Source organism: Oncorhynchus tshawytscha, linkage group LG19, assembly GCF_018296145.1.
Source record: "Oncorhynchus tshawytscha isolate Ot180627B linkage group LG19, Otsh_v2.0, whole genome shotgun sequence".
In the NCBI taxonomy this organism is placed as follows: Eukaryota; Metazoa; Chordata; class Actinopteri; order Salmoniformes; family Salmonidae; genus Oncorhynchus; species Oncorhynchus tshawytscha.
In genome coordinates, this window is record NC_056447.1 from 25,550,683 (window position 1) to 25,680,252 (window position 129,570).

The window sequence follows — 129,570 nt, forward strand, 5'->3', positions numbered from 1 at the left end:
GAGAAAAGGACAGGATAATAGGAGAGGAGGCCACTATATACTATTGAGATGCAGCCGGTATTATTTTCTGCTGTTGTTGATTCCTGGTTTATATTAGGAGAGGAGCGTGAACTACCCGATCGCTGTGTTTAGCTGCGTTTCATCAAAACCATTAAACCCCTGCAGCACTAACACCGTCAAAGCGTGATTCATAGAAACTGAAGAAACATTGTGGTTAATAGAGTTAAATCATTATAGAGCAGGTTTTAACCTTAAGCTGTCGTTTATGTTTGTGCATGTGGCTGGAAGTGTGTGTGTGTGTGTGTGTGTGCACGCGCACCTTGGGGTCTTTGTCTACTTGTCCGTGTGTGCATGCATGTGTGGATTGGTTGGTACTTCTATCCTTGTGGGGACCTAAAATCACGAGGATAAAAGGCTATTTTAAGTTGAGGGTTAGGGAAAATAGGACTTTGAATGGAAATTAATTTTAGGTCCCTATGAGTATAGAACATAATGTGTGTGCATGCGTGTCTGTGTGGGTGTATTCACAGCAGCTCAGATGGCCACACTGTTCTCGATGCGGTCGGGGGACATGTAGTCGTAGGGCAGCTCCAACTTCTTGTTCCTGTCTGTGATCTCATCAGAAATGGCCCTGAGCTCGGCCTGCACCTTCTCCACCAGCCTGCGGGGAGCGCCACTGCTGAAAACAGGCTCACGATACTGACACAGAGGCACCTAGGAGAGGAAAGAAGAGATGGATATAAAAGACAAGATTTTAGCGGATAAGACACACAAGATTATGCAATCGCAATAAATAATCTGCTCTCAAATGAGTTGTCAGTACTTCAAATGCAGAAGTCCACAGACCCACTTCAAAATACTTTGAGCCATCTACGACTCAGTTTATTTTGTCCAATGTGTCCGGGCCTACGCATTGCCACAGTCATACACTGTATCTAGTTTTGTCCCATGGAATATATATTGTGGATCTAAAATGTTTTTCCTCATTATCCTGCACTATCGGACCACCATTTTATTACTTTTGCAATCGCAACAAATAATCTGCTCAGACCCCAACCAAGTATTATCAAAAGCCATGCTATAAATTCTTTGACAACCCAAAGATTCCTAGATGCCCTTCCAGACTCCCTCCACCTACCCAAGGACATTGGAGTGCATAAATCAGTAAACCATTTAACTGAGGATCAAAATTTTACCTTGTGTAATACCCTAGATGTAATCACACTTATAAAAACAAAAAACATTTGTCAAAGAAATGAGCTCCTTGGCAAATACCAGAGCCTGGAAGCAAGCTTCCAGAATATTGGAACTGAAATGGTGCTCCACCAAACTGGAAGTCTTCCAACTAGCTTGGAAAGACATTACCGTGCAGTATCTAAGAGCCCTCACTGCTGCTCGATCAGCCTAGTTTTCCAACCGAATTGAGGAGAATAAAAATTCAAAATGTGTTTCGATTCTGTCGCAAAGCTAACTAAAAAGGAGCATTCCCCAAGGGAGAATGGCCTTCATTTCAGCAATGTTGAATTCATGAACTTTGACGAAAAGATCACGATCATTAGAAAGCAAATTAGGGACTCCTTGAATCTGCATAATTGAGTTGGCCTGAGTCTTCACAGAACTGCCAGAACCTAGGATCAATGGAGACACTCAAGTTTTTTGACACATTCACACAAGTAGTCATGGCCTCTAAACCGTCCAGCTGCCTACTGAACCCTAATTCCAATGAAACTACTGAAAGAGCTACTTCCTGTGCTTGGCCCTCCTATGTTTGTCACACCCTGACTTAGAGATCCTTTAAATGTTCTATTTGGTAGGTCAGGGTGTGACTAGGGTGGGAAATCTATGTTTATATTTCTTTGTTTGTCGAGTATGGTTCCCAATCAGAGGTAGCTGTCTATCGTTGTCTCTGATTGGGGATCATACTTAGGCAGCCCTTTTCCCCACCTTCTGTTGTGGGATCTTGTCTTTGGTTGTTGCATGTGTTCCACTCCTAGCTTTACGTTTGTTGAGTTGTTTATTGTTTTTGGTGGAACATTTTATAATTAAATAAAATGTACGCCTACCACGCTGCACCTTGGTCTTCATTTAACGACGGACGTTACAGAAGATCCCACCACCAACGGACCAAGCAGCGTGGTCAGGAGGACTGGACCTGGGAGGAAATCCTGGAGGGAGCAGGACCCTGGACAAGGGCCGGGGAGTATCGCAGTCCGAAGGAGGAGATAGAGGCAGCGAAAGCGGAACGGCGACGATACGAGGAGTTAGCTCAACGAAGCAAGCACGAGAGGAAGCCCCTCAAACATTTTTTGGGGGGACACACGGGGAGATTGGCGGAGTCGGGTTCAGACCTGAGCCAACTCCCTGTGCTTACCGTGGGGAGCGAGTGACCGGTCAAGCACCATGTTATCCGGTTCTGGAACCATGCCTTCAGTGCACATCCACAGTCCGGTGCGCTCTGTGCAAGCTCCCCGCAGTTGCCGTGCTAGAGTGGGCATTCAGCCAGGACGGATTGTGCCGGCTCAGCGCTCCTGGCCTCCGGTGCGTCTCTTTGGCCCAGGATTTCCTGTGCCAGCTCTACGCACTGTATCTCCAGTTCGCCAGCATAACCCAGTGCGACCTGTGCCTTCTCCCCGCACTTGCCGTGCTACAGGGGGGATTCAACCAGGACGCATTGTGCCAGCTCTACGCTCCAGACCTCCAGTGCGCCTCCACGGCCCAGCATATCCTGCGCCGGCTCTACTCACTATGCCTCCAGTGCACCTTCATAGCCCAGTGCGTCCCATGCCAGCTCTCCACACTCACCGAGCTAAAGTGGGTATCCAGCCAGGAAGCGTTGTGGCAGCTCCCCGCACCAGGCTTCCAGTATGTCTCTTCAGTCCGGTGAGACCTGTGCCGGCTCCACATACGAATCCTCCAGTGATGATCCATGGCACGTATCCTCCAGTGATGATCCATGGCACGGAGCCTCCAGTGACGATCCATGGCACGGAGCCTCCAGTGACAATCCATGGCACGGAGCCTCCAGTGACGATCCATGGCACGGAGCCTCCAGTGACGATCCATGGCACGGAGCCTCCAGTGACGATCCCCGGCACGTAGCCTCCAGCGACGATCCCCGGCACGGAGCCTCCAGCGACGATCCCGGCACGGAGCCTCCAGCGACGATCCCGGCACGGAGCCTCCAGCGACGATCCCGGCACGGAGCCTCCAGCGACGATCCCTGGCACGGAGCCTCCAGCGACGATCCCCGGTCCGGTTCCTCTGGCGACGATTCACGGTCCGGCGATGATCCACGGTCCGGTTCCACAGAAGTGGAGGGATCAGCGTAGGGAGTGGGGGCTACATCCCAAACCGGAGCCGCCACCGAGGGGGTAGATGCTCACCCGGACCCTCCCCTATAGGTTCAGGTTTGCGGCCGGGAGTCCGCATCTCCGGGGGTGGGGGGTACTGTCACGCCCTGACCTTAGAGATCCTTTAAATTCTTTATTTGGTAGGTCAGGGTGTGACTAGGGTGGGAAATCTGTTTTATATTTCTTTGCTGGCCGAGTATGGTTCCCAATCCGAGGCAGCTGTTTATCGTTGTCTCTAATTGGGGATCATACTTAGGCAGCCCTTTTTCCCACCTTCTGTTGTGGGATCTTGTCTTTGGTTGTTGCATGTGTTTGCACTCCTAGCTTTACGTTCGTTGAGTTGTTTATTGTTTTTGGTGGAACATTTGTAATTAAAGAAAATGTACGCCTACCACACTGCACCTTGGTCTTCATTTAACGACGGACGTTACAATGTTGAACATATTAAAAAGCTCCCTATCCTCCGGATGTGTACCAAATTCTTTAAAAGTGGCAGTAATAAAGCCTCTCCGGAAAAAGCCAAACCTTGACCTGGAAAATGTAAACTCTTTTCCTACACAGTGGCAAGAAAAAATATGTGAACCCTTTGGAAATATCTGGATTTCTGCATAAATTGGTCATAAAATTTTATCTGATCTTCATGTAGGTCACAACAATAGACAAACACAGTCTGCTTAAACTAAAACACACAATTATACGTTTTATTTTGGAACATTCCTCTTTATAAAACTGTTTCAGTTCAGCAATATTCTTGGGATGTCTGGTGTGAACTGCTCTCGAGGTCATGCCACAGCATCTCAATCAGGTTGAGGTCAGGACTCTGACTGGGCCATTTTCTTCTGTTGAAGCCATTCTGTTGTTGATTTACTTCTGTGTTTTGGGTCGTTGTCCTGTTGCATCACCCAACTTCTGAGCTTCAATTGTCGGACAGATAGCCTAACATTCCCCTGCAAAATGTCTTGATAAACTTGGGAATTCATTTTTCTATTGATGATAGCAACCTGAGGTAGCAAAGCAACCCTGAACCACGATGCTAACTCCACCATACTTTACAGTTGGGGTGGGCTTTTTTTCCTCCACACATATTGTTATGTGTTCCTTTCAAAACAACCCAACTGTAGTTTCATCTGTCCACAGAATATTTTGCCCATAGCGCTGTGGAACATCCAGGTGCACTTTTGCAAATTTCAGACGTGCAGCAATGTTTTTTTTGGACAGCAGTGGCTTCTTCCGTGGTGTCCTCCCATGAACATCATTCTTGTTTAGTGTTTTACGTATCGTAGACTCGTCAACAGAGATATTAGCATGTTCCAGAGATTTCTGTAAGTCTTCAGCTTACACTCTAGGATTCTTCTTATCCTCATTGAGCATTCTGTGTTGTGCTCTTGCAGTCATTTTTGCAGGACGGCCACTCCCTAGGGAGTGTAGCAACAGTGCTGAACTTTCTCCATTTATAGACAAGAAGACAAATGTATTACCGTGGACTGATGAACATCAAGGCTTTTAGAGATATTTTTGTAACCCTTTCCAGCTTTATGCAAGTCAACAATTCTTAATCTTAGGTCTTCTGAGATCTCTTTTGTTCGAGGCATGGGTCACATCAGGCAATGCTTCTTGTGAATAGCAAACTCAAATTTTGTGAGTTTTTTTATAGGGCAAGGCAGCTATAACCAACATCTCCAATATTTTCTCATTGATTGGACCCCAGGTTAGCTGACTCCTGACTCCAATTAGCTTTTGGAGAAGTCATTAGCCTAGGGGTTCACATATGTTTTTCCAACCTACACTGTGAATGTTTTAAATTCTGTATTCAATATAGACAAGAAAAATACAATAATTTGTGTGTTATTAGTTTAAGCAGACTGTTTGTCTACTGTTGTGACTTAGATGAAGATCAGATAAAAATTTGATGACCAATTTATGCAGAAATCCAGGTAATTCCAAAGGGTTCACATACTTTTTCTTGCAACTGTATCCCATTCCCCTCAAAATGTTTTCAAAAAGCTGTTGTGCAGCACCATATGCTTTCCTGAAGACAAATAATGTATACGAAACACTCCAGTCTGGTTTTAGACCCCATCATAGTACTGAGACTGCACTCGTGAAGGTGGTAAATTACCTTTTAATGGCGTCAGACCAAGGCTCTGCATCTGTCCTCGTGCTCCGAGACCTTATTCCCGCTTTTGCCACCAACGATCACCACATTCTTTTGAAGATATTGGAAACCCTAATTAGTCTACACGGACAAGTTCTTGCCTGGTTTAGATCTTATCTGTCAGAAAGATATCAGTTCGTCTCTGTGGATGGTTTGTCCTCTGACAAATCAATTGTATGTTTTGGTGTTCCCCAAGGTTCCGTTTTAGGACAACTATTGTTTTCATTATATATTCTACCTCTTTGTGATGTCATTCAGAAATACAATGTCAACTTTCACTGCTATGCGGATGACACACAAATGTATATTTCGATGAAACATGGTGAAGCCCCAAAATTGCCTACCCTGGAAGCCTGTGTTTCAGACATAAGGAAGTGGATGGCAGCAAATGTTTTAGATTTAAACTCGGACAAAACGGAGATGCTAGTTCTAGGTCCCAAGAAACAAAGAGATCTGCTGCTTTGATCTGTAAAGGACCTCAGTGTTACTATGGACCCTGATCTCTCTTGACGAACATATCAAGACTTTCAAGGGCAGCTTTTTTCCATCTTCGTAACATTGTAAAAACTTTTTTCTAAGCAAACAGCTGGAGGCAGGGCTTTCTCCTACAGAGCTCCATTTTTATGGAATGGTGTGCCTATCCATGTGAGAGATGCAGACTCTCTCAACCTTTTTAAGTCTTTACTGAAGACTCATCTCTTCAGTAGGTCCTAGGATTGAGTGTAGTCTGGCCATGGGGTTCGAAGGTGAACGGAATGACACTGGAATGACGAACCGCCCTTGTTGTCTCTGCCTGGCCGGGTCCCCTCACCACTGGGATTCTCTGCTTCTGACTCGATTACGGAGGCAGAGTCACTGGCTTACTAGTACTCTTCCATGCTGTCCCTTTGAGGGGTGTGTCATGTCGTGCCAGGCTTTTTCCCACTATACTCGACTTGGGTGGGTTGAGTCACCGATGCAATCTTCCTGTCCCGTCTTGCCTACCCTCAGGCACGTGTGGTGGAGAAGATCGTCATGGGCTATACTCAGCCTTGTCTCATGGTAGTAAGTTTGTGGTCTGTTTATCTCTAGGAGTGTGTGGGGGCAGGGGTTATATCCCACCCAAAGTGCACCCTCTACCCTCTGAGATTATTATTTCACCCTGCTGGCAATCTATGAACATTTGAACATCTTGAATAACCATCTGGCCTTAATGGCCACCCCTCAGAGCCTGGTTCCTCTCTAGGTTTTTTTCTAGGTTCCTGCCTTTCTAGGGAATTTTACTTAGCCACCGTGCTTCTACATATGCATTACTAGCAGCTTGGGGTTTTAGGCTGGGTTTCTGTATAAGCACTTTGTGACATCTGCTGATGTAAAAAGGGCGTTATAAATAAATGAAATTGATGAAGATGTGTGTGTATTGTACATACAGCGCCTTCGGAAACTATTCAGACCCTTTGACTTTTCCCACATTTTATTACGTTACAGCCTTATTCTAAAATGTACGAAATAATTATTTTTCTTCATCAATCTACACACAATAGCCCATCATGACAAAGCAAAAACAGATTTCTAGAAACTTTTGCTAATTTATTTAATATAAAAAACAAATACCTTATTTAAGTATAAGTATTCAGTATAAGTATTCAGACTCTTTGCTATGAGACTCGAAATTGAGCTCAGGACAATCCTGTTTCCATTGATCATCCTTGAAATGTTTATTCTACTTGATTGGAGTCCACTGCTGGTAAATTCAATTGATTGGACATGATTTGGAAAGGCACACACCTGTCTATATAAGGTCCCACAGTTGACAATGCACGTCAGAGTAAAAACCAAGCCATGAAGTCAATGGAATTGTCTGTAGAGCTCCGAGACAGGTTTGTGTCAAGGCACAGATATGTACCAAAAGATTTTTGCAGCATTGAAGGTCCCCAAGAACACAGTGGCCTCCATTATTCTTAAATGAAAGAAGTTTGGAACCACCAAGAATCTTCATAGAGCTGGCTGCCCGGCCAAACGGAGCAATATGGGGAGAAAGGCCTTGGTCAGGGAGGTGAACAAGAACCCGATGATCACTCAGAGAGCTCCAGAGTTCCTCTGTGGAGAAGGGAGAACCTTCCAGAAGGACAACCATTTCTGCAGCACTCCACCAATCAGGCCTTAATGGTAGAATGGCCAGATGGAAGCCACTATTCAGTAAAAGGCACATGACAGCCTGTTTGGAGTTTGCCAAAAGGCACCTAAAAACTTCCAGACCATGGGAAACGAGATTCCCTGGTCTGATGAAACCAAGATTGAACTCTTTGGCCAGCATTCCAAGCGTCACATCTGGAGGAAACCTGGCACCATCCCTACGGTGAAGCATGGTGGCGGCAGCATCTTTCTGTGGGGATGTTTTTCAGAGGCAGGGACTGGGAGACTAGTCAGGATCGGGGGAAAGATGGACGGAGCAATGTACAGAGAGATCCTTGATGAAAACCTGCTCCAGAACGTTCAGGACCTCAGACTTCCAACAGGACAACGACCCTAAGCACACAGCCAAGACAACGCAGGAGTGGCTTCAGGAGAAGTCAATGAATGTCCTTGAGTGGCCCAGCCAGAACCCGGACTTGGACTCGATCGAACATTGCCGGAGAGACCTGAAAATATCTGTGCAGCAACGCTCCCCATCCAACCTGACAGAACTTGAGAGGATCTGCAGAGAAAAATGGGAAAAACTCCCCAAATACAGGATTGCCAAGCTTGTCGCATCATACTTGAGGCTTTAATCGCTGCCAAAGGTGCTTCAACAAAGTACTGAGTAATGGGTCTGAATACTTATGTAAATGTGATGTTTTTCTAATTTTTATACATTTGCAAAAATTTCTAAAAAACAGTTTTTGTTTTGTCATTATGTGGGATTGTGTGTCTTACGTAGTCGGCAGCGGGCTGGGACAGTAGGAACAGAGTGATGAGGAGGTTGCAGGTGGAGTTGACGTCCGGGAGGATGGAGAGAATCTCGTCTTCTGTCAACATGCCTTTGGTCTGGGGAGGGGGGTGCGTCATGGAGGCTGGGCAGTTGGGCATCCACAAGTCAAAATCCACCTGGAGGGAACAAGAACGGGAATCGGCAACACTTTGTGTCACAAATGATACCATATTTCCTTTAGAGCACACTACTTTTGACCAGAGCCCATATGTGTCTTAAGTGAAGATTTGGACCTATGTACTGTATTGATTGATGGGTACAGTTTATTGGTTAATCATGTTGATGGGTTAATTACCTGAGAGAAGTTGACAGCAGCGTGCAGCGCAGAGCAGCAGTATATAACCATGGTAACAAACTGAGAGAGTTCTGGTTTGGTTTGGAATGACTGTGGGCAACCTGAGGGAACCAGGAGGGGGAACAATGTAGTCAGTTAGTTATATAGTGAGATCATTTCAGTTGACAATCAAAAAATGCACAGCCATAGACTTTGAGAAACCACTTCTCATGTACGCAGTCGGCGTTTCAATTCATCCCAAAGGTGTTTGATGGGGTTGAGGTCAGGGCTCTGTGCCAGTCAAGTTATTCCACATCGATCTCGACAAACCATTTCTGTATGGACCTCGTTTTGTGCACAGGGGAATTGTCATGCTGAAACAGGAAAAGGTCTTCCCCAAACTGTTGCCACAAAGTTGGTAGCACAGCATCGTCTTGAATGTCATTGTGTGCTGTAGCGTTAAGATTTCCCTTCACTGGAACTAAAGGGCCTAGGCCGAACCATGAAAAACAGCCCCAGACCATTTTTCCTCCTCCACCAAACTTTACAGTTGGCACTATGGTAGCGTTCTCCTGGCATCCTCCAAACCCAGACTCGTCAATCAAATTTTGCATTGTGATCTTTGGCTTGACGAACAGTTATTGTGCTGATGTTGCTTACAGAGGGAGTTTGGAACTCGGTAGTGAGTGTTGCAACCAAGGACAGACTTTTACGCGCTATACACTTCAGCACTCGGCTGTCCTGTTCTGTGAGCTTATGTGGCTTACCACTTTGTGGCTGAGCTGTTGTTGCTCCTGGATGTTTCCACTTCACAACAACAGCACTTACAGTTGACTGGGGCAGCTCTAACAGGGCAGAAATGTGACTAACTGGCTTGTTGGAAGGTTGCATCCTATGACGGTGCAATGTTGAAAGTCACTGAGCTTTTCAGTAAGGCCAGTCTACTGCCAATGTTTGCATATGGAGATTGCATGGTTGTGTGCTCAATTTTATACACTTATCAGCAAGGGGTGTAGCTGAAATAGCCGAATCCCCTAATTTTAAGGGGTGTCCACATACTTGTGTGTGTATATATATATATATATATATATATATATATGTGTGTAAATTATTGAACAGTAAGTTTCACATAGGGTGTTATTGGTAGAACACACACACCGACCTGAGTGAGGGAGCTGTAGGAAGCCATGTGTGTAGATCTCAGTGATCCAGCTCTGCAGCTCAGAGTCCTGCTCCACATCCTGGTTTCCAAGGTAATACACATCCACCCAGCCACTCACAAATCTGCCACATGGTCACACAAAACACAACAGTAATGATGGTGCTTGTAAAAAGGAAGTGTGTTGTATGTGTGTGTACCTGTGCAGTGTGTGCCAGATTCTGAGAATTGATATCACAGCTGTAAATTAATTGTGTGCATGACTGTATTTCTGTGTGGGTCTGCGTGTGAGTGCCGGTGTGTGTACCTGTGCAGTGCGTTCAACACTCGCAGTGCATCGTGTGCATAATAGCTGTGTGTGCATACGTACGTACATGCGTGCGTGCCTGCTTGAATATGTGTACCTGTGCAGTGCGGTCCACACTCGCAGTGCGTCATGTGCATAGTAGCAGTGTTTGAGTGTGTGTATCCCTCTGTCTGCCAGGTCGTCAGGGACACACAGGGAGCGGTAACGCAGACGCTCTGTGGCTCGAGACAACAGTACAGGCAATGCCTCCAGACCACAGCCTATGGCCTGACACAACAGGAACATGCAATTTTGTGGTTATAAACTAGCAAACCTTTATAGGCATATGCACAAAGAAAATATGTGTACTAAAACATTGCAACTCACACAAACATTTCAAGACACACGATCATACCTTGTCAAACACTCCGTTGGCAGCCAGTAGAGAGGCCCTGGCTTGGATGTTGATCTGTAGTGTGGTTTTTATGTGAGGCATCAACAACTGCAACAATAATATTAATAATAACAAGTCAGATTCTGGCTCATGGCAGCTCTATAAAATTCAATTCCAACTGCAAGGTACTAGAGAAACAGATGTGAGCTCACGAGACTTCCGGATGGTTCAGGAGGTTAACTAAACTTTCACCTATGCAGCCTGGTCTATACGTAACAAGTAAACGTAAATCCGGGACACTCAAATTAGTATGATATGTTACGTTTGGTTTATGTAGGATTGAAGGTTATTTAAGGCAAAACAAAAGGAGGTTGTTTGTTCGGGGTGGGCGTATAACACAAAAGTTGCATGTTTAAGTCTCATCATCATTTTTAGTTGTTTTGTAACTACTTAGCATGTCAGCTAACCCTTCCCCTAACCTTAACCCAGGTAATGTTAGCCACCTAGCTAATGTTAGCGTTAGACATCCTGCTACCTAGCTAACTTTAGCCACAACAAATTGGAATTCATAATTAGTAGAGGCTGGTGGGAGGAGCTATAGGAGGACGGACTCATTGTAATGGCTGAAATGGAACGGAGTCAAACGTGGTTTCCATATGTTTGGTGTGTTTTTCGTTCCATTAATTCCATTCCAGCCATTACAATGAGCCTGTCCTCCTATAACTCCACCCACCAGTCTCCACTGTTTGTAACATATCATACCTATTGCAAATTTGTAACATATTGTCGGAATTGCGATTCCTAACATATCATACTACATGGAGGGAGACATATTTACGTTTACTATGTTACATCTAAACATCCAGGTTGCAGAACGATTCACAGATCTAATGAGTGGTGGTGTATTTATTAGAACTTTACCTACTATATTTACTATTGACCTGTTTATTACATACTATTTACCTGGTGTAGAGGGTGTACTTCTGGCAGCTGCCTGAGGGTGGCAGTGCAACACACCTCTCCCAACAGGTGGGTTCTGAGGAAGTGAGAGGAAAGCTGGTGGCACTGGAAGTCTGAGCAGCGCACCCAGGTCTTAGCCAACAGCCAATCAGGGCCAGGGTCAGAGGGCAGGAACACTGGGTTCTGAGGACCAGGGGCCTGCTGCAGCTGTGGGTATAATTAGTGGTACAATAGTTTCAGAATTATACATTTTTGTAGTAGCAATAACAGTAGTAGTAGCAGTACTAGTAGAATCAAACTAGTAATAGCATTCCCCTCTGGGTTAATAAAGTGGCTGTCTGCCTGTCAGTATGTACATTACCAGTCAAAAGTTTAGACACAACTACTCATTCCAGAGTTCTTCTTTATTTTTACTATTTTCTACGTTGCATAATAATAGTGAAGACATCAAAAAACTATGAAATAACACATGGAATCATGTAGTAACCAAAAAAGTGTTAAACAAATCAAAATATATTTTAGATTCTTCAAAGTAGCCACCCTTTTCCTTGATGACACCTTTGCACACTCTTGTCATTCTCTCAACCATTTTCATGAAGCAGTCACCTGGAATGCGATATCTTAACCGCCATAGATAACAATACTGTACAGCCGTATTCATTGACCTGGCCAAGGCTTTCGACTCTGTCAATCACCACATCCTCATCGGCAGTCTCGATAGCCTTGGTTTCTCAAATGATTGCCTCTCCTGGTTCACCAACGACTTCTCTGATAGAGTTCAGTGTGTCAAATTGGAGGGCCTGTTGTCCGGGCCTCTGGCAGTCTCTATGGGGGGGCCACAGGGTTCAATTCTTGGACCGACTCTCTTCTCTGTATACATAAATGATGTCACTCTTGCTGCTGGTGTGTCTCTGATCCACCTCTACGCAGACGACACCATTCTGTATACTTCTGGCCCTTCGTTGGACACTGTTAACAACCCTCCAGACGAGCTTCAATGCCATACAACTCTCCTTCAGTGGCCTCCAATTGCTCTTAAATACAAGTAAAACTAAATGCATGCTCTTCAACCGATCGCAGCCTGCACCTGCCCGCCCGTCCAACATCACTACTCGGTTCTGACTTGGAATGTGTGGACAACTACAAATACCTAGGTGTCTGGTTAGACTGTAAACTCTCCTTCCAGACTCACATGAAACATCTCCCATCCAAAGTTAAATCCAGGATTGGCTTCCTAGTTCGCAACAAAGCATCCTTCACTCATGCTGCCGAACATACCCTTGTAAAACTGACCATCCTACCGATCCTCGACTTCGGCGATGTCATTTACAAAATAGCCTCCAATACTCTACTCAATAAATTGGATGCAGTCTATCACAGTGCCATCCGTTTTGTCACCAAAGCCCCATATACTACCCACCACTGCGACCTCATTGGCTGGTCCTCGCTTCATACTTGTCGCCATACCCACGGGCTCCAGGTCATCTACAAGACCCTGCTAGGTAAAGTCCCCCCTTATCTCACCTCGCTGGTCACCATAGCAGCACCCACCTGTAGCACGCGCTCCAGCAGGTATATCTCACTGGTCACCCCCAAAACCAATTCTTCCTTTGGCCGCCTCTCCTTAAAGTTCTCTGCTGCCAATGACTGGAACGAACTACAAAAAAACTATGAAACTGGAAACACATCTCCCTCACTAGCTTTAAGGACCATCTGTCAGAGCAGCTCACAGATTACTGCACCTGTACATAGCCCATCTATAATTTAGCCCAAACAACTACCTCTCCCCCTACTGTATTTATTTATTTAGCTCATTTGCACCCCATTATTTCTCTCTACTTTGCACATTCTTCCACTGCAAATCTACCATTCCAGTGTTTTACTTGCTATATTGTATTTACTTCGATACCATGGCCTTTTTTGCCTTTACCTCCCTTATCTCACCTCATTTGCTCACATTGTATATAGACTTATTTTTCTACTGTATGTTTTACTCCATGTGTCACTCTGCTGTTGTATGTGTCGAACTGCTTTGCTTTATCTTGGCAAGGTCGCAATTGTAAATGAGAACTTGTTCTCAACTTGCCTACCTGGTTAAATAAAGGTGAAATAAATTAATTTCAGTTGACAGGTGTGCCTTGTTAGACGTTAATTTGTGGAATTTCTTTCCTTTTTTAATGCGTTTGATGCATTTGAGCATCAGTTGTGTTGTGACAAGGTAGGGGTGGTATACAGAAGACAGCCCTATTTGGTAAAAGACCAAGTCCATATTATGGCAAGAACAGTTCAAATAAGCAAAGAGAAACAACAGTCCATCCTTACATTAAGACATGAAGGTCAGTCAATCCAGAAAATTTCAAGAACTTTGAAAGTTTCTTCAAGTGCTGTCGCAAAAGCCATTAAGTGCTATGATGAACGGATGATCTCCGCATGTTCCCACCATGAAGCGTGGGGGTACTTTGCTGGTGACACTCAGTGATTTATTTAGAATTCAAGGCACACTTAACCAGCATGGCTACCACAGCATTCTGCAGCGATAAGCCATCCCATCTGATTTGCGCTTCGTGAGACCTTCATTTGTTTTTCAACAGGACAATGACCCAACACCTCCAGGCTGTGTATGGGCTATTTGACCAAGAAGGAGAGAGTGATGGAGTGCTGCATCAGATGACCTGGTGTCCACAATCACCCTACCTCAACCCAATTGAGATGGTTTGGGTAGAGTTGGACCACAGAGTGAAGGAAAAGCATCCAACAAGTGCTCAGCATATGTGGAAACTCCTTCAAGGCTGTTGGAAAAGCATTCCAGGTGATGCTGGTTGAGAGAATGCCAAGATTGTTCAAAGGTGTCATCAGGCAAAGGGTAGCTACTTTGAAGAATCTAAAATACAAAAAATATTTTGATTTGTTTAACACTTTTTTGATTACTACATGATTCCATATGTGTTATATCATAGTTTTGATGTCTTCACTATTATTCTACAATGTAGAAAATAGTAAAAATAAAGAAAAACTCTGGAATTAGTAGGTCTGTCCAAACCTTTGACTGGTACTGTATGCAAGCCAGCCAGCCAGCCAAAGATGACCAGACTCACTTGGATGGCGATGGGTTTGAGCTCCTCCTCCTGGTTGAGGTGCAGAAGGACTAGCGGGGCGGCGAGAAACTGCTGCTTCCCATTGATCACGTTGGCCGGGACACCTTCCAACATCTCGTAGTCCAGCAGGAAAATAGACCCTCTCTGCCGTGAACGCACAAAGGTGAAGTTTGAAGTTTCACACAGTGCAAATCCAACACACACTTGTGTGGTCCAGTGGTTGCTGCCGCTGACCCCGATACACGTATGCCAGAGTCAGCATGTGTTCAAATACAGCCCACTGCCCTTTGACTGTCGAGTTCCATTTTTCCAGAGCTTTGCAATCTCTTCAATAAAAGCTAAAAAAAAAACACTCACCGGCAGACAGACACACACACACACACCTCTAGCTCCTGTTCCAGTGAGGATCCGTCAGGCAGGAAGGGGCAGAGAATGTCAGAGTTGATTGACAGGTTGGGAGGGAGGAGGCGTGTCTGTCGCACCATGAGAGGGTTACAGCCGTTCAAACACTGGTAGCCAAAGAACCAGTCCTCAGCCCAATGGGCCTGCACATACTCTTCAAGGGAGGGAGAGAAAAGAGAAGGATATCAAGGGTTGGGGGGTTAAAGAGAGAGAAAGGACAGGCAGTGAGAATTGGTGTGTGTGTGTGTGTATGACATACTAGCGACAGTATTCTGGCTCCCATTGTGGCTGAACATGGTCTCCAGCTCAGTAAAGCTACTCCAGGATTCAGCTCTCTCATCAAAACCCCTTAGATACTGCAGATTGATGCCTGGGCTGAGAGGACAAATACAATGTGAAGGGGAAGACCAAATGTTTAGGTGAGGACAAACAGAATGTGGAGGGAAAACAATGTGGAGGGCAAACAGAATGTGGAGGGCAAATAGAATGTGGAGGGCAAATAGAATGTGGAGGGCAGACAGAATTTGGAGGGCAAATAGAATGTGGAGGGCAGACAGAATGTGGAGGGCAAACAAAACATTGAGAGCAAAGGGCTGACCTTTGGCGTGTGTAGCTGAGGTTGGGTCCCAGTTCCTTCAGACTGGTCATGTCCACACAGTGAGGGACACCCTCAGCAAACGTACGCCACCTACAGGGCAGACCACCACATGACATCAAACTATTGGTACTAAAGGCAAACTCACTTGATTCGTGTAAGAGCAGCTTTGTGTGAATGAGCCTTAATGTTCTACCTTCACACCTCCTCCTCATCCATAATGCTAACACCGATTTTAGAACTTTATTAACACTAAACCAAGTAAGCACCGACTGACGCAGGACTTCCATGGGTTTTGAGAAGTGGGGCGGCAGGTAGCCTAGTGGTTAGAGTGTTGGGCCAGTAACCGAAAGAATCCCTGAGCTGATAAGGTAAAAATATGTTGTCCTGCCCCTGAACAAGGCAGTTGGCCTATTGGGGAACAGTAGGTTATCAGGCCATCATTGTAAATAAGAATTTACAGTGCCTTGCGAAAGTATTCGGCCCCCTTGAACTTTGCGACCTTTTGGCTTCAGGCTTCAAACATAAAGATATAAAACTGTATTTTTTTGTGAAGAATCAACAACAAGTGGGACACAATCATGAAGTGGAACGACATTTATTGGATATTTCAAACTTTTTTAACAAATCAAAAACTGAAAAATTGGGTGTGCAAAATTATTCAGCCCCGTCACTTTCAGTGCAGCAAACTATCTCCAGAAGTTCAGTGAGGATCTCTGAATGATCCAATGTTGATCTAAATGACTAATGATGATAAATACAATCCACCTGTGTGTAATCAAGTCTCCGTATAAATGCACCTGCACTGTGATAGTCTCAGAGGTCCGTTAAAAGCGCAGAGAGCATCATGAAGAACAAGGAACACACCAGGCAGGTCCGAGATACTGTTGTGAAGAAGTTTAAAGCCGGATTTGGATACAAAAAGATTTCCCAAGCTTTAAACATCCCAAGGAGCACTGTGCAAGCGATAATATTGAAATGGAAGGAGTATCAGACCACTGCAAATCTACCAAGACCTGGCCGTCCCTCTAAACTTTCAGCTCATACAAGGAGAAGACTGATCAGAGATGCAGCCAAGAGGCCCATGATCACTCTGGATGAACTGCAGAGATCTACAGCTGAGGTGGGAGACTCTGTCCATAGGACAACAATCAGTCGTATATTGCACAAATCTGGCCTTTATGGAAGAGTGGCAAGAAGAAAGCCATTTCTTAAAGATATCCATAAAAAGTGTCGTTTAAAGTTTGCCACAAGCCACCTGGGAGACACACCAAACATGTGGAAGAAGGTGCTCTGGTCAGATGAAACCAAAATGGAACTTTTTGGCAACAATGCAAAACGTTATGTTTGGCGTAAAAGCAACACAGCTCATCACCCTGAACACACCATCCCCACTGTCAAACATGGTGGTGGCAGCATCATGGTTTGGGCCTGCTTTTCTTCAGCAGGGACAGGGAAGATGGTTCAAATTGATGGGAAGATGGATGGAGCCAAATACAGGACCATTCTGGAAGAAAACCTGATGGAGTCTGCAAAAGACCTGAGACTGGGACGGAGATTTGTCTTCCAACAAGACAATGATCCAAAACATAAAGCAAAATCTACAATGGAATGGTTCAAAAATAAACATATCCAGGTGTTAGAATGGCCAAGTCAAAGTCCAGACCTGAATCCAATCGAGAATCTGTGGAAAGAACTGAAAACTGCTGTTCACAAATGCTCTCCATCCAACCTCACTGAGCTCGAGCTGTTTTGCAAGGAGGAATGGGAAAAAATTTCAGTCTCTCGATGTGCAAAACTGATAGAGACATACCCCAAGCGACTTACAGCTGTGATCGCAGCAAAAGGTGGCGCTACAAAGTATTAACTTAAGGGGGCTGAATAATTTTGCACGCCCAATTTTTCAGTTTTTGATTTGTTAAAAAAGTTTGAAATATCCAATAAATGTCGTTCCACTTCATGATTGTGTCCCACTTGTTGTTGATTCTTCACAAAAAAAATACAGTTTTATATCTTTATGTTTGAAGCCTGAAATGTGGCAAAAGGTCGCAAAGTTCAAGGGGGCCGAATACTTTAGCATGGCACTGTACTTAATTGACTTGCCTAGTTAAATAAAAATGTTTAAAATGTGGTTGATTTCAATGTTCACAGACGCTGATTTCTTGTCCAGTCCCCCCCAGCTTTGATTTGCCCCAAAAATAAACGTCTATGATTGGTTCAGATGTGGTCTGGTCCAGACCAGCCTTGATTTGGCCCAAGCATAGACTTATCCCACCGAGCACATCACACGTAATTTCAACATGGAAATGTGGGTAATATTTGATTCACCCACTCAAAAAGGACTACCAGAAGTTTTATCACTATGCTTTCAACCATCTAAAGCACAACCAAATTCCAATGGAAAACTATGTCTGATCTTTAGTCGAGTTGTCATCTGAATGTGTTATCATTGCGCTATCAACCATTTAAAAGCACAACATACAATGTCAGATATTTTGTATTTATACAACAACTTAATTTGTTATCACTTGCAGTTGAAATGATATTTAACGTGCATGGTACAAGTGATCAATGCTGTTCCAGATTCTGTGTAGATTATTATAGCCCTTGTGAATATTTCCACAGATCTGCGACCTTTGCACGCTATGGTGAACATGCACACTTTCTATGATTACATAAGACATTTATAGTTAAAGTAACCTCAATGTACAGTGCATTCAGAATGTATTCAGACCTCCTAACTTTTTACATTACAGCCTTATTCTAAAATTGATTAAATCATTCCCCCCTGATCATTATTTATTTAAATAAAAAATAAAATTGTAAAACAGAAATACCTTATTTACATAAGTATTCAGACCCTTTGCTATGACACTTGAAATTGAGCTCAGGTGCATCCTGTTTCCATTGATCATACTTGATGTTTCTACAATTTGATTGGAGTCCACCTTAGCTAAATTCAATTGATTGGACATCATTTGAAAAGGCACACACCTGTTTAGATAAGGTCCCACAGTTGACAGTGCAAAAACCAAGCCATAAGGTCGAAGGAATTGTCCGTAGAGTGCGAGACAGGATTGTGTCAGGGAGGTGACCAAGAACCAGATGGTCAATCTGACAGAGCTCCAGAGGTCCTCTGTGGAGATGGGAGAACCTTCCAGAAGGACAACCATCTCTGCAGCACTCCACCAATCATGCCTTTATAAGTGGCAAGACGGAAGCCACTCCTCAGTAAAAGGCATATGACAGCCCGCTTGTAGTTTGCCAAAAGGCACTCTCAGACCATGAGAAACAAGATTCACTGGTCTGATGAAACCAAGATTGAACTCTTTGGCCTGCCAAGCTTGTAGCGTCATACGCAAGAAGACTCGAGGCTGTAATATCTGTCAAAGGTGTTTCAACAAAGTACTGAGTAAAGGGTCGGAATACTTTTCATTTTTAACAAATTTGGCAAAGATCAGCATGAACATTAAAATCTGATGCAATCTGAGCCTGAAGAGCCATAAATTGAATACATTTTAGGAGCCCTACATTAATGACATTTAAAGAGCCCAAGCCCAAAAAGGCCCAAATGAATGTGCCGTTATCCAATACATATACTGTATGATATAGGCTACTGTACATTACACGAGACAGAAAAAAATAAAAAAGTCCATAGATGTAGCTAGCTATATGCTCTACTAGGTAAATACATGAAACTAGCTCCAGTAGGCAAATCTAGCTCAGTGCTTTCTGTGGTGGGGCAGCCAGTGGAAAATATGTGTGTGTAGGGGTTGGTAATGTTCTCTAGTCGCGTCGTGATTGGCTCAGTGTTTTGTCACTCACGAGTCACTACGTCACCGCAAAATCTATGGGGAGAGCTCGAAAATTCAAGCCGCTTGGGTGCTGCCGTAGATTTACATTAGAAATGCACATCCAAGAACGCTCAAGGTCATTGGCCACAGATAAAATGATGGCATATCACATTATATCTACCATAGCTTTGATTGGACTGTTCATGCCAACATCATACTTTTAAAATCTTAGCTAGCAAGCCTGCAGTCATCATCATGAATCAAGTCGATAAAGAGAAGTCGATGAAGAGAAATTATAGATAAAAGGTATTTGTGCTCATCGACCATTTGACAGAAACATTACTGCTATTCAATTGAGTGGGTGTGTGGTCCAAGTCTGGGTTTAAGGGTCTCTTTTCCAAGATTAAAAGGATGAACATTCAAAATTGCCCATGCTGTCAATCCAACATGACTTCTGCCGCTCTCAAAACAACTGGACGCTCGGAACTGGGAAATCTCAGACTTCAGTGAGTTCAAGACAACTGAGAACTCAGAAAAAAACTAGCCCTGACTGGGAAAATACGTTTTGAACAGGCATCCAACTAGGAATTGCAAGTCGGGAACTCTGGCCTCTTTATAGAGCTCCGACCTGAAGATCACTGAAGTCATGATTCAACCTTGTTTTTTTCAGAGGTCCCAGTTGTCTTGAAATCATCCTAAATGCAGATAATGCCAGACTGTGATGACAAAGTTTGATGACAAAATTTGCCTACAAGAAGGACTGCCGCACCACCTTCCTGTTACAGTGAGCACAGCACAACAAGGTGAGTCCAAACATTTATTGTATGCTGCTGCATAAATTATGTAATATGCCAGAGAGATATGCATATTGTCTGTAGCTAGGAAAGTAATACAAAGTGTATGTCGTGTAGCAAGCTGTTAGTAGCCTATGTGCCTCACCCTAATAATTTGGTCCCTTTCCCCCTCATAACTTCTGACTTGGTGGTGCACATCAAGCCTATAGCCTGTTTTAGAGAAATGTCAACATTGAATATTGTAAGAGCTTTCATTGTCTGCTTATATGCCCCCTTTATTTATCCTACGGTTCTGACTTAATGTACTGGAAGAATACTGTAAGAACGTTCCATGTTCTGAATTCTGTCACTATACATTTCAAAAGTGCTGAACAAATAGTTATATTGACTACGTCCGTCCTTGCTCGGTCATTAATGTCTTCATTGAAATTACGGATCGCCTCTTATCCGCTCGTCGTCTCCTTATGCTATAGTTTGTACATCTCAATTGTCGGTAGAAGCCACATTTGTTTAAGCAATTCAGCCATTATGAACTGTTTCGCTGCCAGACAAGGCTCTGCTGATAGCCAGGTGTAGCGGTGGTAAGGATTCACTTCATGATGCTGGAAAGAAAGCTCTGATGTTGAGGCAGCTTTATGTAGGCTCTAAACATTTGTGGGCACCGTTTGTCACCGCTATAGTGCAATTAATGCATTGTTTAGTGGTGTGTTGGGTAGTGGCTTTGCTGGCATGCATCTAAAACAAATGTGGGGACTTTGCCCCACCAAGATTTACATGCTAAAATTGCCATTGATTACGGACATCGTTCAAACCACGAACCATGAAAACGCAGAAGAGAACATGTGATTCTGGTGAAGCGCATGTGGTTAGAAAATATGATTAGAACATTGAAATATAATAGGGCCTATTGTATAATTAGTAAGCTGACAGTGCATTCGGAAAGTATTCAGACCCCTTGACTCTTTCCACATTTTGCTATGTTACAGCCTTGTTCTAAAATGTATTAAATTGTTTTTCCCTCATCAATCTACACACAATACCTCATAATGACAAAGCAAAAACTGTTTTTTAGGAATTTTTGCAAAAACAGAAATATCACATTTACATAAGTATTCAGAGCCTTTACTCAGTATTTTGTTGAAGCACCTTTGGCAGTGATTACAGCTTCGAGTCTTCTTGGGTATGACACTAAAAGCTTGGCACACCTGTATTTGGGAAGTTTCTCTAATTCTTCTCTGGAGATCCTCTCAAGCTCTGTCAGGTTGGATGGGGAATGTCGCTGCACAGCTATTTTCAGGTCTCTCCAGAGAAAAAGTTACCATAATGAGATGATAGGTCTACATGCAATGGGAACTGTGCTCCATACTGAGATGGACTGTCTGTCCCCATCTTGAGTCCCGATTCATCATGCAGAAACCATAGAGAAGCCAGATCTGGACATAGCATATAATTTAACAGTTCCATTTCACGCCATGCTGTTAATAGAAATAATTTATTATAATTTACCATTTTAACCAAGAATGTTTTAAAAATTGAATGCACAAATATTGTACAATCCAGGTGTGCTGTAACGGATCTCGTCCTCCAAAACGCAGTGTGGTAAGTGTCCATAATGTTTAATAAAAACAACAGAACACTGGAACAAAACAAAATAACGTGCATCAACGAAACAGTCCCGTGGCGACAAACACTGACACGGAACACCCACAACCCAACAGTGAAACCCAGGCTACCTAAGTATGATTCTCAATCAAGGACAACAATTGACAGCTGCCTCTGATTGTGACCCATACTTGGCCGAACTCAAAAACCAACATAGAAAAACAAACAGACTGCCCTCCCAACTCACTCCCTGACCATTCTAAAACAAATAATAAAATAACAGAACTATGGTCAGAACGTGACATGTGCAAAGCTCTTAGAGACTTACCCTGAAAGACTGTAGTCGCTGCCCATGATTCTAACGTGTTGACTCAGGGGTGTGAACACTTATGTAAATGAGACGTTTCTGTATTTAATTTTCAATAAATTTGCCAACATTTCTAAAAACATGTTTTCACTTTGTCCTTATGCATTGTGTGTAGATGGATAAGAACAAATATCTATTTAATACATTTTGAATTCAGGCTGTAACACAACAAAATGTTGAATAAGTCAAGGGGTATGAATACTTTCTAAAGGCACTGTAAGTGACAGATGGGATCGATCTCCATTTTACTGTTTTAATTGGAAATATAACTTTTGAATGTGTCAATGTTTTCTTTATTGACGTAGGTGTAAGATAAATGATGTACGGTTTAAATTTGTCCATAGAAACAACTACCCAAAGAATAATTTTCAATGTGGTGACTTCAACGTCTGTAAAATACGTATTTTCAACATCCGTAAAATAAGTTTTATCAACGTCCATATGATAAGTATTTTCAACATCTTTTCAAATCCTTTTGCTCCCTGGGAAGTGCCTGGTGGTAGAGTTAGGAGATGTGTTGACAGTGAGCGAAGGAGATGTGTGGGAGAGAAAAGATGATACGAGGAGTGTTGTGTATAGTAAGAGGACATTTGTTGTGGTTTAGTTGCGATACCTGATGTGCTGCTGTTTAGTGTGCAGATCTTTGAGTCTGTGGTCCTTCAGTGTTTGCACAGTCTCTGAGTTCAACAGACACACTGAGAGAGAGAGAGAATATATGATATGATTAAAATATGAAGTCTACACCACTTCCTCTTTCCATGGTAACGTTATGGTATGTAGTTCTCACAAATTGCCTGGTTCATCAGTGTGACGGAAAGAACTCTTACTCACACTTCCTGTAATATGGGGTATGACCATGTGATATATTTTTTTAAATGTTAAAAATGTTAATTAATAAAACACTCTCACTGTCTCCATTCCGTAGCTCCACGTCACCATCTACAGACCGGAGCCACCTGCTACAAGGGAAGTGCTCTACCCCTTGGTGCTGTAGCCCCGTCCCTTCCTCCTGTCTGTCACACAGCCTCCGGACCTCCACCCCTCTGCAGTGCCAGTCCAGGTCCGGGAAACCCGTCCGAGCCTCCAACCGTAGCCGGACCAGAACTACTCGACCCAGTGCCACCTCTGACCACACTCTGACCACACAGGCCTGGAACAGGGATAATGGGGGGAAAAAACTTTAGGTAAAGTGCTTTGAAATTGGGTGAAAAGCTATCTAAAATGAAATAATGTTTTATTAGACAACACAAACTGCAGGTTAATATACTGACAGAGAGAGGGGGGGAGAGAAAGAGGAGGAAGAGCGAAAGGGCAAGGGGGAGTAAGAGAAAGATGGGGGAGCGAGAGAAAGATGGGGGAGCGAGAGAAAGATAGAGAGGGGAGCAAGGGAGACAGAGAGAACTCACTGATCCAGGTAGGAGGTGGTGCTGGTTGGCCCCAGCGTTCACTGAGATGGGTGGGGTTTCGCCACCCTCTGAGCCAATCAGAGTGAGCCGTAGGATGCTGTATGTTCCAGAGGTGGGGGCTGGTAAGGTATGGACGATCACCTGAAATTCCTCCATGGCACTGACCATGACACACACACAAAACCACGTATTTGCATGCACTGAGGAGAGTGGCATTCTTCTGTGTTCGATATTTGAATTGGAAATCATCAGGTCATTGCTGCATCTTGTTCATGACTTGTCAACCATGCTGACTTGACATATCACTACCGTACAATACACAATGTGCAGTACAAAAAAATGGCTAAATGCACATTCAATTCAATGATAGGCTTTGATCACGTTGATACCATAATAACAGTCCCCTGTTATGAATAGGCCTATTTTACAGTTTTACAATTCATCATGTGTGGTTATGGTAAATAAATATGTAAAGGTGCACTATGCAGAAATTTCCCAATTTCAGTTTGTGACAAAATAAGAAATGTATAGTGTAGAAAGTCATTGTACCATCTAAATAGCTGTAACATCTTTTCAATGACCTCAAATATTGTATTTTCATTTTTTGAAGCTGAAAGTAAAAGATGCAAAAATGAAACTTAAGAACGGGAACCGATTTAAGGCTTCTTAGACTTGCTTTCAATGAGAATGACATTTATAACTCAGATTTCTATGTGAATTTGTTCTGGTCACCCAAAAAGTTACATATTGCATCTTTAATTTAACCTATGTATACTTATCATGACTCAATCAACAGTGCAAAGTTGTCTAATAACCCAGTGTTAAGTTTTATTCTCTAAGGGAAACTGAATAATAAGAGAGACACTTACCTTCTGTTTTCCTATGAAGAACACAAACACAGCATACTGCAACTGCCAGTGTGTTCCTTTTCGAAAGACACTTGTTGGTCTCAGACTAGACGTAACATAGTAAACGAAAATCCGTGACATTCAAATTAGTATGATACTGAATGTTACATTTGGTGTTGGTATGGTTACATAAGACAGACGGTTAGTGGAGGCAAAAAGAAAAGGACGGTAGTTGGTCGGGGTGGATGGGTGGTCATATAACGCGAATGTCTAGCGACACAAAGGTTGCGTGTTCGAATCTCATCGCGGACAATGTTTAGCTAATTAGCTACTTTTAAACTACTTACTACTTCATAGCTACTTTGCAACTACTTAGCATATTAGCTAACCATTCACTTAACCCTTTTAGCTAACCCTTCCCCTAACCTTCAACCTAACTCCTAATCTTAACCCTAACCCCTAGCCTAGCTAATGTTATCCAAATTGGAATTTGTAACACATCATACATTTTGCAAATTCATAACATATTGTACGTTTTGCAAATTCGTAACATATTGTAATTTTTCCAAATTTGTAACATGTTATACGTTTGAAACATTTTTAATAAATCATATCAATTGTAATTCTTAACATATCATACGAATTGGATAATGGACATCCACAAATTAATACATACCATAAAATGCTAAATGGAGGGTCTCTGGGTTAAGTACAAAATAATACAAAATGCTCTGAGACCAGATTGGTTGCATTCATCCAACCCAATGTGTGGGTGGATCTTGTGCTTGCTTACTTCCTGGTCTGTCACTATTAGCCAAGGCTACTACTCATAATCAGTCCTCAGATATAGGCCTGCTATCTGTTTACACAATCTTATACATTCATTTGCATACCTCCTTTTGCGTAGGGCATGAATTAATGTTTCTTGATAAACAGACTGGTCTGGTAGCCTATTTGTTTATTATGAGCTCAGGGTAGGAAGGTAGGCCTAGCATTCAATGTAAGACTTTGTCAATTAATAGCTGACCAATTTCTCATTTACTGTAGTCTTATAAAAGAAGCCATAACATGTCATAGGTCTTCATATTTCCGTTATCTGCCTACATATTTTTGTTGTGACTAATACATTCCCGCACTAGAATATGTACAGAGCATTCGGAATGTATTCAGACCCCTAGACTTTTTCCACATTTTGTTAAGTTACAGCCTTACTCTAAAATCTATTAAATTGTTTTTTTCCCCCTTCAATCTACACAATTCCCCATAATGGACAAAGCAAAAACAGTTTTTTAGAAATGTTTGCAAATTTCTCTAAAAAAAAAAATATAAAAAAAATATCACATTTACATAAGTATTCAGACCCTTTACTTTGGCAGCGATTACAGCCTCGGGTCTTCTTGGGTATGCCGTTACAAGCTTGGCACACCTGTATTTGGGGAGTTTCTCCCATTCTTCTCTGCAGATCCTCTCAAGCGCTGTCAGGTTGGATGGGGAGTGTCGCTGCATAGCTATTTTCAGGTTTCTCCAGAGAGGTTAGATCGGGTTCAAATCTGGGGTCTGACTGGGCCACTCAAGGACATTCAGAGACTTGTCCTGAAGCCAATGGAAGAAAAAGTATTCAATTGTCCTCGTAAAAGTAAAGATACCTTAATAGAAAAGGACTAAAGTAAAAGTGAAAGTCACCAAGTAAAATACTACTTGCGAAAAAGTATTTGGTTTTAAATGTGCTTAAGTGTCAAAAGTAAAAGAATAAACCATTTCAAATTCCTTATATTAATCAAACCAGACTGCACAATTTTATTGGTGGATAGCCAGGGGCACACTCCAACATAATTTACAAATCAAGCATTTGTTTAATGAATCCACCAGATCAGAGGCAGTAGGGATGAACAGGGATGTATGTTCTGGTAAGTGTGTGAATTGGATCATTTTCCTGTGAAAATGTAACGAGTACCTTTGGGTGTCAGTGAAAATGTATGGAGTAAAAAAAACATTTTCTTTAGGAACGTAGTGAAGTAAAAGTTGGCAAAAATATACATAGTAAAGTGCAGATACCCCAAAAAACTACATTAGTGGTGTTATGGAAATTCTTATATAGGACACTCAGTCAATATTAAATGAGTCACTCTATTGTCAGCAAGCTGGAGAGGTCACAGTCAAACTTAGATGCATAAGTACCGGTCTGAAGTGAGCTCCTTACATAGCAGTATATTAGGGTCTATCTAAACATGCTTCATTGGATGGGTTCACACGTGACTGGCTCCGTCTATCTTAAAGAACGTTCTGGGCCTTCTTATATCACTTATATTATATCATGGAGCGGGAGCAGACGTGACACAATCAAAAAGTTATAACCAGTGGTGAATGAGTATATTAAAAAATAATACCACACACACAAACACACACACACAGGATCTGTAGATTCAGGTGAATAACTCTCAATGTTATCCATTGTTTCCATACTTCTTTCCACCATCGTGTTGAATTGACCCATGTTGTTCCACCTAGTCAAAATACAAAACCCTGTTGTATAACAATTTTGCAAAGACCTTCAAAAGGTTGGTGCTTGCTCATCAGCTCAGTGTTCCACATAATGTAAACCAGATCGAGGGTTTAGATGACCTCACCCTCAACTTGAAAACAACCTGTTGTCTTAAGTCTCTCTTTATGTAGTGTTGTCGCATTTGTCGTGATGTGTGTTTTGTCCTAGATTTTTATTTCTTTTTAATCCCAATCCCTGCAGGAGGCCTTTTGGTAGGCCGTCATTGTAAATAAGAATTTGTTCTTAACGGACTTGCCTAGTTAAAGGTTAAATAAAAAAACATTACTCATCGTCTGCATCTACAGGGGGAAGTGGGAGCTCATCCAGAGTTGGCAGCTCATTAGTTTCACAATTCTCTGTAGGAGAAGAAAACATAATAACGTCTGAAATCTTAACAGCCAGAGAGGCACATATTGCCTTACAGCATGTTAATAACACAATTAAGGTGCCCATCATCAGAGATAATAATGGCAGGGGATTTTAACTTGGTACTGGACCCTTCCAGTGATAGATCTTCCTCTAATAGTATCAGCCTCACACAGGCCGCTAAAATGTTAAAAGCAGAAATGAAACACTTTGGACTTGTAGACTTATGGAGATTTCACAACCAAAAGGTTAAAGAATACTCATTTTACACCTCTGTCCATGACAGTTACTCTAGAATTGACATATTTCTTATTCCTGCAGCCAAGGGAAGCTTAACTACTGGGTGTAAGTACTTACCAAGATGTATAACTTTCACGGTCGTCATATGGAGGAGACCAAGGCGCAGCGTGGTAAACGTACATACTTATTTAATGAAAGAATGAACACTGAACAAACTATACAAAATGAACCGTGAAGCTAATATGGCTAGTGCAGAAACAGGCAACTAAACATAGAATAACAACCCACAAAATACCCAAGGAATATGGCTGCCTAAATATGGTCCCCAATCAGAGACAACAATATAGTGAAAATAGTGAAAACAATAGTGGTTCTAAAACGGAACACTGAAATTTCAAGTTGATTTGTCAGAGGACAAACCATTCACAGAGACAAAACTGATATCTTTCCAACAGATAAGATGTAAACCAGGCCAGAACTTGTCCGTGTAGACCAATTTGGACCAATTTGGGTTTCCAATCTCCAAAAGAATCTGGTGATCGATGGTATCAAAAGCAGCACTAAGGTCAAGGAGCACAAGGACAGATGCAGAGCCTCGGTCTGATGCCATTAAAAGGTAATTTACTACCTTCACAAGTGCAGTCTCAGTGCTATGATGGGGTCTAAAATCAGACTGAAGCATTTTGTATACATTGCTTCTCTTCAGGAAGGCAGTGAGTTGCTGTGCAACAGCCTTTTCTAAACAAGATTCAATATAGGCCGATAGTTTATATTTTCTAGGACAAGGTTTGCATTTTTCAAGAGAGGCTTTATTACTGCCACTTTTAGTGAGTTTGGTACACATCCGGTGGATAGAGAGCCGTTTATTATGTTCAACATAGGAGGGCCAAGCACAGGAGGCAGCTCTTTCAGTAGTTTAGTTGGAATAGGGTCCATTATCCAGCTTGAATGTTTAGAGGCCATGATTATTTTCATAATTGCGTCAAGAGATATAGTACTAAAACACTTGAGTGTCTCTTGATCCTAGGTCCTGGCAGAGTTGTGCAGAGTCCTTAATTTGCTTTCAAATAATCATGATCTTTTCCTCAAAGAAGTTCATGAATTTATTACTGCTGAAGTGAAATCCATCCTCACTTGGGGAATGCTGCTTTTTAGTTAGCTTTGCGACAGTATCAAAAATAAATTTCGGATTGTTCTTATTTTCCTCAATTAAGTTGGAAAAATAGGATGATCGAGCAGCAGTTAGGGCTCTTCGATACTGCACGGTACTGTCTTTCCAAGCTTGCCGGAAGACTTCCAGTTTGGTGTGGCGCCATTTCCGTTCCAATTTTCTGGAAGCTTGCTTCAGAGCTCGGGTATTTTCTGTATACCAGGGAGCTAATTTCTTATGAGAAATGTTTTTAGTTTTTAGGGGTGCAGCTGCATCTAGGGTATTGAGCAAGGTTAAATTGAGTTCCTCAGTTAGGTGGTTAACTGATTTTTGTCCTCTGACGTCCTTGGGTAGGCAGAGGGAGTCTGGAAGGGCATCAAGGAATCCCCGTGCCGTCTGTGAATTTATAGCATGACTTTTGATGCTCCTTGGTTGGGGTCTGAACAGATTATATGTTGCAATTGCAAACGTAAGAAAATGGTGGTCCGATAGTCCAGGATTATGAGGAAAAACATTAAGATCCACAACATTTATTCCATGGGACAAAACTAGGTCCAGAGTATGACTGTGACAGTGAGTAGGTCCAGAGACATGTTGGACAAAACCCACTGAGTCGATGATGGCTCCGAAAGCCTTTTGGAGTGGGTCTGTGGACTTTTCCATGTGAATATTAAAGTCACCAAAAATTAGAATATTATCTGCTATGACTACAAAGTCCGATAGGAATTCAGGGAACTCAATGAGGAACGCTGTATATGGCCCAGGAGGCCTGTAAACAGTAGCTGTAAAAAGTGATTGAGTAGGCTGCATAGATTTCATGACTAGAAGCTCAAAAGACGAAAATGTCTTTTTTTTTTTTGTAAATTGAAATTTGCTATCGTAAATGTTAGCAACACCTCCGCCTTTGCGGGATGCACGGGGGATATGGTCACTAGTGTAACCAGGAGGTGAGGCCTCATTTAACACAGTAAATTCATCAGGCTTAAGCCATGTTTCAGTCAGGCCAATCACATCAAGATTATTATTAGTGATTAGTATAACAATTATATAATTGCCTTTGAAGTAAGGGATCTAACATGAAGTAGCCCTATTTTGAGATGTGAGGTATCATGATCTCTTTCAATAATGACAGGAATGGAGGAGGTTTTTATCCTAGTGAGATTGCTACCGCCATGTTTAGTTTTGCCCAACCCAGGTCGAAGCACAAACACGGTCTCAATGGGGATAGCTGAGCTGACTACACTGACTGTGCTAGTGGCAGACTCCACTAAGCTGGCAGGCTGGCTAACAGCCTGCTGCCTGGCCTGCATCCTATTTCATTGTGGAGCTAGAGGAGTTAGAGCCCTGTCTGTTGATAGATAAGATGAGAGCACCCCTCCAGCTAGGATGGAGTCCGTCACTCCTCAGCAGGCCAGGCTTCGTCCTGTTTGTGGTTGAGTCTCAGAAAGAGGGCCAATTATCTACAAATTCTATCTTTTGGGAGGGGCAGAAAACAGTTTTCAACCAGCGATTGTGTTGTGAGACTCTGCTGCAGAGCTCATCACTCCCCCTAACTGGGAGGGGGCCAGAGACAATTACTCGATGCCGACACATCTTTCTAGCTGATTTACACGCTGAAGCTATGTTGCACTTGGTCACTATATATTTTACCTCGTGGGGATGTCATTCGAAAACACAATGTTAACTTTCACTGCTATGCGGATAACACAGCTGTACATTTCAATGAAACATGGTGAAGCCCCAAAATTGCCCTCGCTAGAAGCCTGTGTTTCAGACATAAGGAAGTGGATGGCTGCAAAATTTCTAGTTTTAAACTCGGACAAAACAGAGATGCTGGTTCTAGGTCCCAAGAAACAAAGAGATATTCTGTTGAATCTGACAATTAATCTTAATGGTTGTACAGTCGTCTCAAATAAAACTGAAGGACCTCTGCATTACTCTGGACCCTGATCTCTCTTTTGACAAACTTATCAAGACTGTTTCAATGACAGCTTTTTTCCATCTACGTAACATTGCAAAAATCTGAAACGTTCTGTCCAAAAATGATGCATAAAAATTAATCCATGCTTTTGTTACTTCTAGGTTAGACTACTGCAATGCTCTACTTTCCGGCAACCCGGATAAAGCGCTAAATAAACTTATTTTAGTGTTAAGAATCCTAACTAGAACCAAAAAATGTGATCATATTACTCCAGTGCTAGCCTCCCTACACTGGTTTCCTGTCAAGGCCAAGGCTGATTTCAAGGTTTTACTGCTAACCTACAAAGCATTACATGGGCTTGCTCCTACCTATCTCTCTGATTTGGTCCTGCCGTACATACCTACACGTATGCTACGGTCACACGTACGCTAATTGTCCCTAGAATTTCTAAGCAAACAGCTGGAGGCAGGGCTTTCTCCTATAGAGCTCCATTTATATGGAATGGTCTGCCTACCCATGTGAGAGATGCAAACTCTGTCTCAACCTTTAAGTCTTTACTGAAGACTCATCTCTTCAGTGGGTCATATGATTGAGTGTAGTCTGGCCCAGGAGTGTGAAGGTAAATGGAAAGGCTCTGGAGCAACGAACCACCCTTGCGGTCTCTGCCTGGCGGGGTTCCCTCTTTCCACTGGGATTCTCTACCTCTAATCCTATTACAGGGGCTGAGTCACTGGCTTACTGGTGCTCTTTCATGCCGTCCCTAGGAGGGGTGTGTCACTTGAGTGGGTTGAGTTACTGATGTGATCTTCCTGTCTGGGTTGGCCCCCCTGGGTTGTGCCGTGGCGGCGATCTTTGTGGGCTATACTCGGCCTTGTCTCAGGATGGTAAGTTGGTGTTTGAAGATATCCCTCTAGAGGTGTGGGGGCTGTGCTTTGGCAAAGTGTGTGGGGTTATATCCTTCCTGATTGGCCCTGTCCGGTGGTATCATCGGATGGGGCCACAGTGTCTCCTGACCCCTCCTGTCTCAGCCCCCAGTATTTATGCTGCAGTAGTTTATGTGTCGGGGGGCTAGGGTCAGTTTGTTATATCTGGAGTACTTCTCCTGTCTTATCCGGTGTCCTGTGTGAATTTAAGTATGCTCTCTCTAATTCTCTCTCTCGGAGGACCTGAGCCCTAGGACCATGCCTCAGGACTACCTGGCATGATGACTCATTGCTGTCCCCAGTCCACCTGGTCGTGCTGCTTCTCCAGTTTCAACTGTTCTGCCTGCGGCTATGGAATCCTGACCTGTTCACCGGACGTGCTACCTGTCCCAGACCTATTATTTGACCATGCTGGTCATTTATGAACATTTGAACATCTTGGCCATGTTCTGTTATAATCTCCACCCGGCACAGCCAGAAGAGGACTGGCCACCTGTCATAGCCTGGTTTCCTAGCCAACGTGCTTCAACACCTGCATTGCTTAGGCTGGGTTTCTGTACAGCACTTTGAGATATCAGCTGATGTACGAAGGGATATATAAATAAATGTGATTTGAATGATAAACAGCTGCCTCTGATTGAGAACCAATCTAGGCAACCAATGACATATAAACACCTAGACTAGAAAAACCCCTAGACAATACAAAAACTAAACAAACCACCCTTGTCACACCCTGACCTAACCAAAATAATAAAGAAAACAAAGATAACTAAGGTCAGGGCGTGACAATATCAGATAATTCAGCCATGCTGGCTTCAGTACCAGTCAGTAGAGCACAGCCACCCTCAAGAAGATAGAGGTTTGGCACATACTTACTAAATAATCCCATATTTGTAACATTTCTTAACACTCATATGGACATATTTCTTAGCGCCAAAAACAACTCTGCCTCCCCACTAATTTTATGGGAAGCTCTCCTTGCATATCTGAGGGGGCAAATCATATCCTTTAGTTCAGGTGCTCGTAAGATGTATAAGGCTAGAGTAAATTCGTTGGAGAATGAAATCAGAGATCTGGAAAATTAACATAATGTAACATTTGACGACTCAACTCTACAAAAATTGGACTCAAAGCGATTGGAATATAACACCCTAACGACTCATAAAGCGGAAAATGCTCTTAGGAGAACAAAACAGAACTACTACGAACATGGAGATAAAGCAGGAAAGTTGCTTGCTTGGCAGATAAAACGAGAGGATTCTAGTAGAGTTATTAGCTCTATTAAGCTACCCAATAACACAGTTGTTCACAGTCCTGAGGAAATTAGTCTAGTCTTCAGGGAGTTTTATGAAACATTGGTCAAGTCTGAAGGGGATGACCCTGCCACAATGAATGAGTTTTTGAACAAACTCAATGTACAAACTTTAACTGACGAAGATAGAGAGCACTTGGAGAAAGAGACTACATCAGAGGAAATTAGGGAATACATTTTCAACACTGCTGGGGGAAAATCACCAGGGTTAGACGGATTCCCTATTGAATTCTATCGATCCTTTTTACCCAAACTAATTGAGCCTCTTTGCAGTATGTTTAATTATGCCATAAAGACAGAAAAGCTCCCAGACACACTTGAACAGGCGCTGATCACAGTTTTGTTCAAACCTGGGAAAGATCCTCTGCTTTGTGGGTCGAATAGACCAATATCTCTATTGAACACTTCATATATGATTCTTGCGAAACTCATCGCTCTTAGACTGGATAATGTTCTTCTGGACTTGGTCGATATAGACCCAAATAGGCTTTGTAAGAAACCGCTCATCTCCTGATAATATCAGAAGATTATTTAATATTATGCATTATGTAGAAAATGACCAAGTATCTGTAGTGACGGCTTCATTAGATGCGGAAAAAGCTTTTGACCACATAGAATGGAACTACCTGTTTGAGGTTTTACAGAGGATGAATATTGAACCGAAGTATGTTGGTCTGACTAGATTACTGAACAAATGACTGGTAGCTCAGATCCTGACTAATGGAAATATTTCCTCACAGTTCTCTTTATCACGTGGCACAAGACAGGGTTGTCCTGCTAGTCCTCTCCTTTTTTCTTTGGCTATAGAGCCACCATCCAAACCCCCCAGAGTGAAACTAACAACTTTATGCAAACCATACTCAGAAGGAGGACTTACTCTAACTGATTTACAGTTGTATTACTGGGCATCTCAGTTCAAGGCTGTGTGGATATGGCAAGATACAACAACAAGTTCACCCTCTTGGAGACAGATAGAGGAGGAGTGTCTGACCCCTGCTACATTGGCATCTATATCTTATATTAGCCAAACTTAAAACTTTGCTAGGTCTCATAAACAACCCTTTCATTAAACACACTTTAAATATATGGATTGAAGTCTGTAAACAAACAGAAGGGCTTAGATCTATATATGAACAAACACCTTTTTATAATAACCCCATCTTACCCAAAGCCCTGAGAGATGGTATTACATTTTCTTGGTTCAATAAAGGAATTAAAACATTTGGTAATCTCTATAGAGAAGGTGAACTACTATCCTTTCAACAACTGGCATCTCATTTTCAGTTACCTCAAACTCATTTCTTCAAGTACCTACAGGTTAGGCCTTACATTGCCACTCAGAGGGAGGTAGGATTCAGCCCATGAGGAAACCTAAAACTGATAAACTGTGGCTGGAAAGGAAAGGGGTAAAAGGTTGCATTTCCTACATGTTCTCTGGTCTTCAAGCTCTGTTGAGGAATGATGAACCTCTGAAAGCTTGCATGAAGTGGCATGATGACCTTGGTCTCATTTTTGAGGATGAGAAATGGGGAAAGCTCTTTTTAGATGCTCAGCGTCTTTCATTTAACACAAGGCACAAGTTGATGCAATTCAATATTTTACGTTGGGTCTACTTTACACTCGAGAGACTGTATAAGATCAATTCTAAATATTCAACATTTTGCCCAAGGTGTAAAACGGAAGTGGGCACACTTATGTTTTTGTCCTGCCCTGAACTAAGCAATTATTGGAAAGACATTATTCAGATCTTATCACAGGTCACTAATATGACGGTACCACTAGATTCTTCCCTTATACTTCTTGGAGATGATTCTGTTCTACCAGTTAATATTTGTAGCAAAACCAGATTCATTAAAATTGGCAGTCAATGCAGCCAATAAATGCACAGCTATTATAGGGAAGTGTGACACTCAGCCAAGCAAGCAGATGTGGCTAAAAGAACTATCTGAAAAAATAACGTACAATTTATGTAATAAACCCTTTGAATTTACTGATGTCTGGGGGGACTTTCAGCAGTTTCTAGAGACGTCACCGTAGCTGCCTCATTACTACTTTCTTCAATAATATATTATTATTAGTTTTTGTGTTGAATCATGTATTTTTTAGCATGGAATGTAAAGGTCATTCTGTTTCTTTTTTTGTTGATAATAAGTGAAGCTAATACCGGTAGAGGGGAGGGAGGGGGGTGTTCCTGTGTTGGGGAGGGAAGGGTTTTGCACGATGTGCCCCCATGTAGCATGGTGTTTTGTGTAGGTGAAAGGTATAACGGGGAATTATCGGTGTCATATTTTGATGATTGTTAAATTGTAAAAAAAAGAAAAAAGAAATGCCAATAAATACATTGCACAAAAAAAAAAAAAAACACAATTAGGCATTTACATTTTTTTTTAAATATACATATATATATACAGTGGGGCAAAAACGTAATTAGTCAGCCACCAATTGTGAAAGTTCTCCCACTTAAAAAGATGAGAGAGGCCTGTAATTTTCATCATAGGTACACTTCAACTATGACAGACAAAATTAGAAAAAAAAGAATAATCCGGAAAAATCACATTGTAGGATTTTTTATGAATTTATTTGCAAATTATGGTGGAAAATAAGTATTTGGTCACCTACAAACAAGCAAGATTTCTGGCTCTCACAGACCTGTAACTTCTTTAAGAGGCTCCTCTGTCTTCCACTCGTTACCTGTATTAATGGCATCTGTTTGAACTTGTTATCAGTATAAAAGACACCTGTCCACAACCTCAAACAGTCACACTCCAAACTCCACTATGGCCAAGACCAAAGAGCTGTCAAAGGACACCAGAAACAAAATTGTAGACCTGCACCAGGCTGGGAAGACTGAATCTGCAATAGGTAAGCAGCTTGGTTTGAAGAAATCAACTGTGGGAGCAATTATTAGGAAATGGAAGACATACAAGACCACTGATAATCTCCCTCGATCTGGGGCTCCACGCAAGATCTCACCCCGCGGGGTCAAAATGATCACAAGAACGGTGAGCAAAAATCCCAGAACCACAAGGGGGACCTAGTGAATGACCTGCAGAGAGCTGGGACCAAAGTAACAAAGCCTACCATCAGTAACACACTATGCCACCAGGGACTCAAATCCTGCAATGCCAGACGTGTCCCCCTGCTTAAGCCAGTACATGTCCAGGCCCGTCTGAAGTTTGCTAGAGAGTATTTGGATGATCCAGAAGAAGATTGGGAGAATGTCATATGGTCAGATGAAACCAAAATAGAACTTTTTGGTAAAAACTCAACTCGTCGTGTTTGGAGGACAAAGAAGGCTGAGTTGCATCCAGAGAACACCATAGCTACTGTGAAGCATGGGGGTGGAAACATCATGCTTTGGGGCTGTTTTTCTGCAAAGGGACCAGGACGACTGATCCGTGTAAAGGAAAGAATGAATGGGGCCATGTATCGTGAGATTGAGTGAAAACCTCCTTCCATCAGCAAGGGCATTGAAGATGAAATGTGGCTTCTTCAGTACATGCAACAGAAATTAATTTGACACATCAAATCGCTTCCTCATAAATTTACTGGGCAGGCCCATGAATATAGGAATCTGTGTTTCCATTTTCCCTCTCCCCACATCACTTCTAGGGGAAATGGTCAAACTTTCTTCAGAGGGAATTCCATACGCTCCAACCGTGCGCATTGTTTTCTTTGATGAGAGAACATGTAGGGCAGTTTTCAATACTGAGACCGCGGCCCCAATGTCGACCGTCGCTTATGACCGAAAATAGGACTGCGATTACTCACCACGGACTAGCAGAATCCTTCCCCCCCCCCTTTCGTCTCTGACGAACCCGACGCGAAGGATATACTGCTCTCTCGGGAACAGACCCAGATCCCCGCGATTTGCGTGAAGAGCAGGCAGAGAAGGGGCCAAAGGGTGGGCTGCCTTCTGAGAATTCGTAGGCGATCGAATAAACCCCCACTTCCCTCCATTCTGCTAGCAAAAGTGCAATCTAGAGAATAAAAGCGACGAGCTACATGTAAGATTGAACTACCAATGGAACATTAAAAACTACCAATGGAACATTAAAAACTAACATCTTATGCTTCACCGAGTTGTGCTGAACTGACGACACTATCAACATACAGCTGGCTGGTTACCCGCTATACCGGCGCGATAGAACAGTGGCGTCTGGTTAGACAAGGGGCAGATGACTATGTGTTTTTGTAAATAACAGCTGGTGCACTATGTCTAATGAAGTCTTGAGCTATCGCTCACTTGGAGGTACAGCATCTAATGATAAGCTGTAGACCACACTATCTACCTCGTGTTTCATCTGTATACTTTGTAGCTGTTTACATACCATCAAACAGGCAAAGCGAAAATACAGGACTATGATCGAATCATACTACACTGGCTCTGATGCTCATCGGATGTGGCAGGGCTTGCAAACCATTACAGACTACAAAGGGAAGCACAGCCTTGAGCTGCCCAGTGACACGAGCCTACCAGATGAGCTAAACTACTTCTATGCTCGCTGCGAGGCAAATAACACTGAAACATGCATGAGAGCACCAGCTGTTCCAGAAGTGAGTAAGACCTTTAAAAAGGTCAATATTCACAAGGCTGCAGGGCCAACCGGATTACAGGATGTAGGATGTGAAAGGCTGGTCATACCTCATATCAACACCATTATCCCAGAAACACTAGAACCGCTCCAATTTGCATACCGCCCCAACAGATGATGCAATCTGATTATTGCACACTGCCCTTTCCCACCTGGACAAAAGGAACACCTATGTGAGAATACTATTCGTTGACTACAGCTCAGCATTCAACACCATAGTGCCCTCAAAGCTCATCAATAAGCTAAGGACTCTGGGACTAAGCACCTCCCTCTGCAACTGGATCCTCCAATTTTAGCATTTGACAAGTTTCTTCTGGTTCTTCATCGTTAGTTTCTTCATTAGTTCCTTCTGTTTCCACCACATCTTATGTTTGGTAGCCCTCTCGACCTCTTCCAAATGGGTTGTCCACCTGTACGCCAACACGTGGGGAAGGCCAATCGTTTTGTTGTCCTCCTTCAGTACAATCTTCCCACAGTTGTAGTAGCTCTAGTCTCTCTCCATCAGCTCCTGCAGGGGCCCCTCTGCCTCTACTTCTTTCTCTGCCCCAAGGTTTCCACAGTTACCACCATTTTGTTGACGTTCTCTCCCTCTTTCAGAGTAGTACATCAGCTGTGCCTTCAGTGTCTTTCCGTCCTTAGTTGAATGAAAATGAAACCGTCTTTCCGCATGGGTGATGTATGGCTTTTACCGCAGTGTATTTTATTTCCCATGCTATACAAGTTGTTGTTATAACGGTCTTTAAACCTTGTCTCAGTCCTGTCACCACAGCATGGCACAATAGGCTGCTGTATGAGTCTTGGTCAGGCGTCTGGCCTGAGTGTTGGAGGAAGACGGTCTCTTTCCATGTAGTCACTACATTTTTAATCAGTTCACTGTTTGGTAGAAATCATTTTCTGCCAGTGTGTGTTTAGGGAAAGCAGCCTTTATAGCTGTAAACACTGCATCCTGTTGGTCACCACAATCAGCCACTAATACATTTCAATCCCACATATGTTTATAGTCCTTCCATTTAGATTTTAAACAGCGGCGGAGTACATTTCCCTGGTGGTGGGGTTGTACATGGAGATTATTGCTTTGACCGCTTCTTCAAACTTTACGGCATCTTTTCCTGTCAGTAACATCACCCACTATCGCTTTAATTTCATCAACATCCCATGGTCTCTCCATTTCCAACATGCCACCACCATTTTGGTTGGGGTAGCGTATTATTGGATACATTCCCAGGGGAGACTTTTTCTGCTTTCTCGTATCTTCAGTTCTTTTCCTCATTGTTACTGGTTTCATCTCCTTCGTCTTGGCTACTTCCTTTACTGACATCATTCCTGCTGCTTAAATTCTCTCTTCTCTTTTTGTCTCTTACATTCCTCCAGTTGTCTTTGGAGGTCCTCCAGTGCTTCTTCTTTACTCTCTCTCCCGTTCCGCTCGATTGCTCGGGTTCTTGTCTTTGCTGGTACTTGTCCATCTTCCGTTCCAGCACCCTCTGCAGCTCTTCTGACAGCTCCTAAATCTCCCGCTCCTCCATCTGGCCACCCCAAATGGGTTGTGAAGGGGTGGGAGGCCGCCAACTCCGTCCGCTGATGGAGGAGTTGGCAGTAGTGGATATCAGGCGGGGCCGTGAAAAGGTTCCCCTCGGAGAAGGGCCAGCCAGGCTTCTCCCCCCCCCCTTCTGTTCATCCTTTCTTCTCTGATAGTTCCACTTGCTTCCCTCTCCCATTTTCTTAAGTCGTCCCACTTTACCCTATTGTTGTCTCTTTTTTCTGAAGTTGGCTTCTCACAGACTCCAGTTTAGCAATGCTCAGTGTCCGTCAGCTGGGAAATCTCCATCTGTCCAAGCCTCTGTCTGGTTCAGTACCCCCCTACCAAATTTCTTAGCCATTATTTTACATGGCCCCCCCCTTGGTTCCCAGTTCCCCTCCTGCTTTACTATTTTTATTACCCATATTTAAAGCGTTTGGGAGGGGGGGGGGAATAACACTTCTGAAAGCTTCTAAGAAATAAAAAATACATTCTCAAATTAACACTTTCTCTCACAGCCGCACAGCTTTCATGTTGGAGCTAATCTCCTGTTCAGTAAATTAGTCAAGCATACAAAACTCTCATACCTTGCTTTAACTGTCACAAGCCACAGCTTTCATGTTGGAGCTAATCTCCTGTTCAGTAAATTAGTCAAGCATACAAAACTCTCATACCTTGCTTTAACTGTCACAAGCCACAGCTTTCATATTGGAGCTAATCTCCTGTTTAGTAAGTTAGTCAAGCAGACTTTGCTTCAACAAATTTCTCTCATACGCTAGTGTTCTATTTAGATATCTACACTAGACATGCTAGTGTTCCATTTAAGTGGTATTTAGATATCTACACTAGACATGCTGGCCTTCTGATTACTGAGACATGCTATCCTGTACTGTAGAACCAATGGCGGTGTTGGAAAGACCCTAGATAACATTACAGATCGAAAAACTCAGCTCACAGAACTGGTTGGGGCAACCATTCACCTCTTTCACACGTGAGCTGGTCACCTGACAGCTCTCTCATACAACATAGCTCAATCCCACAATTCACAGCCACTTAGTACAATTCCCAAATACACTTGGCAATCTCCTCATTACCACATGCATGTTAACGATTCTCTCTGTCATTACTTGCTATGCACATAAATAACACCACGTACTCAAAAATACCATGTGTTATTTTTTAGTGGCTGCAGACCACAGAGACATTTCTTCTAAATGCGTACAGACAGCTGCCAGCATGGTACCGATACATCCTCGCTTTCTCATAAAACTAGTGAACAGTCTTCTCTCTATAAGACTATGGGTACCTTTTTATGCGTTACTTGCTTGAATTTTTTTTTTTTATCATGCATTTAAAAAAAAAACATTAAATAGAGATTCATTTAAAATTGACTTGCTGATATTCAGAAGACTTATCCGCAGAGGTTCACGGATCAGGTATCTTCCCCCGGGCAGCTCTCAGTAAAGGTCTGGTCTGGGCGGATCCATGTCGTCTTTGGACAGACGAGAATTTCAGAGAGCGGCTCCGGTGTCTCCCTCACTGGGATGCTCCACAGGTGGAATCACTGATCCTGTTGGTTGACGCCAAATTGTTATGGAAATTCTTAATATTGACTTTGAGTGTTCAATATAAGAATTTCCATGACAGTGGTACTTTAAAGTATTTTTACTTAAGTACTTTACACCACTGCCCGAAGCCACTCCTGCATGGTCTTGGTTGTTTGCTTAGGGTCGTTGACCTGTTGGAAGGTGAACCTTCTCCCCAGTCTGAGGTCCTGAGCGCTATGGAGCAGGTTTTCATCATGGATCTCTCTGTACTTTTCTCCATTTATCTTTCTCTCGATCCTGACTAGTCTCCCAGTCCCTGCCCACAGCATGATGCTGCCACCACGCTTCACTGTAGGGATTGTGCCAGGTTTCCACCAGACGTGACATATGGCATTCAGGTTTGGCATTCAGATTGGTGGAGTGCTGCAGAGATGGCTGTCCTTGTGGAAGGTTCTCCCATCTCCACAGAGGAACTCTGGAGCTCTTTCAGAGTGACCATCGAGTTCTTGGTTACCTCCTTGATCAAGGCCCTTCTCCCTCGATTGCTGAGTTTGGCCAGGCGGCCAGCTCTAGGAAGAGTCTTGGTGGTTCCAAACTTCTTCCATTTAAGAATGGAGGCCACTGTGTTCTTGGGGTCCTTCAATACTGCAGATTTTTTTTTGGTACCCTCATGGCTTGGTTTTTGCTCTGACATGCACTGTCAACTGTGGGACCTTATATGGAAAGGTGTGTGCTTATCCAAACGATGTCCAATCAATTGAATTACCACAGGTGGACTCCAATCAAGTTGTAGAAACATCTTAAGGATGGCCAATGGAAACAGGATGTACCTGAGCTCAATTTCGAGTCTCATAGCAAAGGGTCTGAATACTTATGTAAATAAGGAATTATTATTTTTAACACATTTAATCAATCTTTTCACTTTGTCATTATGGGGTATTGTGTGTAGATTGATGAGGAACTTTTATTTGAATCAATTTAGAATCAGACTGTTACGTAACAAAATGTGGAAATAGTCAAAGGGTGTGAATACTTTCCGACTGCACTGTATACTAAATAATATATGTGTGAAATGTGTTTTCATTTAGAATGGACTATTATGATTCACCGGTCTCGAAATAGGGGCAGGAGGGAAAAATACATGTAATCTATGCACTTAAATAGCAAATGGAGGACACTTTTCCCTTGGTTCATTTTCATGCCAGCCAGGTAGCTATAAAACGAAGCAATGTTGTAAAGCGAAGCAATGTGCTTAAAATTAGGAGAGTTGAGAAATAATTATTGTAGGATCCCGAGTGGCGCAGTGGTCTAAGGCACTGCATCTCAGTGCTTGAGGCGTCCCTACAGACATCCTGGTTTGATTCCAGGCTGTATCACAACCGGCTGTGATTGGGAGTCCCATAGGGTGGTGCGCAATTGGCCCAGCATCGTCTGGGGTTGGCCGGTGTAGGCTGTCATTGTAAATAAGAATTTGTTCTTAACTGATTTGCCTAGTTAAATAAAGATTAAATAAATAAAAAATGCAAGTGGAGGCTGCTGAGGGGTGGATGGCTCATAATAATGGCTGGAACTGAGCAAATGGAATGGCATCAAACACATTGAAACTATGTGTTTGATACCATTCCACGAGCCTGTCCTCCCCAATTAAGGTGACACCAACCTCCTGTGGTAGGCCTAGCCTATATAAAGCTGATGGCCTCTATTAAAAAGAGGATCCCATCACTCTGTTTTCTTAAGCTATTGCATAGCCTATAGAAATGTTGTGTGACATGAGCAAATTGGCTCTCATGAAGTGTTTGATTACATTTGTGTTGATGTTAGAGTGATTAGAGGGACAATAGAGTGCTGAGTACCAGACAGTTAGCAAGTTTGGGAGGCTACTAATGACCATCAGCAGCATCAGAGCTTGGAGAAGCCTAATTACCGTGACTAAATGGTCACGTGGATTTTGACTGCCTTTATGACTCGTGACCTCCAGTGTGGTGGTAATACGGTCAGTCACCACCAGTGTGGCAGTAATATGGTCATGTATCAGCCCTAGGCACATGCTGTATTATATATTTATTCAACAGACCTATAATAATAAACATAGGGAAATTATACATTATCACATCCTCTCACGAAAGGAAACCATTTTTGAACACAATTTTATTAACTTGTTTACATTTGGTGCCAGTCAATATACTTTAATAGAAAAAATCTAAAGAATATCACTTATTTTGCTGCACAATTTGAGTCATAAGGAAAATATACTTTGCTGCATTGTTTGTATTAGCACTGCATCTCTTCATTAAAGTATTTCATCTCATGTCTCATAACTTGAGGCACTTATACACCGAAGAATCTTTTTAAGTTGTCCATTGTTAATAACTCCAATACAATATAACCAGAGGAGGCTGGTGGGAGGAGCTATAGGGGGACGGGTTCATTGCGATGGCTGTAATAACTGGAACGGTATCACACATATGGAAACCACGTTTGACTCGGTTCCATTTATGCCATTCCAATGAGCCTGTCCTCCGACAACTCCTTACACCAGCCTCCTCTGAATAACTGATGACTCTACAAAGTAAATAATATAGAATGAATGCAGGTTCTCATCCTACCCTGATTCCACCCTATACATTCCACACAGTACAAGCAGTTTGGTTGTCTGTTTCAGTGAGAAGTTTTCTGCTCCAAAAAGGCAAAGTCCACCACAGTTTTAAGTTTTCAATAATAAATGATAATAAAAGTACTTAAACCACCCATACAGCTGAAATTATCTTCAGTTATATCACCAGTCGCACAAGTCTCAGGAAGTGCACAATGAATTTACCTACAGTAGATTGTTTCAACAATAGCAAGTGAATTACAACACAATTATATAACATGTACACTTCCAGTGGAATATATATTCCCATGAAACATAGAATGATAGTATGGAATGATGGCACTGTAATAAACGTTTTTCCAGACGACTTCTTCCTGGCCGGCATGGCAACAAGCTCCTCATCAGACTGTGGTCCTAGAGTGTGGAACTGCACCACCATCATCATCTCCTGAGGAACAACCAAATCCCTTCCACCCCCATGATTTACTTCATTACTCCTTCCACACGCTGACATTCTCCATACAGACCAACAACCAGCTTCATTACAAATATAGAAGATCAAAAGTGGATTTCCCCTGAAAAGTCAACATGTTACTTTCCCACTTTGTCCTATCCATGCAATGATCTGACACAATGATTGTTGTGTCCTATCCATTCATCATCCTAGCTGTGCTTACATGGTTCAGAAGGCAACGCCACCAGGCCAAAATGTACTGTAAAGGCAGTAAAATACTTTCCACCCCTCTTCATGGCGTCTACAAATCCACAGTTCATGAGTAGTTGTCAATTATTTACACACAGGTTGGTAATATTTGAGTTTAGTTCACGGACTTTATGTCAAGCTGTAGATGTCATCCCATTGTTAGTGAGCGCATGTGACAGTCCGCAACCTTTTTGCATCGGTGTATTGCACCCTCTTTTACAGTGTATATTTTGATGTGTGTGTGTGTGGCTTGATAACGGCTCTGTAATAGTGTGTTGACATTAGCATGAAGGTATCAGTATTCCGTTGTGGTGGCGTTAGAAGGAGGTGCTGGTCATGCTGCCAGGGGAGAAGAGACGTGGCACTCCTTCCTGCAGAGATGTCTCAACGTGTCTGTGGGCCAACTTCCCGTCCTCACCTGGATGGAACACACACACACACACACACACACACACACACACACACACACATTATTCCCTCATACACTCTTTCCCACCCACAGAAACCCCACTCTCTGTGCCCCTGTATCCCTTGATCTCACTCAGTCCCCTATCAAACGTATACTTCTTATCCTTCTACTAACCAAGCACCAACAAAGCTTGTTTGGCAGCATCCCTCACGTCCTCCTTGTCCGAACGGCAGAGATAGACCAGCTGGTCGATGCTCTCTTTGGCCTGCAGAACATAAAAAAAAACAGACTGACTCCAGACACTAGGGTACGCACAGTAAAAAGAAAAACAGATTGCAGATGGAGATTGTTGAAGAGGTGTGACTAAGTGGTAAGACTGACCTTCAGACATGCAAGTGCTTTACAGCCACACACTCTTGTCTCCATGCTTTCATTCTCCAGAAGCTCCAGACAGCTTACCAGGGCCTGGGGTAAAATACACTATAATTTTCCCAAACACACACACTATATATACACAAAAGTATGTGGAGAACCCTTCAAATTAGTGGATTCTGCGATTTCAGCCACACCCGTTACTGGCAGGTTTATAAAATCAAGCACACAGCCATGCAATCTCCATAGACAAACATTGGCAGTAGAATGGCCTTACTGAAAAGCTCAATGTCTTTCAACGTGGCACCGTCATAGGACTCCATCTGTCCAACAAGCTAGACCTGCCCCGGTCAACTGCAAGTGCTGTTATCGTGAAGTGGAAACGTCTAGGATCAACAACGGCTCACCCACAAATTGGGAGGCCACACAAGTTCACAGAACGAGACTGCCGAGTGCTGAAGTGTGTAGAGTGTAAAAATAATCTGTCCTCGGTTGCAACACTCACTACAGAGTTCCAAACTGCCTCTGGAAGCAACGTCAGCACAAGAACGGTTAGTCAGGAGCTTCATGAAATGGGCTCCCATGGCCGAGCAGCCGCACACAGGCCTAATATCACCATGCGCAATGCCAAGCGTTGGCTGGAGTGGTGTAAAGCTCACTACAATTGGTCTGGAGCAGTGGAAATACATTCTCTGGAGTGATGAATCACGCTTCACCATCTGGCAGTCCGACGGACAAATCTGGGTTTGGCGGACGTCAGGAGAACACCGCCTGCCCCAATGCATAGTTCCAACTGTAAAGTTTGGTGGAGGAGGAATAATGGTCTGGGGCTGTTTTTCATGGTTCAGGCCCCTTAGTTCCAGTGAAGGGAAATCTTAACGCTACAGCATACAAATAACATTCTAGACAATTCTTTGCTTCCAACTTTGGGGCAACAGTTTGGGGAAGGCCTTTTCCTGTTTCAGCATGACAATGCCCCCCTTGCACAAAGCGAGGTCCATACAGAAATAGTTTGTTGGGATTGGTGTGGAATAGATTTTCTGGCCTGCACAGAGCCCTGACCGCAACCCATTCGAACACCATTGGGATGAATTGGAACTCCGACTGCGAGCCAGGCCTAATCGCCCAACATCAGCGCCCAACCTCACTAATGGTCGTGACTGAATGGAAGCAAGTCCCCGCAGAAATGTTCCAACATCTAGTGGATAGTCATTTCAGAAGAGTGGACGCTGTTATAGCAGCACAGGGGGGAACAACTCCATATTAATGCCTATGATTGTGGAATGAGATGTTCGACAAGCAAGTGTCCACATACATTTGATCATGTAGTGTGAATCCACATGGGTGATCCTGTTATCTTCATAGAGTACACTTAAGAGGTGTATTTCAAAAGTTCTACAGTGAGTATGGCCTTAAATCAGGGTTTTTAAAATATTCTTGCCCAGGGATCCCCTCCCAGGCAGACTGTCGATTCAGGGACCCCAATCATACGTTAGCAATTCTTGTCTTATTAGCTGAATGATAATGGCAAGGAGAAGTAATCAACATTTTAAAATTAATAGATTGTTTTTCATTATTTTGACCTCCCTACATAACAATTGGAAGAGGAAGTGTTCACTCTAACATAGCTAGAAATGTAACTCCAAACACATTTTCACTAAGAGCAGCTGATTAAAACAAAAAGGTTAGCCAAGTATTGGCAAAACTTAAAGTCCAAGTCAAGAAAGCTTAACAGCAGACAGCGGCTCTTTGTAGCCTATTCGCGGGCGCTTTTTCAAAGCCCATGTCAGATACTCCAGTGAGTGTAATTTGCTTAATTATTGACAACACAATATTAGGAGATGAGAAATAAAGTTGACATCATTAGAATATAAATATATATAGAATATATAGCAGATATACTCTTCTCTATTTCAGGTATGTCATTTGAAATTTGTGAAGTCTGTTAGTGCCAGCGATATTCATAAAAACAATTTCCATTCGTTTAAACTGCGGACCCCCTGCAGTGCCCCCGGTTGAATACCCCCTGCCTTAATTGAATGTGTCTCTTGGTCTCACCCTCTCTCGATGGCGTGGTTGGTTGGCGAGGCTCCGGAGCAGGGAGCTGGCAGAGGCAGACACCTTCCCCCGGGGGTCCCTGAGCAGCAGGCTGACAGCATGCATCCCCTCCCTCTTCAGGCTGCTCTCTGGAGGCCTCTTCAGGGCCTTCACCAGCACCTCCTGGTCTCCTGACTGCAGGCTCTGAACCAGCCAGACTGAGGGGGTATACAGAGAAGCAGAGAAAGAGACAGGACAGGGTGTGTGTTGGGGGAGGAAAAGGAAACCGAGAGAGAGAATAAGGATGGGGTTTGGAAAAGAAAATAGGAAAAGACAATAGGATGAGATTATGTTAGTGAGTGTGGTGAAAGAACAACAATGAGAGGAATCATCCATTTAAATGCTGTACATTCATCATGACTGACCATAGAGCCAAGTGGCTGTCTGTAACCTGGTAAGACACATCAACAAATTCATGAACACCAACTCCAAGCAATTACGGAGGTCCAGTCACTACCATAGTCTCCCAGACACTCACCCTCCTCTGCCAGTTCAGTGATGTGTGTGTCCAGCTCACTCACTCCCTCTGCCTCCAGGTAGCTCCAGAACTGGAAGAGAGTCAGCATCTCTCTGGCTGCCTGGCCCCCACGCTTGGGCAGCCTCCTCTCCAGAATCCTCTCCACCAGACGCAAGAACACTAGACACAGCACAGAGAGACATGGGTCCGACGTGACAGAATATCACTTGAACAGCTCTTCTCTAATGTGTGGGTCTGTGATAGCATATAACGCCACTGGAATCAAAGCCAAGAGCATTGCATTGCAGATCACAAACTCCTCCCGAGGGAGAGTATTTTAAACTATGGATTACTATGTTAAAATACAGTTTATTAGGTACACCAATCTCGTACTGGGTCGGACCCAGCTTTGCCTCTAGAACAGCCTGAATTCTTCAGGGCATGGAAACGTTGCCCAATTGGTATCAAGGGACCTAACATGTGCCAGAAAAACATTCCCCACACCATTACACCACCAGCCTGTACCATTGATACCAGGCAGGATGGGACCATGAACTGATGTTGCTTACGCCAAAATCCTGACTATGCAATGATGACCATACCACGCTCAAAGTCGCTTAGCCACTCGTTTTGCCCATCATAATGTTAATTTGCCTGTCTGCTGCTTTATATAGCAAGTTACAGCCATGTGACTCACTACCTGTAGGAGAGAACCATTTTAGTGAACGGGGTGGTGTACCTAATGAACAGGCCACTAAGTAAATAAATAAATAAATGAATGAAGGAATAAATAAATAAATATATATACACACAGTTGAAGACAGAAGTTTACATACACTTAGGTTGGAGTCATTAAAACTTGTTTTCAACCACTCCACAAATGTCTTGTTTACAAACTATAGTTTTGGCAAGTCAGTTAAGACATCTACTTTGTAATTTTTCCAACAATTGTTTACAGACAGATTATTTCATTGTATCTCAATTCCAGTGGGTCAGAAGTTTACATACACTAAGTTGACTGTGCCTTTAAACAGCTTGGAAAATTCCAGAAAATTATGTCATGGCTTTAGAAGCTTCTGTAGGCTAATTGACATCATTTGAGTCAATTGGAGGTGTACCTGGGGATGTATTTCAAGGCCTACCTTCAAACTCAGTGCCTCTTTGCTTGACATCATGGGAAAATAAAAATAAATCAGCCAAGACCTCAGAAAAAAAAAATGGTAGACCACAAGTCTGGTTCATCCTTCGGAGAAATTTCCAAACACCTGAAGGTACCACGTTCATCTGTACAAAGTATAAACACCATGGGACCATGCAGCCGTCATACCGCTCAGGAAGGAGACACGTTCTGTCTCCTAGAGATGAACGTTCTTTGGTGCGAAAAGTGCAAATCAATCCCAGAACAACAGCAAAGGACCTTGTGAAGATGCTGGAGGAAACAGGTACAAAAGTATCTATATCCACAGTAAAAAGGAGTCCTATATTGACATAACCTGAAAGACCACCCAGCAAGGAAGAAGCCACTGCTCCCAAAACTGCCATAAAAAAGCCAGACTACGGTTTGCAACTGCACATCGGGACAAAGATTGTACTTTGGAGAAATGTCTTCTGGTCTGTTGAAACAAAAATATAACTATTTGGCCATAATGACCATCATTATGTTTGGAGGAAAAAGGGGGAGGCTTGCAAGCCGAAGAACACCCTCCCAACCGTGAAGCACAGGGGTGGCAGCATCATGTTGTGGGGTGCTTTGCTGCAGGAGGGCCTGGTGCACTTCACAAAATAGATGGCATCATGAGGAAAGAAAATTATGTGGATATATTGAAGCAACATCTCAAGACATCAGGAAGTTAAAGCTTGGTCGCAAATGGGTCTTCCAAATGGACAATGACCCCAAGCATACTTCCAAAGTAGTGGCAAAATGGCTTCACGACAACAAAGTCAAGGTATTGTAGTGTCCATCACAAAGCCCTGACCTCAATACCATAGAAAACTTGTTGGCAGAACTTAAGTGTGTGAGAGCAAGGAGGCCTACAAACCTGACCCAGTCACACCAGCTCTGTCAGGAGGAATGGGCCAAAATTCAAACTTATTGAGAGAAGCTTGTGGAAGGCTACCCAAAACATTTGATCCAAGTTAAACAATCTAAAGTCAATGCTACCAAATACTAATTGAGTGTATGTTAACTTCTGACGCACTTGGAATGTGAAGAAATAAATAAAAGCTCAAATAAATCACTCTACTATTATTCTGACATTTCACATTCTTAAAATAAAGTGGTGATCCTAACTGACCTAAGACAGATCAGATAATTTTTACTCAGATTAAACGTCAGGAATTGTGAAAAACAGAGTTTAAATGTACTTGGCTAAGGTGTATGTAAACTTCCAACTTCAACTGTATATTTTTTAAAATATGTTTTATTGTCATATACACCAGATAGGTGCAGAGAAATGTGTTATTATACACGATATTATCCATGATCGAGACAACAACAGTATCACACCTGTGTCTGCCAGGCTGGCTCCTCTCTCGGGCAGTCTGTTGGTGTAAGCAGCGGCCAGTGTTGTGAGGAAAGCCTCTGTGGAGGTGCTGTACACACTGCCATTGTCTGTACACTGTTGCCATAGCAATGTTGCCCCTTGGCACTGTTCTAACTGGGGAACAACTACTCCAAGAGAGAGACAGAAGGAAAAGAAAACAAGTTAGAGATGATAGTAATTGAATCTACAATTAGAGTAGTTAACCTTATTCATTATATCCTTAGTTGTGTCAGTGAGTAAACTAGTATGCTGTTTTATTGTCCTCTCAGTAGTAATGAACTCACCCTCATCTGCCTGAGTGGCTCCTCCAGGGGTCTCCTTGGCAACGTGTCTGATAAGCTCGAGGACGCGGGCCTCCCTGAGTAGGCGGTCCAGAGCATACATCTCCCCACAGCGCAGAGGCCCAAAGGTCCCCAGCCTCTGCACAGCACAAACCATTGGGCGTCACATTGCCAAAATTGATACAACAAATCAGAACATTTGGTAAGACCACAGATGACACTTAAAAAAAAAAAATATCATTATTACATTAGAACTGGGAGCTGTTGCTCTGCTTATCAATCTGGACTCTGATCTCTCTTTTGACGAACATATCAAGACTGTTTCAAGGACAGCTTTTTTCCATCTACTTATCATTGCAAAAATCAGAAACTTTGTCCAAAAATGATGCAGAAAAATTCATCCATGCTTTTGTTACTTCTAGGTTAGACTACTGCAATGCTCTACTTTCCGGCAACCCGGATAAAGTACTAAATAAACTTCAGTTAGTGCTAAATACGGCTGCTAGAATCCTGACTAGAACCAAAAAAATGTGATCATATTACTCCAGTGCTAGCCTCCCTACACTGGTTTCCTGTCAAGGCCAGGGCTGATTTCAAGGTTTTACTGCTAACCTACAAAGCATTACATGGGCTTGCTCCTACCTATCTTTCTGATTTGGTCCTGCCGTACATACCTACACGTACGCTACAGTCACAAGACGCAGGCCTCCTAATTGTCCCTAGAATTTCTAAGCAAACAGCTGGAGGCAGGGCTTTCTCCTATAGAGCTCCATTTTTATGGAACGGTCTGCCTACCCATGTGAGAGACGCAGACTCGGTCTCAACCTTTAAGTCTTTACTGAAGACTCATCTCTTCAGTGGGTCATATGATTGAGTGTAGTCTGGCCCAGGAGTGTGAAGGTGAACGGAAAAGCTCTGGAGCAACGAACCGCCCTTGCTGTCTCTGCCTGGCCGGTTCCCCTCTTTCCACTGGGATTCTCTGCCTCTAACCCTATTACAGCGGCTGAGTCACTGGCTTACGGGTGCTCTTTCATGCCGTCCCTAGGAGGGGTGTGTCACTTGAGTGGGTTGAGTCACTGGCGTGATCTTCCTGTCTGGGTTGGCGCCCCCCCCTGGGTTGTGCCGTGGCGGAGATCTTTGTGGGCTATACTCAGCCTTGTCTCAGGATGGCAAGTTGGTGGTTGGAGATATCCCTCTAGTGGTGTGGGGGCTGTGCTTTGGCAAAGTGGGTTTATATCCTTCCTGTTTGGCTCTGTCCGGGGGTATCATTGGATGGGGCCACAGTGTCTCCTGACCCCTCCTGTCTCAGCCTCCAGTATTTATGCTGCAGTAGTTTATGTGTCGGGGGGCTAGGGTCAGTTCGTTATATCTGGAGTACTTCTCCTGTCTTATCCGGTGTCCTGTGTGAATTTAAGTATGCTCTCTCGAATTCTCTCTCTCGGACGACCTGAGCCCTAGGACCATGCCTCAGGACTACCTGGCCTGATGACTCCTTGCTGTCCCCAGTCCACCTGGCCGTGCTACTGCTCCAGGTTCAACTGTTCTGCCTGCGGCTATGGAATCCTGACCTGTTCACCGGACGTGCTACCTGTCCCAGACCTGTTGTTTTCAACTCTCTAGAGACAGCAGTAGCGGTAGAGATACTCTTAATGATGGGCTATGAAAAGCCAACTGACATTTACTCCTGAGGTGCTGACTTGCTACACCCTCGACAACTACTGTGATTATTATTATTTGACCATGCTGGTCATTTATGAACATTTGAACATCTTGGCCATGTACTGTTATAATCTCCACCCGGCACAGCCAGAAGAGGACTGGCCACCCCTCATAGCCTGGTTCCTCTCTAGGTTTCTTCCTAGGTTTGGGCCTTTCTAGGGAGTTTTTCCTCGCCACCGTGCTTCTACACCTGCATTGCTTGCTGTTTGGGGTTTTAGGCCGGGTTTCTGTACAGCACTTTGAGATATCAGCTGATGTACAAAAGGGCTATATAAATACATTTGATCAATAATTTTGGCAGCACAACACAAACGCAAGATCAGATCACCTATGTATGAGATTTTAATTCTTCAACTAATTTGGTTTAGAGCCTCATACATAAGAGGACCCCACTGGGTGCAAACTGGTTAAATCAACGTTGTTTCAGTGTAACTTGTCAACGTATTGCGATGTGGAATCTATGTGAAAAATACATTGGATTTGAAAAAAGTCTACATTCATTGTTTGGAGGTTGACATTTCAACCACAGGATTATGTCATTATGGTAACGGTTGTACCTTTAAAAACAGATTTTCAACGTTATATCCTTTATCAGAAAAATATATATATAGGCTGGGCAGCACCTCCTAGTGGAGAATTGATCTGAGCCATTTTCAAGTCTTGCCATAGAGATTTTCAAGACGATTTAAGTCCAAACTTTAACTAGGCCATTCAATGTCATCCTGGTAAGCAACTCCAGTGTATATTTGGCCTTATGTTTTAGGTTATTGTCCTGTCTCCCAGAGTCTGTTGGAAAGCAAACAACCAGATTTTCCTCTAGGAATTTGCCTGTGCTTAGCTCTATTCAGTTTTTTTTTTATCCTAAAAAAACGTCCTAGTCCTTGTCGATGACAAGCTTAGCCATAGCATGATTTAGCCACTACCATGCTTAAAAATATGAAGAGTGGTACTCCGGGATGTGTTGTGTTTGTCCCAAAGTTCATTTCTTTGCCTCATTTTTGCATATTTACTTTAGTGCCTTTTTGCAAACAGGATGCATGTTTTATAATATTTGTATTCTGTATAGGCTTCCTTCTTTTCACTCTGTCATTTAGGTTAGTATTGTGGAGTAACTACAATGTTGTTGATCCAGCCTCAGTTCTCTCCTATCATAGCCATTCAACTCTGTACCAAATGTACACTGTTTTAAAAAGTGTTGAAATCACTGAGCAGTTCCTTCCTCGCCGCAACTGAGTATACCATTCAATGTGAATTTAATAACTTCACCATGCTCAAAGGGATATTCAATGTCTGCTTTTATTATTTTTACCCATGTACCAATAGGTGCGCTTCTTTGCGAGGCATTGGAAAACCTCCCTGTTTTTTGTGGTTGAATCTGTGTTTGAAATTCACTGCTTGACTGAGGGACCTTACAGATAATTGTAATAATCAATAGAGCATCTCGAACGGCATTTATCATCACTTGCACATGTACTTTTAATTTAATTAAACTGCAATCCAGGGCCCGGTTTCCCAAAAGCATCTTAAGGCTAAGTTTATTGTTGGAACCTTTGTAGGAGCATCGTTAAATCTCTGAGCTGTTTCCCAAAACTATCGTTGAAGTTGCACTTGAAAACGCTTGTTATTTACGGGTTGCCTCAGACCACAGCTAAGTGTGTCTTTATACACAGAAGATCTCCAGTAAACAGACTCTCTGTGACCGCTAATAACTTCAAAACGAAGTTGATTACAAATAGACTAAAGTTGCCAATGTTTTTGCAATTGTTACAGAGGATAATGCTTCAAATGAAAACAGAGATGACTACATTAAAAGCTCAATATGGTAGGCCTATAGACTACATGTCTATATATTTCAAATCATATTGACTACGGTCTATAATTTGACTCAATTTAAATGATGTGTAACATGTTCGCAATTATGTGCGCATCAATATTTGCAGCCATAGTTATAATATCACTCTAGAAGCTGATCCGTTGTCAGTATTGTAGAATAATTCTAATGTTAAGGTAAGATTTGAATGGAGAAAGCTGATCCAAGAGCAGCGCTGCTTTTCTTTTTGATCCTCCTAGTATCAATACATGCATGCGTCACATAGTGAGCGTTCTCTCTGCATGGTGTTTTTGGAATTGTAGGAACAATGAATTGTTAAAACCCTCGTAAGCCTTTCAATTCCAGGGTTATCGGGAAACTGGGCCCGGGTCATTTGGTCGTGCTATTAGATGAAGCAGTGATATCACATTAATCTGCTGTATAAATAAACTTAATATCTGACATTGTATTCCAATTTGAACTTTGCTGTGTTTTTGATTGAAAGCGCAATGAGACAATAAACCAAAAATCTGAAATAAAAATCCCTAGAAATGTTGTGCTTTCAGTTGGTTGAAAGCATAGTGACAATACATTAGTAATTCAACTAACTTTGGCTGTCTTTTTGAGTGGGTGAATATACTGTAGGTTGTAATGTTATTGCGCAACCAAATATTACCCAATTATCCACTATGAAATGCCATGGTGTGTTTGCAGTGGTGGAAAAGTACCCAATTGTCATATGTGAGTAAAAGTAAAGATAACTTAATAGAAAATGACTCAAGTAAAAGTCACCCAGTAAAATACTACTTGAGTAAATGTCTAAAATAATGACAGAGTCACCTATGATTCACTAAACACTATTTTGAAAGAGGAAGCAAAGTACCTTAATCATATGTTTCTGTTTCAGTCTCCATCTCCACTAACCAAAGTTAATTGTATGGATATTTTTTCTATTAATAATGAGCAAGTATCAAAAGTTAAAGTATAAATAATTTAAAATTCTTATATTAAGCAAACCAGACAGCAGAATTATATATATATATTTTTTGGAATTCACGGATAACCAGGTGCACAATTTACAAACAAAGCATTCGTGATTAGTGAGTCCACCAGATCAGAGGCAGTAGGGATGACATCTTAATAAGTGCGTGAATTGGACCATTTTCCTGACTTGCTAAGCGTTCAAAACAGTACTTTTGGGTGTCAGAGAAAATGTATGGAGTAAAAAGTACATTCTTTTCTTGAGGAATGTTGTGAAATAAGACTACAAGTTGTCAAAAATATTAAAGTACAGATACTCCAAAAAACTACTTAAGTACTTTACACCACTGGTGTTTGTTACTCATATATAGAGTGCCCTCACCAGAAGTTGGGCGCTGCAATTCTTCAGATGAACCAGTAGGGCGTGGTCTAGAGCCTGGCAGCCAGTGCTCACAGGTCCAAAGGAGGGGGACTCCCAGCATCTCTTCTCACAGTCTTCATCTCCCCCTGCACTCTCCTCTGATGGCTTGCCGGGGGCACTGTGGTGCTCACTAAACACAACATCCACACAGGAGCACAGATTGAGTATGAGCATTTTTTTTTTTTTTTAACTAGGCAAGTCAGTTAAGAACAAATTCTTATTTACAATGACGGCCTACCCCGGCCAAACCCGGACGACGCTGGGCCAATTGTGCGCCGCCCTATGGTACTCACAATCACGGCCGGCAGTGACGCCTCTTGCACTGAGATGCAGTGCCTTAGACTACTGCGCCACTCGTGAGCCCAAAGAGGGTGGATAAATGAAGATAGTTCAAATCCGGCAGTTTACCAGTTCAAATCCAGCAGTTTACCATTAAAAAAAGGTTGTTTTTTTTAAGACACTAATGCAATAGCCACTGGATCTAGTCTACTTTGTCCATTGACTTCAAATAAAATCACATTTTATTTGTCAAATGTCCCAAATACAACACATGTAGTAGACCTTACTGTGAAATGCTAACTTACTTAACCAACAATGTAGTTTAAAAAAAGTGTGTGCTAAATAAACAAAGAAAATAGTAACATGAAATAACAAGGCTATATACTGTACAAGGGTGCTGGTACCGAGTCAATGTGCAGGGGTATGGGTTAGTCTAGGTAATATGTACTTGTAGGTAGGGGAAAGTGACTATGCATAGATCAGGTCACCAACCGAGGCATTCCTAGTCAATCAATGTAAAAAAAAACAATATAAAGCCTTGCGTTGCTGGCGGTAGGTGCACTCGATTCAGCTGCCCTACGCACCGGGTAAGCAAAGTATTCCCATTTTTAACCATTTCATGTGCTTGAAGGTAGAAACTCTGCCTTTGTGTCAAGCACAAAGTAGATGCCCTAACCGACTTGCCAAAACTATAGTTTGTTAACAAGAAATGTGTGGAGTGGTTGAAAAACAAGATTTAAATGACTCCAAACTTAGTATACGTAAACTTCCGACTTCAACTGTATGTATGTATGTATGTATGTATGTATGTATGTATGTATGTATGTATGTATGTATGTATGTATGTATGTATGTATGTATGTATGTATGTATGTATGTATGTATGTATGTATGTATGTATGTATGTATATGTGGGATACAATCCTCCCAGCTCTGCAGATTTTTCTGCAAAGAGACAAATCAGATCATTTGTTCTGGTAGCAAAAATATCTCAACGTCAACAGTGAAGAAGCGACTCCGGGATGCTGGCCTTCGAGTCAGAGCTGTCCAGGTGTCTGTGTTCATTTCCCCATCTTAATCTTTTCATTGGCCAGTCTGAGAAGGTGTTTTCTTTGCAACTCTGCCGAGAAGGCCAGCATCCCGGAGTCGCCTCTTCACTGTTGACGTTGAGACTGGTGTTTTGCGGGTACTATTCAATGAAGCTGCCAGTTAAGGACTTGTGAGGCGTCTGTTTCTCAAACTAGACATACATGTACTTGTCCTCTTGTGCACAGGGGCCTCCCACTCCTCTTTCTATTCTGGTTGGAAACAGTTTGCGCTGTTCTGTGAACGAAGTAGTATTATTGCATGGAATAGCCTTCATTTCTCAGAACAAGAATAGACTGACGAGTTTTAGAATAAAGTACTTTGTTTCTGGCCATTTTGACCCTGTAATCAAAACCACAAATGCTGATGCTCCAGATACTCAACTAGTCTAAAGGAGGCCAGTTTTATTACTTCTTTAAATCAGAACAGTTTTCAGCTGTGCTAACATAATTGCAAAAGGGTTTTCTAATGATCAATTAGCCTTTTAAAATGATGAACTTGGATTAGCTAACACAACGTGCCATTGGAACACAGAAGTGATTGCTGATAATGGGCCTCTGTAGATATTCCTTTAAAAAAACTGCTGTTTCCAGCTACAATAAGCATTTACAATGTCTACACTGTACTTCTGATCAATGTATTGTTATTTTAAATGAAAATAAATGAAATTTCAAAGTGACCCCAAACTTTTGAACGATAGTGTATATTTATTTATTGTTGAAAATAATTTTGGGGATGGTAAAACATTTCAGTGTTAATTTAAATGTCTAAAACCAGATAAAGTATGTAGAGAAGACAATAGAGCTATAGATGTATAAATAAGATAATCTTTGAGAACTAACACCAAAATAAAAACTAGACAGTCAGGGAGAATCTAAAATTCCCAAAATGTCATGGCATGGGGCCCCATTTATTTTGTTATGTTTGAGTCACTCAGCATAAGAACATGGCATAATCCATGGCAAAATGTGTAGAATTGCAGGAATCTGTATTTAAAACTGCAACAACAAAAATCTACCCCATAGCTTTAACCTCAGAATTTTTACTTTTGGATAAATAGCGTGCCCAATTTCAACTTCCTGCTACTCATGCCAAGAATATAAGATATGCATATTATTCATAGATTTGGATAGAAAACACTCTGAAGTTTCTAAAACTGTTTGAATCATGTCTGAGTATAACAGAACTTATGTAGCAGGCAAAACCCAGAGGACTAACTGTTCAGATTTTTTCCCCCCTCTCTGTTCCCTGAGTTTGTCTTTGCCAAGGGATATTTCATAGGAACCTGTTTTCAGTTCCTACCGCTTCCACTGAATGTCACCAGTCTTTGGAATTTGGTTGAGGTTATTCCTTTGTGCAATGAAGAAGTAGGCCAACTAGGAACTGGGACACTTTTGTGAGTTGCGCAAGACGTGAAAAGCAGTGCTGGTTTGTTTTCTTTCCTGTATTGAACAAAGATTGCCCCGTCTACAATTTGATCGATTATTAGCGTTTAAAAATACCTAAAGTTGTATGACAAAAGTAGTTTGAAATATTTTGGCAAAGTTTATAGGCAACTTTTGAAATATTTTGTAGTGACGTTGCGTTTTTTGTAAGCTGTTTTTTTCTGGATCAAATGCGCTTTATAAATGGACATTTTGGATATATATGGACGGAATTAATCGAACAAAAGGACCAATTGTGATGTTTATGAGACATATTGGAGTGCCAACAAAATAAGTTCGTCAAAGGTAATGCATGTTTTATATTTTATTTCAGCGTTTTGTGAAGCGCCCGCAGGGTTGAAATATGCTAACTCCTTTGTTTACTGCTGGTGCAGATGGTGCAGGCTATCAGATAATAGCTTCTTATGCTTTTGCCGAAAAGCATTTTTTAAATCTGACATGTTGGCTGGATTCACAACGAGTGTAGCTTTAATTGAGTATCTTAGATGTGTGATTTAATGAAAGTTTGAATTTTATAGTATTTTAGTATTTTATTGCCATTTTCCCTGGCAATTGGCCAGTTGAGACATTTGCGTCCCGCCTATCCCTAATTAAGCAGAAAAATGGTCTGAGGGCAAGAGGGCCTTTAAAATGGTTGGTTGTGACATTGCCTTTAGCCACAAGAGTAGCCCCCCCCCACACTAACTTTGCCACTGCTGCTGAATAAAATCCTAGGGGAAACACTGAGTACATCAGGAGAGTTGTTGCCAAAGAGTGGCAACAACAAGAGCCATGGCCCGTCTCTACATGTCATGTCACATTTAGACCATGTAAAGGCATTATCATTCAGAATACCAATGAACTTCTCACATCCAGCATATTTAAAGCTGTGTTGTGGGATCACTAGATGGCAGTAAGTGAACACAGGGAAATATAACTCCTTTACGAGCAAAACTTGTAATCTGTATAACTGTGACGGAATTTAGGGAGGGAAGCCATGTTATGGAACCTGACCTGTCCATCACACTCCTCTTCTCCCAGTTCTCCTCATCTTCATCCTCCAGGTCTGAGGTGTTGAGAAAGTCAAAGCTGCCCAGGGCTGTCTCCACCGTCAGACTCTGGACACTGGACGAACGACTGCAGGTGCGGCCCTTCAGAACAGACTTGTTATGGAGAGACATGCACACATGTACTCGTACATACAGAACACACACCAAAAATATTTATTTTTCACCAATCCACTTTAATACCAAATAGAGTGCCTTAAGAAAGTATTTATACCCCTTGACAGATTCCACATTTTGCTGAGTTAGACTGAATTCAAAATGTATTAAAAACACACCTTCCCCCCCCCTCACTCACTCATCTACACAAAATACCCCATAATGACAAAGTGAAAACATGTTTTTAGACATTTTTGCACATTTATTGAAAATGTAAGTATTCACAGCGCTGAGTCAATACTTTGTAGAATAACCTTTGGCAGCAATTACAGCTTTGAGTCCATCTTGTTGTCATCTTGGGTATGTCCTTCAGCTTTGCACATCTGGATTTGGAGATTTTCTCCAGTTCTTCCTTGCAGATTTTCTCAAGCTCTTAAATTAGCTGGAGGAGCAGTGGTAAACAGCAATCTTCAAGTCTTTCCATAAATATTCAATGGGATTCAAATCTGGGCTTTGGCTGGCCTACTCAAGGACTTTCACATTTTTCTGAAGCCATTCCAGCATTGCTTTGGCTGTATGTTTGGGGTCGTCGTCTTGTTGGAACGCAAATCTTTGGGATATTATCTATATTATCTATCTCGGAGATCTACAGACAGACAGTTCCTTGGACTTCATGGAATAGTTTCTGCTCGGACATGCACTGTCAACTGTGGGACCTTATATAGACAGCTGTGCGTCTATCTAAATCACATCCAAACAATTGAATTGGCCACAGGTGGACAACAATCAAGTTTTAGTGATATTCGAGGATGATCAAAAGGAAATTGGATGCACCCAAGCTCAATTTGGAGTGTCATTGAAAATGGTTTTGAATACTTATGTAAATGAGATTTCTGTAGTTCTTTTTCAATTAAGTTGCACAAATGATCTAAAAACATGTTTTCACAGTCATTTTGGGCTATTATTCATAGATGGGTGAGAAAATATTAATACATTTTGAATTCAGGCTGAAACACATCAAAATGTGGAATAGGTCAAGGGGTATGAATACTTTCTGAAAGCACTGTAAGTCCTGATTGTGAGAATACACCCCCTATTTGGAAATGGATCATCTGAGGAAAGTGTCTGAACAAAACATTGTGTTCCTAAAATTATGACATGAAGATTGAAAGAAAAGCATTCTTTTTCTGTTTCCTATCACCTTGTCAGCAGATTTGGCTCAGAGTGAGCTCTGATGTGTATCTATCTGTGTCGGTTGTGTGTATGTGTAACAGGCAGATGGCCTCCCAGTGACAGTACACACATCTCCTGCTGCAGCATGGGATGGAAATATTCAGACTGAGCTGAGGGGCAGGAAGTTCCACACCCTGATCGCAGTCCCACAGGGAAGGAACTGTGCTATTCTGGGATGCTGAAATCTACTCAGCTCCCACCAATGCCCCCCTCACTCTTATGAAGTGGCCATTTCCATTGTGAGGTGCAACACAAAACAGAGCCATGTACACACACACACACACACACACAGCTGTAACTCACTGTTAATGTCTCCTCCAGTAGTTGTAACTCCTGCTCCAGGACCTGTAACTCAGGAAACTGTCCCCTGTAGTCATCCAGAGAGGAGATGACTGCACTCAGGGCTTCCTCAATTCCACTGTCCACAGCCTGCTGCTTCTCACTGTCTGTGGGCTTGGCTACTACAGCCTCAGTCTTCTTGGCCTCCACCACCACTGCCCTGTAGGCACTGAATGATATGCCCTCAGTGCTCTGGGTCTGTGCTTGTGAGTCTGGTCTGGGATTCAGAGAGGCACCTTGCTGATACATTGCATCAGTCCTAGTGGGTGCAGCGCTCTGGAGTTCTGGCTCTACTTCTGAAACAGCCCCTGCAACAACCTCTAACCCGGTGTCGGACTCTATAGACACTGCAGAATACCTGCTCTCCGGCCTGCTCTCCGGCCTGCTCTCCTCCATGGTCACAGTAGCTGGGGCGGGTTGCTCAGGGGGGTCTCTGACCACCACAGTCTCTCCTGGGATAAGGGCCCACTCTGCCCTGGCAGGCATCACCATCTCAATATCGTTTATACAGATCCCACACTGCAGGGAGGTGACCTCAGAGGGCTCCACAAATTCGCTGGTTGACCGGTCTATCAGTACGCCATCGACACTGTTCTCACTGATATGGCTGAGTGAGCGTGAGTAGCGGGCGTGGCCGTTAGGCACTGCCTGTTTCCCAGAAGCCTCATCTTTCCCCGCTGCCCCAATGTCTGACTCCTCCTTCTGCGTCTCCTCCTGCACATCCTCCTGTTTGGCTAAGCGAGTAGGGGTGGAGGTGGCAGTGTCTCGGAGGGCAAAGGAGATTTCAATGGAGGGTGTGGAGGCATTGACCTCTGGCTGGACCAGGTTCTTGTTGGTGTGACGCAGCCCCAGGGAGAGTTGAGGGCTGGATGAGTCATCTGATGACTCAGAGGAGTTAGACCATGCTGTGCCATTCTCCATATCTTCCTGCCTCCTCAGCATGTTCTGGAGAGAGAGAAACAGCGAGAGAGAGAAACAGCGAGAGAGAGAGAGAGAGAGAGAGAGAGAGAGAGAGAGAGAGAGAGAGAGAGAGACACCGAGAGAGAGAGAGAGAGAGAGAGAAAGAAAGAAAGGAGGGGAGGAAGAACACAAGGATGATAAAGTCAAATGGAGACAGTACCATCACATTCTGAAGCTAACATACAGTATGATAATTGAGTGTCAGACAGAGAAAGAGAGCCAAGGGGCCCTGTGAGCCCATGCCAGCCAAGCCTCTATTATAAACCAGAGCAGAGCAGCCTGGCCTCTGGCCAAAAGAGCAAACAGACTCCCTGCTCCCTTTAATTAACTTCTCATTTATCAGGCCTCTGCTTTTCTGAGCATCCAGGCTTACCTCTCTGGAACAATAACAAATACAGGCTTCATATGGAGAGTAGAAGGCTGCGTCGGTCATTGCAAAGACTACTAAAGACTATTTTAAGACCCAAAGAGGAGGGACACAACAGCTGACTATAAACACAGATTCTACAATAGCCAACATGAGAGGATCTACATGATAGCACAACACAATCTATAAAGATTTCTACTAGAGTACTTCTACTGAGGTTCTACTACCACGCTCTACCATATATTTAACTAGAGATTAGAGGGGATATAGTGGGTTCTCTCTGTAGTGGCTAGCAGCACTTACGTCAGTCTGCATGTTAGTAGATGCCAGGTGGACTGAGGAGACGTCACTGCAGGAGCAGCTCTGAGACAGTCTCTCAACCAGCGTGTCACGAAACACATCCAGAAGGGACCAGCGCTGTTTGGGGGGCATCATGCTGCTTGACAGGCTCCTCGGAGCAGTCTTCACACCACCAGGTAAATTAGGAGAGGACCGTGAGAAAAGGTCCACCTCTACTACAAATCACAGCTAGACTAAACACTCTACTGCAATGTTGCAGCTCTTTCTTCTAACTCAATAAAGTCACTGAATTAAGAGAAATAGGTGCTAGATGTATTTAGCTTGCATTTTTCTGGATCAGACCGGTCTTCAGCAAATCACATTTTGGGTATACAATGACGGATTTAATCGGGAAAAAGACCCAATTGTGATGTTTATGTGACATATAGGAGTGCCAAGAAAGAAGCTCGTCAAAGGTAATGAATGTTTTATATTTTATTTCTGCGTTTTGGGTAGCGCCGGCTACCGCAAAATCTGTTGTTTTGTTGACGGACTGGTATTCTGGGTGGTGTATGCTATCAGATATTAGCTTCTCATGCTTTCGCCGAAAAGCATTTTACGAATCTGACTTGGTGGCTAGATTCACAACGAGTGTAGCTTTAATTCAGTACCTTGTATGTGTGTTTTAATGAAAGTTTGAGTTTTATCGAAAACTTTCGGTGGCGCTCTAAAATATCCGCTGATTTGATCCCGCCACAGGAACATCCTCCCTAAACAAGCTGTTAGCATCCTGTTAGCATCCTGTTAGCATCCTGTTAGCATCCTGTTAGCATCCTGTTAGCATCCTGTTAGCATCCTGTTAGCATCCTGTTAGCATCCTGTTAGCATCCTGTTAGCATCCTGTTAGCATCCTGTTAGCATCCTGTTAGCATCCTGTTAGCATCCTGTTAGCATCCTGTTAGCATCCTGTTAGCATCCTGTTAGCATCCTGTTAGCATCCTGTTAGCATCCTGTTAGCATCCTGTTAGCATCCTGTTAGCATCCTGTTAGCATCCTGTTAGCATCCTGTTAGCATCCTGTTAGCATCCTGTTAGCATCCTGTTAGCAGACTGTTAGCGTTGTAACCCAGCAGACGTGTATTTATTTTAAAAACTACAACAACAACAAATCCTCGGTTCGACTGCTAACAGAAAACATGCTGCGTGACAGAACAGAACATGTCCTGGATAGGGATAATTGTGATTCATTCTAGAACCATTTTTCTATTATAGCCAGGGCTCTAAATGAAAAACGTTCTGGTGCTCCTAAATGTTCTAAGTTAGTAGCACCACAAAATGTAGAAGCACCAGAAAAAGAAATGTTTTAATTGATTGAGATATGCTTAAAAAATAAGTAGGTTTCATATATCTCCTGAAGAACATATCACTTTTCCTCTATTTCTGTGACACAAAATGTCCCTAGACCTTTTCCACATTTTGTTGTGTTACAGCCTGAATTTAAAATTGATGAAATATCGATGTTTGGTCACTGGCCTACACACACAATATCCCATAATGTCCAAGTGGAATTATAATAAAGCATTACATGCATATCATTGTATTTGCGTAGTGGCACAGAGCAGTAGAGTAGAGGCACTGAAGTTGAAGTTGCACACATAGGGAACATTTTTAGTAGCTTGGGGTCCGGGAAAATGTTGGCCTTCATAAACACATTTCAAACAATTCTACGTACTTTTACATGACTGGAGACTTAAGTAGAATATTTTTTAATACCACACAAATTATCGAAATGGCAGGCTACTTCGACACAACAAAAACAATATTGTCTTGAATCCATCAATAGACTAGGCCTAGGTGTGTAAAGAAATATTGTAGGCTATATGAGGAGGAAACTATAGTCCTAAAAATGATTTCCAGTTTCACCCAATGATGCGCAGCCGATATGCTCTGTAAAACAATATTTGGGCAGCCTACAGCATAGTCTCTTCTCTTTTCAGCAGGCGCCATTTGCTTTCCAACCTGTGTTTTCCCTCGATTGTATTTGTTTTGCCTGGGTGCTGTTTTTTTCACTGACAGATTTACCGCTCATTCCTGACTAAGCTAATTCCTTGTTCTTCAGCTACAATCCACAGCTATTGATCCTCTGTGGCTAAATGATAGGCCTTCTCATGGTGTAGTAGGCTATTCTGAATGATTTCATTTATTTCTGAACAGACAACAGTAATTCTATAACTTTGGCAAATGTAGAAATTCATCCGGGTTGCTACAGTTTGTTCAGAATCTTTTGCGTGGCTATAATTCTTTAAGGAAATAAATGATGAAGTGCTACGCTGGAGTGATGAGAAGCTCATGTCCATCAGAGTTAAGACATGAGAGATAGGGAGAGAGATCATAGAATGTGAGACATGTGAGACATGATGACACAGTTCTCACACAGCCAGCACCAAGCATTGGTCTCAAACATTGTATCTAACCTATGTTGCGAAACCATAAACCTGGGCCAACCCAAATCAACTCTTAGAATACTAGCCCTGAGCTTCAAATCAACTCTTAGAATACTAGCCCTGAGCTTCAAATCAACTTTTTCACATACCTGTTTTTTTTGTGGGGGCAGGAGAATTAACTAAGAGGCTAATTGAATAAACTTTGACCGCTTTTATTTGAATTTTTACATTAAAAAGTGACAATTATTTTGCATGCCAGGAGAGGTACCGGATCTGGCCAAATAAGTTCCGTAAAAAAGCAGAAATTAAGCACGGGTGTATTTGGGGTTGCAAATCTTGCAAAATATTCAGAGGTGGAAACTTTCAGTGGGAAACGAATATTAATACCATTTAAATGTGTATGTTTTTTGCATTGGATATATTTACCATACAGTATCATACGGAGACAGAAACCTTTTACCTTATAAGTAGACATGATTACATCCTTCCAATAGAAATAAAAAAATGATTTTGTTACAAATTGAACCTTAATTGATCTGCCTCTTCACATGGGATGATTTCACTGAATAACAAAAGACAGGGAATATTGAATGATCCCCAATGATCCATCGCATCTCCCACAAACGGTTTCAACACAGATCTGTAAAATGATAGTCTATAAACTAAAGCTTTGGTTGTCTTCCTCTCAGGCTTCCATGTCTTCTCCCTGGACCTCCTCATTGTCCACCTCTTGAACATCAGACTCTGAGGCCTCATCTTCACTGTCACTTTCCAACCTTGAGGATGGCTTGTTGTCAGGCTTAAAAAAACTAAAATCTTCCCGGATGGCCACCAATTCTTCAACATTTGTATTGGTCAGCCTGTTGCATGCTTTGGTGTGTGTCCCCCCAAACAAGGACCATTAGCGCTCTGAGGCAGCTGATGTTGGTGGGATTTGGAGGATGATGGAGGCAACAGGGGAAAGAGCCTCAGATCCACAAAATCCCTTCCACCAGGTGGCTGATGAGATATGTTGGCACGACTACCACATTGCATCTCCATCGCAAAGCACTTGCTCGGAAGTGTACTTTGCCAGACTGCTAAGAACCTTGCCTCATGCTTTGCAAGCATTCCCGGAAGTCTCAGAATGTTGCGCATCCGGCTTTAGAAACAGCATGGAGTTACTGTATTATCCCTGCTATAGTGACAGGGGGCAGGGCTTGGTGTGTGTGTGTGTGTGTGTGTGTGGCCCGGGAACTGGAAGCAAGCAGCCGCGGGAGGCAGCCTGTCTGGTTGGAGCAGTGGAGACATTTTTGGGGATTTTCTTTTAGTCACACTGGTGCTCACAAAATAAAACTCCAGGTCACACAACAAAATACTTGAGCCCAGAGTACAGTTCATTATTCTGTGGATTATGGGACATATTATGAAAAAGAACACTGGTTATAGGACAGTTAGAGGTTTAGGGTACTCACATAGAAGGCCTGTTCCCGTAGGGAGGGGGTATCAGGAGGACTCTGGTTGTAGGTGGAGAAGCGTTTGTTCACCGTGGGGGGTTTGTTGACCGTGCTGGCGGTCGAGGCTTGGTCATCCTTGTCGAAGGGGCTGTCCATGAAAAAAAGGGCACAGAAACGTATTACTAGACCCACACACACAAATGTATGCACACACGCAGTCCCTCTTTCTATACAACCTTAATATCCTTATCACTTCAAAGCAGAAGCCACATTGGGCCACTCACTTCCAGGTGACCTCCAAGCTCAGTTTGATGGTCCCCAGGTCATTGATGTCCACTGCCACCGTCTGAGGTAGAGCAGCAAACAGGTCCTTGGTCTCACATGACACGTTTCCCACCACCACGTGATTGGCCATGCTCTTCAGCTCTGTCACCTAGGGAACCAGAGTAAGACCAATCAAAAATCAGTGATTCAGTTATGATCTAAATCTCTCCAAACACCACACCAATAGCTGATTTTGATAAGCATTAACCAGGTTTCCGTTCCAACTTTTTTATGCGAGTAAAGCACAAGTTGGATAGAAAATGTCACGACAGCCCTGATTGAACAACAAATTTGTCAGTAAACTTCCCAAATGTTAACAAAACACGCTGGACAAGGTTTTATTTTTTTTGTGTCTGTAAAATTAATTATGTGAGAAATATTGGTGAAAATATTGTTATGCGCAAAAATTGATATAACCATTAAAGTAAACTTGGGAGTCACGGGATAATGTTGTGTGGTCTTCCCAATAGGACTCGGGAAAGCAGGCAGTTTATTAGGCTACAGAAGAAATAAGTTATGAACTTCAGAGTTTGGTGAAAGTGCACAGTGATGAGCTTGATGCTGCTTTCCAATAAATATCAACGGTCTTATTCTGGTGACATGATGATCAATGCTTGGCTGCCGTTTGACAAATAAAAACAATCTCACTCTTTTGTCCATAATAGTTCTCTCATCATGTAGCCTACCCAGACTGTATATGTGCGCTGTTGGCTAGAGCACACATGCAAAGACCAGAGTGGGCACATTCGCTATATAGACAAAAAAAAAAAAAGATCAGTAGAGTTGAAAATGCGATGGAAACCCATTTACTTGAATTGTTTTATTCAGTAGATGGGAATTTGACCGCAAAAGTTTGTTCTATGTGCACTAGGTCCTCACGCACAGCTTTTTATCTGCAACAAGTCAAATTGATAGAAAGACATCTCTGTTGGGAAAATCCAGATTTTAGAATATTCATATGCAAATCTGTAACCAATTGGATGGAAACCTAGCTATTGGCTATCAAAATTATACTGTTATACAAATTCATTGATATTTCACATTATTATCCATTGTAAATTATTTCTCTCTCGGGGTTATTATATTAGTATGGGATGAAACCTATTGTTATTGTCTGAATTCTTATTATTAAAATGTTCCTTGACTTGGTCAAATAACTCAAGCATAGATTGTCAAATTAGAAAAAAAAAGTTACCACAGAAACTAGAGGCCATGGGTAACTTGGTCAAAAAGACTGGTGCCGATTGGCATATAGGTGGCACTGTTTTAATCAGTCTCACTTAAACCCTCATTTCCACTTCTCCATTTCACCCAGGGATTTGAAACTTTGTATGTAGGTCTCTTTCATTATGCTGAACAAATTTGCCTCAAGGACCCATAAGGTCCATCAGGACAGATTTTCCTCCATCTTGGAAACTTGGGAAAACATTGCATGAACCCAATAATGAAGTCCAAATAACACCAAATGAGTTATTAATTAGGAGGCCCATGGCACATCTCTTAACTTAGTTTGCGAAAAGCCAAGAGATGGCTGAGGATTTTACGTGTCCATTTAAATCCTTCGTAAATCCACTTCACAATGGCCTAATAACTTGAAACTTTTTGGGTCATCAAAGACATAACCATGATGAACCATGTTAAGTTTGGCATTGACATCTTAAACAATAAGGAAAATATTAACAATTCACTTTGACTATATAACGCTAATGCGTAAAATAATAATACATTATTCTTCTCAGAAGTCTGATTCACTCCAAATTTGGTCTGTCACATGCGCCGAATACAAGAGCTGAAGACCTTACCGTGAAATGCTTTTTTACAAGCCCTTAACCAACAATGCAGTTCAAGAAATGATTTAATAAATAAACTACAGTAAAAAATATAATAAAAAAGTAACAATAACAAGGCTATAAACAGGGGGTACCGGGTCAATGTGCAGGGGTACAGGTTAGTCAAGGTTATTTGCACATGTAAGTAGGGGTAAAGTGACTATGCATAGACAATAAACAGTGAGTAGCAGCAGAGTAAAAAAAATATTTTAAAAAATCCCCAAAAGAGTTTCAGAAAATAGCACTGCTGCATTCAAAGATGGCCACACTATACCAGTAGATGCATATCAGCACATATGCTAATATGCATTTAAAAAATATATATATTCTAATGAACCATAGGACCAAATGAGACCACATTTGGAATGTAGGCCCATGGTACATGTCTCAACTTAGCTTGAGAAAAGGGATTGGTTTAAAGATGGCTGAGTTATTGACGAATCTAAAATCAGATTTTCAATCTTAATTTAAATCACTGTAAATCCACTCCACAGTGGCCTATCAACTTGAAACTTGTCATCGCTATCATGGACATCCCTAAAATGAACCAAAAGGAATTTGAAAAAAAAAACAAGAAAACTATTAATTCATTATTTGCATACAGTGGGGAGAACAAGTGGGGAGAACAAGTATTTGATACACTGCCGATTTTGCAGGTTTTCCCACTTACAAAGCATGTAGAGGTCTGTAATTTTTATCATGGGTACACTTCAACTGTGAGAGACGGAATCTAAAACAAAAATCCAGAAAATCACATTGTATGATTTTTAAGTAATTAATTAGCATTTTATTGCATGACATAAGTATTTGATACATCAGAAAAGCAGAACTTAATATTTAAACCAATCCTTTGCTGTTGTTCTGGGATTGATTTGCACTTTTCGCACCAAAGTACGTTCATCTCTAGGAGACAGAACGCGTCTCCTTCCTGAGCGGTATGACGGCTGCGTGGTCCCATGGTGTTCATACTTGCGTACTATTGTTCGTACAGATGAACGTGGTACCTTCAGGCATTTGGAAATTGCTCCCAAGGATGAACCAAACTTGTGGAGGTCTTGGCCGATTTCTTTTTATTTTCCCATGATGTCATGCAAAGAGGCACGGAGTTTGAAGGTAGGCCTTGAAATACATCCACAGGTACACCTCCAATTGACGTCAATTAGCCTATCAGAAGCTTCAAAAGCCATGACATATTCTGGAATTTTCCAATCTGTTTAAAGGCACAGTCAACTTAGCGGAAAAATGACTTGTGTTATGCACAAAGTAGATGTCCTAACCGACTTGCCAAAACTATAGTTTGTTAACAAGACATTTGTAGAGTGGTTGAAAGACTAGTTTTAATGACTCCAACCTAAGTGTATGTTAACTTCGGACAACTGTAAATGCCAGCTGAAAAGTACCAGTGGCCTGGCTTTGGCCCCAAGTGAGAGCAGGTCCTTTGGAGCCATAGCCCAGTGAGACATGGGTGCCAGCCCGCATAGATGGAAACAGAAATAATTACCCCACTGTTTTGGGTAAAACACTGGGGTAAATCCTGTATGGAAATTCAGACAGATCCATGTCTCCTGACCCCCTCAGTTTAACTTTCCTATCCTGTGACATTGGGCAAAGTAATGGAATCATTCAGGGAGAAAAACAAGTCAATATCCAGTTGCTCTCCTTTCACTAAGCTGTTATGTCCATTACCTCAGTGTCTTTGCTTCACACGCAGATGTGACTCTTTGAACGTGATTGACAGTCTGTGGGTGTGTGTGTCTTCATGTGCATGTTTTAGGCAAGAATGTTCTGCTTTGTACCTTTATTGATAGGAACTCTGTGATGAGAGGCAGGAAGACCATGTCCTCGCTGTCCCACACCTGCTTGCAGTTGATCTCAATCCTTCCCCTCAGCTTCCAGCGCTGCCGCCCATACTTCATTAAGATCTAAAAAGGTCAGAGGTCAGGTTTAGGTTCTAGGAGGCATAGCAGAAATATACAAAAATGAGCCAGACACTCACATTTTGCTCATCACACATTTCCCTTTTCTCAAGTCATTGCTGAGTCATTTGTGTTTTTGCTGAAGTTGAGCCAAACTCTGGAGGTTCTGTTTATAGTTGCCTTCACCCCAGGGAGGAAACGCAGCGCTCCACTGACTCATTCCATCGATTATGCTGTCCATCATCACTAAATCTATGCATGTTAGACAGAGGCAGTGCTGACACATTAAAGCTATTCCTTTTCCAATTACCCTGTTCCTCCTGCTAATCCCCCCCAGACAGCCCAGCTAAGAGGCCATGCTACTGTAGCATACAGCGGCAGCCCGCCCATTAGGGTGTTAGGGGTGGTACCCCGCTTGTGATTGGTCAACAACAAAGTTAGTATTTTTATTTAAAAAAATATATTATATAATTCATGGATTATGTTTTAAATGCTCAAAAGTGTGGAAATGTCTACATTTTCCTGTTTCAAAAATATATTGTTCAATACAAGCTGTTCAGTTACTTACTGCCCCACATGAATTATAAGAGGTCAAAGTAAATGAACCGTCCTGGGGCGCTCAAATTTGCATCCGTTGAGTCAGAACCCCTGGGTCTGCTCTAGTCTACCTACCAATGAGTCTCTCGTGCCAGACGGCTTACTTCCGCACATGAGACTAAATCTGCTCTATCAGGTGGCGCTAAAGCAAATTTAAATGAACTTAAATAAATCAATCAATCCCATCAGTCATGGGAGCCTGGGACCTGATTAACCGGTCAACTACATCCAACAAGAAGAGAAGGACAGAGGGCTACACTAGCTAAAACCTTGTCATCACGGATCTGCTAGGTCAAAAAAGCCTGGCAAATTTTAAACCCCCCCCATTTTGTGTGGACTAAAACATCATAAAACCGGGTGTATCACAAAGCATGTTCAAATTAATTAGCCAGATACAGAAATTGAGAAATAGTTTGATAGATTTTTAGGTCAAAATTGACCATTTCATCTCTACCTTTGTTACCTAGTTTCAATGGCAATAAAAATTAATGTGAACCCTTTGGAAATACCTGGATTTCTGCATAAATTGGTCATAAAATTTGATCTGATCTTCATCTAGGTCACAACAAGACAAACACAGTCTGCTTAAACTAATAACACACAAACAATTATACGTTTTCATGTCCTTATTAAACACCGTGTAAACATTCAAAGTGCAGGGTGGGAAAAGTATGTGAACACTTGGATTTAATAACTGATTGACCCTCCTTTGGCTGCAATAACCTCAACCAAACCTTTCCTGTAGTTGTGGATCAGACCTGCACAACGGTCAGGAGGAATCTTGGAACATTCCTCTTTACAAAACTGTTTCAGTTCAGCAATATTCTTGGGATGTCTGGTGTGAACTGCTCTCGAGGTCATGCCACAGCATCTCAATCAGGTTGAGGTCAGGACTCTGACTGGGCCACTCCAGAAGGTAGCCTAACATTCTCCTGCAAAATGTCTTGATAAACTTGGGAATTGATTTTCCATCAATGATAGCAAGCTGTCCAGGCCCTGAGGCAGCAAAGCAGCCGCAAACCAGGATACTCCCTCCACCATATTTTACAGTTGGGATGTTTTTTTCCCCCCACACATAGTGTTGTGTGTTCCTTCCAAACAACCCAATTGTAGTTTCATCTGTCCATAGAAAATTTTGCCCGTAGCGCTATGGAACATCCAGGTGAGCTTTTGCAAACTGCAGACGTGCAGCAATGTTTTTTTGGACAGCAGTGGCTTCTTCCGTGGTGTCCTCCCATGAACATCATTCTTGTTCTCGTGCTTCTCATTTCGTAGACTAATCAACAGAGATATTAGCATGTTCCAGATATTTCTGTAAGTCCTTAGCTGACACTCTAGGATTCTTCTTAACTTCATTGAGCATTCTGTGCTGTGCTCTTGCAGTCATCTTTGCAGGACAAGCACTCATTAGGGAGTGTAGCAACAGTGCTGAACTTTCTCCATTTATAGACAAATTGTCTTACCGTGGACTGGTGAATATCAAGGTTTTTAGAGATACTTTTGTAACCCTTGTACTTTTGTAACAAATCTCAGAAGACCTACAGTGAAGAACTATTTTGTTTGAGGCATGGTTCACATCAGGCAATGCTTCTTGTGAATAGCAAACTCAAATTATGTGAGTGTTTTTTTATAGGGCAAGGCAGCTCTAACCAACATCTCCAATCTCGTCTCATTGATTTGACTCCAGGTTAGCTGACTCCTGACTCCAATTATCTTTTGGAGAAGTCATTAGCCTAGGGGTTCACCTACTTTTTCAACCTACACTGTGAATGTTTAAACTCTGTATTCAATATAGACAAGAAAAATACAATAATTTGTGTGTTATTAGTTTAGGCACACTATGTTTGTCTATTGTTGTGACAGATGAAGACCAGATCAAATCTGATACCAATTTATGCAGAAATCCAGGAAATTCCAAAGGGTTCACATACTTGTTCTTGCCACTGTAGCTCCCATGCCAATTTCAAATGTTTCTTAACTAATATCTGTGTAACTCGGAAATATGAGGTTATTTCAGAATGAAAGTCAACTGGCTAGCGCATCATACTTTGTGACATTATGTTAGCTAGCTACCCCAGTTAGATAATGTGTTTACACTTAATGTGTCGGCATGCTTTTTTAAATTATTATTATTATTTACCTTTATTTAACTAGGCAAGTCAGTTAAGAACAAATTCTTATTATCAATGACGGCCTAGGAACAGTGGGTTAACTGGGCTCCTGAGTGGCACAGTGGTCTAAGGCACTGCATCTCAGTGCTAGAGGCGTCACTACAGACCCTTGTTCAATTCCAGGCTGTATCACAACCGACCATGACTAGGAGTCCCATAGGGCGGCGCACAATTTGCCCAGCATTGTCCGGGTAAGGGTTTGGCCAGGGTCGGCAGTCATTGTAAATAAGAATTTGTTCTTAACTGACTTGCCTAGTTAAATAAAGGTTCCATTTAAAAAAGCTTGTTGCGTTCTCCCTGGTGTACTAGTTCTAAATAATATAATCTGTTCCAAACAGTGGCAGCTTTTATGCAGCGGAGGTTGTTCGGTCTTTGACATGCAAATGTGAAATACGTGCATTTACAAGGTTGTTCAAATGCACAGATGTCTCTTAGACAATATATAAAGCTAACACCAAGCTCCTCACTCCCCTGGTATTCAGCCAATCAGCAGTCGCCACTGGTCGCATATCCATTCCCTCCAACAGCAATTTATTGTCTAAGGCTTAGCCTTAGAGGAATGATGATACTGGGGCAGCCATGCTAGAGTGGAGAGAGAGAAACTCACCTCATATGTGTCTCCAGCACACAGCCGTGCGAACCCTGCTAGACCTGCAAAACAAACAAAAAGGTTCAAGGCCTCATACAAACACGAACAACGCAACAGTGTGATTGAAATAGACCAACACAGTCTGGAGTCAGACAGACAGGGAAGAGGAAGGAGTTGGCTAAAATTAACTTACCCTTCATTTTCACATGGAACTCTCCCAGCTGGTTTTCCAGCTCGCTCTCCAACATGCACATGTTCTGCAAAGAGTGAACGTTAAGCAAAGACATCAGGCAGTCAAAACTACAAACATAGTACAAATATCAGAACAGAACACCTATTCTTAGTCAGGTTACCCAGCAGTCTTTGACATCCATTTTAGGACACTGACTATCCACAGCTCCCTGCCCATCTTACCCTGTTCCCCATCCCTTCCTTCCATCCCTTCCTTCCTTCCACCACAGTCCCCTCTCACACCCCTCACCTCTGTGTACTCTTTGTAGCCCTTGTTGGCCTCAGACAGGCTCTCTCTGGCCTCGCGGCTGCCCTGGGAGTCTGTGTAGGCCTTCACCATTTTATTGGCACCATCCCTCAGCCGGCGCTGCATACAGTAGGCCTCATACAGCTCGTCAACCTGAGGAGGACAAAACACAGTTATGCATGGTTCATTTAATTTGTCCCTTACAGTGGTTATACAATTACTGTATATCCACTGTATATTATAGTTTCGTTGTTTATTTTATTCACCAACCATTAAATACACCCTAAAGCTCTCTTCATAAATCATTTTCAATAATAGTAATCCATTTAGTTCTACGGTCCATTTCCATCATCATGGAACCCTTATGAATGTAATTGCACCATAATCCTTCCCTTGGTTCTTGACAATTTCACAACCTCTGAAAAAAAGTGTGTCTGTAAAATGAAGACGCAACTGCAATGCAGTGGAAGTCCAGATAGGGACATTCCACTGGCCTCACAAACACAAATATAAACATAAGTTAGAAACTATGCGTCCTGTTGGCCACCTTATTGCTCTACGACTTCCTCACACATCTCATATGTACTGTATATATATCAACATTTTATTGATCCGCCAGCAGATTTGGGGCGGCAGCTGTTGAACTGTAAGCTGCTACGGGAGACAGGAAACAGTTAAAGCACTTAGACAATACAACAATACACACATTCATACTCACTCCCGGTGACAAATGCTGACAATCTCAGAAAGATACAGTACAACCACCGACACACAAAAACAAACACTGTCTGCATGTCCCATCAAATAACATTGTAGCAGACTCTCATAGATTAAACTTGCATTCACCTTGTCAAAAACATCACACATTATTTTCAGGTCACAGGAGAAGTGTGGTATTGTGTGTTTTGACTTTGTCCTGGTTTTCTGAATCAGTGCACATCGCTTTCAGCTCGGTGCCTCATTCACTAAAAGATGCCCACTGTCTCCCCACTTTCAGACACCCTGATTCACCAAAGTGAGTGACCCAGCATGTCGGGCCCACTGACTGTGTGGATCCACTGAGCTGCTGCCAACCCGCCAGCCTGAATGAATTAGTAAACAAATACCATGAGAGCTCCATTCACTAGAGTAGAGTAGACTCCTTGGGAAATGTTTTATGAGTGAGTGAGAGGGTGCATCGCCATCTTTTATATTCTTCGGTCACATTCCCTCCATTTGGTGATGATCACAGAGGCCGGTAGTGCACCTGACGTGGTCCACTTAACAACACAACAGTACTCTATACCTGCCTTCCTGATGACCCTCTCTGAACACGGTCTCAACATGTTGGTTTGAAGACTATCCTCTCATTAACATGATGGAGTAGCAGTCAGACGTATTTGTCCTTCGTCTTGTCGTGTCCCATGTATATATATTTTTCTTTGCATATATTTTTCTAAACCCTTACTTCAAAATACTCTCCTGCAACCCGCCTCACCCAATGTGGTGTGGACCTGCTTTTTCACCAACATATTTTTCTTTGAAGTAATCAGTGTTCCTCTCCCTGGAAGTCTTTAGTAAAAGGCAAAAGGCTTGTGCGTAATGAAGAGAAACCAGAGTCATTATGGGGTATTGTGTGTAGATTGATTAGGATTTTTTTTTTTTTTAAACACATTTTAGAATAAGGCTGTAACGTTACAAAATGTGGAAAAAGTCAAAGGGTCTGAATACTTTATGAATGCACTGTAGGTGAAACGACTATCGGAAAATTCCCATATTTAACAAGATATGACTGCAGACACCCAGCAGGGTTGGTTTTCCCATTCCCGAAATTCTTCTCCATTGATGTGATGATGAAAGCAGAAGTGCTCCCCTGCATAGCTGACTGGGTGCAGTGGGGGAAGAAACCAAATCCTGGCGCACCAAAGTAGTGTCAAGGGAAGCCAGTTGAGTCACTCCTATCAAATCGCATTGACAGCATACGTCAATGACAGAATCAACTTGAATTGTTGCATCTCGTTGTGTTGTTGTCCTCCGGTGTCTAACTAGCTAAAATTGCCCCTTTCCTAAATTAGCCATGGATGGAGAAAGGGAATTGGACTTGTGGTTTTACTTAATTCTCTGTACTGGCCAATGATTATAACGGCGACAGACAGCTCAAGGAACCTTCAGAATAAAAACTAATCAATGGCGTTTCCTTCTGGAGGGGCAATCAGCCTAACGCAGTCGCCAGGAAGAGGAAGGGCAGGTCAACAACTGGTTAAGTTTACGTTCAAATAAATACATTTAAAAAACCTCTGCTCTCCTTATCCAGGTGATGGGCTGTGACATTTGACTGCTAGGAGGTCAGAGGCTCCCAAAGGCAAACCCCACTTGTAAAACACAAACTAGTCAAAACGTCAAACATCAAACAGGTAGGAGGAGGAAAATAAGGAGGAGGAAGAAGACGGAGGTGTTCCTGTGCTGCGGCAGCTGTGTCGGGTTAGCAGCCTTGCCAGTGTCCTGCTCTCTCAGGAGGGTTATAACGCTCACAAAACAATCCAGGAATGTGAGATTAGCCTGAGGCCACCCCCTGCCAGTTAACCACGCCCAGCCATACTGTGTGTGCATGTGTGATGAAGCTCAGTTGCACCAACGCAAACACAGGGCTGGTTTTGAAAACTAGAAAGCAGCACTCACTCATAAGTACAGTGACTAAGCCAAAAGCTGCTGGACCTTACCCCTGGACTGCGACCTGTCAGGTACTCACCCACATAATCACTGTTAGAGGCCCTGTCTGTCTGCTAGGCCTGCTGTAGTGTGTGGGTGGCTACAGACATACTCTGAGTGGTCAGTTGTAATCAAATGAAAACCTAACATTACTCGTTTCATTTCATATACAGTATGTAGCTTACATAACTTTAACACACCTTTTCACATCTATTCCTATCTGACACACCCAAGAAAAATAACTTCTACAAGCACACAGTTTATTTACCAGTCACACGATTGTTGCCCCATTGTCTTTCTCTCACACACACGACTCACCTTGCTTAGATGGAACTCAAGCCGTCGCATGAACCTCTCATTCACTTTTACTTGCTGTTGGAAGAAACACAAGAAGGACTCAAAATTATGCTAACCTTCATTCTCAAAGTAAAATAAATGGATAGAATGTAATTTGGGACCAATGGATAGCTGTCTGGTTGTTTTGGTGAAAGCTCATATGATTACTGTGTGCTACTGTGCAATGGAGTGGGTGAAAAATAAGAGACAGGGTCAAACTCACCTTATCCAGCTCATAGAGAAACCCCTGAAGAGGAACAAGATCACATTATTATACTGTCCAGTAAAATCCATTGCCAGATCAAGTGAGCATACACCATTTTAAGGCAGATTCAAGCCCTGGTGGTACCTACCAGGCGAGAGTTCCTCTTGGACTCCCTCATCTGTTGGCTCAGGCTGTCCAGCTCCATCTGGTGCACCTGCAGGTAAGACCTGAGACGTACCATGGCATGTCAATTTCCTGTATGTCTGAGCAGGCATGCATGACAGTAACGTATTGTAAAAAAGTGCTTTCTGTCTCTCTGTGTGTGTGTGTGTGTGTGTGTGCGCTCACTGCAGGCCTCTCTTCAGAGCCTCATAGACTTCGTCTAGCCTCTCAGGCTGGGGCACCTTGGGCGGTGGTGATTTAGCAGAGAGGGTGAACATCCTGCTGACTCTGGAGGGCTTCCTGGTGACCCCCAGGGTGCTGAACGCTGATAGATTTCTAAAACATAAACACAATACTTTTTACTAATGGCAAGACTGAAAATGCAGCACTGCAATCACTGACTGTTGGTGAATTAATGGAATCAATGTTATTTAAACATGACATGGAGATAAGTCTCATTCATACAGAACAGGCCAAAGGCATGTTGAGGTCTCCTCACTAGCAAGGACACTGATGGAGTATCCCATCTCCAACACACCCTTCCAAAGCATATTTTATTGCAACTTGTGTTAAGCAAAGATTTGCACAGTCAGGGGTAATGATAACATTCTGAGTTAAAATAATAAGTTACACTTTATAAAATCCAACAGGTAATCAATGTGAGTCAAGACTCCTCTTTCACAGATGATGGCCAGTCAATGGGCTACGGAAGAGAAATGCATTAGTCTGTCTAGCCTGCTCATAATCTCTTCAACTTTGAAAAAACTCACACAAGATATTATCTTATAAGACTCAACACATCTTTCACTCCCTCATCCAGACATTGAAGTGAATCATAACTACTGCTTCATGTTAATGCATTCCTTACAACTGTAGACAGCGTAATTAATATCTCTATTTTTTCAGCTAAATTCTAACTTCTAGAGACGGCTAAATTTCCTCTTCCACCATCTCCTGAGGCTCTCGGTCTCTAACACAAACTTATGTGCATGTTACTCAAGCATACCCACTCCATTCTCCTCTGTTCCCCCTTTCATATTCTGACCTGGTTTCTAGTAGATGGACCTTCATTAATAAATAACTAGTGCCCTTGATTTTCCTCCATTCTACCTGACAGGGAATAAATAAAATCCCTTTGGATAGACCAAAGCTTTGCTTGTTCGATACTACTGCACTGTTGGAGCTATGATTTTGCTACACCCACAATAACATCTGCTAAATATGTGCATGTGACGAATAAAATGTGATTTGTCATGGGATGAGCAAATGCTCTCAATGTTTTGTATACTCCGTATGTAATATATACACACACACAGGGGCAAAAAAGTATTTAGTCAGCCACCAATTGTGCAAGTTCTCCCACTTAAAAAGATGAGGCCTATAATTTCCATCATAGGTACACTTCAACTATGACAGACAAAATGAAAAAAAAAAGATATCCAGAAAATCACATTGTAGGATTTTTAATGAATTTATTTGCAAATTATGGTGGAAAATAAGTATTTGGTCAATAACGAAAGTTTCTCAATACTTTGTTATATACCCTTTGTTGGCAATGACAGAGGTCAAACGTTTTCTGTAAGTCTTCACAAGGTTTTCACACACTGTTGCTGGCATTTTGGCCCATTCCTCCATGCAGATCTCGTGATTTTTGCTTGTGATCATTTTGACCCCACGGGGTGAGATATTGCGTGGAGCCCCAGATCGAGGGAGATTATCAGTGGTCTTGTATGTCTTCCATTTCCTAATAATTGCTCCCACAGTTGATTTCTTCAAACCAAGCTGCTTACCTATTGCAGATTCACTCTTCCCAGCCTGGTATAGGTCTACAATTCTGTTTCTGGTGTCCTTTGACAGCTCTTTGGTCTTGCCCATAGTGGAGTTTGGAGTGTGACTGTTTGAGGTTGTGGACAGGTGTCTTTTATACTGATAACAAGTTCAAACAGGTGCCATTCATACAGGTAACGAGTGGAGGACAAAGGAGCCTCTTAAAGAAGTTACAGGTCTGTGAGAACCAGAAATCTTGCTTGTTTGTAGGTGACCAAATACTTATTTTCCACCATAATTTGCAAATAAATTCATTAAAAATCCTACAATGTGATTTTCTGGATTTTTTTTCTCATTTTGTCTGTCATAGTTGAAGTGTACCTATGATGAAAATTACAGGCCTCTCATCTTTTTAAGTGGGAGAACTTGCACAATTGGTGGCTGACTAAATACTTTTTTGCCCCACTGTATACACACACACACACAATTCAGAAAGTATTCAGACCCCTTCTATTTGACATTTTGTTACGTTAGACTTATTCTAAAATGGATTTAATACATTTTTTTTCCTCAATCTACACACGATACCCCATAATGACAGGGGGAAAAGATGATTTTTTTGTGTGTGCAAATTTATTACAAATAAAAAACAGAAATCCCTTATTTACATAAATATTCAGAACCTTTGCTATGAGACTCGAAATTGAGCTCAGGTGCATCATGTTTCCATTGATCATCCTTGAGATGTTTCTACAACTTGGAGTCCACCTGTTGTAAATTGAATTGATTGGACATGATTTGGAAAGACACACCAGTCTATATAAAAAAAAAGGTCCCACAGTTGACAGTGCATGTCAGAACAAAAACCAAGACACAGATCTGAGGAAGGGTACAAAAAATGCCTGCAGCATTTAAGGCCCACATGAACACGGTGGCCTCCATCATTCTTAAATGGAAGAAGTTTGGAACCACCAAGACTCTTCCTAAAGCTGGCCGCCCGGCCAAACTGAGCAATAGGGGGAGAAGGGCCTTGGTCAGGGAGGTGACCAATAACCCGATGCTCACTCTGACAGAGCTCCAGAGTTCCTCTGTGGAGCTGGGCAAACCATCCAGAAGGACAACCATCTCTGAAGCACACCCCCAATCAGGGCTTTATGGTAGAGTGCCAGACAGAAGCCCCTCAGTAAAAGGCACACGACAGCCCGCTTGGAGTTTGCCAAAAGGCACCTTAAGGACTCTCAGACCATGAGAAACAAGATTCTCTGGACTGATGAAACCAAGATTGAACTATTTGGCCTGAATGCCAAGTGGCACGTCTGCAGGAAATCTGGCACCATCCCTACGATGAAGCATGGTGGTGGCAGCATCATGTTGTGGGGATGTTTTTCAGCGGCAGGGACTGGGAGACTAGTCATGATCGAGGGAAAGATGAACGGAGAATGTATAGAGACATCCTTGATGAAAACCTGCTCCAGAGCACTCTGGACCTCAGACTGGGGCGAAGGTTCACCATCCACCGACCCTAAGCACACAGCCAAGAAAACGCAGGAGTGGCTTCGGGACAGGGGGGTCTAAATGTTCTTGAGTGGCCCAGCCAGAGCCCGGACAACATCGTTGGAGAGACCTGAAAATAGCTGTGCAGCGACACTCCCCATCCAAACTGACAGAGCTTGAGAGGCTCTGTAGAGAAGAATGGGAGAAACTCCCCAAATACAGGTGTGCCCAGCTTGTAGTGTCATACCCAAGAAGACTCAAGGCTGTAATCGCTGCCAAAGGTACTTCAAAGTAAAGGGTCTGAAAACGTATGTAAATATAATATTTATGTTTTTTTGCTTCGTCATTATGGGGTAGTGTGTGTAGATTGATGAGGAAAAAGAATTACTGTTACATTACTGTTAATAAGGCTGTAACTTAACAAAATGTGGAAAAATTCAAGGGGTCTGAATACTTTCCGAATGCTTTTTAACAGTAATGTACATTAGACCTCAGAGGGAGTGTCCTCACCTGTAGGGCTTATCGTAGGAGTTGACTCCAGCAAAGGACTGGCTCCTAGTGATGGATCTGGAAAGGACTCGGCGCGACGGGCGCATGGAAAGGGACATGGAGGACACAGCTCTGGAGGGACTCCCTGCAGAGACAAGAGAGGGAAGGCTTTAGAAGTTACACAGTGACAGACAAAATGGGGCCAGTTTGGAATTTGTCCTCAGGCACTGCAGGAAAACATCAAAATGAGCAGAGCAGAATTTTTTTTGCAATTGAATCCGGCTTCCATTGTTCTTTCACAGGAACTCAATTATGCCATGAGTTTATTCTCAAATACACATTTCTTGAAATCTTGATAGGTCTATGCACTTTATCCTTATGAATCAAGATGGACATTTTTCAAACTGTGTTCCCTAATAAGCTGCAGGGGCTCCACACTTGTAACGCCCGGGGTGTAGTGGAGGAAGAAGTCAGGCGCAGGAAGCAGAGAGTTCAGGGTAGCGCTTTTAATGCACCACAACGGTGAAACAACGCCAACCCAAACAAATGCCCCAAACACGGGGAACTTAAACAGTCCAGCAAAATACGAACACACAGACAACCGTGACCTACAGCCGTGTACACGCACGCGTACACTGAAATAATCCCGCACAACCAGCAGGCGGGCCGGCTGGTAAATAAAGCCCAACCAATTAGCCTAAACTAAACACAGGTGCAACTAATAAACAGAAAGAGGGGAAAAGGGATCAGTGACAGCTAGTAGGTCGGTGACGACGACCGCCACCCGAACAGGAAGGGGAGCCACCTTTGGTAGGAGTCGTGACAACACTCCTGGGACAAATACCAGTTCTTCACATAAAAGCATCTTATTATACTGTAAATGCAGCCCTGAGAGCTCTTGGAGAGATTATGTAAGAAAACATTTAATCTCGTTCCTTGGAGAGATGTTTATCTGTATCTCTTTTGCATGAACAGTGATATGCAGATAGTTTGTTGTTTTTGGTTTAAAAGCACCAGCAAGTTGTCTAATTATCTGACAGATCAGTTAGTTTTAGGGTGTGGCAAATCTACAGGTTCAAATGTTCTGACATGTCAACATTCATTTGGTTATCCAACTTTCAACAAGCCATAATTTGTTATAATGCATCTGCCATAAAGCATTCAGCAACTCAAAATGTTACATGTCAAAAGGCAGTTGGACTATCTGTATTTTAGGCCTGTCTCCGGCCCCCCATCTACTCCTGCATCCTCTGTATGCCTCCATATTCCCTCGCTCTTCCTGTGGTACAAGGTCAAGCAGCGAGGGTACTGTGTGTCACCATTTCCACACTGGAAACAAAAGACCAGTGAAGATCAAGGGATAACAGAGACACAGTGCAGACTGCAAACACATTACTGCTGCCTGCCCACTATCTCTGTGCTCTACCACCCACGCTCTTCCTCTAGAGCTGCCTGCCCACTATCTCTGTGCTCTACCACCCACGCTCTTCCTCTAGAGGTGCCTGCCCACTATCTCTGTGCTCAACCACCCAAGCTCTTCCTCTAGAGCTGCCTGCCCACTATCTCTGTGCTCTACCACCCACGCTCTTCCTCTAGAGCTGCCTGCCCACTATCTCTGTGCTCTACCACCCACGCTCTTCCTCTAGAGGTGCCTGCCCACTATCTCTGTGCTCTACCACCCACGCTCTTCCTCTAGAGGTGCCTGGCCACAGCACAACGTTACAACCATGTTGCACTTGTATCAAGGAAGATAGTAGTGCAGGGATGAGAGAGAGAAAGAGGAATAGAGAGATTTCCCCGTCTAGATAAACTGTGCGTCTCGGAGTTCATTGTGAGTAAATGAGCATTGGCGTACCAGGCCCTGACACTGGGGATTTTGTCACAGCATTAGTAACATCATCACACAGGCCCCAAACAAGGATATTTTAGATAGGAGAAGAAGAGGGAGTGATTGAGACGAGATTAAACACACACCAAATCGCTGGGGACTCCCGCCAGGACAACAGCCCCACACAGAGAGAGACAGGCCCTATGACGTTAGGAAGCCTCAGGTGAGGCAACCTCAAAGCACAAAGATTTTAGCTTCAATACACAGACTCAGTCCTAGTACACACAAATCAAATATACATTTTAACTGTTCTCCCCAGGAGGAAGTGTAATTATTATTGTCAATGGTAACCACAGTTCTACTGAGCATTGTGGTTTTGTCAAGCCCTGTTAGTTTGATCGGTGTTGTCTTGTTTGGTCAGCAGCAGTAATATGAGTTCCTTAGATACAGAGATGCATTCAGGCCCTTAGGAAGGAAGTCAAGGTTTATTTTGAACTTGTGGTAGACAGGAAACAACAGCCACAGCTACAAATGCCTCACGTCATAAAACACAGAACTGAGCTACATCCAATTAAGTCCCCATAGCCCAACACTCATTCCCTACAGTAGCATTTCATCTACCTCCATCTCACTCAGCAAAACCCAGCCAAGGAGAAGGGGCTGTGAGTGTGAAACCTATAGAGAGAGACGAGGGAGAGGTCCTACAACTCGAAACAGAACTACAGTAAATATCATATGTAAAATTAATATTTCACTCAATTCAGTGATTTTCACATGGAAGATGTAGGTAAAGTTAAAAGCTAAAGTCTGCCTGGTGAAAAATGTATATTTAATCACATACTGATCCCTGGTAAGATGATTTCCCTGATAAGTCAATTAGAGGCCTTTTACAATCAATCAGTCAACTGTACTACTGCAAACAGCTCAGACTCACAAACAAACCCAGAGACACCCAGCTGCCAAACCCAAAGCAGAGGAAATGGTGACATTCTACAGGAAGTCTGAAGTCGGAAACTAAAAAGGAGGATGGTTGAGGAAAACAAAACTCTAGAACAGGCCAGAGACTGAGATAAAGCTCTCTGCCTGGAATATTGACTGAACCCATTTTCTTTTCCTTCAATACGGACAGAGACCGAAAGAGGCAAAACAAGCTAAATAAAATGCAAAAAGGGGATCATGGAGCGTGAGGGATGGACAGACTAATACATAGTTGCACCTCTTCACCATAAACTGGTAATTATATTTGGCATATGATAGTTTCTGTGCCATATACAGTACATTTGAGGAACCACTAGTATTTCTTTACACACAAATCATATACTGTGCCAAAACATATTTAAGTATACGCCTTTGCAGCTGGTAGTACACGGCACTTACTGCACACGCACATCTTCAAGAGGATCCTTCTCATCATGGGCATCACGTAGTAAACAGGACACAGGTAAGCGACACATTATCCTTTTTTCACTCAGCCTTGGATGAATACCTTGCTGCACCGCCACCCACACGCAGTGCACCGAGTCAACCATCCCAACAATACACCCAGCCCGTCCTGCCTGGTTCCTACCTGTCCCAGAAGAGGATAGGTCAGCCTGGGAATAAACAGCGAGATCACACGATGGGGAAATCTATTGAGCGTAACAAACATAAAACCAGGAGAGTCGTACGCCACATAACTACAGGCTTCCATCGGGTTCCATGATGAGTGTGGTGTTGCTGGACAGGGTGTGAAGCCCATAGACATGGTTACACCCATTGTTCTGCTGCTTGGCTGGACCCGTTCCTGAACAGTTCTAGAAGGGGGGGAAAAAAGCACACAGGGGCCACCCACTCCATCATACCCACTCTGATCCACCCTCAGCATCATGATGCACATCAAAGTATCACCCTTCTCATCTTAATGTGTATATCACACCTGCAGGTCAAAGGAGTCTCTTGGGTGTTTATAAGCAAGGGAGTTGTTTATGTGGTCTCTGTATTGTGTTGAGTCTGTGAATGAGTGTGTTAGAAAACACACCGTCTGTTTTGTGATCAGCCACAGAGAGAGGTGCAGCTGGAGTAACAAAAGCACTATTGACATGGCCAAGGGACAGCCAATGGGGACGGACATGGCCTCAGATACAGGCTTCACCCCTTATCAACCAGCCGGTCTCCCTCTAACATTCCAAACACAGCAGAGATACGCAGGGTCTACTGTTCCCTGGGGCACACAGGCCCTGAAAAACACATGCACAGTAGACCACTCAGAACAGAGGGTCACAGGACTGGGCCAGGGTCCCAGGAATGATCAGCAGTGGGGGTAGGGTGAAGGGGTGGTAGGGCATACCAGTTCCCTAATACAACACTGGGCTGAGGGACAGGGGAAGGGCTAGCCGGCTCCAAAAACAACACTGGGGACAGACAAAATGGTTCGACAAGCTTGAAAAAAAAAACACAAGTACAAGAGTAGAGAGGCACTTAGCACCACAAAATACAGCAAGTAGACATTTCTGGGTCACCCAGTAACCCCACGTGCAGTATAAACATCCTTTACTGACCTTATATAACCATTAAAGCTCTGGATTATGGGAAATAAACTGGAACCCTATAACACACTGACTGGATGGTCCGAGCCCTGAATGCTGATTGGCTGAAAGCTGTGGTATATCAGACCGTATACCATGGGTATGACAAAACATTTATTTTTACTGCTCTAATTACATTGGTAACCAGTTTATAATAGCAAAAAAGCACCTCGGGGGTTTGTGATACATGACCAATATACCACAGCTAAGACCTGTATCCTAGCACTCCACATTGCGCCGTGCATTAGAACAGCCCTTAGCCGCAGTATATTGGCCATATACCACACCCCCACGGGTCTTATTGCTTAAATAAAGAATGATCAAATTTCCAAGCAGTAGGGCTAAGCATCATCTCTCTAACCATCAACCTTTTGGTGAGCTTATATAAGAAAAAAAGGAAATCAAACAAGCTAATGAGGAAACTAAATGAGTCAATGTTTATATTGAAATTATTGGGTTTATGAGAGGCTGCTTGGTGCTCCCTCCCTCGACAGATCCAGGAAATGATCAGCAGGTTGGTTCCTGATCCTAATGGCCCCCGGCTAGGAGTCATGTGTCCGCTCTCTATGAGAAAGCCCCTAAACACGTGTGTCCCTTTCCTTCCCTTCTCTCAACCAGAGCCTAAAAAAAGCCCCTCTCCATCCACCCCCTTCTCGATTCTTCTCACCAGTCCTCCACTCCCGTTCTACAGTTATCTAACACCTCCACTGAATTAAGAGATCAGATATGATTCAACTTCAATACTGTTTACCAGACTCATCGCAGTGCTCTGATTTCAGTCAAGCCCCCTAGTCACTGTCCATTGTCTCAAAGTCCATGGGTATGTTTACAACACTGGCAATGAGGGACAGGTTTGAAATGCTGTTCCTCAAATCTCCACAACAACAGGACCTGACCAGTGTGACTAAATCATAAGCATAACCCACATATTAAAGGACCGACCCTAGGGTATGTTAGTAAGTCACAGACAGCCACAGCACTGCATGAACACAGGTGTTGACACACTGCCCCCCGAAAAAGCTGGTCTACCTCAACACCCCCTAACACAGATCTGTGGGGCCGACGACCTTCAAAGACCCATTTGTTTCCTCCCTACAGACCAAATTAAACCACATGAATCTAAACATTCAGTGGGAGACCACCTGGGAGTTACCACAAAACTACAGTCACCTCCCTCGACCAACAAACCTACAGAACAACACTGGGGACCGTCTAAAACTGAGATAGTATAGCCAGAGTTGTTAGCAGGAAGAACAAGAATGGAAGATGGGTTTATTCCCTGCTTTCAGGGCAGTGCCAGGCAGATCAATCTTTAGGTCTGACAAACAGGACTATGCAAAGCTGGAGAAGAGGAATACAGCCTCAAACCGAGAGAGATGGTGAGGGAACAGAGAGACAGCAAGAAAAACTAAACATCCACAATCAATGGGAAAACAAACAGAAAAAAATATCTATACACAAATTGGTATGGGTTAAGCGCGAGGTAACATTTTACAACATGCCTTCAGTGCCTGATACTGTGAGAAATACTTCAAAACAAGCAACTACACCAAAATCACCTCGCACTTACAGTCTACCAACACCACCATTCCAAGACAAGAGTAACACTACAGACAAAACTAACATCCCACCACTTCAAAACTCCATCGTACCCTACCAACACCAACATTCCAACACAAGAGTAACAACACTACAGACAAAACTAACATCCCACCACTTCAAAACTCCATTGTACCCTAGAACACAATAGAACTATATCAAGTCTACAAGCTCTGCTGGTTAAAAGGGGGAAAGGGTACCTCCATATCCACTGTACATCTTTGCTAGTGTTGTGGCTTCCTCTCAGTGTTGACCACCCAGACCAGGAGAAGTTTCCTTGGGTCTAATCAAGTCAAGAGATCCACATACAGCAATCCAACAACATAGATCCAGCAACATCTCTGGCCCAGAAGAAAGGGAGCGCAGAGCAGAGGCGCTGCCAGGAAATGGGAAGGCGTTCACCCTCCCAGCAGCCCTCTCCTCCTCCGGCTTCCTCTATTCTTCCCTGGCTGACATCACACTCTTCCTGCCTCTCCCAGCAAGACCAGCACATTGTTTCCAAATCATAAATTTCATGTAATTATACATTTGTGTTCTCTACTGCAATTATATACCACAAATAGTACCCCAAATAGCTTTGTGTAAAAGATTGACAACTAAAAGGGACCCCAAGAAAAGTGTTCATCTTGAAACTTAACTCAGCCCTTAGTATTTTTCCTTGATTCATAAGCGCAACTCAAGACTGTGATAACAGAACACAATGAGGTGATCCTTATCAGCCTAGAGTCATTTAGCCTTGACAAATCCCTACTTGTCTTGGTCTGCCAGACTGTCTATCGATGTTGTAAAGGGTTTACAATAAATACCCAGACACCCCAGAGCATGATGCACCAAATAGGAAATTAAAGCTCACATCTCCTTCAGAAACACAGCTGGTCTTCCCCCCCCCCCATCTTACAAGATTGCATACTTGAACTCTGCAAGACAAAAACATCAAGTGGAACTGCATGTTGTCCAACAAAAATTCCAGAGATGACAGACTCCTTAAATCTTGTGCGATCAGTAACTTGTGTGATGACCAAGTCTAATTCTCAACAGCACACCTTGAATAGTGTTTAGTGAAAGACAGGACAGGCAAAAGAGACGTGAGAACCTGACTGCAAGCTTATGATCACACTGAAGGTGACACAGCTCTAGTTCTTAACCGGATTAGGTATATGGCTGCACTTTACGCTGAGGAATGAAAGTAATGGTAACAATAACCTAAAAGGCACATCAGTCACTGTCAGCAGTATGCCATCAGAATAACAGTTATTAGTCAACTGTTGCAACATGCCAAAAACTACAATGACTATAAAATCAGCAGAGTACAGTCTTTGATGAAAGTGGAGTGAGAATAGATGGGTATCTGCAAATACAAAACAGACTGGTTTATGAAATGGCGTTTCTCATTGGACTTTTCCCCCCATAACTCAGGCCACTGCCCTTCTCCTGGAGGCAAAGACCTGGTTTTAATGTCTTCAACATGAGACACACAGTGCTCTGTATTATCTACACATTTCCAGAGAGAGGGAATCTTTAAACGACATAGTTGGCTATTATTTCAGCCCAAGCTTCTCTTGCTGCACATTCAGCATTCACTCAGATAAAAACTTTAAATGACAGCCATTAGGGTTATACGATATAGGCAAAACGATGTATTGCGATTTTTTTTATTATCCAAATACATTTGCAATTTAACTCACGATATATATCAAAACACTTGAACTGTTGGAAGCATAGAAAAATATATATATAAAAAATGAGGTGGAAGGCAGAGTTATTCTTGTTTGGAACAATCTGTTGACTGCATTTGACCTAACAGAACAGCATGCAAACTTCGTGTGTGAAGCAGCCGCAATAAGAGAAAAACTCAGTACCTTTTTTTTTTTTTGAATTACATACGCTGCCGAGTGGCTGTTCAAAGTATTCCATGTGATATGAAACTCTTGTGATATGGATATTGCACATGTCAATATTGCGATTTCGATCAGAATTCTATTAATTGTGCATCCCTATCCCCCAGATCCAAATGCATCACTCCATCACCCACACGGTGAGAAGGTGTTTACATCAAAATAGAAAAATGTGCACAATCAGTGAATATTATGCACACAAACCCAGTTTTCATTAAACACACCCACAACCACACAAAGAACCAAGTAAACAAGGCAATATATATGGTGTTTACCCACCATGCCACAACAGTCACTGAGGGATTCTAACAGGTCCAGACATTACCAACCATCAGCAGAATTACATTTAGAAACACTCGGACATACAGGATAACTAGCTGACATTGAACTAGGACAGTGATTGGCTGGGCAGTTTCTTTGGAAATCAGTAGTCTGTCAGAACCAGTCAAATGGAAACTCAGCAAAAAAAAGAAAAGTCCTCTCACGACCGCATTTATTTTCAGCAAACTTAACATGTGTAAATACTTGTATGAACATAAGATTCAACAACAGACAAACTGAACAAGTTCCACAGACATGTGACAAACATAAATGGAATAATGTGTCGCTGAATAAAGGGGGTGGGTCAAAATCCAAAGTAACAGTCAGTATCTGGTGGCCACCAGCTGCATGAAGTACTGCAGTGCATCTCCTCCCCATGGACTCCATCATATTTGCCAGTTATTGCTGTGGGATGTTACCACACTCTTCGACCAAGGCACCTGGAAGTTCTCGGGAATTTCTGGGGGGGAATGGCCCTAGCCCTCGCCCTCCAATCAAACAGGTCCCAGGCGTGCTCAATGGGCTTGAGATCCGGGCTCTTCTCTGGCCATGACAGAACACTGACATTCCTGTCTTGCAAGAAATCATGCACAGAACGAGCAGTATGGCTGGTGGCATTGTCATGCTGAAGGGTCATGTCAGGATGAGCTTGCAGGAAGGGTACCATATGAGGGAGGAGGATGTCTTCCCTGTAACGCACAGCATTGAGATTGCCTGCCATGACAACAAGCTCAGTCCGATGATGCTGTGACACACCGCCCCAACCATGACGGACCCCCCACCACGATCCTGCTCCAGAGTACAGGCCTCGGTGTGACGCTCATTCCTTCGACGATAAACGCAAATCCGACCATCCCCCTGGTGAGCCAAAACCGCAACTAGTCAGTGAAGAGCACTTTTTGCCAGTCCTGTCTGGTCCAGCGACGGTTGGTTTGTGCCCATAGGCGATGTTGTTGAAGGTGATGTAAGGCAGGTCCTCACCAGACAACAGGCCTACAAGCCCTCAGTCCAGCCTCTCTCAGCCTATTGCGGACAGTCTGAGCACTGATGGGGGATTGTGCGTTCCTGGTGTAACTCGGGCAGTTGTTGTTGCCATCCGGTACCTGCCCCGCAGGTGTGATGTCGGGTGTACCGATCCTGTGCAGGTGTTACACGTGGTCTGCCACTGCGAGGACGATCAGCTGTCTGTCCTGTCTCCCTGTCTTCGGCATCTCACAGTACGGACATTGCAATTTATTGCCCTGTCCACATCTGCAGTCCTCGTGCCTCCTTGCAGCATGCCTAATGCACGTTCACGCAGATGAGCAGGGACCCTGGGCATCTTCCGTATGGTGTTTTTCAGAGTCAGTAGTAAGGCCTCTTTAATGTCCTAAGTTTTCATAACTGTGACCTTAATTGTCTACCGTCTTTAAGCTGTTAGTGTCTTAACGACCGTTCCACAGGTGCATGTTCATTAATTGTTTATGGTTCATTGAACAAGCATGGGAAACAGTGTTTAAACACTTTACAATGAAGATCTGAAGTTATTTGGATTTTTACAAATTATTTTTGAAAGACAGGGTCCTGAAAAAGGAAGGTTTCTTTTTTTTTGCTGAGTTTAGTAAGAAAGGAAGTCAAGGTGACTTAAATCAATGTGGTCTGTTAACCACGTCTTTTTCAGAGCCGATGTGAAAAATATCAGAATTGGGCTGCCAGTCTAAACGCAGACTGTCGCAGCCTCCAATCTTTTTTTCACTGATTCTTCTTTTGACCAGCACTGAAAAAGAGCCAATGTGAAAAGATCTTTATACATCAGATCTTATCTGATTGGTCAAAAGACCAAATAGTGGAAAAAAGATCAAGAAGAAATCGGCCCGTGGCAAAATCTAGTTGATGATGCCTGCTGTTCATTGTACCTGCAGCATTCCATGGGAGACTAGAATAGAGTAGCCTACTTGGTGTGAAAGGGAGGTATGAAAAGGGGCTCAGTACCCCTTGACCTCAGAGTGCTGATAGTGTGATGGAGGATAAGCAGGGGGATCGGGAAAGGAGCGGCCGCCCAGAGTGAGAAGTGGGCTGGGGATTTAGTTGTTCTCAGTTGAGCTCTTATCTCCTGGGAGGCAGCTGTCCCCACCAGACTGGGAAAACTACTCTTCAGAGCTACACAGTCACTGCACCTGTGCCTCGCACAGAGAGGAGAGAGAACACATACAGTAGTCGTGCACATGCACAGTAAAGTGCGCATTCCTTCTTATCACAGTTTCTCTCTTGTACCACCTTCTCAAGTTTCACCACTAGGTACGCAATGTCAATTTCCTTCACTGCTCTCATCTCATACAAAGCCTTCTTTGCGCAGGCCTAGATCAGCTTGGGGTTCTGTCTTGACCAGAGAAAGGCCTGAAACGCTCTCTGAAACTTCAAACATTAGGTTTAGGTTTATCATTAAAGATGCATACACTTTTGTGACAGCCATAATGGCAGATGATTGGAGTGACACCGCCTGCTACTGTATCATTGCCTATCACAAAGCAGGAAGAGATAGCGATCCCTCACAGGACATTAATATCCCAGGACAATGGAAATAATCTGTGTCACACTCAGAGATAAGGTGCCTGGCTACACAAGGTAATCATACACAGCCCTGACACCTGGATCTGGAAGCATGTCTGAGGGGATTTACCTAACCGTCTGGATTTATTTGGTCTACAATGAATCATTACGGCAAAAATCAGTACTTCCCTGCTGTTGCACCTTGGTGCCGCTCAACCCAAGGTAGACCCACCACCACTTCCCCATAGCCTCACTCAACACCAAGCACTCTATTCCCCAAAACCACCCCACAGTGCAGAGAACACATTCTTTCCATTATTAACGTGCCACTAGCCCTTTATTTGTCTCAAATACAGCAGGCTTGTTTGTTTTCCACTCACCCTCTGATTCGTAAAGTCCAAAATGAGGTTTACCTATTAAAAAATGTGCTTTTTGAGCAGGTGGCAAGGAATTTGATAGCAAAATCTACATGTATAAGATTTCATATGTGGAGTTGCCCTGCACAGCCCAGAGGACATTCTACTGTGTCTGTCATTCTGTGTCCTGATCCATTCCACATATTCTACTCCTAAATGCACGAAACTGTAATTATGTTGACACCAAATAGAAACGATGCGCACCACTGCACTGTAGAGAGATGAGGAGCAAGCAGTGGCTGTGTACTCGTGGCTCTCATTTGTATCACTTGTCACTCTGATCTTAAAGGGACAGCGCGAGATTTTGGCAATGAAGTGCTTTTTCTACTTACCCAGAGTCAACTGAAGTAAACACTGAAAGTGCAATGGTCATCCAAGATGACCATACCCTAACCAGGCCCAACCCAGCTTTTCTTCAGCAGTAAACTAGCAAGTATTTAGGGCTCAGTGGAGAATGACTTCCCCCTCTCATTGAAGCCATGAAGTTCAAGGCCGACCGGGGTACTGCAGGCTGCTGTTTTCACAAAGAAGGGTCGCCATTATAGTCAATGGGAAAACGGCAATCTTCATGTACAATCTGTGTGTAAATATTTGTTTTTTCTAAGACAATCATGGTACCAACACTTGCTTATATTACACCAGATGTATGCTCTTGAACCAATTTATATATAGATTTTTTTTTTTTTTCGCACACAGATATTTTATATTTCAGTGCATTCGGAAAATGAATTCAGACCCCTTCAATTTTTCCACATTTTGTTACGTTACAGCCATATTCAAAAATAGATTAAATAAAACAAGTCCTCATCTACACACACTACCCTATAATGACAAAGGAAAAACAGGTTAATAAATGTTTGCAAACGTATTAAAAATAAAAAACAGAAATACCTTGTTTATAGTATTCAGAGCCTTTGCTATGAGACTCGTAATTGAGCTCCAGTTCATCCTGTTTCCATTAATCATTAAGGTCCCACAGTTGACAGCGGCCGCTGGCCGCCTGTGTAATCGGGGGAGAAGGGCCTTGGTCAGGGAGGTGACCAAGAATATGATGGTCCATCTGAAAGAGCTCCAGAGTTCCTCTGAAGAGATGGGAGAACCTTCCAGAAAGAGAACCATCTCTGCAGCACTCCACCAATCAGACCTTTATGGTAGAGTGGCCAGACGGAAGCCCCTCCTCAGTAAAAGGCACATGACAGCCCGCTTGGAGTTTGACAAAAGGCAAATCAAGATTCTATGGTCTGATGAAACAAAGATTGAACTTTGGCCTAAATGCCAAGCTTCACATCTGCAGGAAACCTGGCACCATCCCTACGGTGAAGCATGGTGGTGGCAGCATCATGCTGTGTGAATGTTTTGCAGAGCTTATGGAGCGATTGCAGTGCTAACAGAAATTGTATTTGAATTCCATAACTTTGAATTTGTATTAGGATATTGAATTATATTTAATCTGGATGGTCTGGTGCCATTTGGGCAATTTAAAGTAATGGTTGGGGACTTATTTGTGGAGGGATGTAACTTTTTCTGGGTGATGTGACGTTTTATTTGTGCTTCCCATGACTGTGTTTTTGTATTTTAATGTGTATATGTATAGGGGTAGTATGAGAGGTAGAGTGGAAAGAGATGTTCTTCGGTAAACCAACGCTTCTGGAGATTTCTGAAGACAACGTGGCATAATGAATTTCCTTTCTTCCCATGAATTTGGCTGTAGCATTTGCACCGATTCGGCGACCCCACTAGCGGTCTTGACCTTGACTGCGTTAAAGGAAAAATCCACTTAGGGTTGAAAACTTTATGAGAAATTTCCGGAAATTTTCCATGGGAAGTTCATTTTGGTAAATTTGTTTAAATTCTTTTTTTTTTAAGTTAGCTTATAAAACAGTGAACCTTTTTTGTGGGAAACACATAAGGCAATTCTAGGTCTTGTGGCATATTTTGCTTAAACTATTCTCAATTCAATGGAATTGCAACCCTCTGCATGCACAGTGCATTCTTCCATCACATGTGATGGAAGAGTGCACTGCACATGTGCAGTACAGTTGATTCTCAAGATCTTGCACACTAATGAGCTGCTATTGAGCCCACACTACTAAACTGTCTGAGCCAAGGACTAACATGCTTTCTGGTCAAATTTGATTACAATACCGGGTGGGGTGAATATATTTTATAACAAAAAAATGTTTGTTAACTAGTAAATCGTAGCCTACAGCAAAGTGTGTTTAAATCATTTCTAACTTGTTAACTATTTCTGCTAGTTAGGTTTTGCTATCAGATGGGTTTTAGCTTGCTTGAGCCTGCTAACTGGAGTGTTAATTCACCTATTTCCATACATGTTTAAACATCTATCTTACAAAGGAATTGTTTAATCTAACTGCTTAACTATTTATCTGTACATGGATTTGTATATTTATTTTTACTAAATTTCTCATCTTTACAGTAAAATGCCACGGGCACTATCTGATGTCTGAAGACATTACACTGCAGCTCAAGTAGAAGGAAAAGCTGTGTACATTTGCAAATACTGTGCCAACAAGCAACAAAAGTCCCTCTACTTCTATTCAAGGTGAAAATGATGACTCCAACATCTTATTGATAGCAACAGCTCATCGTCCTCCTGGAATCAGAAGTTGTTTTTTTTACTCAGTGGAGGAACGTAGTCCGAGAAATGCTGATGAATGTCTTGCTCGAGCTGTGTATGCAACTGGTTCACCTCTGATGCTCACAGGCAATGTGTATTGGAAGAGATTTCTGAATGTTCTTCACCCAGCATACAACCCTTCAACCAGACATGCTTTATCTACTCATTTGCTGGATGCAGAGTTCAACAGAGTTCAAGTGAAGGTCAAGCAAATCAGAGAAAGCAGAACATTGCAATCCGCTCTGATGGTGGTCGAATGTTCGTGGGCAAGGAATAATTAACGACATCTCCACCCCTCAACCAGTATTCTACAATAGCACAGACACAAGGGACAACAGACACACCAGTCTCTACATTGCAGATGAGCTGAAGGCAGTCATTTATGACCTTGGACCCCAGAAGGTATTTGCACCGGTAACAGACAATGCTGCGAACATGAAGGCTGCTTGGTCTAAAGTGGAGGAGTCCTACCCTCACATTACACCCATTGGCTGTGCTGCTCATGCACTGAATCTGCTCCTCAAGGACATCCTGGCACTGAAAACAATGGATACACTCTACAAGAGAGCCAAGGAAATGGTTAGGTATGTGAAGGGTCATCAAGTTACAGCAGCAATCTACCTCACCAAGCAAAGTGAGAAGAATAAGAGCACCACATTGAAGCTGCCCAGCAACACCTGTTGGGGTGGTGTTGTCATCATGTTTGACAGTCTCCTTGAGGGGAAGGAGTCTCTCCAAGAAATGGCCATATAACAGTCTGACGATATGGACAGCCCCATCAAGAGGATCCTCCTGGATGATGTGTTTTGGAAGAGAGTAGTAAGTAGCCTGAAACCTATAGCAATAGCCATTGCATGGATTGAGGGAGACATTCCCACTGGGAATGTGATGAAAGAAAATAAATCATTCTCTCTACTATTATTCTGACATTTCACATTCTTAAAATAAAGTGGTGATCCTAACTGACCTAAAACAGAGAATTTTTATGGAATTAAATATCAGGAATTGTGAAACACTGAGTTCAAATGTATTTGGCTAAGGTGTATGTAAACTTCTGAGGTGTATACATACAGTTGAAGTCTGAAGTTTACATACACCTTAGCCAAAGAGATTTAAACTCAGCTTCACAGGACTCGTTTGTGACTGTGTCACTTCCCACATCATCATGATGAAGCAAAATGTGGCAAGTGACATTTTGCATTTTGAAAATCATATCTTGATAACTTGATTGATGACATGCAAAACATTTTGGAATGGTTTCAACAGTGGACTAATATAAAAAAGTAACAAAAATATAGTTTGAGTGGAGTTTTCCTTTAAGCAAGTAGCATGTTGTCCTTTACATGAACTTATCCTATAATCAAATCACAATTGTAGGCCTTAGCTAAGTGGGCTAACACAGTATTGTGACTTGCAGGAGACCTGGATCGAACCCAGTCAGTCACAAGAGCAAGATTAAATAGGAAGTGGAAAGGCTATCCTTAGAAGGGCTATGACGGGGTTATTCAACTATATTCTTATGGGGTCCAATTTGCAATTTGTGACACTCTGCTAACGTGTCATGCGTGGCCTATAATCAGAGGGGAACTCTCTTAGCTTTCAGGAATGGGGTCATAGTAGCTTATAGGCAAAACCGGTTCAAACGCTAGAGCCAAATACATAGGAAGAAACAATTCAACATGCCACATTAGGTTCAGAAACCACTAGAGGCTTCCATTTACCACAGAGAGCGTTTGATTCTGTTCGCTTCTACCTTTCCTGGCTGGCAAAGTACCAGGATGTCATCTCTGGTTTTGAATCTGAATTTAGAGAACTGAATTTGAAAACAAAATCTGAATGCATCTGAGAAGTTGAATATGAAACTTTGATAGACTAGACAATGAATGCAATATCCGCCATATTGAAACTGAATATATAAATATTGAATTTCAATTTTCACTTTAATTGGAATTACATTTTCAAACTGAATGCAATTCAATTCTGTTTCAAATCATGAATACAAGTACAATTTATGAATTCAATTATTCAATTTTTGCATTAGAAAATCCTAAGTCAATCCAAATTCAAAATGGAATTCAAATATAAATTAATGTTGGCACTGAAATCACTCCATATTAGGGCATCTTCCCCACTGTTACTGCTGAGCTAAGTTGGGATCACTGTGTAAGCATTTCATGGCCCAACAACAAAATCCACCCAAATCCAAAGACATAAGTGTCTTATTTGTATAAGCTCACTCAACTAAATTCCAGGTCCTGTTAGTTGCTTTAACATCTGACGGCACTCGCCACAGGTCTTCATCACTTCTAAATTAGGCTGATAGCTGAAATTACTGGCCTCACATCGACAGAAATGTCCATGAAAGGGGGATTGAACTGTACGGGACCAGTGGGACTGTAGAATGTAAAGTTTAACCCTGTGGTTAGTTCCATCATCTAGTGACCGTGGTAGAGCAGCACAGCTGACCGTTGCACAGCAAGGGACCTGGACCCCCCTGAACCCAAGACTTCCTGTTTAATCCCCAGCTGGCCACTAAGAGGCTTATGTGTCACTAGATGCTGTAGCACTACAGTCCTGCTACTCTACGTGCAGCCTGGAGACACAGAACCAAGAGAAACTCATTGGCCAATTACTAAGTACATCAACACAGCATTCTCTAATTTCATACCCATTTACGTTCTCTTCTTCAACTCTTTACTATTTTAAATGTTGACATGTTGGAAATTTCAAAATGGAAAAAAAATAAAAAATAAAAATAAATCACTGCCTATCTGCAAATCCCAGGACAGAGACATGTATACTGTTACTAACTAAACACTTTGTTACAATGTTTGATCATACAGGGTTGTCATGCCTTAGGCTTTGATCCATGCAAATAAGCCTGTACATCACTACGCATTACTTTAGTAAAGGTTTAGGCCAGAAGGTTCTGGTGGAAGATGATGGCATTTCTCCACCAGTAAATTCACACTTTCAGCAGCAACATGTTGAATCTAAAATTATATAGCTAAAACATGGCAGCAGAGTTGGAGGAAATTTGCCTTATGACTGTGATAACAGTGAAGTTCCAACAACAATGCAGAATGCTGTAGCCTAATGCTGAGTTCATAACCAAGTGGGAAGATGGTATTTACCACATATGAATGACTGAGAAAAATTCACTTGAACACCCCTCCAACTAGTAATTTCCCCTGGGAAACTTTATCATCCCTGAGCTCCGACTTCTTTCACACACCGCCCTCTAGCATCACCTACTAAGGAAATTACCTTGATAACAGCATTTTCGGGAAGTTAAATGGAACAAAACATTTATAAAAAGCAATTATGGTTTTTGTACACTATAATTTGTTTACAAACATGATAGCTGTACTTTTTAGTTTATTGTGGACGCAGCTTCTTGGCCATTCGCCAGTCAGTGAGTTCAAAGCACGTGAATGCATCCAACTGGTATTTACGACTTCACAACTAGTAATTACCACCTTCCCACTGGGTTACGAACGCAGCATAATACCCCTTAATTTTTTGACCCCGACATGTGACCTGAAATACTGACCTTATTACTCCAAAGCAGTGAGTGTAGCGCAAGAATTGGGATAGAGGTTAAGGAAAACACAATACATCAGAGCATAATTGGGAGTCCCATAGGGCGGTGCTCAATTGGCCCAGTGTTGTCCGGGTTTGGCCGCGGTAGGCCGTCATTGTAAATAAGAATTGGTTCTTAACTGACTTGCCTAATTAAATAAAAAGGTTTAAAAAAAGAAATGGGGGAGAAAAAAAAGAAAAAAAAAACTGTAAAAAATAATTATATAGCTGTTCATGTTTTAGGGAATTAATTAACTAAATCAATGATCTGGTCAAACCCTGGATAGTCTTATGGGTGGTCATATTACAGACTACTATATGCCTTCATACTTTAAACATTTAGTGAACATGTTGAAGTGAGGCTCAAATTACCAGGACATAAGATCTCTACAAGCAAATGTGAGCGAAAGCAAGAAATTAACTAGTCTAATTTCCGAACTTCCTTAACTACCTCATAAATAGGTTGATTTAATTTGGGTCTTACAGCCATGATGGGAGCTCTGAAAAGATAACGTCTAACAAATGTTGACTTCCTGTTTTGAACCAGGACATCAACAGCCATTGAGCAAAATCTGATAAACATCTGACGGAGAGTCTCGTCTCCTGCAGAGGGCCTTGTCCACAGTCCTGTCTGTACTGCCAGAGAACAACAGGGTTACTACAGCTGATAACCAAGCACTGGGATAGTCCTCCATTGTATACATTCAGTACAGATAGTAACCCTATCCATGTGTGTTGTGGTTTTGTAACTCTGTGGTCTAGGCACATTGTAGCGATGATGTCTGTCTTTCTTCTGGCTTCCAAGCACATGCTCAATGTTTCCCAGTGTCTTTACCTCATGACAGCAGTGATTTCTTGTCGAGTCATTCAGAGGGAGTACAGTGCATCACATTGGGCTCTCGAATGGCGCAGCGGTCTAAGGCATCGCATCTCAGTGTAAGAGGAGTCACTACAGTCCCTGGTTCAAATCCAGGCTGTGTCACATCCAGCCGTGAGAGGGTAGTGCATACGGCCCCGTACATCACTGGGGCCAAGCTTCCTGCCATCCAGGGCCTATATACTAGGTGGTGTCAGAGGAAAGCCCATAAAATTGTCAAGTGACTCCAGTCACCCAAGTGACTGTTCTCTCTGCTAATGCACGGCAAGCGGTACCGGAACACCAAGTCTAGTACCAAAAGGCTCCTTAACACTTTCTACCCCCAAACCATAAGACTGCTGAACAATTAATCAAATGGCCACTGGACATTGACCCCCCTCCATTTGTACACTGCTGCTACTCGCTGTTAATCATCTATGCGGTCACTTCACCCATCGGAATGGCCGATTAATTAGGCCCATTCCATTTTTGGACACCGATTTGGCCGATATTTATTTTTTTATGCCTTTATTTAACTTATTTTCAATTACGGCCTAGGAACGGTGGGTTAACTGCCTTGTTCAGGGGCAGAACTACACCTTTTCACCTTGTCAGCTCGGGGGACCCAATCTTGCAACCTTACAGTTAACTAGTCCAATGCTATAACCATCTGCCTCTCGTTGCACTCCACGAGGAGACTGCATGTTATGCGAATGCAGTAAGCCAAGGTAAGTTGCTAGCTAGCATTACATTTATTTTATAAAAAACAATCAATCATAATCACTAGTTAAATTAGTAATATCATCAACCATGTGTAGTTATCTAGCGTGTCCTGCATTGCATATAATCTGACTGAGCATACAAGCATACAAGTATCTGACTGTGCGGTGGTAGGCAGCAGCAGGCTCGTAAGCATTCATTCAAACAGCACTTTAGTGCATTTTGCCAGCAGCTATTCATTGTGCGTCAAGCATTGCGCTGTTTATGACTTCAAGCCTATCAACTCCCGAGATGAGGCTGGTGTAACTGATGTGAAATGGCTAGGAGTGGTTGTTCCCCTTGCTCTGAATGAGTAACGCTGCTTCGAGGGTGGCTGTTGTCATTGTGTTCCTGGTTCGAGCGAGGAGAGGGACGGAAGTTATACTCTTACACTGGCAATACTAAAGTGCCTATAAAGAACATCCAATAGTCAAAGGTTAATGAAATACAAATGGTATAGAGGGAAATAGTCCTATAATAACTACAACCTAAAATTTCTTACCTGGGAATATTGAAGACTCGTTAAAAGGAACCTCCAGCTTTCATATGTTCTCATGCTCTGAGCAAAGAACTTAAACGTTAGCTTTCTTACATGGCACAATATTGCACTTTTACTTTCTTCTCCAACACTTAGTTTTTGCATTATTTAAACCAAATTTAACATGTTTCATTATTTATTTGAGGCTAAATTGATTTTATTGATGTATTATATTAAGTTAAAATAAGTGTTCATTCAGTATTGTTGTAATTGTTGTCATTATTACAAATAAATACACACACACAAAAAAAAAAACAACGTCCGATTAATCGGTATCGGCTTTTTTGGTCCACCAATAAATCGGTATCGGCGTTGAAAAATCATAATTGGTCGACCTCTAGGCCAAATTACCTGTACCCCTGCAGACTGGCTCGGTACCTCCTGCTATTGTTATTGTGTTACTTTTTAAATTAGTTTATTTAGTAAATGTTTTCTGAACTACACTGCTCAAAAAAATAAAGGGAACACTTAAACAACACAATGTAACTCCAAGTCAATCACACTTCTGTGAAATCAAACTGTCCACTTAGGAAGTAACACTGATTGATAATAAATTTCACATGCTGTTGTGCAATGGAATAGACAACAGGTGGAAATTATAGGCAATTAGCAAGACACCCCCAATAAAGGAGTGGTTCTGCAGGTGGTGACCACAGACCACTTCTCAGTTCCTATGCTTCCTGGCTGATGTTTTGGTCACTTTTGAATGCTGGCGGTGCTTTCACTCTAGTGGTAGCATGAGATGGAGTCTACAACCCACACAAGTGGCTCAGGTAGTGCAGTTCATCCAGGATGGCACATCAATGTGAGCTGTGACAAGAAGGTTTGCTGTGTCTGTCAGCGTAGTGTCCAGAGCATGGAGGTGCTACCAGGAGACAGGCCATTACATCCGGAGATGTGGAGGAGGCCGTAGGAGGGCAACAACCCAGCAGCAGGACCGCTACCTCCGCCTTTGTGCAAGGAGGAGCACTGCCAGAGCCCTGCAAAATGACCTCCAGCAGGCCACAAATGTGCATGTGTCTGCTCAAACGGTCAGAAACAGACTCCATGAGGGTGGTATGAGGGCCCGACATCCACAGGTGGGGGTTGTGCTTACAGCCCAACACCGTGCAGGGCATTTGGCATTTGCCAGAGAACACCAAGATTGGCAAATTCGCCACTGGCGCCCTGTGCTCTTCACAGATGAAAGCAGGTTCACACTGAGCACATGTGACAGACGTGACAGAGTCTGGAGACGCCGTGGAGAACGTTCTGCTGCCTGCAACATCCTCCAGCATGACCGGTTTGGCGGTGGCTCAGTCATGGTGTGGGGTGGCATTTCTTTGGGGGGCCGCACAGCCCTCCATGTGCTCGCCAGAGGTAGCCTAACTGCCATTAGGTACCGAGATGAGATCCTCAGACCCCTTGTGAGACTATATGCTGGTGCGGTTGGCCCTGGGTTCCTCCTAATGCAAGACAATGCTAGACCTCATGTGGCTGGAGTGTGTCAGCAGTTCCTGCAAGAGGAAGGCATTGATGCTATGGACTGGCCCGCCCGTTCCCCAGACCTGAATCCAATTGAGCACATCTGGGACATAATGTCTCGCTCCATCCACCAACGCCACGTTGCACCACAGACTGTCCAGGAGTTGGCGGATGCTTTAGTCCAGGTCTGGGAGGAGATCCCTCAGGAGACCATCCACCACCTCATCAGGAGCATGCCCCGGCATTATAGGGAGGTCATACAGGCACGTGGAGGCCACACATACTACTGAGCCTCATTTTGACTTGTTTTAAGGACATTACATCAAAGTTGGATCAGCCTGTAGTGTGGTTTTCCACTTTAATTTTGAGTGTGACTCCAAATCAAGACCTCCATGGGTTGATAAATTTGATTTCCATTGATAATTTTTGTATGATTTTGTTGTCAGCACATTCAACTATGTAAAGAAAAAAGTATTTAATAAGAATATTTCATTCTTTCAGATCTAGGATGTGTTATTTTAGTGTTCCCTTTATTTTTTTGAGCAGTGTATATTTCTTGAACTGAATTGTTGGTTAAGGGCTTGTAAGTAAACATTTCATGGTAAAGTCTACACTTGTATTCAGCGCATGTGACGAATACAGTTTGATTTGATTGTGAGTCCCATAGGGCTGCGCACAATTGCGCCCAGCGTCGTCTGGGTTTGGCTGGGGCAGGCAGTCATTGTAAATAATAGTTTGTTCTTAACTGACTTGCCTAGTTAAATAAAAGGTTAAATAAAAAATAAAAAGAATAAACAAAACATGAGGTTGTGTCAGTGTGAGCCCACCCACGCACAAGATTTTGAACAAGAGTCACAAGCCTTAGATCTAAACAACACTCAAGTGCAGTTCACAGGACCTGTAAAGGACAGCGACCTTGCAGACCACCAAAACAGGTTTCACTACAAATGGTGAACTTATTGCGGTGAAACTGTTTGTATTTTTACATATGAATTTTCAGTTAGGTCTTCCTCCCTGGAAAAAAAAAAAAATCACTTGAGCCATGTCATAAGCAAGTTATACATCAAGTAGTTTTGCCCAGAAGTGCGACAGACCATTATCAACCTAATTGCTATGAGAGAGGAAGAGAGAGGAAGAAACAGAAAAGAAACAGAAAAGGTACAAAAAGCCCTCAGGAAGAAACACACGCCATTTGCAATGGATCACTGACACAAGGTTCACAATATTTCAACAGGATCACAAGACACTGTTGTCCCTGTGGTGGAAACACAGCAGAGAAACATTACGGCAGCAAGTGGGCATTTCATTCAGTGAGGCGCTGCCTGCCTTACAATTTCAGAGTCAGACACAAGGATGACTTTACGAACATCTCTCTCCATTCAACAGCCAGGCCATTCGCTGCACAGAGACTAAACTGATTACACAACCGTGCCTGCTGCGACACAGAGAACCTGCCAAAACATGCAGGCAGGTTTCTGTTTTGCCCTAACAGCCCAGTCAAAGCCAAGAGCATCCACACAGGTACAGGGAAGACAGAGGGAGTCCGTTAGAGGAATAGAGGGAAAGGGAAATTGGATACGTAGTCAGATACACAACTGAATGCATTCAACAGAATTGTGTTTTAGGCATTTAACCCAACCCCTCTGAATCAGAAATAGGTAAAGAGAGAGTGACAAAAAAGGAGGTGGTAACAACAGGCATGTCTGTGATTGGCAAAGACTGCATTGCCAGAGGTACATGTGACCGGAAGGTTGCAAGTTCAAACCCCCGAGCTGACAAGGTACAAATCTGTCGTTCTGCCCCTGAACAGGCAGTTAACCCACTGTTCCTAGGCCATCATTGAAAATAAGAATTTGTTCTTAACTGACTTGCCTGGTTAAATAAAGGTAAAATAAATAAAAATGTGTGGGTAACATTTCATCTTTGGGAATCTCTGGCATGTCCTTTTCATTTTTGAATTCTAAACCCTCTATATTTGATTATACCTGAAACCCCAAATGTGCTTATCACTAACACATAGGCATCAAAGAACATAGTTAACTAGGTCCAGACAGCTGCAAGTGTACTGAGTTTATAAGCTTACCTTGTTCTGTTGTACTTGTTTTTGCATTAGCATTTTTACAGGAACACGTGTAGCCTTTATATGGGCAGCAAAACCATGGGTGTACAAAGCATTTCATGCATCTGTCAGTATGTATGTATGTATGTATGTATGTATGTATGTATGTATGTATGTATGTATGTATATATTATTTTCCTTTGATATTTTGCTTGTGGTTTATGCCTGCATAATAGCTATGCCCGATCAGAGAGTGAGTCAACAACTCAGTACTGCTGCTCTATAATAGCATGTCGTAACCACACAGTAATTAAAAACACTGGAGAAAGACGCTGCGGAAATAGCGACTGCTGAATCACACACAAATCACTACACACCTCATGATACTCATCAACGAGATACCTTGTGGTTAAGCCATATTACGTAGCCTGTCATTGGCCCTCAATATGATCATGCAGTCATTATCAGCGACCCCACGGTGCGTGCTTAAAGGAGCTGTGATTCTGAGTCAGTTCCAACTACTCAAAATAACTCATTTACTGTGTTTTACTTCCTAAATGGACTCGGTATACAGAACTTCACTGAAATCATAATTCATTCTGGATCCATTCATTTTTTGTGGTCCCAAATATCTTAAGAGCTCAACGTTTACCTGAAAAATAAAATGGAAACGTTTTGCATTTCTACCACTTGCGTCCAGCTGAATCGCATCATATGTGCAGTGTGTTGTTTCAGATATTGCTCTAATAGACACGGATTAAAAATATGAACGCAACATGTAAAGTGTTGGTCCCATGTGTCATGAGCTGAAATAAAAGATCCCAGAAATTCTCCATACGCACAAAAAGCTTACTTCTCAAATTGAGGAGAAATTTGTTTACATCCCTGTGGGTGAGCATTTCTCCTTTGCCAAGATAATCCAGGTGTGGCATATCAAGAAGCTGATTAAACAGCACAATCATTACACAGGTGCTCCTTGTGCTAGGGAAAATAAAAAGCCACTAAAATGTGCAAGTTTGTCACACAACACAATGCCACAGATGTCTCAAGTTGTGGGAGCGTGCAATTGGCATGCTGACTGCAAGAATGCCCACCAGAGCTGTTGCCAGAAAATGTAATGTTCAGCACTCTACCACAAGCCACCTCCCAACATCATTTTAGAGAATTTGGCAGCACGTCCAACCCAGCCTCACAACTGCAGACCATGTGTATGGCTTTGTGTGGGTGAGTGGTTTGCTGATATCAACGTTGTGAACAGAGTGCCCCATGGTGGTGGTGGGGTTATGGTATGTGCAGGCATAAGCTACAGACAACGAACACAATTGCATTTTATCGATCTCGTGACGAGATCCTGAGGCCCTTTACTTTTAAAAGGTACAGTGGGGCAAAAAAGTATTTAGTCAGCCACCAATTGTGCAAGTTCTCCCACTTAAAAAGATGAGGCCTGTAATTTTCATCATAGGTACACTTCAACTATGACAGACAAAATGAGAAGAAAAAAAATCCAGAAAATCACATTGTAGGATTTTTTATGAATTTATTAGCAAATTCTTGACCAATAAAATGCAAATTAATTACTTAAAAATCATACAAAGTGATTTTCTGGATTTTTAGATTCCATCTCTCACAGTTGAAGTGTACCTGTGATACAAATTACAGACCTCTACATGCTTTGTAAGTAGGAAAACCTGCAAAATCGGCAGTGTATCAAATACTGGTTCTCCCCACTGTATATGGTGATTGGCATCTAAACTTTCAGTATTACCACGACGACCAAAAGTTCACCACGACGACCACAGTTCATCTTTCAATCACCCACGTGGGTATAACCAATGAGGAGATGGCATGTGGGTATCTGCTGAGGAGATGGGAGAGGCAGGACTTGCAGTGCAATCTGCGTCACAAATAGAAATTACTTCTATTTTAGCCCTTGGCAACGTTGACGCGCACGAGCAGTGTGGGTACAATAATTGAATAATATAGATTTCTAAATTTACTTTGCAACACTCACGCACACAACGCGAGCAGTGTAGTGAGGGTGTTAGGTAAAGCTGTACAGTGCAATATGAATTTCAATACACACAATAGGCTAACTGGGGATGTTATTTTCCATACAACACTATTTCCATGGCCTCCAACTGCTCTTAAATGCTAGTAAAACTAAATGCATGCTCTTCAACCGATCGATGCCCGCACCCGCCCGCCTGACTAGCATCCACTACTCTGGACGGTTCTGACTTAGGTATTTATAGTTGTCCACTCTAGGTGTCTGGCCAGACTGTAAACTCTCCTTCCAGACTCATTAAGCATCTCCGATCCAAAATTAAATATTTCGCAACAAAGCCTCCTTCACTCATGCTGCCAAAACATACCCTCGTAAAACTGACTATCCTACCGATCAATGACTTCGGCGAGCTCATTTACAAAATAGCCTCCAACACTCTGAGCAAATTGGATGCAGTCTATCACAGTGCCATCCGTTTTGTCACCAAAGCCCCATATACTACCCACCACTGCAACCTGTATGCTCTCGTTGGCTGGTCCTCGCTTCATATTTATCCCCAAACCCACTGGCTCCAGGTCATCTAAGTCTCTGCCAGGTAAAGCTCCGCCTTATCTCAGCTCACTGGTCACCATAGAAACACCCACCTGTAGCACGCACTCCAGCAGGTATATTTCACTGGTCATCCCCAAAACCAACACCTACTTTGGCCGCCTGTCCTTCCAGTTCTCTGCTGCCAATGACTGGAACGAACTACAAAAATCACTGACGTTGGAGACTTATATCTCACTAACTTTAAGCATCAGCTATCAGAGCTGCTTACTGATCACTGCAACTGTACAGTACACAGCCCATCCAACCAACTACCTCATCCCCATATTTGTTTTTCTGCTCGTTTGCACACCAGTATTTCTACTTGCACATCATCATCTGCACATCTATCACTCCAGTGTTAATTGCTAAACTGTAATTACTTCGCCACTATGGACTATTTAATGCTTTACCTCCTTACTTCATTTGCACACACTGTAAACAGATTTTTCTATTGTGTTATTGACAGTACGTTTGTTTATCCTATGTGTAACTGATGTTTTTGTCGCACTGATTTGCTTCATCTTGGCCAGGTTGCAGTTGTAAATTATAACTTTTTCTCAACTGGCCTACCTGGTTAAATAAAGGTGAAATAAAAAATAAATACGAATTCACACAGTCACAGTCCCACAATAAGAGCTACAACGCTAATATTTGCCTAAACACTTCACATTTGTGTTCTGTGGGTGTCACAGAGTAGACTGATGCCCCATTTCATTGCTTCACATTCCAACCTTTACGAACACTATCTAGTCTAAATATGGCATGATTCCACCAATTGTAACCTTCTGCATCACTTTCAAAGAGGTACTTTTATTTTGAAGGCAAACCGCAAATTCCACTATTGTGCCTAATCCTTATTGTGGCTAGCTTCACAACACATAACCCGGTCTGGTCAAGCCTCACTAGCCAGATGACACTAGCTGGCTGCTTATAAGGTTAGCTTTGGGCAACAGGGTTAAGTAGCTGGCTAGCTATTTATTTTCATGAACTTAAGTTCAATTTCAATAGGTCGAACAAGTGGCTACTTTGCTAACACTTACAAGGATTCCTAAATCAATGCTAAGAATAGTGAAAATGACTGCAGATTCTACTGGTCATTGTTTTCAGGAAGGTTGTATTGGTGCCGTCTAGGTACCATGCTAAAACTAGCTAGCTACCCCAGAAGTTGCGGTCAAACAAATAATGCTTTATTACCAACGGGGTATAGTAAACACATCGTTTGTGGCCGGTGTTTGCAGACTTTTGTAGAGCTTTGACAGTGCTACTGATAGTAGTGGCGCTTGGCTTGCAAGTGCAAATTCAGAACCCACAACATTCTGTAATAGAACGGTGTTATTTGACGTGTCAAATTAAAAGCTTATTTAATGCGTCAGTGTTATTTGACGTTCTTTTTTGACACGCAAAGAGCCAAACGGCGTTCCATAGTATATGTCGTGAAGCTAATAGCAGTGATGCTATTACTGTAACTCCGGTAGGGCAACATCTGAACAATAGCACACTTGGTAACATTAGTGTATACCGGTGCTAGACCAGTCACAAAAGCCAACATCACCCACAACAGAGATCGGTTGATTGTCAAGGGCAATGAATTCCATTATCTTGGTGTTATTTTTGTACTCTTTCAAATGGCAGTGTTGCACATGTAGCATAACATTTAACGTGGCGTCATTATGTCCTGTACCTACGTTATATAGGTATGAACGTCAGCTTTGACATTAGTTTTTCACGTTGGCGTTAAACTTAACATTGGACCGATACCGATGTTGGTATTTTTAGCTAATATCGGCTGATTCCGATATGTTCACTGATATATCGTGCTTCCCTAGCTGTAACGTAACAAAATGTGGAAAAGGGGTCTGAATACTTTCCGAAGGCACTTCATAACATCACCACTAGAGGTCGACCGATTAATCGGAATGGCCGATTAATTAGGGCCGATTATAGTTTTTTAAAAGTTTTTTTAACACACCGTTATTTAACTAGGCAAGTCAGTCAAGAATACATTCTTATTTTAAATGACGGCCTAGGTACAGTGGATTAACTGCCTTGTTCAGGGGCAGAACGACAGATTTTTACCTTGTCAGCTCGGGGATTCAATCTTGCAACCTTACAGTTAACTAGTCTAACGCTCTACCACCTGCCTCACGAGGAGCCAGCCTGTTACGCGAATGCAGTAAGAAGCCAAGGTAAGTTGCTAGCTAGCATTAAATTTATCTTATAAAAAAAACAAATCACTAGTTAACTACACATGGTTGATGATATTACTAGTTTATCTAGCGTGTCCTGCGTTGCATATAGTCGATGCGGTGCGCATTTGCGAAAACGGACTGTCGTTGTTCCAACGTGTACCTAACCATAAACATCAATGCCTTTCTTAAAATCAATACACATTTTTTTAAACCTGCATATTTAGCTAAAAGAAATCCGGGTTAGCCGGCAATATTAACCAGGTGAAATTGTGTCACTTCTCTCGCGTTCATTGCACGCAGAGTCAGGGTATATGCAACAGTTTGAGCAGCCTGGCTCATTGCGAACTAATTTGCCAGAATTTTACATAATTATGACATAACATTGAAGGTTGTGCAATGTAACAGGACTATTTAGACTTAGGGATGCCACCCGTTAGATAAAATACGGAACGGTTCCGTATTTCACTGAAAGAAAAAACGTTTTGTTTTCGAAATGATAGTTTCTGGATTCGACCATATTAATGACCTAAGGCTCGTATTTCTGTGTGTTATTATGTTATAATTAAGTCTAAGATTTGATAGAGCAGTCTGACTGAGCGATGGTAGGCAGCAGCAGGCTCGTAAGCATTCATTCAAACAGCACTTTCATGTGTTTTGCCAGCAGCTCTTCGCTGTGCATGACTTCAAGCCTATCAACTCCCGAGATTAGGCTGGGGTAACCAATGTGAAATGGCTAGCTGGTTAGCGGGGTGCGCGCTAATAGCGTTTCAAACATCACTCGCTCTGAGACTTGGAGTAGTTGTTCCCCTTGCTCTGCATGGGTAACACTGATTCGAGGGTGGCTGTTGTGGGTGTTCCTGGTTGTAGCCCAGGAGAGGGACGGAAGCTATACTGTTACATTAGCAATACTAAAGTGCCTATAAGAACATCCAATAGTCAAAAGTATATGAAATACAAATCGTATAGAGAGAAATAGTCCTATAATTCCTATAATAACTACAACTTCTTACCTGGGAATATTGAAGACTCGTTAAAAGGAACCTCCAGCTTCCATATGTTCTCATGTTCTGAGCAAAGAACTTAAACGTTAGCTTTCTTACATGGCACATATTGCACTTTTACTTTCTTCTCCAACACTTAGTTTTTGCATTATTTAAACCAAATTTAACATGTTTCATTATTTATTTGAGGCTAAATTGATTTTATTGATGTATTATATTAAGTTAAAATAAGTGTTCATTCAGTATTGTTGTAATTGTCATTATTACAAATAAATACAAATAAAAAATAATTCAAAAATAATCAAATACATTTTAAAAATTAAAATAAATAAATAGGCCGATTAAATCGGTATCGGATTTTTTTTGGTCCTCCAATAATCGGTATCGGCGTTGAAAAATCAGAATCGGTCAACCTCTACTCACCACCACATAACTGTAAATCCTGCAGCTTCCCGTTTGAAAAAGCTCAGGGAGCTTGACAACTACACTGTGGTCTCTTCTTTTCTCTGCGAGTTCGGCTGCCTCGTAGCACAGTGTTCTGAAATAGACTGGGCTGGTCTACCCTGCACTCTGTGGCTTCTAAGTTGTTCTGATTAGAGCATTCATTGTTCTCCCAATGTAGCAGTCTCTTGAGGGTTTGTGCCAATGAAATGATAGAGATTAGTATTGTCAAGTAATGATTGACAGTGAACCAACAACACTCAACAAGAGCCAAACTCAACTACAAACACTAATTGCATCCATCATTTTTTTTTTTGAGTGGTAGATATGACTGTGTACACAAGCAATCACCCCACGGGTGAGTTTGGGTGCATTTGTGTGTGTGATGTGCATGTGAGAGAGAGAGGGGACATTTAATTGGCATTCCAACTTCCAAACACAGCCAGCCAGAGGAAGTCATCAACTGCCGAGGGCCCTGGTGTTGAGGAGCAGAGGGCATGCTGGGAGAGGCCAATTGCACCCTACTTAAGGTTGACAGTCAGGCAGTGTATTTTATGTACGCGGATGGTCATTCAAGAACCCTAAAAAGTGCTCTGGCCTGAAACCAGGTGCATAAAACTGAATCATAAAATCAAAGACTCATCTCAGTTCTGTTTCTCCTTGACCCTAGTATCAAAAGAAATGTGTACCCAGAGTATAGAAAACATGATGAACATGAACACCTGACCAGGTGAATCCAGGTGAAAGCTATGATCCTTATTGATGTCCCTTGTTAAATCCACTTCAAATCAGTGTAGATTAAGGGGAGGAGACAGGTTAAAGAAGAATGTTTAATCCCGAGACAGTTGAGACATGGATTGTGTATGCGTGCCATTCAGAGGGTGAATGGGCATGACAACATTTAAGTGCCTTTGAACAGGGTTTGGTAGTAGGTGCCAGGCACACTGGTTTGTGTAAAGAATTGCAACACTGCTGTTTTTTTACACTCAACAGTTCCCTGTGTATATCAAGAATGTTCCACCACCAAAAGCACATCCAGCCAACTTAAAACAACTGTGGGAAGCACTGGAGTCCACAAGGGCAAGTATCCCTGTGGAACACCTTCTACAACTTGTAGAGTAAATGCCCAGACAAATTGAGTCCATTCTGAGGGCAATAGGAAGCGGGGTGTGGAATATGTTCCTAATGTTTGGGTATAACCAGTGTATACAACAGTATTGCTGAAGACAGTTTGATTTATTCACAATACATCTCAAACTCCAAACAAAACACATGGTCTAGAGTGCATACACTGAACAAAAAAATATAAAAACACAACATGTAGTGTGGTCTCATGTTTTAGGAGCTGAAATAAAATAAAAATCTCAGAAATGTTACATGTGCACAAAAAGCTTATTTCTCTCAAATTTTTGCACACATTTGTATACATTCCTGTTAGTGAGCATTTCTCCTTTGCCAAGATGATCCAGCCAACTGACAGATGTGGCATATCAAGAAACTGATTTCTTATAAGCTTCCGGGTTAGAGTCCCGCTTTTGAAAGCGGCAGCTCAAGCCTTTAGCTCAGTGCGGATGTTGCCTGTAATCCATGGCTTCTGGTATGTATGTACGGTCACTGTGGGGACGACGTCATTGATGCACTTATTGATGAAGCCAATGACTGATGTGGTGTATTCCTCAATGCCATCTGAGGAATCCCGGAACACATGAGAGCACCAGCTGTTCCGGAAAACTGTGTGATCATACTCTCCACAGCCGATGTGAGTAAGACCTTTAAACAGGTCAACATTCACAAGGCCGCAGGGCCAGACGGATTACAAGGACGTGTACTGTGAGGATGCGCTGACCAACTGGCAAGTCTTCACTGACATTTTCAACTTCTCCCTGTCCGAGTCTGTAATACCAACATGTTTTAAGCAGACCACCATTATCCCTGTGCCCAAGAACACTAAGGTAACCTGCCTAAATGACTACCGACCCGTAGCACTCACGTCTGTAGCCATGAAGTGCTTTGAAAAGGATGGTCATGGCTCACATCAACACCATTATCCCAGAAACCCTAGACCTGCTCCAGTTTGGATACCGCCCCAACAGATCCACAGATCTACTCCACACTGCCCTTTCACACCTGGACAAAAGGAACACCTATGTGAGAATGCTATTAATTGACTACAGCTCAGCGTTCAACACCATAGTATCCTCAAAGCTCATCAATAAGTTAAGGACCCTGGGACTAAACACCTCTCTCTGCAAGTGGATCCTTGACTTCCTGACAGGCCCCCCCCAGGTGGTAAGGGTAGGTAAAAACATATCCGCCATGCTGATCCTCAACCCAAGGGGCCCCTCAGGGGTGTGTGCTCAGTCCCCTCTTGTACTCCCTGTTCACTCATGACTGCGCGGCCAAGCACGACACCAACGCCATCTTTAAGTTTGCCGATGACACAACAGCGTTAGGCCTGATCACCGACAAGACAGCCTATAGGGAGGTCAGAGACCTGGCCGTGTGGTGCCAGGACAACAACCTCAACGTGATGAAGACAAAAGGAGATGATTGTGGACTACAGGAAAAAGAGGACTGAGCACGCGCCCATTCTCATCAATGGGGCAGTAAAGGAGCAGGTTGAGAGCTTCAAGTTCCTTAGTGTCCAACAAACTAACATGTTCCAAGCACACCAAGACAGTCGTGAAGAGGGCACGACAAAACCTATTCCCCGTCAAGAGACTGAAAAGATTTGGCATGTGTCCTCAGATCCGCAAAAAGGTTATACAGCTGCACCATCGAGAGAATCCTGACTGGTTACATCACTGCCTGGTATGGCAACAGCTCGGCCTCTGACCGCAAGGCACTACAGAGGGTAGTGCAAACAGCCCAGTACATCACTGGGGCCAAGCTTCCTGCCATCCAGGACCTCTATACCAGGCGGTGTCAGAGGAAGGCCTTAAAAATTGTCAGACTCCAGCCACCCTAGTCATAGACTGTTCTCTCTGCTACCACACGGCAAGCGGTGCCGGAGCACCAATTCTAGGTCAAAGAAGTTTCTAAACAGCTTCTACCCCTCAACCATAAGACTCCTGAACATCTAATCAAATGGCTACCCAGACTATTTGCATTGCACCCCCCACACCACTACTACTCTCAGTTGATATCATTTATTAAAGTGACTATGCATAGCTCTACCTACATGTACATACTACCTCAACTAACCGGTGCCCCCGCACACTCTGTACTGGAGATTAACACGTCCATCTATGCCGTTTCATTTGAACCAAGACTACAGCAGCCAATCAGAGCCGTGTTCTATCCCATGCTTCCCACACCTGTTGTTGGCAATTCTCCCAAGTGATGTTGCGAGTAGCCTCGTTCGTTAGGGGGAGGTATGAACAGAGACGAAGGAAATGCAGTCCCAGAAATAATTACCGCAAAAGGATCAGTTGTTTGGGCTTATTGAAATGACACAAAATACTATAGCAACAACACGGGTCACAAGCAACTTATTCCACCATTTGAAACACAGCCATGTTAATACAGCATGAAAACAAAACAAATTGGACAGAGGCTAACAAGCATCATAACAAGAGCAAAGCCCAGGCAACAACCCATTATGGAATATTTTGCAAACACAACTCCCTATGCAAAACACATACTGAGGGAATGAAATAAGATGCCATAATGTACCACATCCCAAAAGACATGGCCCCAAATTCAACAAAGTAGGTTCAAGTAGATGGTTTACACTCTGGACAAGAATTACAAAATGCCATGTACAGGAAATGTCATGCCAAAACAGGTGCACCATTTGACGAGAACAAGTGGAGCCCTATATGTCATTGACACTGTACTACATCGATGCCGACTGGAAGCTGCGCAGCAGGTGCTTGCAGACTGCCCACTTTCCAGAGGACCACACTGCAGAGATAATATCCCAGGGGCTGTGGGACTCGTTAGCAGCCTGGGATCCGCCTCAGGAGAAGCAGGTGTGCATCACAATGGACAGTGGGGCAAACATCTTTAATGCCACCAACCTAAACAGGTGGATGAGGTTGCAGTGGCTTGGACATCTACTTCACCTCGCCATTGGTATGTATTGTAATAAAGTTAAATATAAATTTAGCAAAACGTTATGCCTACATTTTGATTGCATTTGGAGCAAATAATATGCTGCAATTACCAAACACCAATATACTTGAACTTGGATGAAATACTATTGCATTTAAATCTGAAGAAATAAATGCATGTTTAAAATACAGGTCTCTTTCTGTAGAAGTGTTTCATCATCTTATTAATCATATGCTGGATCACCTGGTAGCCAAATAACTTAGGCTTATATATTCGGGCAATTCCTGTACATGGTGTAAAAAGGGCGCTAAGGGAAAGTAAATGAACACCTCCCCAAAAAATAAATGTATATTTATTGCAACAAAAGAAAACACAAAAAAAGGGTAAATTTATCATGCTATGGATTTTTGACCATATCATCTAGCTCTACTGTGGGCACAGGGGGACGTGTGTAGGTCAGTGTTGGTCTTACACATGGGCTACACAGCCATCCTCATATCCCAAACATAACACCACTCATTCCTCCCACGACCAGTCTCTCTACAAAACCACTTCACGCTATCACGTTAACAACAAACCTATTTCTGAAGGCAGAGGGATTTCTCACTGCCATGACAGCCTCTTGTGTGTGTACAGCCCACTGAGAGAAAAACACTCCTATCCTACTTCCCTGTCTATATCCCCTTTATCATAATTGTTTTTGTTGATCGAATCATAGGCTAAATTAAGCCCCCTGACGGCGGTCAAGCCATTGCACAAAGGTCAGATTGTGTGGCCCTGGCTTGGTACTACCCAGAAGGCAGAGTTTCCCACACTCTGTTCAGACTGGGGCTACTACTTCCAGAAGAGGCGCGGGGCTGAGCTGGCCATTGGATAAAACATAGCCAACAAGATCATATCGAGAGAGGAGGACATTTTGTTCATAGGCCATAACTGTAACAATAGGAATTATAACCCTCTCAAATCTATTACCATACAGGTAACTGCCAAAATATATTAAATGAGGGACAAAGTATATTGAAAGCAGGTGCGATTCCTGAGATAATTAAGCAATTAACATCCTCATAGTTAGGGTCATGTATAAAAATGCCCAGTTGCCCAATATTGTGGCTATCATGGCTAGAAGAGAACTCAGTGACTTTGAAAGAGGGGTCTCAAAGGAGCATAGGGTGTGTGTCTCAGTCACCAGATCTCAACCCAATTTAACACATCCGGGATATTCTGGAGTGACGCCTGAGACTGCGTTTTCGATCACCAACAAAACACCAAATGATGGAATTTCTCGTGGAAGAATGTAGAATCTATGCCAACGTGCATTTCCCTTTTAAGACGCTTTATGTTGGGGTTTCCTTTATTTTGGCAGTTACATGTAGTTAGTCAGCAGCATCAATGACATCATGATTATTCGTGTTAGGCTTCTATTACACGGAATTTAAGACGGTTTCTGGAAAGTTGTAACTGTTTCGGCTTACATGCAGGACATTATCTAGCAATGGCTTCACTCCAAACATGGGGTGTGCTTGTCCATTTTATCCAGATGCTTATTCTGGCTATTAAAATTTAAAATCTGCGGCCAATGTAAACAAGGTTTCATCATTTGCAGATGGAGACATTCCCTTGCATCGACATAGAAAAAAAAAAGTCAACAGATGGATTAGATTGTAGGAGATTAGCTAAGGGAAATCGGCAAGCAACAGCAATGGAGATAAGGACATGATTCGCGAAACAAAATGTTAGTGTAGCGTCAAGTGATTCTGACAGACAGCTGATACACTAACACTTACAATATATTGGATTCTATAAACAGATTATCATATGGTGCACTGACAGGCTATATAGTGTGTCGCCCTCTGTTTCATAAAAAGCCAAGGATTCTTTCCCGCGGCTTGTGTTACTAAATACCCGTGGCTACCAAGCATCTCTATCGCATTCATTTCAAATATCAAACAAATCCCAGTTTACAGACAATACTCTCTTTGTCATCATAACGCTGAGCAACAATGAGCCCTCTCCGTCTACCCTGCACTCATCATGGGTCACTGCCTCGTCACCCATGACAATCTGCTGGAGGATTCCACCAACACAAAGTAGACCACAATTTATTTTAAAAGGAAACATCTGACTAAATAGCCAGGCCTATCTATAGTCTCTAGTCTACATGCAGTCCGTTGTGTGATTGAATGGTATCAAAATTGTGCTTCACGTGACTTACTGTATTGCAGTAGCCGGGCTATGCAGAAGACTATATCAAATATCGTGAAAATAAATATACACACACTTCTTAAATTCACACCTAAATGCCATATGCTACTTAGGACAAACCACAAGGTAAACACAAAATCAACATACATGTCTGCCGCCAGGGTAGGTAGTCAGTCTATCAGCCGAAGTCGCTCCAAATCTTTGAATCCGAATTTCAAATGCAAATGTCAATTCAATAAAAAAGGAAATTTAGTTCAGCGAATTACTTCATCAGAAATAGGCAAATGACACAATGAATATCTAAGAGACTTGTTCACGCAATGCAGCTCCTTTGTCATTTGCCCTCCAGTTTCACGAGTGTCACTTTCTCCCTCTGCTGCGAGAGAAGCGGAAGGCTTGCTTCCTTATCTCTGGAGGGGTGTGGACAAACCAATGAGGATGAAGAAGACTTCCACCCGACCCGGGGCCGTGACTTCTTAAGGACTTTTTGGAGAAGTGGCGAAAACAGGCAACGATACCATGCGCCACAGCTTTGTAGCCTACTAACTCCTGTTGAGCACTCTTCGAGAGTTTATCCGCGGGTGCAAACACACAGACCGACACACACTCAACTAGGAGCTGCTATGGCAGCAGGGAGCAATGTGCTGTTTGGGCTTCAAAGAGCAACGGGGGAAGGGTGGGTGGAGGGAGAAGGGGGATTTTCAGCTGTGTGCGCCTCTCACGTCTGAGAGTTGGAATATAAATGTCTCCCATTCACCCCCTCCTCAATACCCAAATGGGCTTTGGCATGCAAACTGTACTTGGAAGTACAAACAGTTATTGTAAAGTTATTGACATGGAATGTGTAGTCCTATGCTCAAACTAACGTTGCAGAAACAGATGCCACAGGAGGCATGATGTAAGGTGGGTAGATGTATTGCCCACATTTTCTTGTTAGTTTATTTCTCACAATTATTGTCACAAAAACAGGTTTAATTATAGTGATGACGCTGCACAGTTCTCTGAGTTGAAGTTAGCAGGGAGAGAGAGTAGGCCTATGTGACATCCACAGGATTACTTCACTAGGGTGATCCTTCCTATGGACTGGGGCATATGATACACTATATAAACAATTAGTGGATTCGGCTATTTCAGCAACACCCGTTGCTGACAGGTGCATAAAATCGAGCACACAGCCATGTAATTTCCATAGACTTTCAACATGGCACCGTCGTAGGATGCCACCTTTCCAACAAGTCCATTTGTAAAACCTCTGCCCTGCTCGAGCTGGAAACGTCCAGGAGCAAAAACGTCTCAGCAGCGAAGTGGTAGACCACATAAACTCACAGAACGGGACCGCTGAGTGCTGAAGCGCGTAGCACGTAAAAATCATCTGTCCTCTGCAACACTCACTACCGAGTTCCAAACTGCTTCTGGAAGCATCATCAGCACAATAACTGTACATCGGGAGCTTCATGAAATGGGTCTCCATGGCTGAGACAAGGCTAAGATCAACATGTGCAATGCCTAGTGTTGGCTGGAGTGGTGTAAAGCTCATCGCCTTTGGACTCTGGAGCAATGGAAACTCTGGAGTGATGAGTCCAGCTTCACCATCTGGCAGTCCGATGGACAAATCTGTGTTTGGCGGATCCCAGGAGAAGGCTTCCTACCCCAATGCATAGTGCCAACTGTAAAGTTTGGTGGAGGAGGAATAATGGCCTGGGGCTGTTTTTTGTCCATGGTTCGGGCTTGGCCCCTTAGTTCCAGTGAAGGGAAATCTTAAAGCTACAGCATACAATGACATTCTAGACAATTCTTTGCTTCCAACTTTGGGGCAACAGTTTGGGGAAGGCCCTTTCCTGTTTCAGCATGACAATGCCCCTGTGCACAAAGCGAGGTCCATACAGAAATGTTTGACTGAACTTGACTGGCCTGCACAGAGCCCTGACCTCAACCCAATCGAAAACCTTTGGGATGAATTGGAATGCTGAGAGCCAGGGCTAATGGCCCAACATCAGTGCCTGACCTAACTAATGCTCTTGTCGCTGAATGAAAAAAAAATATTTAATCCATTTTGAATTCAGACTGTAACAAAACAAAATATGAAATAAGTCAAGGGGTATGAATACTTTCTGAAGGCAAGTACATGTCTCAGTCTCCAGTATTTATGCTGCAGTAGTTTGTGTCAGGGGGCTAGGGTCAGTTTGTTATATCTGGAGTACTTCTCCTTTCCTATTCGGTGTCCTGTGTGAATTTAAGTGTGCTCTCTCTAATTCTCTCTTTCTCTCTTTCTTTCTTTCTCTCTCTCGGAGGACCTGAGCCCTAGGACCATGCCTCAGGACTACCTGACATGATGACTCATTGCTGTCCCCAGTCCACCTGGCCGTGCTGCTGCTCCAGTTTCAACTGTTCTGCCTTATTATTATTGGACCATGCTGGTCATTTATGAACATTTGAACATCTTGGCCATGTTCTGTTATAATCTCCACCCGGCACAGCCAGAAGAGGACTGGCCACCCCACATAGCCTGGTTCCTCTCTAGGTTTCTTCCTAGGTTTTGGCCTTTCTAGGGAGTTTTTCCTCGCCACCGTGCTTCTACACCTGCATTGCTTGTGTAACGGATGTGAAACGGCTAACTTAGTTAGCAGTGCGCACTAAATAGCGTTTCAATCGGTGACGTCACTTGCTCTGAGACCTTGAAGTAGTGGTTCCCCTTGCTCTGCAAGGGCCGTGGGTTTTGTGGAGCGATGGGTAACGATGCTTCGTGGGTGACTGTTGTTGATGTGTGCAGAGGGTCCCTGGTTCGCGCCCGGGTATGGGCGAAGGGACGGTCTAAAGTTATACTGTTACACTTGCTGTTTGGGGTTTTAGGTTGGGTTTCTGTACAGCACTTTGAGATATCAGCTGATGTACGAAGGGCTATATAAATACATTTGATTTGATTTGATTGATGTCAATGCCACAATGACGAAGGGAGTATTATTAGCAGTACCTGTCTTTTTTACTAAATCATTTTTTAACTTAGATAATTCCCCTGTTAAAATGTAATCTTAATTGCGCCTCGAGAGAAGCCTCAAGTGGAGAAATTTTATATATATATATATATATATATATATATATATATATATATATATGTATATATATTACTAGTAAACAAATAAACAATTATGCCCAGCTCATGAGGCCCCTTGATGATGTGAGGCCTGATGCAATTGCCTCTTCTGCCTAATGGTAAGTCCGCCACTGACCACAAGCATATACTATACTAACAGATACCATAATGACAATCCACATTATTATTTTGTACAATGATCTCCATCAATCTGAAGATGATATTGCCCTAAGAGTCTGATGCTTCGGTCTGGAGAACATCACATTGCTCTGATGCTGAGTGTATTTCTCTTCAAACACTCCATCCTCTGAAAATTGCTGTGAAAGCAGCCTGCTTTTCCTATCTTCTGGTTTCCTTGAGGCTTGCACTTTCTTTCAAATCTAGATTTCAAAGAAGACGAGCTCCATGTGCCTGTTGATATATTGCACTGCACACAGGATAGCCTGGTTTCCAGTACAGCCTTGTGCACAGCAGAAAGATACACACATCCTTAAACAAGTCATTAGTGAGCATCAATAAACCGATTGCAGAGCTATAGTTGAACCAAGACCCTAACACACTCTGTGAAAACATTTGAGTGGGAGAGATAAGTCCATCAAAGGAGGGAAGAGATTTCTCAGGGCCTGCATTGTTAAAATGGTGCCAGAGAAGAAGGCTGACGTCTTCCGTGTTCCTATACAATTGTGTTTTTGTTTGTTTCTTTGCATTGTTTGTAACTTATTTTGTACATGATGTTGCTGCTACCGTCTCTTATGACCGAAAATAATTTCTGGACATCAGAACTGCGATTACTCACCACGAACTGGCAGAATCCATTTTTTCCTTTAAAGAGTCCGACGAGCCCGACGTGAATGACATACTGCTTTCCCGGGAGCAGGCCCAGATCCCCGTCATTTGCGTGAAGAGAAGGCGGAGAAAAAGGGTCCGGCGGGCTGCCTTCTGAGAATTCTTATGCGATCAAATAAAGCCACACTGCCTTCCATTCTGCTAGCAAACATGCAATCTTTGGAAAATAAAATCGATGACCTACGCAGAAGATTAAACTACCAACGGGACATTCAAAACTGTAATATCTTATGCTTCACGGAGTCGTGACTGAACGACAACATTATCATACCTGGGTGATGTAATGCATTTGAAGGAGAGACTGCACAGTCGCCTGCCTGCCTGTGTGAGATGAGAGGCCAAGACTGGAAAGAGAGATCAATAGAGGTCTGCCATTCACCACAATGCCCACCACCCCTCCACAGTAATTGCACCCTCTATTGAAACCCACCAGCCAATTATCCAGTTATCTGAATTATTCTGTCACCCTCAATCACCACTATGACCCCTCCAAACCATATCACCCTCCCATTCACTCCACCTTAGTGCAATCCAAACAAACCTATTTTATGTCCAAGGGATTGGTCAGAAGGACATAATGCAGTATGCAATTTTCTCTGGGGATGGGGGGGACATGTTCCCCTCACATTTTAAAATTGCATTTTTGTCCCCCCCAGTTGTATCATTGCACTGTTATACTACAAGCTGTATCAGTGTGCTTTAGGACCATACAGACGCCTCAGAGCAGTCAGGTAGGCTGATTGGCGGGGTCTGCCGGCTGAATTTAGGACTGAGCAGACACCACAGAGTGTGCAGACAGGCTGTATGAAGGCAAAGCTTCTGAAGGCATGGTGTCTGCAGCTGCTGTCTCTGTGTGAGTTGCGCCTTTTCTCAGAGTTGTAAAAGCAAACAGAGCAGAAACTGGCTACTCTATATTTGATTGATATACCTGGCAAGGTAACTGCTGTTTGACTTAACAGAAAAAAACGATTTATTCCCAGTGCTGAGCAAGTAGTGTAATTGATATGTAATATTAGCTACAGTAATGTTATATTACCTCTCGGCTGAAGTTATGTCTGAAGATAATGAACTAGCTAGCTAGCTAGTAGCTACCACAGCCAGTTCGGCTCTAATGTTAGTCTCTAGCTATCTGTCAGGTACAGTTGAAGTCGGAAGTTTACAAACACTTAGGTTGAAGTCATTAAAACTCATTTTTCAACCACTCCACAAATTTATTGTTAACAAACTATAGTTTTGGCAAGTTGGTTAGGACATTGCAAGTTGGTGCATGACACAAGTCAGTTTTCCAACAATTGTTTACAAACAGATTATTTCACTGTATCACAATTCCAGTTGGTCAGAAGTTAACATACACTAAGTTGACTGTGCTTTTAATTAAAACCTCTTGAAACTATGGGGCACTATTTTCATTTTTGGAAAAATAACGTTCCCAAAGTAAACGGGCTATTTTGTCAGGATAAGATGCTAGAATATGCATATAATTGACAGCTTAGGATAGAAAACACTCTAAAATTTCCAAAACTGTAAAAATATTGTCTGTGAGTATAACAGAACTGATATTGCAGGCGAAAGCCTGAGAAAAATCCAATCAGGAAGGGACTCTTATTATGTGGCAAAAATGGCTCTGCGTTCCTATGCATCCCTATTGAGCAGTGAATGGGATATCAACCAGATTCCTTTTTCTATGGCTTCCCTAATATGTCTAGTGTCACAATACATAGTTTCAGGCTTTTATTTTGAAAAATGAGCCTGAACGACAACATTGCATCAGTGGTCAGCTGGAGGCTCTAAGAGTGATTTGTGCGTAATAGACAAATGCGACCATTGTTTCTCTCTTTCCTACTAAGAAGCCACCTGTCCCGGTTGATATATTATCGACTAGATATTTGAAAAACACCTTCAGGATTGTTTTAAAAAAAATGTTTGCCATGTTTCTGTCAATATTATGGATCTAATTTGGAATATTTTTCGCCGTTGTCGTGACCGCAGTTTCCGGTGGATTTCTCAACCAAACGTGAAGTACAAACGGAGGTATTTCGGCTATAAAAATAATCTTTATGGGACAAAATAAACATTTGCTATTCTAACTGGGAGTCTCGTGAGTGAAAACATCCAAAGCTCATCAAAGGTAAACGATTTAATTTGATTGCTTTTCTGATTTTCGTGACCAAGCTGCCTGCCGTTAGCTAGGCATAATGCTATGCTAGGCTATCGATAAACTTACACAAATGCTTGTCTTGCTTTGGCTGTAAAGCATAATTTCAAAATCTGAGATGACAGGGTGATTAACAAAAGGCTAAGCTGTGTTTCAATATATTTCACTTGTGATTTCATGAATATGAATATTTTCTAGTAATATTTTTTGTTATGCTAATTAGTGTCAGTTGATTACAATTCTCCCGGATCCGGGAGAGGGAGTTCCAACAGCTTGGAAAATTCCAGAAATTGTTTCATGGCTTTCAAACCTTCTGATAGGCTAATTGACGTAATTTGAGTCAATTGGAGGTGTACCTGTGTATGTATTTAAGGCCTACCTTCAAACTCAGTGCCTCTTTGCTTGACATCATGGGAAATCAAAAGAAATCAGCCAAGACCTCAGGAAAATAAATTGTAGACCTCCACAAGTCTGGTTCATCCTTGGGAGCAATTTCCAAATGCCTGAAGGTACCACGTTCATCTGTACAAACAATAGCACCCAAGTATAAACACCATGTGACCACGCAGCCGTCACACAGCTCAGGAAGGAGACACGTTCTGTCCCCTAGAGATGAACGCACTTTGGTGCGAAAAGTGCAAATCAATCCCAGAACAACAGCAAGGACCTTGTGAAGATGCTGGAGGAAACAGGTACAAAAGTATCTATATCCACAGTAAAACGAGTCCAATATCGACATAACCTGAAGGCCACTCAGCAAGGAAGAAGCCACTGCTCCAAAACCGCCATAAAAAAGCCAGACTACGGTTTGCTATATTTGCACATGGGGACAAAGATTGTACTTTTTGGAGAAATGTCCTCTGGTCTGATGTAACAAAAATGGATCTGTTTGGCCATAATGACCATCGTTATGTTTGGAATGAGAAAGGCGCATGCTTTCAAGCCGAAGAACACCATCCCAACCGTGAAGAACACCATCCCAACCGTGAAGCACGGAGGTGGCAGCATCATGGTGTGGGGGTGCTTTGCTGCAGGAAGGACTGGTGCACTTCACAAAATAAATGGCATCATGAGGAAATAAAATTATGTGGATATGCTAAATGGTATAAACAGCTCTACAGGCTACACAGTCATGGTGCACAGTCAGTACACAATACCATGCTCATCATGTCTTAGCAGGATCAGATAGTGACAATTATCCCAGCATGGTCAGACAGCCAGGTAAGACCAGTCTACGAAGCTCAGGTGAATTTTGAGTATATTGTAACAATCAGTGAATGGATACAAAGTTCCATCTTGAGTTGATGGGTGGGCTACTGACTGGGATCTGGGAATAATGGTCATCTGAATTATTATTATGCCTGATCTGAGCAGGAGCAGATAGTGACAGGGGTCTCAGCAGGGTCAGGCAACCAGGGAAGTCCAGTCTGTGAGGGCACTGAGGTGAACATTTGCAGATACAACACTTTATTCTCTCTGTGCAGAAAACACTGGACAAGCAAGAAGCTTCAAAGATTGAGACAAGCAAGAAGCTTCAAAGATTGAAACTATTTTAAGGCAGTCTGACAAACCTCATTTCCAGACTGTATCAAAGGTTGATAGAGGTTTTTCCTGATGACACAAAACATGTCAAACAAAAACTTTTGTTTGAAATGCTCCTGTCAATGTGGAGTAAGGACGTGCACCCGATTAAGCACGTATAAGTAGGACTCATCTACCTGGCCTGCGTGCAAATGTAGGCCTATGAATGTGTCCATATGGGGATAGTATTTCTTATTGTTTTCATTCACCACCACTAATGAGCTGTGGAGCTTCTCAAAGTCATTTTTCTTCACCTCAAAAGCAAGTAAACAAAGTTGGTTTTTAGAATCAATTGAGAATGACAATAGTTCCTCAGATTATTTGAAGAATATTTCCAGCCCGCACCTTAAGTGATAATGCCAGAGAAGCCGGTGTTTGTGATAAATGGCTGTTGTGGTTAAAGATTATGGGCTTTTCATCTATTTTATGCTGATGCTCTCTCAATTGTGAATCACTACAGTAATATGATTAATAGGCAATTTAACTCTGTTTTTTACGTAGGTTAATAAACAACCTTATTAAAAGAAGTTGATCCAATAAGCAGTTTTTTCATGATAATCATTTAGGAGTATATGAGCCAATGGGTTTAACAACTCTTAATGCAGCACACAAACACAGACAAACACACATATGGAGAGAATTAGCTGTTCCTGAGCTGTAGAGCCTGAAGACATTTATCAACTTATAAGAACATCAAATCAAAGGCTCTGTATGACACTTTGTAGAACAGGGGGGTGGAATGCAGGAATGCAAAAACATTTAAAGAAACACCGAGAGACAGTGTTTACATGTTGTTTGTAGTGTAGTTTGATTTTCTCTTTCGAAGGGCCTCTCTTTAGATATTTTACCTCAGAAAGCCCTCACTAAACGGCAGGAGCTGCAGGCTCCAGTTCCTAGGAGATCACTTCTCGCCAGTAGGCATCTAAAACGTGCATTATCAAAGACTTAAACTCAAAATGTATTTTTACTACACTGAATTTGAGAAACACTTTAGCAAAAGGAAAGGAGTATGATTGGTAGAGAGGAAGGAATGGTTCCTCTGCCAACCCAGAACATCAACCCTCCCTTTTCTTTTCCCTCTTGATCCTCCTGAGGCCAACTGCTCAACGTATATACAGTATCTGGGCCTGTTAAATAACGGACAACCACTTTGTTACAAATGACTGAATGTTTTGTAACATTGTAAAAATCTGTCACTTTACATCGAGATACAGCAGGGGTAGACCTGGGGGTTGGGGCTTTGTCCCTGATTTGACAGTTGCTCCAGGGCGGCTGGCTGACAGTAGCTAGTCGTATTCTGGAGAACCTCCTCATGATGACACTAGTCGCCCTTTACACTTCCGGACAATGCTAGATGGGAGCCTGAGGGAGAGAAACGCCCTGCCTGCCCCTCGGCCCTGGATAATCTCTCTCCCCTCCCCAAATTCCGACCCTCTTCTGAACCCATTAGAGCTGGGTGGGACCATGTCGGCTCAGGCCTGATCTTCTGATTACCACTACCCCCCCATCCCCACAGCTCTGTGGGAGGAAGTGGAAGAGATGGCATCTCATCTAAGCTGGCCTTGATGGAGGGGGAGGTGCACATATTCACTCTCTGAGCATATGGTCACATCAATCCATTAATGTATGTCTCTATGTCCTTGTGGATGTTTACCTCCTATGTATTTTAGGGTAAAATAATAATGATGTACTCCTGTGTGGACCTTGCCTTTCTGAGTGAGGTTTTGTCAGTGTTCCACCTTTGTAGGCCTGGTCAGTTGTGCTGGGCCTGGGTCCAGTCCGGTCTGACCTCCTCACTCATCTCAGCTAAGCGCATAATGGGCCTGAGAAGAAAAGTATGGAGCCGCTCCAGAGCCCTGAGGTAATTAAATATCAGCTAAGGGCCACTCACTGGAGTTCCCATTAAAGATCCCATTCAAGCCACTAAAGAGTGCTGAGTGTCCGTTACACTGACGAGAAATCGAGAAAGAAGAGAGAAGTAGACAGAGAAAAGCTAAACATGCTCCTGGTTTCCATTCCAGAAAACAGCACCAGCGATGAGATCATCAGTGTTTCTTTTACTTCAGCTGAACATTTAATCAAAACACAAACCATTCAGTGGAGACAAAGACACCTTCATGCACTCGTATAAAAAGCAGCAAATTAAATTCTACCTCCCTCCCTTGAAAGACTCATCCAATGCCTGCCTGGCTAGTAAATTTGCACAGAGAGTCTGTGATTTCTATGTATTTTTTTGTGTTTGGAATCCCTACGCAGCACATGACCCTGTGACAGGGTCAGAAATATATGCTGATAATGTAGTTGTGGCCAGTAAACAATTGTAAATAAGGAAGGCAACACAAAGGGGCTTTTGGTGTTTTTTCTTGTTTCCTGGAGCTGACTTGGAGCGCTACACTTCCTGCTCATGTTGAACCAGACAACAGCAGCCATTTAAATAAAGGAACAATCCAAGCAAGTTATAGATACAGTGCAATTCCTGAATTTCTATTTCTGACTGAACAGCCTTACCACTCCCACATTTCTTAGATATACTAGGCAGGGTTTGGAGTGGGACACTTTTCAGGGACAACATTTATGCACACTGTAGCTGTAGGTTATACTGTATATACAGTGCCTTACAAAAGTATTTAGACCCCTTGGATTTCTTTTAAAAAATTGTGTTACAAAGTGGGATTCAAATGGATTTAATTGACATTTTTTGTCAACAATCTACACAAAATACTCTAATGTCAAAGCAGAAGAAATGTTTTTATGTATTTTTGTGTATTAATAGAAATGACGTAAAATAGAGTTGGTGCATAATTATTCAGCTCCCTACATGTTAGAAAGACCTTTGCCAGCAATTACAGCTGTGAATCTTCTTGGATAAGTTTCTAACTTCTTTCCACACCTGGATTGTGCAATATTTTCCTATTATTCTTTTCAAAATACTTCAAGCTCTGCCAAGATGTCTTGCCATATTATTTCAAGCAGGTTTAAGTCAAACTGTAACTTGGCCACTTAATAACATTCACTGTCTTCTTGGTAAGCAACTCCAGTGTAGATTTGGCCTTGTATTTTAGGCTATCGTCTTCTCCCAGTGTATTTATTTATTTAACCAGGCAAGTCGGTTAAGAACAAATTCTTATTTACAATGACAGCCCCAGCCAAACCCCAGCCAAACCCTAACAACGCTTAGCCAATTGTGCTCCGCCCTATGGGAGTCCCAATCACGGGCAGTTGTGATACAGTCTGGAATTGAACCAGGGTCTGTAGTGACACCTCTAGCACTGAGATGCAATGCCTTAGACCGCTGCGCCACTCGGGAGCCCTTCAAATGTAAAGCAGACTGAAGCAGGTTTTGCTCTAGGATTTTGCCTGTGCTTAGCCCTTTAACATTTATTTTTATCCTGAAAAACTCCCCAGCGTTAGCTGATGTCAAGTATACCCATAACATGATGCAGCCACCACCATACTTGAGAATAAGGAGGTAGTTATTCAGTGATGTGTGGTGTTGGATTTGCCCCAAACATAGGGCTTTGCGTTTAGGCCAGTATTACTTTAGTGCCTTGTTGCATGTTTTGGAATATTTGTATTTTGTAAATTTGTGTTCTTCATTTCACACTGTCATTTAGGTCATTATTTTGGAGCCACTACAATGTTGTTGATCCATCCTCAGTTCTCTTCCATCATAGCCATTGAATTCTGTAGCTGTTTTAAAATCGCCAATGGCCTCATGGTAACATCCCTGAGCAGTTTCGTTCTTGTCCTCCAGCTCAGTTCAGGATGACTGTAACTTTGAGGTGACTGGGTGGTTTAATACAGAATGCACATCATAATTAATTAGACTATGCTTAAGGAGATATTCAAAGTCTGATTTGTTATTGTTACCCATCTACCAATCACTGCCCTTTTTAATGAGGCTTTTGAAAAGCTCCCTGGTTTGTGTAGATTAATCTGTGCTTGAAATTCAGTACTTGACTTGGGGGCCTTACATATGTTGTGTGTATGGGGACAGAGGAAGGGTTAGTCATTTAAAAATCATGTCAACCTCCATTATTTCACACAGAGTGAGTCCATGTAAGTTGTTATGTGATTTGATGAGCCAAATTTTACTCCTGAACTGATTTAGGCTTGCCTTAACAAATTAGATTACTTCTTAAGCAATGACTATATTTTAGTTCTTAGATTTTTTTTCATTTTTAAAAATACAAATGTTCTTCACGTTTGACATTGCAAACTATTTTGTGTATACTGCTAACAAAAAATGAAAATGAAATAAATTTGAATCACTCTTTGTAAAACAATAAAATGTGAAGAAATCCAAGGGGCCTGAATAATTTTGCAAGGCACTGTATGGCTAAGCTTCATCCAACCATCTGTTTGTGTCAAATTTGTTGCTGTTAATTTGTTTCTTAATCTAACTCGTGTATTTGTTTTAGGTACAAACATAACAACCCTCTCACCTCTTTCCTCTCTCACCTCAAACATATAAACAATGTGAGTGATCTTTGACCTACTGAGAGGGCTGGAGTGGCGCCCACACAAAGCTCTGATGATGAGACCTGATAATTACAATCCATACTCTCTGATGTAGGACTAGAGGAGGACGGAGGAAAGAGGACAGAGAGGAGTAGAGGCAACTAACAAATATTAACCACAGCTGGTGCTCATACATTCAAATTAATGTACTTAAATATTTGTTGTGATGTGATTTAGGCTACTGATGAATTGATAATTGTTTGAAGGGGTATACATGATTAACGATAAAGTATCTAAACATGTTACTTTATCACATTTTTATATTTAAAGAGAAAAAACATGTCAACATCATTTTGATTGTTTCCTGAAAATGAATGTGTCAATCATTCTCACCAAAACATGGAGAGACAGGTCAACGGTTAACTGAAACTCTGTTCTTGTTAAACACTGCCCTCCTTTGGATAGAGAGTGACACTATGTGGAGGATGCCGTGACGTTGATAGTGTGGCTTCACTGGATTTAGAGGACACTGGGGGTCTCTCTTTGAGCACAGAACATGTGTAAGCCATGAAACTTGAAACTTTATCATTGATCTACGTTCATATGATTATGTCATGTCAATGAGCTTCATACACTCTGTTCTGACAGTGAATGTCCAATTGAGTTTGCTTATAAAAGAACATCAAAAGTCACCACAGTTAACTGCAGCCTTGAAAATGGATCGGTAGGAATAATATCTACTATTCTCTGAGGAGAGGAGGACGTGTGGCTGTCCTCTGCCCCTCTCCCTCCCTTCTCATTCCCAGAGTAGAGCAACCTTTCTGTTGACAGAAACAGTGGAGATAAAATAATACAAGAATGAAACTGAGGGTAACAGAGACACACAGGCAAATAAACCAGATTCCCATAGGTTGTTAACT

At 42.5% G+C, this 129,570-nt stretch overlaps 2 protein-coding genes and 1 non-coding gene across 8 annotated transcripts in view; all 3 read right to left on the reverse strand.

Annotated features, from left to right (window-relative positions):
- The window catches only part of zgc:152891 (uncharacterized protein LOC767741 homolog), a 24,681-nt gene extending 143 nt beyond the window's left edge, over positions 1–24,538 (reverse strand). The window contains exons 1-15 of the mRNA XM_024379405.2: positions 24,453–24,538; positions 23,584–23,743; positions 23,087–23,327; positions 22,791–22,872; positions 15,624–15,713; positions 15,285–15,400; positions 15,007–15,179; positions 14,624–14,767; positions 11,532–11,735; positions 10,590–10,676; positions 10,293–10,462; positions 9,892–10,013; positions 8,751–8,851; positions 8,401–8,571; positions 1–714 (exon numbers count right to left, since the gene is read on the reverse strand). The exon at positions 1–714 is cut by the window's left edge and continues 143 nt beyond it. Of these exons, the coding sequence (XP_024235173.1) occupies positions 535–714; positions 8,401–8,571; positions 8,751–8,851; positions 9,892–10,013; positions 10,293–10,462; positions 10,590–10,676; positions 11,532–11,735; positions 14,624–14,767; positions 15,007–15,179; positions 15,285–15,400; positions 15,624–15,713; positions 22,791–22,872; positions 23,087–23,327; positions 23,584–23,739 (2,037 nt within the window). The 5' untranslated portion in view covers positions 23,740–23,743; positions 24,453–24,538 and the 3' untranslated portion in view covers positions 1–534. The remainder of the gene's footprint in view (positions 715–8,400; positions 8,572–8,750; positions 8,852–9,891; positions 10,014–10,292; positions 10,463–10,589; positions 10,677–11,531; positions 11,736–14,623; positions 14,768–15,006; positions 15,180–15,284; positions 15,401–15,623; positions 15,714–22,790; positions 22,873–23,086; positions 23,328–23,583; positions 23,744–24,452) is intronic.
- An 18,133-nt stretch (positions 24,539–42,671) lies between these two features.
- On the reverse strand, positions 42,672–117,103 carry LOC112218538 (rho family-interacting cell polarization regulator 1). 6 transcript variants are annotated; one of them, XM_042301513.1, is made up of 22 exons: positions 116,664–117,103; positions 81,005–81,128; positions 77,420–77,569; positions 77,220–77,298; positions 77,090–77,113; positions 76,849–76,902; positions 73,846–73,995; positions 73,558–73,621; positions 73,383–73,426; positions 69,888–70,013; positions 66,223–66,371; positions 65,957–66,086; positions 60,418–61,398; positions 58,733–58,881; positions 54,891–55,059; positions 50,002–50,137; positions 49,681–49,842; positions 47,196–47,354; positions 46,679–46,875; positions 44,630–44,713; positions 44,423–44,513; positions 42,672–44,257 (listed from the first exon to the last, which is right to left on the reverse strand). In XM_042301513.1, the coding sequence occupies exons 2-22, from the start codon at positions 81,100–81,102 to the stop codon at positions 44,157–44,159; spliced, it is 3,297 nt and encodes a 1,098-aa protein (XP_042157447.1). In that variant the 5' UTR covers positions 81,103–81,128; positions 116,664–117,103; the 3' UTR covers positions 42,672–44,156. The 6 variants fall into 6 exon arrangements, with proteins under 6 accessions (XP_042157447.1, XP_042157448.1, XP_042157449.1 ...); XM_042301514.1 differs by lacking the exon at positions 116,664–117,103 and adding an exon at positions 92,100–92,342; XM_042301515.1 differs by lacking the exon at positions 116,664–117,103 and adding an exon at positions 87,175–87,331 and having other exon boundaries at positions 77,476–77,569.
- LOC112219269 lies at positions 75,329–75,443 on the reverse strand. Its single transcript, XR_002948724.1, has one exon. It is a non-coding gene; the product is annotated as a U5 spliceosomal RNA (small nuclear RNA).
- Positions 117,104–129,570: the final 12,467 nt, after the last annotated feature.

Excerpts from the sequence above, each read along its gene's own strand:
- LOC112218538 (XM_042301510.1), bottom strand. The coding sequence starts at position 84,231 with ATGCCCATGATGAGAAGGATCCTCTTGAAGATGTGCGTGTGCA. Across the intron at positions 70,014-73,382 it reads GTGCTGGAGACACATATGAG|ATCTTAATGAAGTATGGGCG; the intron begins GTGAGTTTCTCT and ends TGACCTTTTTAG. Across the intron at positions 44,714-46,678 it reads AACCACGCCATCGAGAGAGG|GCCCTGGTAAGCTGTCTGGA; the intron begins GTGAGACCAAGA and ends ATTTTACCCCAG.